The 143041-nt window shown below is 48.3% G+C and overlaps 6 protein-coding genes and 2 pseudogenes across 7 annotated transcripts in view; 2 read left to right on the top strand and 6 right to left on the bottom strand.

Moving 5' to 3' along the window:
* The window catches only part of LOC136523493 (uncharacterized), a 4893-nt gene extending 2309 nt beyond the window's left edge, over positions 1-2584 (bottom strand). The window contains exons 1-3 of the mRNA XM_066517160.1: positions 2418-2584; positions 274-607; positions 66-134 (exon numbers count right to left, since the gene is read on the bottom strand). Coding sequence (XP_066373257.1) covers positions 66-134; positions 274-607; positions 2418-2584 — 570 coding nt within the window. The remainder of the gene's footprint in view (positions 1-65; positions 135-273; positions 608-2417) is intronic.
* Positions 2585-33246: 30662 nt separating this feature from the next.
* Positions 33247-40214, top strand: LOC136522185 (uncharacterized). 2 transcript variants are annotated; one of them, XM_066515974.1, is made up of 9 exons: positions 33247-33547; positions 33644-33842; positions 34089-34284; positions 35887-36090; positions 36642-36953; positions 37043-38179; positions 39192-39331; positions 39451-39612; positions 39959-40213. In XM_066515974.1, the coding sequence occupies exons 1-6, from the start codon at positions 33323-33325 to the stop codon at positions 38001-38003; spliced, it is 2097 nt and encodes a 698-aa protein (XP_066372071.1). In that variant the 5' UTR covers positions 33247-33322; the 3' UTR covers positions 38004-38179; positions 39192-39331; positions 39451-39612; positions 39959-40213. The 2 variants fall into 2 exon arrangements, with proteins under 2 accessions (XP_066372071.1, XP_066372072.1); XM_066515975.1 differs by lacking the exons at positions 33247-33547; positions 33644-33842 and adding an exon at positions 33932-33997 and having other exon boundaries at positions 39959-40214.
* Positions 40215-40403: 189 nt separating this feature from the next.
* Positions 40404-42231, bottom strand: LOC136522186 (GDSL esterase/lipase APG-like). Its single transcript, XM_066515976.1, has 5 exons — positions 41903-42231; positions 41670-41800; positions 41317-41550; positions 40975-41230; positions 40404-40887 (listed from the first exon to the last, which is right to left on the bottom strand). The coding sequence occupies exons 1-5, from the start codon at positions 42168-42170 to the stop codon at positions 40691-40693; spliced, it is 1086 nt and encodes a 361-aa protein (XP_066372073.1). The 5' UTR covers positions 42171-42231; the 3' UTR covers positions 40404-40690.
* A 5549-nt stretch (positions 42232-47780) lies between these two features.
* LOC136523494 (coniferyl alcohol acyltransferase-like) lies at positions 47781-49293 on the bottom strand (annotated as a pseudogene).
* A 21849-nt stretch (positions 49294-71142) lies between these two features.
* Positions 71143-73313, bottom strand: LOC136522950 (uncharacterized). Its single transcript, XM_066516745.1, has one exon. The coding sequence runs from the start codon at positions 73257-73259 to the stop codon at positions 71337-71339; it is 1923 nt and encodes a 640-aa protein (XP_066372842.1). The 5' UTR covers positions 73260-73313; the 3' UTR covers positions 71143-71336.
* Positions 73314-74090: 777 nt separating this feature from the next.
* On the bottom strand, positions 74091-76383 carry LOC136521804 (uncharacterized). Its single transcript, XM_066515571.1, has 2 exons — positions 76110-76383; positions 74091-75536 (listed from the first exon to the last, which is right to left on the bottom strand). Exon 2 carries the CDS (start codon positions 75522-75524, stop codon positions 74367-74369), a length of 1158 nt encoding a protein of 385 aa, XP_066371668.1. The 5' UTR covers positions 75525-75536; positions 76110-76383; the 3' UTR covers positions 74091-74366.
* Positions 76384-80087: 3704 nt separating this feature from the next.
* On the top strand, positions 80088-82891 carry LOC136522546 (CDT1-like protein a, chloroplastic). The gene is made up of 7 exons (XM_066516353.1): positions 80088-80525; positions 80803-80922; positions 81012-81246; positions 81357-81977; positions 82062-82263; positions 82362-82452; positions 82571-82891. The coding sequence occupies exons 1-7, from the start codon at positions 80134-80136 to the stop codon at positions 82629-82631; spliced, it is 1722 nt and encodes a 573-aa protein (XP_066372450.1). The 5' UTR covers positions 80088-80133; the 3' UTR covers positions 82632-82891.
* Positions 82892-113919: 31028 nt separating this feature from the next.
* LOC136523495 (uncharacterized) lies at positions 113920-117009 on the bottom strand (annotated as a pseudogene).
* Positions 117010-143041: the final 26032 nt, after the last annotated feature.

Raw genomic sequence — 143041 nt, forward strand, 5'->3', positions numbered from 1 at the left:
CAGTGAACAGTGTACATGAACGAACTGAAAGGAGCAATAGTAATATAACTAAAAAAAGGATATACGTGTGGGTAGAGGCAATACAGCAAGCACCTTGCATGCGCTGAGTTTGTCCTCTCCATCAGTTTCTCAATCTGCGAAAAAAAGAATGAATGACTAATAAGCGAGAGAGGAGCTGAGGGGGGCCTGTGCAGCGGTTTTAAGGAGGGCCGCGTGCCCTCTGGGATGCAAAAGGCAGCCAGCCGCGGAGGTGACGCTGCGGCAGCGGCGCACCGCTACCGGAGGGTGTCGGCAGGCTGGCGCAGCTGCGGAGTCCGAGCTCAGCCCCGCGAGTGGAGGGGGCGACGTAGTGGTGAGGCGAGGATGGCCGTGGCCATGGCGGAGGGGGAGCACGGGCGCGCGCTCGACGCGGCGGCTGGCGGCGGAGGTGGTGCGAGGCCACGGCGAGCCGCTACCGGGGGAAGGCCGGCAGATTCGGATGCGGCGGCGGGGATTACGGCACGGGCGCACGCGCGACCCGGCGGCTGGCGGCGTAGGTGCTGCGAGGCCGCGGTCTTTCCTTTTTTCTTCTTCTTTTTCTCGGACGGATGCAGGGGACGTGACGCCGCTAGGTGGTTCGAGAAGCCAGCACGCGTGGACGGTGCCGGAGAGGTCGCATGCGAGAGTCGGAAGGATCGGACGGTTCCGGTAGAATTACTGTTAATGTACAGTAATATGAGAGAGGGGTTGTGTTATACAGCTTTAAGAGTACTAATTATTAGGTAGATAGGTAGGTAGATTCATTCACATGCAAATTGTGTTATGTCCTTGATTATTTTCGGCCTGTTCGCTGGTTGGTTTCTGGGCTGGTTTAGGCTGGTTGGTGCTGGTTTTATGTGAGAGGAAAACACTGTTGGTTGGCTGGTTTGGGCTGGTTGAAACCAACAAGCGAACATGGTGTTTGAAATCTTTATTACTATTACATCCGAAGAAAAAGAGAAAAAAGGCGCGCAAATCCTCCTAAACCTTGCAGTTTTTTTTATCAAAATACTAAAAAAGAGATAAAATTCGTTTAGATAAATTTGTAATTCGCTAAAAACACTTAGAAGAGCTATCTGTAGTATGGTTGTGTATCTCATAAAATTGGTACTCAATCAATCCAAAATAAGTGTTTTAATTTTGTTTTAAGTTAAACTTTATAGTTTTAATTAATTTTTAAAATTGCAACATCTATAGCGTCAAAATAGTTGTGAATCAAAATGAAATAGGTTTTCAAGTGCGTTTATTTGATGCTATAGACGCCGGTGTATTTTTATAAACTTGGTCAAAGTATACAAAAACCAAAGGTGGTGCATACGGTAACACCCCGGTGTTATGAGCTTGTTTAGCGCCGAGATTTAGGCCTAAAAAAATTTCTAAAATGATTTTTCTCGGATTTTAAAATTTGACTTATGTATGTCTGATAGCAAATAAAAGGGCGAATGGCTTGTTTATGTGATTAAGCGTGAAAACAATTTTTATAAATAATTCGCTGTTCACATCCGCGTCGCGTTGTCGGACCACGTCGGAGCTGTATCGCAGTCTGCCTCCGTTGTCTCGTTGCGTTATTGTCTTTGTCGTAGCGTCGTTGTCTGCCTTCACGTCCCACCAAGTTGAGTCCTCTCGGTCTACGCTGTGTTCCTATCTCTCCCTCTCTAGCCTCGTTTGCTGATCTAGGTACCTTTGCTTAGCTTCGGACGTACGTGCATATATGCTTAGCTCTCTAATAGATCGTCTCATGATCAGTTCATTTATTTGTTCATATATATATATATATATATATATATAGGAAACCAACTTCATCGTGTAATATATCCTTCCCGCCAACTTCCTCCTCTACTGGCTGCTGTGCCGACAGTCCCTACAGGTGTCATCTTTTCAGTTGTCTTTTCATTTACAGTGGTGCAATTTCTAGTATGTGTCCTGTAGCACTGGCTTTTACTTAGTAGTCAGTGTCCTGGCGTGAGTGTACGATGTGTCCCTCCTTGCTGCTTTCGGCTCCTTTTTTCTACTGTCGTGGAGGAGGCGCCTCAACTCCGTTCTCAACTCAGGTCTGCCGTTCGGTCTTGTCGCCTGCCTCTGCGGTGGGTCCTCGCTGGTCTGGACTGCGTCTGTGCCGAGCCAGCACCCAATTTGACTGCGCCCACGTCGCCTTCTACTTCCCACGCCCCTCCTTTTCCTCTCCGCCACGCACGCCACGCGCAGGCCACAGCGCTGCTCTTCCACGCAATCAACCGCCCCTCCTTTTTTTTCCTCCCCGCAGCGCCGCCGTTGCCTTTTCCCCTCGCGAGAGTGCGCGAGTTCCTTGGATGCGCGCGGCTCTTCGTTTCCTTTCCCGCGCCGCCGGTGCCTGTTTTTTCCCGCGCGAGCGCACGTGGACGTCCACGGCTCCGTTTCACTGTGGCTCCTTCCGTGCCCCGCGCGCCGGCGTCCGCAACCAGCTGAGCCACGAAGCACCTCCCCGCGCCTTGGCCGCCCGCCGTTGCCCGGACACTGCGTGTGAGCGTGCACGCCCGCGGTCCGTGCCGTGGCCGCTTCCACCGCCCCTACCGCACAGCTCCGCCATGGCCAGTCGCCGTTCCCACCGGCTGGTGCCCACCCGATTCGTGCTCTGTTTAGAGAATGAAGAAAAGGATGAAGAACGGTAAGAGTCCAAGAAATATTTTATACAGGGTCTTATTTGCGAAATACGACTTGAATGAATAGTACCTGTTGGACTGCACTTTGGTTTTGAGAAAGTTCAGGGGCTGTTTAGCAAATTGCCGCGCCACCCACCGCGTTGGGCCGGCCTGCCGTTGTGCTGGGCCGCTACCCCGCTGGCCGCGCGCCCCGCCTTGGGCCGCATGGCCGGCCTGCTTCTGCGCTGCTGGCCTAGGCCACGCGTCCACTGGGCCGTGTGCCGCTCCCGCGCCTAGGCTGTCCACGCTGCGTGACCGCTCGCCGCCTGGGTCGTGATGCTCCCACGCTGCTGGGCCAGTAGTGGCCGCCGGCCCCTTTTCAAGTTTAAGGGTTTTCTAATTAAAGCTGAAGTAAACTTATAAACTTCATAGTAAATTGTCGAAAAATCATAAAAATGCCAAATCAGTTTTATCGAGTTTCTAAAATCATGGTCTACCGAATAGTGTATTTTGTTCACATAGGTGTGGTATGCTTTTTAGGTTGTTATAATTATTTAAACATGCTTAATATTGCTAAAAGAAGAACTTGTAGGAATTTCCATGATAATTTGGTAATATTGTTGAATCTGAAATTTATACAGTAGGCTCCTAGCAATATTAGATACTCACTGTAATTTTTGTAACTCTAGAATAATTAGTTTGCTAAATAGATAATGAGATCATATTGCGAATAACGATTAAATCGATAGAATAAAATAAAGAAACGCCTCGGGTTATATAACTAAAATTTATTATTGGGAAATAATGCCTTATCCGACAACGTGTATATGTAGCCTAAGTACGGTCGTCGTTAGAACTAGCCCATTAACTCGAGTGACATAAATCGTATTTTACGAGTCACGATTACAATCGATTAATTATGTCTTTGCATTTGCACCGCATTGCATATCATATAGGTACGATGATGGATCAACTGATCAATTGAAGGATGATTAGGAATCCGAAGATGGTGTAAGGGTATTCTCTCTAGGGGATGATGCAATGGGCTTCTATCCAGTTGATGGTGGATGATTTGAAGATGCAGACACTAACTTTTTAATATATCTTACCCAGGCAAGCCCCGGTGCATAACCCCTACTTTTTGTAGTTTAAATTATATTTGTGCATTAACTTTTAAGAAGTTGAATGAAACCCACTTGCATATATATTTTTATCCTATGAGTCTTACTAGTATGACAGGATCGTATAGAATGCTATGTTATAGGACTCCGGTAGAAGTCGAGTGATTGCCTATCACTCGCGAGAGATAGGAAATATATTACTGTATTATTATCACTTGGAAAACATAAATGGTGGAAAGGAAAGTGGTGACTGGGCAGGGATGTGGTTTGGATATTGGTGGGTGTAAGAAGTTGTGTCGCCGCAGATGCGGGTCATAGCTTGGTTACACCATTGTTCTCTGTCTGGTCGGTTAAGGACCGTTCGTTGCATAAGATTCTAGGCAAGTCACAGAATTATTATCTTGAGCATATACTTGTGGATAGGCGCTTGAAAGACTTGTTGCTCTCTTATCGTGGATCCGGCTCTTTCCAGACCGACTGTCAGGGTTTTATTTTGGTGGAGGAGGTCCTTGCACCGCACTGAGTCTGGGACTCAGGGACGGAGGCTTGGAGTCCTAGTTTGGACGGGGACCTAGACACCTAGTGTAACACCTCGGTGTTAAGCATGCACTAACATTCCATCCCATGAGCATAATCATCATCACCTCATGCATAAGCATCATTCACGCATTTCATTTCAAAAGAAATGAAGTATCATTTCATGTGGTGCTTAAGTTGATTGAAATTCATTCATGTTTCAAACAATGTGAAATGACATGCTCATGTTTGGATGCCATGATTCTTGTTTTGATCACTAAGATAGCTTATAAATATTTAGGATGCAATTTGGAGCAAAGTTTATATTTGAATTTTTGCCAAATCTTGCTTTTAAAAATAATTATTCAATATTAGGGTTTTGAATTAATATTGAGTTTAATTGGGTAATTCAAAATCTATTTGGAATTTGACTTTGGTCATAAAAGCAAAGTTGTAAATCTTGAAAAATGGAACAACTTTCATTTTTACACCAACTTTTGAAACTGCTTTGAAATAGTTCAAAATTTTGTTTGAATGAAAAAGGAATTGAAAATAAATTGAAAATCTCATTTTTCACCTTACTGGGCCGCCGCCTCCTTTTCGGCCCAGTCACCCAGGCCGGCCCAGCCTGCCTCCATGCCGTCGTTCGCTCGCCCACACCAGTGCCCCAATCGACGTCAGGTTGCGCACGCCGCGTGGTCGCCATGCACCGGCGACGCACGCCACGCGGTAGTGAAAGGTCCTTGTTTGGTTTTGGTAATTGAGTGACAACTTAGGTGGACTAATTGTGTTTATGTGAGATACATAGGTGATTAGTCCACAGGTACATATGTGTGAGCAACATATGCCATGAAGGTGAAAATGGTTTGGAGATGTTGCAAAGCTCACACATGTGGTGATGAAGGAGCTCATTGCACATGAGACATGACATTGAGTCATGTGATCAAGGTGGAGAAGATTAAGACAAGACTTGGCTTGATGGACCAGTTGCAAGCGTGAAGGGCAAGTCGAAGGCTTTGGAGTGATGGACCGCGTGGCGGTGAAGCTTGAGCAAGACTTAGCGCCGATGGACGAAGGCAACGGTGAAAAGTAAGTAAAGTCAAGATCGATGAACCAATATGATCACGTGATGATATGAAGTGGATCATATCATTGTTGATCGTGTTGGTACATATGTTGCATCAACGTTGAAGGAGATGGAATGGAAATGCGCAAGGCAAAGGTATAACCTAGGGCATTTTATTTCACCGGTCATAGGTGTGTAGAAAAGTTTATGACCAGGTTTAGGATAGATGGCCATACTATCAAGAGGAGCAAACTTGTTTGCATATCGGTCATCTAGTGCCACTCGAGTGATCTAACTTTGCATCGTCGCTAGGATCGAGTGGCGTGGCAAGTTGAGTGGCTAAGATCCTTTGGGAAATGACTGTGAAAATGCTAACATACACATGGTGGTGTACACTTTGTGATGTTGGCACATTTACAAAGGTGATGAAATTGGAGTTGATGTGGATCAACTTGGTGAAGGAACTCCATCGGCGGAGTATCCGCCTGTAGAGTGCGGACAGTCCGACGGTGCCACAGGTGCCCTAGACAGAAAAGACAGGTCTCACAGAGTGGACCGGACGCTGGTCACGTAGTGACCGGACGCTGGGGTCCTACGTCCGGTCAGAGTGATGTATGGTGACGCAGGCAGAGCGGAGAAGCTAGAGAGTGACCAGACGCTGGTGCAGCATCCGATCACATCCGACCGGACGCGTCTGGTCATGACCGGTATCTTACTAGAAATGACCAGATGCTGGGGTTTCTACGTCCAGTCAGTTGAAGCTGTTGCGTCCGATCAGGTCAAGTGACCATTGGAATCGGGACACGTGGCCATCTGCGGGTGACTGGACGCTGAGGTCCAGCGTCCGGTCAATACGATCGGAGCGTCCGGTCAGCCCGACTTTTACCTAGTGAAGGGGTAACGGCTAGTTTAGCCCTTGGGGCTATAAAGAGAAGTGGCTCTCGGCCATGGAAGTGGTGATCCGAGGAACATTTGAAATGCTTAGTTGAAGCAATCAAAAGGATTGACCAAGAAAAGCAAGCAACACCCAAAAGAGAGCTAGTCATGATATTTTAAGTGGTATTCCAAATACTTCACTCATGCAAGCTAAGATCAAAAGATGAAGTAAGTCAACCACAACAAGAAAGTGCACTTGATCATAAGTGGTATTCATATCATATGGGTGAAGAATGAAATTTAAATTGGTATCTATTGGTCTTCACCAAGCTTATAATTAGATTTCACATTGCTATTAGAGTAATGAATTGGAATCTATATGACCATTCTCTACTCCAACATAGCAAAGGTATCATTGTAATGTGTATGATCATTTTATCCCTCACTAGTATGCGGTTAGTGCATATAGTACATGCTTCATAGGATCATGCATTACAAATGAAATGTTTAAAATTCATAGCCTACCACTATTGCTTGAATGATTATTTGATCTAGTGGTTAGTATGTGAATTTGTTTATGAGGTAGTAAACCTAAGTACTTGACTTAATTTGGATTGCTAACAAGTGATAAGTACAACATTGGCAAGATAACCCTTATATGAGGTGTGAAGAAGCTTGTCATTGGTTCAAACCAGACTTGAAAGCTTAAGCAAATCAATTTAGTTCAAGTCACATAAGAAGCTCATGATAATGATAAGAGTACAAGCACAAGACAACAATGCAAATGGATATCTAATTTGTATGTTTCAAGTGGTATCTAGATGTAAGTATTTCATCAAGAATTCATAAGTGATGTCTAGATTAACTCACAATTGATATCCTATAAGTAGTACTCATAAAGATAACAAATGCTCAAGAAATGGTTTTATGGAAAAATCCAACAAATGGTTCCATACTAGAAAATTATCTCAAATGGTATCCCATCTACATATAGTATAAATCATACAAGTGATATCAATCATGCAAAAGATGGTTCCACAAGTGATCCTCAATTTTAAGTGATCATCAAATAAAGAATGCATCCCTCACCTACAAGAGCTTAAGTGCAATAAAATGGATGACCCATACATAGAATGATAAGATACATGTATTACAAGTTACAAGTTCTAAATAGTATCTACAAGTGGTGTCATTCCAACAGTCAAGTAATGTCCATAAAAAATGCAAGATTCAAGCCTCAACCATCTACCCCAAAATGCATACCTTTGCATCAATGAGAAGCACACCTTTTATGAAAATTGATGACAAAGGGGGAGAGATTGTACAAAGATATGAAAGCCTTTATACGGGGGAAAGATAAATTGTGTAAGGGGAGAGATAAGATATGAAAGCTTAAGAGGCTTAAGAGGTTGGACATGGACATGGACAAAGAGGGAGCAACATTAGAGAAAAGAGATGGATCAAAATTCTTGGACAAGAGAAGCACACAAGTAGGGGGAGCAAGCTCATGAACTTTGATTGATTGCATTTGGTATGTACATATTCATGTGTGCTTGCTTGCATTGCATAAACTTTCAAATTCAATATGCATGCTTGTGTGGTGTATGCTAGTTATAGAACTTGAATGATGATTTGATAACTAGCATGCTTAGGATGATAGCTAGACACTTGGTATGCTTTCAAATAATGCTAGTACCTTACTTTTAATGTTGATCTCATGAGGTATCTAGTGTTTCTATTTCCAAGTGTCATCTAGCTAACCATGGTGCTAAGGATGAACTTAAAGGTGCAACTCCGATTGGTATCACACTTCAAAGGTTTACTCTATGCACCTTAGCATCATTCGGTAGTAATTACTCTCCCACAATTTTAATCTATACATATGTGCAAGCTTAAAATTAAATACTCTAGCATATATGTAGGGGGAGCTAATACTACCAATTTGGGTTTGTGGTACTTGTCAAAAATCATTTACATATGGTAAAATTGCTTGGGCAAGCAACATGAATCCAAAAGAGCTTAATTTATATATCTTTGTAGAGTTGTCATCAATTACCAAAAAGGGGGAGATTGAAAGGTCCTTGTTTGGTTTTGGTAATTGAGTGACAACTTAGGTGGACTAATTGTGTTTATGTGAGATACACAGGTGATTAGTCCACAGGTACATATGTGTGAGCAACATATGCCATGAAGGTGAAAATGGCTTGGAGATGTTGCAAAGCTCACACATGTGATGATGAAGGAGCTCATTGCACATGAGACATGACATTGAGTCATGTGATCAAGGTGGAGAAGATCAAGACAAGACTTGGCTTAATGGACCAGTTGCAAGCGTGAAGGGCAAGTCAAAGGCTTTGAAGTGATGGACCGCATGGTGGTGAAGCTTGAGCAAGACTTGGCGCCGATGGATGAAGGCAACGGTGAAAAGCATGTAAAGTTAAGATCGATGAACCAATATGATCATGTGATGATATGAAGTGGATCATATCATTGTTGATCGTGTTGGTGCATATGTTGCATCGACGTTGAAGGAGATGGAATGGAAATGCGCAAGGCAAAGGTATAACCTAGGGCATTTCATTTCACCAATCATAGGTGTGTAGAGAAGTTTATGACCGGGTTTAGGATAGATGGTCGTACTATCAAGAGGAGCAAACTTGTTTGCATATCGGTCATCTAGTGCTACTCGAGTGATCTAACTTTGCATTGTCGCTAGGATCGAGTGGCGTGGCAAGTTGAGTGGCTAACATCCTTTGGGAAATAATTGTGAAAATGCTAACACACAAACACATGGTGGTGTACACTTGGTGATGTTGGCACATTTACAAAGGTGATGAAATTGGAGTTGATGTGGATCAACTTGGTGAAGGAACTCCACCGGCGGAGTGTCCGCCCATAGAGTGCGGATAGTCCGACGGTGCCACCGGCGCCCTAAATAGAAAAGACAGGTCTCACATAGTGGACCGGATGCTGGTCATGTAGTGATCGGACGCTGGGGTCCTGCGTCCGGTCAGAGTGACATATGGTGACACAGGTAGAGCGGAGAAGCTGGAGAGTGACCAGACGCTGGTGCAGCATCCGATCATGTCTGACCGGACGCGTCCGGTCATGACCGGTATCTTACTGGAAATGACCGGACGCTGGGGTTTCTGTGTCCAGTTAGTTGAAGCTGTTGTGTCCGGTTAGGTCAAGTGACCGTTGAAATCAGGACACATGGCCATCTGCGGGCGATCGGACGCTGAGGTCCAGCGTCCGATCAACACGACCGGAGCGTCCGGTCAGCCCGACTTTTGCCCAGTGAAGGGGTAACGGCTAGTTTAGCCCTTAGGGCTATAAATAGAAGTGGCTCTTGGCTATGGCAGGTGCTGAGCATCTTGGGGGACTTAGTGTCCATGCTTGTGAGTGCTTGGGAGCCCTCCATCTCACACATACTTGATAGTGATCATTCGATTGTGTGAGAGAGCGATTCTAGTGTGATTGCATCGTGAGGTTGCATCGAGTGGCACTAGGTGATCGAGTTGTAAGCCGGTGGTGCTTGTTACTCTTGGAGGTTGCCACCTCCTAGACGGCTTGGTGGTGGTCTCCGTTGAAGCCCGCAAGAAGTTTGTGCGGCGCTTCGGAGAAGTGCTTGTGAGGGGCATTGTGCTCGCCCCGCGGGAGCCGTAAAGAGCAACTCTAGTAAAGCGTGTCATTGAGCTACCCTCACTCAAGGGGTAGGTTCTTGCGGCGCCCAATGTGCAGGCTTAGCGGGTGATGCTAATTAGCCACCGAACCACTAAGTGAGCGGTCGACACAACGAGAACTAGCGTGTTGGCAAACACGTGAACCTCGGGAGAAAAATCATCGTGTCAACCTTGTTCGTCCTGTTGGTTTGCATCCCCATTACACAAGCTTGCAATTACTTTATGCATATTAAGCTTGTATAGTTGCTCTTGTAATTAAATAGCTTGTGTAGCTTACTAATTACCTTCTTGCTTGTGTAGCATAGAAAGTAGCTCCCGTGCGTGGCTAATTTGGTTTTAGTAACCTTGTTAGTCACATTACTTAGTTTGTGTAGCTAAGTAATTGCGCTCTCTAATTAGGCATTGATTGCCTTGTTATTGAGCATTGCTAGTAAGCTTAGTTAGCTTTATGCTTTTGCTTACTAGCATGTGTAGGAGCTCCCTTGTTGCTTAAAGTACTAGTGGTATAGGTTTGTGTAACCTTGCTCCTAGAATTATTTAGGAGAGCTCTAGCTAGCCCGGCACCTTTGTTGCATAATTAAGTATCTTTGCAAGATGCTAGTGAACATATATAGTGAGGTGTAGTCTTGGCTAGACCGATTGTTTTAATTCCGCATTTATATCGGTTAGCCGACATGATTAATTTTAGAAAATACTATTCACCCCCCCTCTAGTCCGTCATCTCGACCCTTTAGGCAGCCCTAGCCTACCCCATGCCCCTTCACGCACTGCCTTCAAGGCTCGGCTGACCTCACCCTGGCGCCACACTCGCCCCTCCATTTTGCTCTCTCCTCCACCAACGCACGCAGCAGCCGTAGCAGCGCTCGCTCCGCCGCGCGCCATCACCGGCATAGCCGTTCCGGCCACGCCTGGCCATCGGAGCTTGCTCCATCTTCGCCTCCACCTCGTGCAACCAGTGCTCGTGCCAGTTCGCTGTGGTAAGTCTTCTTCGGCCAGGAATTCCTCGCCAGAGTGAGCTCCTCCTCGCTGGAGCTTAGCTTTGTGTGGATAGCCCCGCTCCATTTCCTCTCCCGCCTTCCTTCCTCGCGCACGAGCACCGCACTGCGCCGCCGAGTCTCCCGAGCACCTCCTCTCGCCATACCATGGCTGGAGATGCTCCACTAGCGATGACCCACGCTGCCGCTCCACCATGCATGGCCATGGCCGGCTTCCCGAGCTCCTTGGCCCACGTCGCGAGCACCCTTGGGTTCACGTGAGGGTAGGGAGCACGCCGGTCACCTTCACCGGACCGAAGACCTCACCGTCGGCGAGCTCTCGCCGTCGGTGATCTCCTCTGTCTTGGTTCGGCTGATGGGTGGGGTCTCGCTGAACCCTGGGCCCGTTTGTCAGTCCCTATGTGTGTACACGCGTGTTCAGATCCGGGTGCACCCAGCGTTTTCATCGGCTGGTTTTCAAAAGGATTTCAAAAATGATTTCACAAATGTATTAAATAGCTTGAAAAATGTATATCTCGAGTTATCTTGCTCCAAAATTTATGAATCAAATTTTGTTGTGTTCCTTGTCACTAGATCTACATGATAAAAATATTGCATGTCATTTTTGAGATACTTTAATGTAGAGCTTTATTTAATTCTTGATATTGCTGATATCTTGTAAATTGTTTAGTAAATCCTATATGTATCAGAAAAATATGATTCTAAGTTTGTTACTCTTCTTGTGTAATGTACTTTCTGTGAAAAATATATGCCATGCATGTCCTATAGAAAAAAATTATGAGGTGTAGTTCAAGTGCCTTTAATGGCTGTTTTTTGTTATTTTTGCTAGAGAGCAAAATTTGTATAAAACATGTATGTGATAATTTTTGTACAGTGATTATTAACTGTTTAGAACCTAGGAAAAATATTAAATCTGTTGTTTGACACTTTTCACAGTACAAAGTATTTTCATGAGCATAATTATGACATAGCTTGTCATTTTTGTGTAGGCTAATCCACTTATCCAAATGCCATAAAAATGTAATGGTAGACTACTTAGGGTAGTATTGTGCTATGGTAATTTTCTAAGATTTTTCTAAGCTATAAAAATAGATGTTGCTATTCAAACCTATTATTAATTAGGGTTAATCAAATGTTGCTTTGTGTATGCTTAAGAAATTAGTGAAGCTTTAGTGTATCTTTGAAGCACTTAATGAGATGTGTTGACTTAGCATATTAGTAGTAGAAGAGAATGCAGTAGATGACATGTGCTTGTAGTACATGTTCTTGGATGATGTTGACTACCTTGCATTCAAGCATATTCATTGTGTTCATTTCATCCGATGCACCTTTTGCATAAGCACTTACGCACCTACATCATACAGGATCGCAAACCGAGAGCCCAGTCGTCATACCCGAGGAGCCTGAGGAGCAGCTCGAGGTGCAGCCGCAGGAAGTGACCGAAGTAGACAAGGAGGACGTTGAGGAACTTTCGGAGTGCCCCGATCACCACCCAAGCTCCTTCGAGAGAGGCAAGCCCTAGAGCATTTTTCTCCCCGGTTTGCGATTATTAATTAAATGCTTTACTTTAATTGATGCATTACGTTCAGGAGTTGTTTGCAACCGTTGCTGCATTATACCTTGTTTACCTTTGTTATACTATATCCTTGTTACCCTGGTATCCGCAGTCGAGTCAATGCTTAGCTGGCTTAGACCGGTAGAAGTTGGGTGATTTCCTGTCACCTATGAGCTATATGTGGTTACCTAGATCTGCTTGGAGAACTATGTAGTCATCATATAACTAAGTGTTAAATGAAGTTGAAACCGGACGGAGACTTACAGAGTTTTGGACTGTAGTGCTTTCTGTCTGTGTTGATTAAGGACCGACCGTTGTTGGGCCTCAGGTCATGTTGAACGCATGCCTTACATTTAGCTGGCCGAATAAAGTACCTTTCGACCGTGAAGCTAGGAGATTATTCGAGCCGAGTAGATTGCCCACAGCGCACTGTGCCGGAGCAAGTGTGGTAGGACACGGGGGCGCAATGATAAGACCAAAGGGTAGTCGATCGGCCTCCGGGTACATGTGGTTCCTGACAAACTCGAGATTTCCTAGATAGTTGACTTGGTAACCGATACCTCACTTTAGCGGGTGAGTGAGGTTTGTGTAAGGAATAAATCACCAGCTGGTTAGGAATCGATTCGAATCGCCATCACTCCTGGATAGTGAGCACTTGACTTGAGTGACTTCATCGTAGTAATGTTGATGGAACACTTGGACAGTTATAATGAATATGACATTATGGAAGTTGTTAATGATCATTGGTTATCATTATTTGCTTAATCACATGCTTGCTCTAGTATAGGTGCAAATGTAGTCGATAGGCTAATAATAATTAACTTGATAATAATGCTTTTGGAAAGGTTCTTCAAATACTAAAAATGCCTCTTTTTTGCAAATGAGTCAGCTACCCTACTATAAAGCTCTTCATAATCCTTGGTGTCACTTTATTTTCGATTATATCGGGTAAGTCTAGCTGAGTACCTTCTCATACTCAGGGTTTTATTCCCACTTGTTGCAGATGGGCAGATGTATTATGGCTACTATATCAACTGCCTTTATCCTGCGATGGGTGATGCTTAGGACCATGGGCATGGTCATTCCTTACGTCTCGTCTGATGCTTTTGTTGGAGATGATCATTAGCTGGCACTATATTTGAACTCCGTGTGAGTGTGTGTGGTTTTGAACAAATGGCTTCCGCTACTTTTATTCCAACTCATTTTGTAATAACTATGTTTAAACTCTGATGTACCTGTGATGCGAACTTTTATGTAATATGTAATGGTGATCGCTAAACTTATTATGATCTTGGCTGGTATGTGAGTTGGTTTGAAATCCTTCATGATTTCATAGACTACCGGGTTATACGGGCTTAAGTTTGCTAAATCGTTTGCTCTGGCGGATGATTTTCTTACTTAATTTTGTATAATTGGTCGATTCTGTTACAGCTGGCATCAGAGCATAGTTTAGCATGTTACTGTTCACAAGTGTATTTAAAACAAAAAGGCATTTGAAAAACGTGATTTCCAAACTAAAAAGTGTGCCAGTGGTCATATCCTTTATGCCTAGTTAAGGACTCTAGGTGGCTTAATTAAGTACTAACTTGGGGTTCTTGCATCATATTTCTCTTTCATTGCTCATACGGCATGCTATTGTATGAGTGCCACTTGTTTGTGTGATAGTGTATGGATCAATTGCCTCTACGCCTCGGTAAGTGTGAGTTGTGAGAGCATGATCGGATACACCGTCGATCTAGGGTGAATGCTTATATGATGCTGGAGTAATTACATGTTCTATGCATGTTTTACAAAAGTATCTCATGTGTGGGTATTCCGTCTGTTGAGGCGATGCCGTCAATAGGACGATAGTTCGGGTAGTTACTACCGTTGTACACGTATCTGGGGATTCATGTAGAGCATATAGATAAAATTTACTGCTTTTGTGCATTCATCGGGAATTGGGCTAAAATGAATCTTCTATAGGTACATAACAATGTTATCATGTAGAACGTATTAGATATGTATTTGAGAGATCGTTTGTATGCCATCGAATTCGTCGCTAGAAATTATTTATTTCATAAGTTTGTGAGAACGTACGACACGTACATACATCATATTACTTGTGCATTTCATTCATGTCATGCATTCCTCCCCTTATAAATTGATTATCTCATTTTGATAAAAGTTGTATCACCTAAAATATGTTCCCACGAAGTGATAAAAGAAATTTTGCTACAGATGGCCTGCACGAAGCAGACTGCCCGTAGGTCCACCAAAGGAAGAGTACCTTGACGTTCGTTGGCCCTGAGGGAGCACCGCACCACGGACACCTTCTTGAGCGAGTTTGGCATGCCGACCTTGCTTTGGAGAGTGCTCCATGATGTGAGGTACCCAGAGGGTCAAGAGCCAGTGTACTCTTGGAATGAGAGCCAGTTAGCAGAGGATGGACTTGCAGTGGTAGAGATCATGGTTCCTACTCTTGGTGATGCTCTAGAGTAGGATGGTTGGCACTTGGAGTTTGAGGGTCGCACTCCTATTGAGGGTGTAGAGGGAGCAGCTTTCCGTGTCATCAGGGATATCATGAGCAGATTTCCTAATGAGTTTGTAGCAGCTCTAGCTGGCACCTTTCTGAGAGATGATCCTCGTGATGCTATTTGGGTTCAGCCTCAGGGAAGTGCCTTGGTCAGAGGTCCAGCTGAGGGACAGGCTAGCGACGACCATGCTATGAGTGCTATGTTCGCCGCCATCAGAGCGTATGAGGGTCTTGAGAGTACCTACTGGACTTTGACTGGCTTATGTAGTCATGATAAGCTCAAGGTGAGAAAGCAGAAGAAGAAGCAGACACGTGCTATAGCTAGTTTGTAGGAGCAATTAGCTGATATGAGCTTACAGTGGAACCAGGTGGTAGAGAGGTGATAGAGCTATGCAGCAGGTGCATACGTTGACTCAAGCCAACAACAATGCAGACCGCATGATTGGACAGTTGGTTCAGGAAAGGAATGAAGCCTAGGACGAGAGGGACCTTCTACTACAAAGGGTCGATGAGCTAGAGGAGTACAACGTCAACCTGCACGAGGAGTTTCACGTGCTCTACAATGGGGTTGGCCCATATGCTCCTCCAGATGCCGCTGGCATGGACATCGATGACGACGACGAGGACATGCCTGTAGTTTCACCTAGGGGCGATGGTGATGTCTCTGACCCCGATGATGGCCCCAAGGAGTAGGCTAGTTGCCTTGCGCTAGTGTTTAGGTCCTGTCGCGATGACCTTTCTTTTGTTGGCATGTAACCTAATGTATCTTGCTTCGAACTTATGAGACTTGGTATGTGATTAGAACTTGGCTAGTAATGCAATATCTGAATGCATAAAAGTCTAGTGTATGTATGCTGGCAACTCAGTTGTATGGACGCGATGTTTGCTTTTGAAGTAATTTAATTAGTGATGTTGTTTTAATTGGGATGCGATTATTGTGCCTCTGTTTTATTGTATGAATTTATTCTCTCTAGTAAATTCAGTACGACATAATTTTTCCTTCACTCACAATTATAACAGCTTCACTCAATCATTACTTGTTGCTGAAATATGCAGATGACAAATACTCACCGTACCACTTATGAGGCCGCTGAGACTGGTGCTAATGGTGCTGGGACTGGTGGTGGTGGAAACCATGTCAACAACAATGAGCCCCCCCATGAACCGCATTTGCCACCTCCTCCCTCGCTCACCCCAGAGGTGTTCCTCGCATAGTTGCTCGGGAGTTAGCGCAACACGGAATAGTCCTAGAAGAACATGGAGGATTTTCTGTGTACTATTGCCAACAATGTTCAGCGTGGTAACAATCAGGGTGGTGGCATTGGGGTGAATCAGCACAGCAGCTTCAAAGATTTTATGGACACCAGGCCACCAATATTCAAGGAAGCAACAGAACCACTCGATGCTGAAGAATGGATCAACACTATGAAAGATAAATTCCATGTGTTGAGGATGACTGAGGTATTGAAAACTGAGTATGCTACACATCAGTTATAAGAACCGGCGGGAATGTGGTGGAAGCACCATCACACCACCTTCCCTCCAAATGCTCAGATTACATGGAGAGAGTTCGTTGAGGCCTTCCGTGGAGTTTATATTCCACCCGGGCTGATCGAGATGAAGTTGGGAGAGTTCTTGGCATTGAATCAGGGCACCAAGACTGTGACGCAATATTTGCATGCTTTCAATAACTTGTGTCGTTATGCTCCCAACATGGTTGACATTGATGCTAAGAGAATTGCCAGTTTCAAGAGGGGACTCAATCCAAAGATGATGAAGCATGTGGGTACCAACACCTGCGCTAGATTCAATGACTTTATCAGTGATTGTCTGAAGTAGGAAAAGAATAACAATGCCAGCACCGCAGCCAAGACTCGCAAGAGAGCCCTAGAAGGTGGTCTGTCCTAAGCAAGAGCACCTACGGGAGGTCGTCCTCCCTATCGTCCATCTACACCTGGCGCTAGGTTCAGGCCACCACAGCAGAGAGGTCAGAATTTCAGGGGACCACAAAAGTCTTACAAGATGGCAGTACAGTCTAACAAGGCAGCCGCAACTACGGTACAAGGCAGTTCCAAGGGAGCTGTGAGATCTACTGGTACAGTAAGCAGACCCTGCTACAATTATGATCAACCCGGCCACTTCTCAAGGTTATGTCCCTATCCGCTCAAGAAGAAGCAGCAGACCTATCCTGCTCGGGTGCATAGTATGACTGTGGATGAGATTCCTGAGGGAGAGCCCGTAACCACTGGTAAGTTTCCTATCAACCAAAACCCTGTAGTTGTTCTATTTGATTATGGATCATTGCATTCTTTTATGAGTCAAGCATTTGTACAGAAACATGAACAACTATGCATAGAATTGGGTTATGGTTACCGTATAAGTTCAGTAGGGGCTGATGTTTTGACCAATCGGATGGTTTGAGGGGCAACCCTTGAATTAGGTAGCAGAAAGTTTCGAGTGAACTTGATAGTTATGTCTGGACTAGTTCTAGATGTCATTATAGGGATGAATTGGATGAAGGATTAGGGAGCAGTTATAGATACAGGAAGTTGGGTACTTACCCTTAAGGATCCCCTAGGTGAGGGTACTTTCCAAGTACCATTGCCTCGAAGAACAGATCTTATAAGTGTGACATGTGCTACTAAAGTTATTCCTATTCATCAGATTCTAGTAGTGTGTGAGTTTCCGGATGTATTTCCAGATGACTTACCCGGTCTTCCGCCAGATAGGGATATTGAGTTTGGAATTGAGTCAATCCCCGTGATAGCTCTAATTTCAAGGAGACCCTATCGGATGCCTCCGGATGAATTAGTTGAGCTAAACCTCTGGATGAATTAGTTAAGCTGAAGAAGCAACTAGAAGAGTTATCAAAAAAGGGGTTTATCCGGCCAAGCAAGTCTGAATGGGGATGTCCCACCTTGTTTGTGAAGAAGAAGAAAGAGGGCACATTAACAATGTGCATGGATTATAGGCCACTTAACGCTGTAACCATCAAGAATAAGTATCCCTTGCCTCATATTGATATTCTATTTGACTAGTTAGCCAAGGCTAAGGTGTTCTCAAAGATAGATTTGAGATTCGATTATCATCAGATCAAGATTAGGCCACAAGATATACCAAAAACCGCATTTTCCACCAGATACGGGTTGTATGAATATCTTGTCATGTCCTTTGGCTTGACAAATGCTCCTGCATACTTTATGTTTTTGATGAATACAGTTTTCATGCCAGAATTGGATAAGTTCGTGGTTGTGTTCATTGATGACATTCTGGTGTACTCTGAGAACGAGAAGGATCATGAAGAGCATCTGAGAATTGTCTTGACTAGACTTAGAGATCATAAGCTATATGCTAAGTTTAGCAAATGTGAATTCTGGTTGAAGAAAGTTCCTTTCCTTGGTCACATTCTATCAAAAAATGGAGTTTCAGTCGATCCAAGTAAGGTGCAAGAGGTTATGGATTGGAAGGCACCGACCACAGTTCCTGAGGTTAGAAGTTTCTTAGGATTAGCTGGTTACTATCACCGCTTCATACCAGACTTCTCAAAGATTGCCAAGCCAATGACAAGTTTGCTATAGAAAGATCACAAGTTCGTATGGACAGAGGAGTGTGAAGCAGCTTTTCACACCTTGCAGAACTATTGACCACTGCTCCTGTTCTAGCACAACCGGACATTGAGAAACCATTTGATGTGTTTTGCGACGCATCAAAAACTGGTTTGGGTTGTGTTCTTATGCAAGAAGGAAGACTCATTGCTTATGCCTCACGTCAATTGAGAAAGCACGAGGGCAACTATCCGACACATGATCTTGAACTTGCTGCAGTTGTGCATGCCCTAAAAATTTAGAGACATTATCTACTTGGTAATATGTGCAATATTTTCACAGATCACAAGAGTCTCAAGTACATCTTTACCCAACCAAAGCTGAATATGAGACATCGAAGATGGTTGGAATTGATCAAAGATTACAACTTGAATGTGCAATATTATCCTAGAAAGGCCAATGTAGTGGTAGATGCTTTGAGTAGAAAGTCACATTGCTTGAATGTGTAGCCATTACTTGAAGATGGGTTCGATCTAATGCATCCTGTTGTGTTACATAGTATTCAGATTAGTTGCTCTTTGGAGAGTAAGATAATAGAAAGCTAGAAAATAGACAAGGGAATATTCCACATCAAAGAGAAAAATAAAAGAAAAGCCGTCTAAGCACTTTAAAGTAGATGAACAGGGTGTGTTGTGGTTTGATGACCGTCTTGTGGTTCCCAAGGATCGAGAGCTTAGGAATAAACTCATGGATGAAGCTCACCTTTCTAAGCTATCTATCCATCTAGGAAGTAGTAAGATGTATCAAGAACTAAGACCTCATTATTGGTGGACCAAGATGAAGAAAGAAGTTATAGCCTATGTTGCTAGATGTGACACGTGTTGTAGAGTGAAAGCTATTCATATGAAACCTACCGGTTTGTTGCAACCTTTGTCCATACCTAGTTGGAAGTGGGATGATATAAGTATGGATTTTATCTCAGGTTTGCCCACTATTCAAAAGGGACATGATTCGATTTGGGTGATTATGGATCGTCTTACCAAGATCGCTCATTTCTTACCTGTCAAGACAACTTATCGACCACCCCAATATGCCAAGAAGTATATTGTAGAAATTGTGAGGTTGCATGGTATACCAAAGACTATAGTATCTGATAGAGGGCCATAGTTCATAGATCACTTTTGGGAACATTTACACAAAGGCTTGGGAACTAGTTTGATTCGTAGTACCGCTTATCATCCTCAGATAGATGGTCAGACTAAACAAGTTAATACTGTTCTAGAGGATATGTTAAGAGCCTATGTATTGTGTTCTAGGGGTTCATGGGAGTCAAGGTTACCATTAGCTGAGTTTGCTTACAATAACAGTTATTAAGAAAGCATCAAGATGGCTCCATTCGAAGCTTTGTATGGCAGAAAATGTAGAACAAATGGCTTCCGCTACTTTTATTCGAACTCGTTTTGTAATAACTATGTTTAAACTCTGATGTACCTGTGGTGCGAACTTTTATGTAATATGTGATGGTGACCGCTAAACTTATTATGATCTTGGCTGGTATGTGAGTTGGTTTGAAATCCTTCGTGATTTCACGGACTACCGGGTTATACGGGCTTAAGTTTGCTAAATCGTCTGCTCTAGCGGATGATTTTCTTACTTAATTTCGTATAATTGGTCGGTTCTGTTACACCCAAGATAGGAGAGTGATGGGTTGGTCCTGCTTGTGCCTAGGGTACAAGCGGGGCATGTGTTTTCAGGGTACCCAGCTGGGGGCATTGATTCGCGAATCACCGGGCGATCTGGTACGGCTTGTCTATGATTTAGCATCATAGTAAGAACTAAAAGATGCAAGATGGAAGATGGAAAAAGGAAATCTGATTGCTTATCACCTGCTTGAAAGTAGCATAGGTGCTTACATAGAATGGTTAGTTAATGAACCAATGCGGCTATTAATAAAAATCAAATCTAAGAATGCACGCTTAGTAATGCTTCCTGCAAATGCAACCCACAAGCTAGATAGCCTTGCATATCCTTAGAGTCTTTTCTTTCCTCCTGTCGGGTAAGTCTTGCTGAGTATAATTGAATACTCAGGGTTTTATTCTTCCTGTTGCAGGTGACAGGTGGATGCCAAAGCTGACCTTTGTGTGTGGATTCCTCCTAGTGGGCTCAGAGAGGGTTTCCTTTACGCTGCGATCGTAGTTGCTAGTTATAACTCTCACCAAATACTTTTATAAATGAAAGTTTCATAATCTGTTGTCGTAGTGTATATATCAATACTTCATCTTGTCATTAATAGATGTTTATTTCCACTGTAACTCTGTTCACATGTTTAAATTCTGTTGTTTAATTAAATTATTCATAACTCTGATAATATGATTTCATTCCGCTATTATATTAATAAATATTATACTCTGATGTTGTATTAAAAGTGATGTAAGAAATGATTCAGAATGATGTAAGCTTTATTCTCTCATTTGTGATCCTGATGGCAAAAATATGGACTTTCGGGTTCTCCCCTGGGGTGTGTCCGATGAAACCGAGTAATTTGGTGTTCTCCCTCGAGTGCTTAGTGTCTAATGGAAGGCAAGCACTCCTATGAGGCATTAGATTAGGCGGTTCTACCACAGGTGGTATCAGAGAGCAAATGAGGAAATAAGGCTTCGAAAACATTTTCTAAGCTAAAATTTGACAACCCATTTTTATAAAAAGTTAGGACGTTTGCATGCGAAGTTATATAAGTAACCCTATTACTATGGTTATGTATCTAAGATAGATGACACTCTGCTGACTTAGGTAGGCTTAATCAATTTTTCTGTAGGTACACTGACTCGAGCATAGTCTGATAGTATCGACTAGTTACAGGGAGAGAACGATGTGCCAAAAATCTAAGAACGATTGCCCTATATGCTGGCAACAGTGGAAGAACGTATAGGACGTGCATTCATGCATATCCTATTTGTGCATTGTAGTGCCGTATTGCTTGCAGATACACCATCCATAGGTGTCACGCGTGTTGTATTGTTCACGAATGACTCATTCCTATTCTAGAGTTAGGTCTGCACTTTGGCTTCATGCTCCGTGATCACCCATGGTTCACGCCCGTCATGACCCATGTCTCCCCGTCCTCCTTTTCTACGCTCTTATCAAACCCTTGCCCTACAGTCATACTAGTTAGTAATGGCCTCGAACGTCGCTCGCCTCGAACGTGCGGATTTTGGTCGATTCGTCATAGTGATTCCGCGCGGGAACCCTGGTGAACCGCGCTAGGACCACTGAGCGCTCCACCTTTATAAGCAGCGCCTGACTTAGCCATTGATATCACCACTCGGTGCACTTTAGCTCGCTTAGCTTTTCCTTGAGCCAGCTTTTCGCTCAGCCTTCCTTGTAACCACTGCCAGTGATGGTAGGAGCCTAGGTTAGTACCTACTGCATGAATGTTGAGGGTTTTCCCAAAATCCTGCATGCCACCATGCAAAAGCTCAGAGTCAGAGATTGTCCCAAGTATGAGGAGCATGGCACCGAGTGGTGTAAGGTTACCGTCTACATCGGGAAGAGTGAGGAGTTCCCCAACCTCACTGAAGCCTAGAGTGTGACCGCAACTGGGTTTTGTTTTGTCAACACCTACCAGGTTGTGGCCTGCAAAGCCTTGCGGTACCTCTGCTAGATCTATGAGGAGCCCATTGCCCGTACCCCCATGTGGTTCTTTCCTCCTTTGGACAAGAATCGGCGGGCATAGAAGGCCCGCATGGAGGCTTTGCAAGGGTGGGATGCGCAAGAAGATAGTCCAACCATGGTGTATTTGACCACATACCTACTTGCTCTGAATGAGCAGTATGACCGGCAAGCCTTGGAACTGAGGAGCTGCCTCCATCGAGCCAAAGAAGCTGAGGTCTTCAACCGGATGCTCTAGGTGCGGCTCGCCGAAGCGCATGCCAGTGCTGCAGCTGCTGAGAGCCGGGAGACTACCATGTTGGAAGCCCTGAAGGAGGCTGAAGATCAGCATGTCCATCAGCTTCAGGTGGCCTATCTTGTCACTAGGGCCGAACGAAGGATGTTGGCCGCTAAAAGGCAGGATGCCCCGATCTTGGAAGGGATATCTATCCACCCACCGGAAAGAAGAAGAACTGGTGTTGCAGCACCGCCAACACCTCCACCCTCGGAAGTGTTAGAAGTCAAGCCCTTGGTTCCTCTCACTCAGCCATTGCCACGAGAAGATGTAGATTAGTTGCCTTGGGATGCTGTACCCGTAGTAGTAGTGCTTTTCGTCACTGTCCTCCGGTATTGTATTCTTGACATTATCGTTCGTCCATAGTTGTTGAGCTCGTTCGACCATAGGTGAATGTTGTGTCATGAATGGGAGCCTGAATGCCTATACGTTGTACCCGTATAAGACCATTTGGAATATGCATTTTTTTTATTTCGCTGTGTTTATTGTGTTCATCTACTTTAGTTACGCTAGCCATGCTTAAAGCTGTCAAGGGAGTTATTTAGCAGGTTACAAGAGAAGTTGCCATTCAGATATCAGCAAACTAGTCATGATTGGAGAACTTTGGACACTGTATCGACTAATAGTGGATGTCCCAACAGAACACTTGAATCTCTTTAAAACAAATCCGCTGTTGGATTTGAAATCCCTTGTCCCTTGATGTGAAGGGAACCCTTGATGTTTGAATTTTTCCCTTGCAATACTCCCCTTATTCTGTGGTCTATGACCCCACCACCTTTATGGCGTGTAAGTTGGTAATAGTTGCCTGGTTAAAAGCTTACGGTGCTGCGACGAAACCGAGGGCTCCCTGTGGAACAGCTGCCACATGGTGATGCTGCTCGGCACGCATTGGTATCGAGATTGTTGACCAAGTATCTTTACCAAGTTACACCGCCGTACCATTTTGTTTTAAAAAATTCTCCTTGGAAATGTTCAGGTGTTCAAACAAGAAATCTACAACGGGTTGATGCAGAAGTGTTCTCTCAAGATAAACAAGAGGTGGTTTTGGAGGAAGAAAGTATGACATGGTCTTAGTCTACATGAAAGCCGGATGTGGTCGAGTAAAGGAAAGAAAAAGAGAGAGTAGTAAGGAAAGTTAGCCGTGGGTAGTCTGGTGTGATTGTGAAAGCCTGAGTGGACGTCATGTCCCAAGCCAGAGTTTAGTTGACCGCGCTACGCATGCTAGGTCATTTCGCTGCGTGCCCTACGAACGCTGTTTGTATCGGGTCCTTAGCTCTCCATTTTTGTGTGGCTGCAGCATTGTGCCGCACTCGCCGTCCTTGTGCACTGTGTGTTTTTCCTTTTCCTGGCATCTGGTTGGCTCCCTACCCCGCACCGTCGTTCCCCATACCGAACCCCCCAATTTCCCCTTCCTTTTCTTTCTTCTTTTGGTGACACGACCGCCTGCACGCCTGCCTCGTCGAGCGGACCCCCTCTCCTCTCCTTTATTTTCTCTCTGCCTCTTATGCAGGAAGCGCACCATGTCTCCAACCTTATCTCCACAGCATGCACCACCTATGTATCCCATCCCCGCCGCATCCGCCTCCGGGGTGTTGCTTCTCATCTCTGTTCACCACTATAAGATACCCTTGGTCCTTTCTCTTCTTCTTCATCCCCATTCCTCTCGCATTCGCAATAGAGCTACGGAATCCAGTCGATGTTGTGAAGCTAGGTTCATCTGTCTGAGGTGATGGTGTGATCTGAAAAGAAGGAAGGATTCAGTTCGTCGAGGAAGTTCAAGTTCTCTTGGTTAGTTTGGTCTTAGGGTTCAGGATGTTTTACTTCTCAGTCGACTGTTTCTAGATCTGTTGGACCTACACCATGTTTTGGATACTCATTATCTTGTTGTTTCTCCATTACCCTCACCAATCTCAACTTCTAGAGTAGGTCTTAGTTGTACCGGTTTGCTCTTAACCATGTATCTCTAGATCCCTGTGTGGTTTAGTATTTGAAGTCGTGTAATCCCCGATCTACGAATTTAATCGTGTTTCCCCTCTTCTGGTTCTTGCTTCGAATCTCGAGACAAGATTCTTTTAAGGGGGTTGGTTGTAACACCCTAGTGTTATGAGCTCATTTAGCGCCGAGATTTAGGCCTAAGAAAATTTCTAAAATGTTTTTTCTCGGATTTTAAAATTTAACTTATGTATGCCTGATAGCAAATAAAGGGTGAATGGCTTGTTTATGTGATTAAGCGTGAGAACAATTTTTATAAATAATTTGCTATTCATATCCGTGTCGCGTTGTCGGACCACGTCGCCGTGTACGCGGGCTTGCTATATATCGCCCATGGAGCTGTATCGCAGTCTGCCTCCATTGTCTCGTCGTGTTATTGTCTTTGTCGTAGCGTCGTTGTCTGCCTTCACATCCCGCCAAGTTGAGTGTTCTCGGTCTGCGCTGTGTTCCTACTGTCTCTCCCTCTCTAGCCTCGTTTGTTGATCTAGCTACCTTTGCTTAGCTTCGGACGTACGTGCATACATGCTTAGCTCTCTAATCGATCGTCTCATGATCAGTTCATTTATTTGTTCCTATATATATATATATAGGGAGAGTATAGTCAGTAGCCAACTAAAAAAAAGGTAATCTGTAGCCACCTCCATTTACGATAATTTTATATACTAATTTACGATAATGTCAATACATAATTACGATAGTTGGGTTACTATAACACATGGGGATATTTACTATAACGTTATAGTAAACCACTTAGTAAAGAGTTACTATAATCTCGTAAATTAACATAGTAATTATCGTAACTCAAAATGGCTACAGAATAAGTTATTTTGTAGCTAGCTACATGTAGCTACAGAACCAAGCCCTTGTTTAGTTCGCGAAATTTGGATTTTTGGGGCTACTGTAGCACATTCGTTTTTATTTGGCAAATAGTGTCCAAACATTGACTAATTAGGCTTAAAACGTTCGTCTCGCAATTTCCCACCAAACTGTGCAATTAGTTTTTCTTTTCGTCTACATTTAATGCTCCATGCACGGGCCGCAAACATTCGATGTGACAGGTACTGTAGCAACTTTTTGGATTTTGGGGTGGAACTAAACAAGGGCCAACTTCACCGTGTAATATATCCTTCCCGCCAACTTCCTCCTCTGTTGGCTGCTGCGCCGACAGTCCCTGCAGGTGTCATCTTTTTAGTTGTCTTTTCATTTGTAGTGCTGCAATTTCTAATATGTGTCCTGTAGCGCTGGCTTTTACTTAGTAGTCAGTGTTCTGGCATGTGTGTACGATGTGTCCCTCCTTACTGCTTCTGGCTCCTTTTTTTCTACTGCCGTGGAGGAGGCGCCTCAACTCCGGTCTCAACTCAGGTCTGTCGTTCGGTCTTGTCGCCTGCCTCTGCGATGACTCCTCGCTGGTCTGGACTACGTCTGTGCCGAGCCAGCACCCAATTTGACTGCGCCCGCGTCACCTTCTACTTCCCACGCCCCTCCTTTTCCTCTCCGCCGCGCACGCCATGCGCAGGCCACAGCGCTACTCTTCCACGCAGTCAGTCACCCCTCCTTTTTTTCCTCCCCACAGCGCCGCTGTTGCCTTTTCCCCTCGCGAGAGTGCGTGAGCTCCTTGGACGCGTGTGGCTCTTCGTTTCCTTTCCCACGCCGCCGATGCCTGTTTTTCCACGCGCGAGCGCACACGGACGTCCACGGCTCTGTTTCACTGTGGCTCCTTCCATGCCCCGTGCGCCGGTGTCCGCAACCAGCCGAGCCACGAAGCACCTCCCCGCGCCTTGGCCGCCCGCTACTCCGCCCGTCGTTGCCCAGACACTGCGCGTGAGCGCGCACGGCCACGGTCCGTGCCGTGTCTCCGCCGTGGCCGCTTCCACTGCCCCTACCGCGCAGCTCCGCCATGGCCAGTCGCCATTCCCGCTGGCTGGTGCCCTCCCGGTTCGTGCTCTGTTTAGAGAATGAAGAAAAGGATGAAGAAGGGTAAAAGTCCAAGAAATATTTTATACAGGGTCTTATTTGCGAAATACGCGACTCGAATGAATAGTACCTACTGGACTGCGCTTTGGTTTCGAGAAAGTTCAGGGGCTGTTTAGCAAATTGCCGCGCCACCCACCACGCTGGGCCGGCATGCCGTCGTGCTGGGCCGCTGCCCCGCTGGCCGCGCCCCCCGCCTTGGGCCACCTATGCGGCCTGCTTCCGCGCTGCTGGCCTGGGTCGCGCATCCGCTGGCCCGTGTGCAGCTCCCGTGCCTGGGCTGGCCACGCTGCGTGACCGCTCGTCGCCTGGGCCATCATGCTCCCACGCTGCTGGGCCAGTAGTGGCCGCCGACCCCTTTTCAAGTTTAAGGGTTTTCTAATTAAAGCTGAAGTAAACTTATAAACTTCATAGTAAATCGTCAAAAAATCATAAAAATACCAAATCAGTTTTATCGAGTTTCTAAAATCATGGTCTACCGAATAGTGTATTTTGTTCACATAGGTGTGGTATGCTTTTTAGGTTGCTATATTTATTTAAACATGCTTAATATTGTCAAAAGAAGAACTTGTAGGAATTTCCATGATAATTTGGTAATATTGTTGAATCTAAAATTTGTACAGTAGGCTTCTAGCAATATTAGGTACTCACTGTAATTTTTGTAGCTCTAGAATAATTAGTTTGCTAAATAGATAATGAGGTCCTATTGCGAATAACAATTAAATCGATGGAATAAAATAAAGAAACACCTCGGGTTATATAACTAAAATTTAATGTTGGGAAATAACGCCTTATCCGACAACGTGTATATGTAGCCTAAGTACGGTCGTCGTTAGAACTAGCTCGTTAACTCGAGTGGCGTAAATCGTATTTTACGAGCCACGATTGTAGTCGATTAATTATGTCTTTGCATTTGCATCGCATTGCATATCATATAGGTACGATGATGGATCAACGGACCAATTAAAGGATGATTGGGAATTCGAAGATGGTGTAAGGGTATTCTCTCCAGGAGATGATGCAATGGGCTTCTATCCAGCTGATGGTGGATGATCTGAAGATGCAGACACTAACTTTTAATATATCTTATTCAGGCAAGCCCTGGTGTATAACCCCTACTTTTTTGCGTTTTAAATTATATTTGTGCATTAAGTTTTAAGAAGTTGAATGAAACCCACTTGCATATATATCTTTATCCTATGAGTCTTACTAGTATGATAGGATCGTGTAGAATGCTATGCCACATGACTCCAGTAGAAGTCAAGTGATTGCCTGTCACTCGCGAGAGATAGAAAATATATTACTGTATTATTATCACTTGAAAAACATAAATGGTGGAAAGGAAAGTGGTGACTGGACAGGGATGTGGTTTGGATATTGGTGGGTGTAAGAAGTTGTGTCGCCGCGGATATGGGTCATAGCTTGGTTACACTGTTGTTCCCTGTCTGGTCGGTTAAGGACTGTTCGTTGCATAAGATTCTAGGTAAATCACAGACTTATTATCCCGAGCACATACTTGTGTATGGGTGCTTGGAAGACTTGTTGCTCTTTTATCGCAGATCTGGCTCTTTCCGGACCGACTGTCAGGGTTTTATTTTGGTGGAGGTCCTTGCACCGCACTGAGTCCGGGACTCAGGGGCGGGGGCTTGGAGTCCCAGTTTGGATGGGGACCTAGACACCCGGGACAGGACAGTGATGGGTTGGTCCTACTTGTGCCTAGGGTATAAGCGGGACGTGTGTTTTCGGGGTACCCAGCTGGGGGCATTGATTCACGAATCACCGGACGATCCGGTACGGCTTGTCTATGGTTTAGCATCGTAGTAAGAACTGAAAGATACAAGATGAAAGATGGAAAAAGGAAATCTGATTGCTTACCACCTGCTTGAAAGTAGCACAGGTGCTTACATAGAATGGTTAGTTAATGAACCAATGCAGCTATTAATAAAAATCGAATCTAAGGATGCACGCTTAGTAATGCTTCCTGCAAATACAACCCGCAAACCAGATAGCTTTGCATATCCTTAGAGTCTTTTCTTTCCTCCTGTCGGATAAGTCTTGCTGAGTATAATTGAGTACTCAGGATTTTATTCCCCCTGTTGTAGGTGACAGGCGGATGCCAAAGCTGACCTTTGTGTGTGGATTCCTTCCAGTGGGCTCAGAGAGGGTTTCCTTTACGCTGTGATCATAGTTGCTAGTTATAACTCTCACCAAATGCTTTTATAAATGAAAGTTTCATAATCTGATGTCGTAGTGTATATATCAATACTTCATCATGTCATTAATAGATGTTTATTTCCGCTGTAACTCTGTTCACATGTTTAAATTCCGCGGTTCAATTAAATTATTCATAACTCTGATAATATGATTTCATTCCGCTGTTATATTAATAAATATTATACTCTGATGTTGTATTAAAAGTGATGTAAGAAATGATTCAGAATGATATAAGCTTTATTCTCTTATTTGTGATCCTGATGGTAAAAATATGGATTTTTAGGTTCTCTCCTAGGGTGTGCCCGACGGAACCGAGTAATTTAGTGTTCTCCCTCGAGTGCTTGGTGTCTAATAGAAGACAAGCACTCCTGTGAGACATTAGATTAGGCGATTCTGCCACACATACAATTTAGAACAAGATAGCATATGACAAGTTAACTTTAAAAAAAACACAATCACAGAAGTAAAAAAAATAATGAGCCAAAAAATGTAACATGGAACTTGTCTTAGTTTTGCATTAAGTTTCGATTGGATTAATTTCAATTATGCAGTAGTTAAAAAAATAGTATTGTCTTTAATAGAAAAAGATAGACCTCGAATATGCAATTACAAGTAACACCCCAAGAGCTATACTAATGCCTTCTTTCTTTGACGGCAAAATCATTAAAGAAATTAGTTAATTTTTCATCACAATCCACTCTAATACATGTGGATTAAAAGTAAATAGAGTGCATCTAAACAAGGCCTTAAGAAGAGGAATCTAGGTCACCACTAAAGTACATGGACCAAAGAAAACTCAAGACATAAGAAGTCATCGTCTCCAAACAAAATTATGATTGCATTGTATTTTCCTACAATAAAAGATATAAACTAATAAAATAATACCCATTTAAATATAATATGTAGACTCTACTTTTTCGAAGAACATTTCTAATGAAGCTAAAAAATGTTGTTTTTCACTAAAGAGAAACAACCTCTCGTATTCATAATCAATTGGTCATATGACAAAAAAAATGTTCTAGGTTCATAAGAAATTTGTTCTGGATTCACAAGGAAAAGGTTTCTAGCTAAAAAAATTGTTGCAAGAAAAAATGTTGAGCAGAAGCATGTTTCAAGCTTTATCCAAGAAAAAAAGTTCCACCCTAGCAAAATAAAAATAGGTTTCTTTTTCTTATTTGTTAAACCAATGCTCATTAACCATCGGCAGTGTTCTGTGAATGAAAAAAAATATGAAAATACGCATCAAGAAGAATTAAAGAAATGATAATAAAAAAGAAGAAAAAACTGCAAAAGAACTGTTTGGAAAAGGAACGGTCCATATGCCTCAGCACGAGGCCGAACAGCCCCCCTAGTCCCCGACTGTTCTCCCCGCTTGCTCTCTCTCGGCGACGACTGGACTACCGCCGCCGCCGCCGCCCTACGCCAGGTATCCAGGTCTTCGTCGGACCCTTCCCCGGCACCGAGCACCCACCAGGTATGCCCCCTTCTCCTCCCTTACCGCTGTGCGAATCCGAGAACCTAAAGCCTAACCTAAGCTATTTGGCTATTTGCAATCGGATCTGATATAGTAGCAAATGTATACATGTATTAATTATGCCTAGTAGCTTCCATTTTTTTTAACAAAAAATTATCGAGTGTACGCGTGTGCATCCATGCTCTTTACTGGGTCCGCCCCTGGCTGGAGGCAGATCAGCTTGCAGTTCTCTACCCCTACAAGGATTTTTTTCGTACTGTTTTGATCTCAGTTTGTGAGATGTTGTTGGGGTACCTTGCCCTGGTACTCTAGGAAAAGAAGAATTTAGGGGAACAGGTAAGGTTGTAGTTTGGTTAGTAACCCTGACTCCTGAGCAAAAACTGACTAAGCCTTCTACTCTAGTTTAGTTACCTATGTACTTCATTTATTAATGGCACGGATGGACAGCTAGTATCTTCTTTCGTGTTAGGTTCCCCAGTGTATTTCACATTATTCAGGTCTATAACAATGCAAGATAAGGTAGGACTTAGATCATCTATGCACAAATGGGGAATCAATTTTATTCTATTCAAGCAGTACCTTGGTTAGCCTGTATCTAGCCATCTGTTCAATTCAGCTCCACAATCACGACAAGGCTCTTGAGAGATTAGGTAGTTCTCTATGAAATAACAGAATGGTGTTTCTGAATGTTTGGATAAATGGCACGATAGCTAAAAGATAACACAATGGCAGTGACAATAATGTAGGTCCTGTGATCTTTACTGCTCTTTCATCTGTAAGGTATCACTGAAATGCTGGGGAAAATATTAACATTTCGCTTCCTTGAATGTATTTGACAAGGGTGAAGCTTGTGTTAAACTGTGCTGAAATTGCTCATGTATGTTCTAACTACTTCAGGAATATACCATGGAGGTCAGACCGATGGTAGCTCTGCGTGCTGCCCTAGTTGGTGGGGTAGCAGCATTTGCGAAGATCGGTGGGGCGATGAAAGCTGCAGGAGGTGTCAAGATTGGTGCAGCAGCTGCAGCTGTGACAGCTGCAGCATCAGCTGCTATATCCGGAAAAGACGGAAAAGAAGACTCTTCAAAGGCAGAAACAAAATGATATGACCCATGGATTGGTCGAGCAGTATGAAATTCCCTCTCCAGAGGTTCAAAAGAGAAGGATGCCATAGTCAATAAGTTACGGGAGCAATTTTTCATGCTCCATGTGTTTTTATCTTGGGAATAAGAATGACAATCGAGTTTTCCCCTAAGTATGATTTTGTGCCGTGCAACAGTTTCGGTTGCTGAATGCTAGTCACATTCTATGAATAACCTGATTTCTGCTGTGCCACATTCTGGGGCGCAATGCGCCTGCCATATTCTGTTTGCATAGGAAGATCCTGAAGGTCTTGTGCAGTTTCATGCCTAAAATCCTAGTGATTTACATCAGCATCTGTATAATTGAAGTATCTCAAACTGTAGAACATTGTAAGTTTTACTGTGCCACTGGTTGTATCTCTTTGTTTTTTTTTTGGGCATGCTCCTTATGTAATGATGACTTGATGAGCCAGTGCTGTTCAAACATCAGATGCATGGAGCACAAAGCTTGGGCAATCCTTTTCCTTTTTAATTTTTGAACTGGAAAAAAGGCTTCCATTGGGCATTGGCCTCTATGTTGCCCAAATCGCTAGCAACGTGATTACACCGAAAATTCAGATCTCTGTCAAACAAAAGATCAGAGCCTGGAGGAGCTCTTGTTTTTTTTAAGAGAGAACAAAAGGAGAAGTAATTTTTTTAAGAGAGAAGGGCCAGTTTGGCATGACTACGGCTCTACCAGAGCCGAACTAAACATCTCAGAAAGAGGCATACTAGCAGCTTTGTTTTTTTGAAACTTCTAACCTGGCACTACGGCCTTGTTATTGAAACCGAAGACTCACAGAATCGCGAGTCACCAAACCTTTTACAAATTCTAGGAGGGGGCTTGTCTAGATGCAAGACTCGCCCCGGTCCCAACTCATCCCCAACCTTGCTAGCTCATGCGCTACTGAGTTACAAGTTCTACGAATAAGAATGATATCATTATTACGAACAAAATGCTCATGAAGAAGATCCCGAATATCCCTAATCAACATCCCGCTAGCCGTCAGGTCCAACGATGGCATGAGAAGAGCCTGCTTTATACTGTCTCTAGTAAGGAGACCTAAACTCAAAATGGGTAGTGAGAGATTCAAAATTAGCCTCCAACAGAGTACCTATACGGGAGACCTATTTTGGGCTACCTGAGAGACACAACCCAAATATGGGTATCCTCTCTCCTGAAAACCCATTTGTAGAAATAATTCTCTTTTGGGTCTCGTTGTTGTTGAAGAAGATGCCGAATATGTATTGAACCTTTTGCCTGTAGCGCTACCCAAAGTACGAATGAGTCTTGTATTTTAGACGGTGTTGTTGGAGATAACCTTAGGATCGAAGAATCCATTTCCAATTGAATCCGAGAAATACCAAAGTCTGTTGCCGCCTGAAGGGCTTTGGCGCAAGCGGATGCTTCAGCAGTCAGCACGTCGGGTACAGTTGCAATGCGGCCTGCTCCTGCTATGACCGCTTCACCTTGATGGTCCCTGGCCACAAATCCCCAACCACCCTTCATTATCGTTTCTTGTACAAAAGCACCGTTGCTGTTCATTTTTAGAATATCTGATGGTGGCACCGCCAGCGCTGCTCTCTCCTTGCTGTTAGTTTTGGCGCCGCTTTCTCCTTCTTATTCAGGTCATTCACAAAATTCACAACTTGGCCAACAATCTCGCCCCTTGTTAGGCCTCTCTCCCCATGATCCAGCCGGCTGCGATTGCTCCACCATTTCCAAAGTAGGATCACAGCCGAGTTTTTTTTGGTGCATACAAAAGGAACGAGCCGTTTTCTATGTAGAAACCGAGGCTGCAACTTCTGGCTCCTCGCCCAATGCTTTCCTGGAGGAGCACCTCGGCGAGGAGCCATGTAAAACAGGCTTGACATGCCCTGCTCGGAATGGCTCCAGTCTCCGATGGGCCTCTCCTTGAACCTTTTCTTGGAGAATTGTAATGGGCCGACTCGGGGGAGATGATCCGATTTATTTCAGCCCATTCTCCAATTTCCGTCGCACACTATCAGATCACGACCACGCTGGAGTTCCCTTTCCGTTCCCACGGCGGCCACCGGTCCATTCCCTCCCTGCTCCGCTCCACCAGTGCTCCACGAAAATGGCGCCTCCCCTCGAAGACCTCACCCGAGTATTCGCCGAGCTCGCCGGGCGCCTCTCCCAGCCTCCCGCCGGCGGCAGTGCCGCCGCCTCCGGGGAATCCCTCTCGGCCTCCATCTCCTCCCTCGCCGCCGCCCTCAACCCCAGCGGCGACGCGGCCGGCGCCTCATCCGGAACCAGGGTTCTGGACGCCGCGCTCTCCCTCATGTGCTTCGACCCGCTAGAGGTAAGATGACTCCCTCGTCGTATGCCCTATTGGATCGTTAGCACTGTTGGCATTTTAGCTGAACTATCGTGCTGATTGAACTTCGTGCGTATGCAGGTGAATAGTGCTCGCGTCGACTGCCTTGTCGGCACCCTCGTCTCCGTGCTCTCGGCATCAGTCTCGTGCCGTGTGGTCCGGCCCGATGGGGACGCTGGTGAGGAGATGCTCTGTGTCGGGAGTTCCGTGTCGCCCGTGGATTGCCACGAGCTGCTCCAATCGTGTGCAACCCTTGTGGAGGAATTGGGGGACTGTGATGGTGAGATTTTTTTATTTATTTTTTATTTTTTTACAGGGCTCTCTTCCGACACATTGCAATCAGGTATGTCTAATGTCACAGGAAGTGCCCATCAATGCTGTGGCCAGATGATGTGACATTCATAATGTTTAGGAGTACTTGTGAGCAGTTTCACAGTTGAGAGATCAGCTTATAAATGATTTTTTCTCCCTGTAGGTTGATTATCTGTTTTTTGTTAATGTTGACACTTTTATTTCTTCAATGTAGATGGAAGGCATTCTTATAATCTGTTGTATGCTGTTGCGAAAACGGTCGTGCTATCCCCTCACTACCAGTGTCTTTTCCCTTTACCATATTACAAGGAAGAGGGAGAAAGAGTATCTCATATGGGAACCATTGCTGCGGAGTTAATAAACCATACTTCCAATCATGTCCTTCCTAGTGACCACTCAATCCCACTGAGGTATGCAGTATACTTGCAGCAATTACTTGTGGATCATCGTGTGCTATTAATAAAAGTAAGATTTAAGGAAGTAAAAGATGTGGTGGTATTGTAGTTTCTGTGCTATTATTAAGTGTACACCATTTCTTTGCTGTAAACGTGTAGTAGGAATCAGAAACAGTCCCTCTGATTCCACAGTAAGTCATTTAGGACATTGCCATGGTCTCTAATCTGACACTTTGACTACTGATTTATGTGAAAATATGTTATTTCAGAAAAAAGTAATTACAAATTGTGAAAGGATTTATAATGAGGATTGAGAAGTGTAGTGATATCAAGTTTGTGTTCTCAGTCTTAATAGCTGTTTATACATTGATGGTGGGAATTTTAAGAAGTTTGAGTGTTTGACCAACACAGATTCTAAAACAACTTACATTTGGAATTTGAGGAGTGCTTGTAAAGTGCGAAGGGGGATCTTGAAAGCTCGGAGTGCAATTTTGTGCTTACTGGATAATAATCTCTGTAGCGAGGCGGAACCAGAACTTAACCAAGAGGGGTGCTAAGTACACTGCAGGTCTTATATATACAACAACAACAAAGCCTTTAAGTCCCAAACAAGTTGGGGTAGGCTAGAGTTGAAACCCAGCAGAAGCAATCAAGGTTCAGGCACGAATAGCTGTTTTCCAAGCACTCCTATCTAAGACTAAGTCTTTGGGTATATTCCATCCTTTCAAGTCTCCTTTTATTGCCTCTACCCAAGTCAACTTCGGTCTTCCTCTGCCTCTCTTTACGTTACTATCCTGACTTAGGATTCCACTACGCACCGGTGCCTCTGGAGGTCTCCGTTGGACATGTCCAAACCATCTCAACCGGTGTTGGACAAGCTTTTCTTCAATTGGTGCTACCCTAATCTATCACGTATATCATCGTTCCGAACTCAATCCCTTCTTGTATGACCGTAAATCCAACGCAACATACGCATTTCCGCGACACTTATCTGTTGAACATGTCGTCTTTTTCGTAGGCAACATTCTGCACCATACAACATAGTAGGTCTAATCGCCGTCCTATAAAACTTACCTTTTAGCTTCTGTGGTACCCTTTTGTCACATAGGACACCAGATGCTTGGCGCCACTTCATCCACCCTGCTTTGATTCTATGGCTAACATCTTCATCAATATCCCCGTTTCTCTGTAGCATTGATCCTAAATATCGAAAGATATCCTTCCTAGGCACTGCAGGTCTTATATATGATTAACGCATATTCAATTCTATGTATAATATAGTTGCACTGAGCTACCAAAATAATATTATCATTGAACATCAGCACCAGCCCTGTCTCCGCCCCTGCTCTGTAGTGTTGTTGCTCACCAGCAAACCACTCTACTTTATTTTTATCTGTAGTACACTGACAGGCAGTACCATCTTAATTATGCTTAAGTGTATCTTTGTTGTCACTGCATGGACTTTTAAGCATCTGCTTTCTATAATTATGCTTAAGTGTATCTTTGTTGTCACGGCATGGACTTTTAAGCATCTGCTTTCTATAATTATGCTTAAGTGTATCTTTGTTGTCACTGCATGGAGTATACTGATTTAGTTATATCTTCTGTCTGTGGTAGGTTGCTTTTATGGCATCTTGACCCATCAATTATTAGGCATGATCTCTCAGCGATGCTCCAGGAGGTAATTAGAAGGCCCTTGCTTTGCCTGAGAAAGGAATTGTATAATAGGATGGAATGGCGTATCATCATAATTTGCCTGGTTTGCTCCCCAACAATATTTATGGAGATGAGATCACTATTACACTTCTGGTTTCTAGCAACGTAAGTTCACACCTCAAACACTCATATGAAATGCCCTATACTGTTGTTTGCACTGAGTTTGATGTGTCCCGGTCGCAGTCAGTGGGTTTCTACACATACTTTTAATCTTACAAATAGAACTGCAGAGCAGCAAAGGTTAAGAGTGGCTTGCCACATCATGGCAGTCCACCAAATAGTTATTTCAGAAACTCCGACATGACTAAATTAGGAATGCACCAAACAGGCAGTGGATTAAAGTTATCTAAGGAAAGTGGTTTGAAACAGATTTCATTCAATGAACAGTACCAAACTTATTCCACATTTGTCACTTAATTTTTAATTCCAATTTTGATCTTACATTTTTCAAAGAAATAAGTTTGACTGAATTTTTAGGTTTTTTTTTTTTGTATCCTTGCTTTCTGTAGCCCCTAAATGATATTTTACCAACAACACTATTATGGATGTTACATTTACACATCTCTATATATTGTCTGAACTAGTTATACATTGTGGGCTCGCTGTTTAAGGGCTGCTTCTTGTAAAATCTCTTTATTCATCCTTTATTTGTGCAGGGGTTTGGGTTCTGTGCTAGAACTTCACAATGCATTGGTATCGTCGGCATTAGACATTCTTCTCAAGCCTATGTCATGGGGAATATCCATAGAATTGGGGCAGAGATTCCCCTTTTCACATGCTTACTTCCCAAGCCAACAAAGTGACTTGCTTGCGATACTAACTGGACCCTTATCTTGTAAAGTTTTTTTGGACCTAGTTTCTTATATCAGTGCCTTGGTTCATTTCGACAGCACAAGAACTAGATGCTCTTCGCAGAAAAACTTACAACTACAACCATCAAAGGGATTGGTAAAATATAATTCTGCTTGGTATGTGTTTTCAAATATGCAATTCAGCTAGATGTTTAGCATTTGTATGACAGAAGTTAACTGCACCTGCTATAACTTTGGTTCTGCAGGTACATGATTATTAATTTCCCCGTTTGGTTCAGTTTTGCAACTGCTTTACTTTTCCACAGAGAAGGCTCACAAGATTATTTATCAGAAACATTATCCAAAGAGATAACTGCTGAATCAATAAGTGATGTCAGTCTTGTTCAGAGGGCAGCCTTTTACCTTTCTTGGGTGCTATGCCCTTCTAATGATGATCAATGCGAGGTGCTATCAAACAATATTTTGGAAATATCACATTCTTGGGCTAGGAACAACAAAAAGTGCCTAAGCTACCAAAGTACTGTGAATCATAGGAGGAAACTGCGAATACCCACAGCTGCGAATTCAGAGGAATTCCATGTGCCAATAAACACTGTAAGCTCCCTGGTTAAAGAATTTGATGATCGCTGTGTAAAATGTTGTAGGACAACTGCCTTTCCTCAAGTGCAAGTTGGAAAAGTATCGGACCTCCATCCCTCGTACTTTAACCTGTTGCATCAGTGGATTCCTTTAGGAGTATTGCTTGTATCATCTAGTTGTGTTAACGAGCAGAACTGTGACATCCTTCTGCGGTACACAAGCACTGGGCAGGTTCTGGGGTCAAATGAAGCACAAATAAAAACAAAAGATCATGCCAGTAATGATGGTTTCTTAGGCAGCTGCATTGGTACTGCTGAGAGATGGGCTTTGATTGGAGCATATCACATCTTTGGCTGGCTTGACGTAGCTGAGGATATGTCCTCATTGATATTTGATTGTGAAGATAGATGTTGTTGTTTTGTCAGCCAACTCAGAAACAAGACAGGCCCATACCTGCTCAAGTGTGTAAAGTCATTATTTAAGGTGTTGGAACAGGGAAATCAAGATAAAGATTTTGTGATTGATCTTCATAATAGGTTGTTAAACTGGAATAAGAATGGGCAAGGCTGTGAGATATTTGGGGACGTTATCCTTGAAATGAACAAGAGGTTTAATCTTCCTGTGTAGCAGTGACCAGGGATTTTATGCAGCTCTTGAATATTTGAATGTCTAAATTGATTGTCAGCCTCCATTCTGATGGTAATGATAATGTGGTTGAAGGAAGCACAGCACAATAGTCTGAACTTTGAACTTTTGAGTTGGACCAGATCCATTGCAGATAACGATCATTTCCCTCCAGAGAGGTAAGTCTGTCCATTTAAAGAGTGCAATAAATCCTGATCAGTTCAAAGATAATTTAATATAATATATGTCAGTTATAGATAACTTAAAAGTTATAGCTAACTTAAAGTAATATCTGGAATATGTACAAATATGAGAGATAGCATGGACAAGTGAAGTAGTAAAAGTTGACTTGCAAATGTAGCTACTGGCTCCAACCTGGAACTTTCCAGTTTCCACAGTAATTTACTGTCGAGCTTTTACAGTGCAACCTGTCGACTATGTTTCTAATTGCAAAGTCTAAGGTTACTTGGCCAACTTATTTTTTTTTTAATGGACTTACTACAAATGGTGCTTGTTGTTGCAATATGAAAGCTTTTGAGCTGTTCATGTGAACATTAAAATATCAAATTGCTTTTGAGGAACAAGTTATTTTACACCTTTTTCTCTTTGCAAGTGTTACTATAACTTATTTCCTTACATTCATACTTGCTCCAAGCTAGTGACATCTAACATCACATGGAGAGGACAGGAGCCAAAACATATTGAAGGAATCTTAATGTATTGGATTCAAACATAACAACCGAGACAAGTTGAGTTGATTTACTAGTTTTAATTTTGCCTTGCCAGACTGGAGAATTTGTTCTGGGAACGTAGGATTTTCCTGGCTACATCTTCAACTTTGCTAACATGAAATTGCATATGGTAGTTTAGAACTCGTAAAAGAAATTAAACTTTGTGAAGTTGCGGATTAGTGTCAAATTTCTGCCGACCCAATTCCTTGCTACATTTCTCTTTCTTTGCCCTGATCCAGTAACTGTTCATGTCTCCACATGCTGCACTGCGTCACTGCCGTCTGAGGAGCCATTAATAGTGGACCAGCCATCAGCTTGAACCGACAAGAAATTTAATAATCGCACCTCTTGCTCAAAGTCATGAATGCTAGCTATTGTTCGTAGTCGTTAAGGACTAAGGTTTATCACGTGCTAATGTTATTCATGTCCCCACTTTTGAATAGTTGGTTTCTATTTTCAGGGTTCAAGGTTTACATGGCTAACTCCTAGTTCAGACACCCAAACCAGAAAATCGTAATGCTGGTGATGGTGCTTTGGTTGCACTTCTTTTATTCACTTCAAGGTCGACCTGATTCCCATGAAGAGGAAAGGAAACATCAAGTACGTGCATGATTGAACTGGTTTGTCTGACCTGTATTTCAGTGTTCCAGGTTTTCATTTCTTCTTGCTCTCACTCGGCTATACATGTTTCTGTTAATGAATCCTTAACCCCTTTCCAGGAACACTGGAACCTGCTTCTCATGCGAAAGCAGCATGTACGACATAATGTGTTCAGGCGCAATGTTCATGGTTCCGGTATGGGTTCTGGGAAAGAATAGTCTACTCTGAACACTGCCCTTTCCCACTGCTAGTTGAGACACCGGAGCACAAAGGATCTGCAGGTAACGTGTTATTTTCCTTTTGAGTTAGGCCCCGTTTAGTTGCCAAAAAATTTTGCATAGTAACTGTCACATCGAATCTTGCGGCATATGCATGGAGTACTAAATGTAGACGAAAAAAAAAACTAATTACACAGTTGGTCGAGAAATCGCGAGATGAAACTTTTGAACATAATTAGTCCATAATTAGACACTAATTACCAAATACAAACGAAATGCTACAGTGAGCCAAAATCCAAAATTTTTTGGATCTAAACGCACCCTTAATGCAAGCGAATAAATTGTGTTTCCTTAGGACATCAGCATTAATTTCAGCTGCTGGATTTGATATATACCTGTACTCCTGTAGGCTGTTTTGGGTGTTGCAGGCTTGCAGCTAGTCAGTTTACGGCTTTGCTGTATGTAGTTCATCGTTGGTTGTTGCGTTTCAGACTGTATGAATCCATCGTCAAAATACGAAGTTGAAAATGCTGACTACACTTTGTTAGTAAATATAGTCAGTTATTGGATTGACAATTCCAGTGTATCTGTTATTAGTTTGTTGCGCACTTCAAATCTTGTGATAATTTAATATATTTTATTATAGTGTTAATGCCCCATAACATTGCTAGGAGGATAGAACTCCCGCATCTGACAGGTACTATCAATAAATTACACACACACACACACACACACTATAAGACTTGCATATGAAAAATCAAGAGAAAATCACGATCATTAGGACACCATCCACTAGTACTTGTTTACAAATGTATTATGTATATATAGGAAAACGCAGTATATGATTAACAGTATTACAAAAAATGGTAGGCCACGGTGCAATTTCACAGGCTATTCAAGACACTGTTGTTTTCTTGGATGGAACAGGAAACTGATAAGCGGCTACAGATGTCATGCATATATCAACATTACGAAAACGGCAGGGCCGACCGGCCGACGGTGCAATTTCACAGGCTATCCCAGACACTGTAGTTTTGTTCGATGGAACAGGAAACAGATGAGGAGAGACACATGTCTACGGTCTGCCGTCTGTCAGCTGCGGCATCTGCAGCTGTCGTCTACTTTATTGACGCCATTATTCCTAGGTAACCAGCTCGATGCCCGCCTCGATCATGGACTCCGCCATGAAGACGTTGGCAGCCTCCGACGGGTGGACGGCGTCGAAGAACACGTAGCTGCTGGCGTTCCGGCACGTTCCGACCGTCGTCGGGTTGCAGAGGTACACCCTCGTCTTGGCCGTCCCCGTCCGGCAGCACGTATCCCTCGCGTTCGCGAAGCCTAAATAAACGGCGACGACGCACATCGATGGTCATATATGTTAGTAGCTATCACCATGGCGTGATCACGACATTATCGAACACGTACCATAAGCGGCCGGGTCTTGGGCGAGTTCGCGGAGGGGCGTGTAGATGTCGAAGATGGCCATCTTGAGGTGAGCGTGCCGTCTCTTGAGCGCCTTGACGGTGGCGTTCAGCTTCTCGTTGAAGGTCTCGGCGTCACGGTTGAGCCTTGGCACGCACGCGTCCTTGCCCTCGCCGTACAGCCTGATGGACGCCGGCAGGCAGCCCAGCGGCGGCATGGACGTGACGCCGATCCGCCGCGCGCCCAGTCTGTACAGCTCCTGCAACACATATTCGATCGCGCGCGTTCAACACGAAGCAAGCTAGGATGGCGGCTGGCCGGCCGTCTCTGATCCGGATGACGTACGTTGGCGAAGTCGGAGAAGATGCCGACGAGGAGGTCGCAGTACTGGTCGACATTGTAGCGGCGGGACAGGGAGGCGTTGTGGTAGTAGTTCTGGAGGAAGTCGCCGGTGCCCGTGCTGACGACGTAGAGAGCGTCGGTGAGGATGGCGCGTGCCTTGGCGCGCCCGGCCACCGCGGCCAGCTTCGACTGGTACTCCTTGTAGTACTTGAGCTGCTGGGTCAGCGTGATCGCGTCCTGCACGTGTGCACACCCAGCAATACACCTACCCGTCACTGGCGAGTCTCAACAAGCAACAGCATCTAGCGTCTCCTGCTAAAAATGGGTTGTTGTTGCACCGATCCCATGGTACTTACATACATGGCCGCCGTGTCGTCGTAGTAGCTGGACGCCGCGGAGGCGAAGTTGGCGCCGATGAGCAGGTTCTTCCCCGACGCCTGCGGGCTGAGGTACGGCGGCGCGTAGCTCTCGAAGCCGAGCGTTTCAGCTGCAGCAACAACCCACAGAACGAACTCGTTCGTCACACAGCCGCCGTCATAACCACTACAGTCTACAGAGTAGGCATCAAGCGTGGTGGTAGCATAGCAACCGGTGATGTCGGTGACGATCTTGCCGTCGGAGAAGCGGCCGGTGGCCTCGTGGCGCACGAAGTCCTGCCCGTACGGCGCGTAGTCGGCCTTGAACACCGCGCCGGGGAGGTAGTTGTTGTTGCCGACGTCGATGGTGGAGTCGCCGAACGAGATGACCGCCGGCACAATTGGCTGCGCCTGCGCGCCGCCGCTCATTATCGACGCCGACGCAACAAGCAGGGACACGACCGTCAGCGGCGACGCTACCATGGACAACGAGGACGCCATGTGCTCGTTTACAGTTTACGCTCGCCTCTTGCACGTTGCACCGTGTGCCGTGGCCGACGCACTGGCGACATACTTATACGCGATCGTTGCAGTGCGTACATGGTGTAACGACGCGTCAGCGTCGATGGAGCTCGCGGTTGGGTGTGTGTGCGCGCGTGCGATTATTTAAGGCGGCAGGGGGGCCGGGGCACTGCCACGTCGTCCAAGCTGTACGCCTGTACCAACGTGACTGCTCCATTTATGCACGTCGTTAATGCATGGTTGTTAGCTGCTAGTCGCTAGATATGGAAACTAAATTCTGCATTATTTCGTTGAGTGTGACACGCAGGCTGTTAGCTGCCAGATGATGACACGAGTTTAAAAACTTCAAAATGACAGGGTTCGATCGATTACCTGTGGCTACACTACACTACATAGTTTTGAAAGATTTTTTTTGGGGTGTATCTAAGGAGGAACGGCAACAGGCTAACAGCCATGCATGTTTGAAACTGCATTCATTCCGTGCGTAGTCTTTGTTTTTATGAGGATGCATTAGTTGACACAGGGGCGTGAGGTCCACTTGTAGCGTAGCTCCACAATATTCGGAGTGGAATCGTGAGATCTTTTGAGGATCATAGTGCGAACGTATATGTGAGGAATTTGAGAAGAAATAAACTTGGAATTTAGGAAGTTTTGAATTCGAGTTTTAAGGATTGCATTGGACCATGTAAAAGTTAAATATTTTTTAACTTAGATCCTTATACCGTTAACTCCTAAAAGAGTTGCAAACTGGCAACTCAGTTTTAGTACTAATAGATTGAATATGAAAAATACTTTCATACCAAATGATTTTTGTCTACAAACAACATATTGATTTATCCACGACTCAAAAAAAAACTTGCATTGATGCAACCATTGATGTTCTTTTATTGGTTCACGTGAGTAGAATGTCAAATCTTCAAGCATATCGAATGTTTTGGGTTTGGTGAGTAGTTTTGGCATGGGGATTGCACTCTATGCACCTTCGGTGTTTAGCGAAGCTCTGTTTATCCAAACAGTACTGCTATCTATCAACCGGTTAATTTAGGAGCTTGTATCAACTGATTTTTGGACCGTTCGTTGCCGTCGTCCGATGGCCCAGGGCGTTCGATGCGTCCGCCATTGTTAGGTGTATGCATCCATCATCCGTGCACGCGTAGTACATGGCAAAAGTGGAGCAGTGGCCGCTATGCCTGCTGGCTGGGCGCGTGCACGCAGGAGATCCGATCCAGGACACGTCGCATGCAGTTCGTCATGCACGCTTCTCGCTATAGAAAAATTTGTAAATTTGTAAGTTTGTGAAAAATTTGATGATATTTGTGAATAATTTGATATATATTTGTCTGATATCTGGAATTCATAGAAAAATTTTGTATTTTTTTTGAAAAAATTGGTATATATTTGTGTTATTTCCAAATTATATCACTCTGTTCAATAAATTACACTGAATAAATCATTGTAAATATAGCAATAAGATAGTGTAAATATAGCTAGAAGACGGTATAAGCGCATGTGAAAAATTCAGATGACAGGAGAGGCCAAAACAACTAAATGTCACCTAGACATATCCTATCCAAAGCATCATCTACACTAACGAAGAGGACTATGGAAGAACCTAGATAAAATATTTTATTATCTTAATTTATTTAGTTTTTTTGTTTATATATAATTAATAATTTAGAGATGTACCGTGCCAACTTATTAATATCCCTTTCCCTCTGAGAAAAGTTATTATAGTGATACATTTGTGCAGATATTGGTAATTGACTCATATAGGGACAGAGGAACTAGTCAAGTATACGGCGGAGGTATTAAAATTAAAGGGGACAGAGATCTGATGGAGATGCTAATTGGGGGTACGGTGGACTGACCGATAGAAGGCGACGTACTGTTTCAAACGTTTCCCACAGGCGACCACAGGAGCCAGAAATAATAAGATCTTAGAGTAGCAAACCACCGGAGCTGCACGGATCGAAACAGCACGTGAACGAAGTCTAATGATCTACCGTGCTCGTCATTTGATCCAACTTTCAAATTTCAATGGTAAGTTTCCCATCTTGTACTCGTTCATAAGTGTTATGCAACCAACAATTTCCCACTAAAATGATTTATTAATACGTATTTCGTTGTGACACGCAGCTATCAACTGCTAACTGATGACAGGAATTCAGATTTAATTTCAGAGTGTCAAGTGTGATGAGGCTCGTTTACCGTACCGGCCGGTGCGCGGTTGCCGATGCATGCCCTCAGATGGTACCTACGACAGGGCGAGTGACCTCTGTCTCTTAAGGGCATGTATAGTTTCAAAAAAATTTCACCTAAAAGTGTCACATCGAATCTTACGGTATATGCATGGAGTACTAAATGTAAACGAAAAAAAACTAATTGCACAGTTAGGTGAGAAATCGCGAGACGAAACTTTCGAATCTAATTAGTCCATAATTAGATACTAAGTACCAAATACAAACGAAAGTGCTATAGTAGCCAAACAGTAGCCAAACCAAAAAAAATTGGGAACTAAACGCGCCCTAAATCAAAGTTAGGTAGGGGTATAGTAGGTATGTATTACGATGGGTTTAAGGAGGAATGGCCACAGCAGTCCTCAGCTGCTTGCAACACGCACCATTCACTGTACATGACTACTCAACATGGCTGCTTAAACATTCAGTTAAATAAATTCAGAAAAGAGCACCCAAAAAAAATTCAGCTCCCAATCCTCGGTTTCCAGCATTCCTAGCTCCTAAAATTCTTAATACAGGCCCCGTTCGTTGGTCTGAAACTGGCTGAAAAACATTGTTCCGGCTGAATTGTTGTGCGAGAAAAATACTGTTCCGGCTGAAAAAAGAAACACTGTTCCGGATGAATTGTTGTGAGAGAAAAACACTGTTCCGGCTGAAAAAAGAAGCCAAACAAACCATTTTTAAGACAAGCGAACGGGGCCATATTCTCTATTTTTCTTCAAAAAAAAACTTGCAATTGAACCCCTCTAAAGACTGCACTCCTCCAAATCTTGCCAGTTGCCCGAAATGGATCTCGCACCCGTGCCGTGCGTGTCGTCGGACGTTTGCAAAAGATGACAACAGTCATAGAATCATACCTAAGGGTCACCAGCCGCCGCTCAATCACTGGACTTGTACGACTGAATAAAACATGGGAACGAAGTCGAAGGGATCCAACCATCGTCTTGTCTAAGTCTGGCTGGTTCCGGCTCCTCCTTAAGGCCTTGGAGCTGAAACCATGTTGGAGAGCATTTGACAAAAGCAGCTATAGTGACAGTTTTGTTATAATTAAGTTAAATTTATAAGAAGAAATAAAGAAATCATGTTCGCTCGCCATCCCAGCTCCGTGCTGTGTTCCCACACGTGCGCTCCTTCCCTCTTCCACGCGCGCTCCTCCCATCTTGCACATGCGCCTCCCCTTCCCCCCCTGTTCTCTTCTGGCCAGCCGCTGCAATTGCGCCGCCACACACCACGACGTGAGAGCGCATGAGGTGTGGAATCCCCAATCCTGGGAGCTTCCAAGGCAGGGTGCAGGGGAGGGAGCTTCCAAGGCCGGTTGCCGGAAGGGACAGAGACCAAAATAGGTTGCGGAATGCGGAGCATGACATCTAAAAAGTGGTGGAAGGTGCCGGTGGCCTCCATGGCTACTGCGGAGGTGGAGCCTGGAAGATTGTGCGTAGGAAGCAACAAACAAGCAGTGCCATTGAAGAAGGCAAGGAGAACTGGGACGCTCTGACTAATTAGGATCAAAAGGTTGCAGGAAGGGAGAAGCAAGAGTTTATGTTCTGACAGACATTTGTTTGTGAGAAATCGTGAGGTCTCATCACCAATACAGGATCAGGATGATAGGCACGAGAAGAGCCCCGGAACTGACGAAGACCAACAATGATAGCAATGAGAAGTCGTAGAACCAGCAGTGTAGCGGGGGAGGCAACCTGGGCAAAGCGAGCGATCGGAGCCAAAAGTTGATGACGTGGCACTTTTAAATATGAAGAGCCGCTAATTTTACAAGACCTGTTGCGACACCTTAGTTTTTTTTTATGCTATTTATTTTAGAGAATAGCTAAAATCTAGTTTTTGGAATATATTTTTACAGTCTCTTTGAGTTGCTCTAACAAAGAACCAGTTCTCTTAGACCCATTTGGCAGAGCTTCAACACCCTGTCAAACTAAGCCTCCCCATCCTGTACTCGTTCACATGGTGTATATCCAACAATCTCTACGAATTACTTCTAATTTGGTTGGGATAATTGCAAATGGGGATTGTAAAATCTCCTGACCAAATCACTAGTTTGTCTACTTGAGCCGTCATGTACACGCACTGGTGGATCCAGGGCCCGATGACCCTGGGCCTCTGCCTAGGCTCTTCGGTGTTCAACTTTATTAGAGCAAGTTCAATAATAGATGAGCCAAGTGTTTGGCTATTAACCGTTACAAAAGCCAAGCTATATAATAGAGGTCTCTTATTTGTCTGTTGGAAAAAGTTTTTTATTGTTATTTTTACTCATGTCTCACCTTCTCTGTCCTATTCTTTCTAACGTTCACTTAATGTATGGGCCCACCAATGCCTATGCTTCCGTATCTTGCTTGTTGTTTGTATAAGAACCAAGCTCTCACCTCTTCTCTACTCCATGTCAGCATTTACTTGGCTATAAGTAAGCCAATTACTGTACTTACTCTTAAATCTTATTATTGTGTAGCCTATATACATAGAGGATTACGTCTACTCTACTGCTTAGCCACTAAACAGCTCAGACTTCTCAAAAGTTTTGGGGCCGCTACTGTCTACACGGTCCATCTTTGTAGCTTTTATTGAAAACAACGATTTTCACTAACCGTGAACGGTGAAATTAATGACAAGACCATAGTTAAAATGCTTATAAAGCTTTGGAGATAAATCTCAGCTACCGGTGGCGACGCCGCATTCTACGGCCCACCCAAAATTCTACAGCCAAATTAATTAGCTACTCCCTTCATCCTACAAGGAGAGTCATTTTAAAAATTGAAAAGATACCAATACAATCGTCAAATGACCAAACATACCTCTACAAAAAGTTAGTCTATAGTACCATTTTTAGTGGGTTGAGCTACAAACTTACTAGGTGAGACCCACATGTTTCCCTATGATGGCACTTTTTATGGGATGAAATTTGAATGATAAAATGATACTTCTATGGGATGGAGGGAGTAGTTACTTATAGATAAATACCAAATAATTTTTGTTAGCCTCCTAGAGTTGTACCCCACCACTCACCATCTTCTCTTCCCTGCCAAGACTCCAAATGCTCCTCGCTGCCGGCAGGGGCGGAATCAGGTTTAGATGGGGGGGGGGGGGGGGGGGGGGGGGGGGGGGGGGGGGGGGAGACTATCAAGTGCTGAATTTTTTTTAGGATACTTTAATATTGGCTTAAAAGTTTATTAAGGTAGATGTTGGCTTAAAAACTATAGATTATCTTTAATCTCTTTCTTTTTTCTTCATCTCGGACAAGTGCTAATTGTCTAAATTGAAAACAAAAAGAGACGTCGTTTATAAAGCCAACAATTCACATCATATTTATTTTATCTAGCCATATAGAATTATACAATCAGGAGATATTTAACTTGAGAAAATACAACGGAGATTTTTTTAGATTAATTAATACAACGGAGAGATGTATTTTATTTTAAATTGCACTTTTGTTACCCGAGCCGAAAGAAGGCCCAAACGAGAAGCCCATAGACATTAGACGACATTGTACCTAGATCCAATTAGAAACGGCTTCGTCCACGCCGAACCCGAGCCGCGCCGCGGTGGCCGGTCCGAACACCGCCTCCGGGTCCGCCTCCACGGCTTGGGCCAGCCGCGGCCACAGCCTGGCGCTCACCACCCACGACCCGTCCTCCGCCGGGTTCCGGGCCACAATCATGTTCGCCGACCCCAGCCGCCCCGGCCGCACCCACGGCATCACCAAGCGCGGCCGCCCGAAGCCGAAGTCTCCCTCTACCCTCAACGGCGTGACAGAGGAGATCACCAGCGCGGGGCTCCCCGTGCCCGCGCCCACCGCCTCCGTCCACTTCACGCCCCCCCGGAACACCCCCTTGTGCGCCTCCATCCAGTCCACGAGCTCCTCGTACCGCTCCGACCGGAGCGCCTTCTTGATGGCCGCGCCGGCCTTCGTCGTCACGTCCGCGATCGGCGCCGACGAGATGGACTCCACGGTGGCCTCGTGCGACACGTTCGTGAGCACGTTGCCGAGGTAGCGGTCCAGCCGGGCCTTGTCGTACTTGGCGGGGTCAAGGTGCATCCGGCCGTTGACGAACCACGCGAGGCGGCAGTGCGTGTCGGAGCCGCCCGCGGCCGCCGCGAGCAGCTTCCAGGCGTGCGCGGACAGGGCCTCGAGCCGCGTGGCTCGGCGGCCGGCTGTGCTGGCCGCGGCACGGAGGCGGTCGAGGTCTGCGGCGGAGACCAGTACATCCGGCGCACGAGACTGTCCGGCGCGTACCGCGTGAACTCGGCGTCCAGGGACGGGGCGTACCGCGGCGGTGAGCGCGGCAGGAAGAGCGAGGCCCGCTCGTGGTGGGGCTCCCACGAGAGGCCACCGGTGCGGAGCATCTCCGCCCAGGCATTGGGCAGCGCCAACAGGCCGTGGCCGTCCACGAGCAGGTGGTCCGTGCCCCACACCAGCGCGAAGCCGCCGCACGCGAAGCGCACCAGCTGCAGCGACAGCGCGAGGCCCTGCTCGAACGGCACCAGGATGATCCTCAGGGAGCGGTCGGCGTCGGCGAAGTCGACCGCGGCGAGCGCCACGCCCACGTCGGCCACCACGAGCTCGGCGCCGGCGTTGTTGCAGGCGATCTCGGGAACGCCGGTGGACGCGTTGGTGACCACGCGCTCGGCCAAGGGGAAGAACCGGGAGAGGAACGCGGGCAGGGCGGCGCGCACGGCCGCGGCCACGGTGCATGGTTCTCGGCCTCTCTTTAAGCAGCACGTGATTAGTACCGTTGTCGCTTCTGATGCTTGGACAGCGTTACAGCGACGTAGCAGTATGAGGTTCTACCGTTGTCGGTCGGCACAGGACCACAGGTGAACAGCAGTGGCAGCGACGTAGCAGCGGCAGCAGACGCCATCATACAGCAAGCGACCCTTGAATTTTAAGGGCAAAAATGATAGGAGCACGTGTCTACTACATTACTACTACCTCTTCTCAGATTTTTTTCTTGAACAGCTGAAGCTAGAGTTAAAGAACCCAAAGGTCTGCAGTAATGCCTGATTTGCAATTGATGCATGACGAAGCAAGTAATGTCTTCACTAGTAAAACACCAGCAGCTTAGCAGACTCAGAATCATGCTTTGATGCTATCGCATCGGAAACCAACCAATTGTGTTTCACTTTGAATGGTTAAAACATCAATAGCAATACCATCAAGAGTAAGCCACCGAACCCTACAAGGTCTTCAAAACTCAAAACCATATGGTATACTTGACAATGCGTCATGGCTACACCTCATACTGAAGAACAATTTCTCCAGAAATGACTAAGGCAGAGTCTACACAGTTAATAACACTGCAATCCTTCTATGAAAAGGGGAAACAAAAAAACTAGCCAGTTTCATAATGAGCCCTGTGAAAAGACTGCAGCTCTGAATTCTAATTACCAATGGAGTGAATGACGCACTTAGGCATCGGTCGTAAAAAAAAAATCGAGTGAATGACTTTTCCAAAAGTCCACTATCCCAGATAAAAAAGGGGATCTTAAGTTCAACTGCATGAGCAAAAGCACAACAGAAAAAGCAGGAAAATGCCCAGAACTCCACAGATTTCAACAGGGCTTACTAATGAGATGATTGGTAGAAGAACTAAAACATATGACACTCTGCATGGTTGACAGTAAGCCACCGCAACCCAGCGTACATTGGGCGTTTCCTGAATAAATGGTTGTGACTTTCCCCTAAAAAAAGAATAAATGGCTGTGACAGTTTAATTATCATTGCACTTTTGATATCAAGTATTCCTTCCCATTTTCACATTTAAATTTTACTGGAATCACAATACATCACCAGGAAATAAAAAAAACTTATATCCTACCAGTGTTCTGGTAAACGATTTCATTTTCACTATTGCGCCAGGGCGCCAGGCAATTGATATGTCATGCACCACAGATTATATTTCTGAGCACAATAAAGACATAGGTAAGAAGAGTGAGAGAAGGCATTTAGGTAATCAGGTTGGGTTGCAAGCCTATAAATTTAGTGTAGCTGGGATTTTATTTGAACAGAAAACATATCAGTGGCAGATAAAGAATGAACTAGATACAAATCCATGCATGCATATCAAAGCATGCCAACGTTCAGCAACTGGCCAACAGAAATATAGGTGAGCAGAGTCCAGGTCCAGGATCCAAGTTATAAAAACATATGAAAATCCTGAAACAGCAAAGCACACTGTGCTGGAAAAAGACATACCCACACCATCACTGCGTCGATGTTGTAAATTCTAATATAGATCTCTACGAAATCCAGAGAAGCCGATGATTCCCAACTTTTGTGTTCAGATATCAGAGCTTGTGTTCTACACTTCCACTGGACACTGGTGATCTAAACGCTGATAGATGGTTGTACCTCTAATATCGTAGATCAGGGGATAAAATTCTTACTTAAATGGGGAAACTGTTCTTCTACCTCGCCCTAGCACAGTTGAGTCCATGGCGCCGCAACAACGTGGATGAAAGCATCTAGGCCCCTAGTTGGATTTCGGTGATTAATGTCAATACAAGATTACTATGACTAACGTGTGTTTTGCAGAGACAATAAAGTTAGGTCATGGTAATAGAGATCGATTGGGCAATCGAGGTTGTCATGCCCCTACGATGGAAATCGTTTCGGTTTTCAAAGGTTGGACGACAAGGTTAAGGATAACTAGTTCTAAGTGTCAATTGGAGTTGGAGAGACACTTAGAGTAGTTTAGGACTTTGTTTTTTCCTTTGGCCGTACTATGAAGGGGGGTATGAACGGGTAGCTTGACCTAGTTAAGTCTAGTGAGTTAGGTGTGGTGCACACTTGTTAAAACTAGCTCTAGGTAGCTCCTATGAATGCCTAAGATCTTTTGGAGCAAACTTCATTCACATATGTTCGGAAGTTGGAAGTGAATGGAGGGTCAAACACTGACCGGACGCTGGCTCCGGTGCGACCGGACGCTGGCCGCAGGGTCCGGTCAGTTCATTTGACCAAGGGGATCAAGTCTGGTGTGACCGGACGCTGGGAGGTCATGTGACCGGACGCTGAGGGCCAGCGTCCGGTCGACTCCAGTAAGGGTCCAGACTTGGAAAAGAGTGACCGGACGCGTCCGGTCAGTGTGACCGGACGCGTCCGGTCAGTGTGACCGGACCCTGTGTATCCAGCGTCCGGTCATTTACAGTAAGCATCCAAGAGCGACCGGACGCGTCCGGTCGGTACTGACCGGACCCTGACAGCGTCCGGTCATCACTTGAAAACTGATTCGCGGGTTAAACTGACCGGAGCGTCCGGTCATCACGACCGGAGCGTCCGGTCATCCCGCAGAAGCTCATAACGGTTCGTTTTTCAGGCTGGCTTATAAATAGAAGCTCCACTCGTGAGTGGAGCATCTTTTGCTCATTCCAACAGCTGAGAAACACGTTCGTGAGTGCCAAGAAGGGCAAGGTCCTAGTGAGGTGTTTGTGATTTGAGAATCCAAGAGAGTAGCCTCACTAGCAAATCAAGAGTAGCAAAGTGTGCATCCATCTTCTCATTAGGCTTCGCGTGGTCAAGTGAGAGTTCGTGCTTGTTACTCTTGGTGATCGCCATCACCTAGACGGTTTGGTGGTGATTGGGAGTTTGGTGTTCACCCGGCGGAGCTTGTGGGTGACCCAACTCAAGTTGTGAGCGGTTTTGGGTGATTCGCCGCGACGGAGTGTCGAAGAATCAACCCATAGAGAGCACTTGATCCTTGCACGGATCAAGGGGGAGCTACACCCTTGCACGGGTGCTCCAACGAGGACTAGTGGGGAGTGGCGACTCTCCAATACCTCGGCAAAACATCGCCGCGTTCCTTTCTCTCTCTATTTACTTTGAGCACTTACTTTGAGCATTTACTTTGAGCAATTCAATACTTGTTTTTACTTCCATAAGAATTGCTTGCTAGAGTAAGTTTGGAACTTAGGTTGAGAGGTTGTTGTGCATTAGTTTGATATAAACACTTTTCTAGGCACAAGGGGTTAATTGGGCTATCCGTAGGATTTGATTATTGCAAGAAAATTTAGAATTAGCCCAATTCACCCCCCCCTCTGGGCATCTTGATCCTTTCAGTGGACGCCGGTGTCGTGGCAGTGTAGGCGTGGTGATGGCGATGCAGAGGCGACGGTGAGGTCGGTGGTGGCTTCCCGTCGCTGGCAGCACCTTCTCTCTAGATTGGTTCACGTTAGGGAATGGTCGGTGGGGTGCTTGGTAGCTCAAGGGAACCTCATGCCGTGTGCCCCGGCCCCCACCTCCCTTTTATGGTGCTGTACGATGGGGGCCCATCAATCATAGAGCGGTTGGGTGTCCCCGATCAGGGCGTGGATCTAAGGGCCCAATTGGCCGAGATCATAACTAACATCCCCCCCTTGATTTCACCTTATTCCTTAAACTTAACTTACTTTATCTTGTTCCCATTACATCACAGATCAGTGCATAGAGCGTGTCTCATCATCATGGTCTGTTGCCATTAGATTAAACAGCTACAGCGCACCTCTCTATTTTGAAACAGATACTCAATTAGGCCCTTAGTATCCAGAAATCATAAGCTTTTTCATAAACCCATGTCGACTGTGTGTTCTCTGAACGCACTGGGTGGTTAGCCTTTGTTAGGCGGATCCGCAAGTTGAAAGCTCTAGTTTGGTTTTGGTTAGTTGATGAAACCCTAAGTGCTAACCTAATTTATCAAAATGATTATGAGATTGGTAGCACTACTCCAAGTGATGAAGCAATGGTGAAAATCATGACAATGGTGATGGCATGGAGATGGTCAAATGCTTAAACTTGGAAAAGAAGAAAGAGAAAAACAAAAGGCTCAAGGCAAAGGTATAAAATGTAGGAGCCATTTTGTTTTAGTGATTAAGACACTTAGTGAGTATGATCATATTTAGGATAGATAGCCGTACTATTAAGAGGAGTGAAACTCGTATCGAAATGCGGTTATTAAAGTGCCACTAGATGCTCTAATTCATTGCATATGCATTTAGGATCTAGTGAAGTACTAACACCCTTGAAAATGTTTGTGAAAATTTGCTAACACATATACACAAGGTGATACACTTGGTGGTTGGCACATTTGAGCAAGGGTGAAAAAGTTAGAGTTGAAATGGAGTTGGTCGAAATGATGCTGGCGTCGGTCTACTGACCGGACACTGGGTCACTCAGCGACCGGACGCTGATAGGCTGCGTCCAGTCAAACTGACGGGTCTGCACAGTACCTAGGGTATTGCACCGGATGCTGGTCTGTGTCCGGTCAAGGTGGACCGGAAGCGTCCGGTCGAAAAAATATGCCTCGGGGAGCTTACTGGAAACGACCGGACGCTGGGGCTTCAGCGTCCGGTCAGTTTTGCCGGAGCGTCCGGTCAGCTTCGTAGCCGTTGAAATCTAACGAACGGCGTTTGAAGCTAGTGACGCATGGTGTCCATCGGACGACCGAACGCTGAGGGCCAGCGTCCGATCAAGTCTGACCGGAGCGTCCGGTCAGCCCGCAGTGTGCCCAGTGAAGGGGTACAACGACTTTATTTCGTGGGGGCTTCTATTTAAGTCCCATGGCCAGCTCAAGCTTACTCTCTTGCATATTTTCATTGACATAGCAACCTTGTGAGCTTAGCCAAAGTCCTCCCACTCATCTCCATCATTGATTCATCATCTTTGTGAGATTGGGAGAGAATCCAAGTGCATTGCTTGAGTGATTGCATCTAGAGGCACTTGGTATTCATGTTGCGCTGTGGATTTTGCTTGTTACTCTTGGTGGTTGCCACCACCTAGACGGCTCGGTGCATCGGTGGAGGATCGGCACGAGTTGGTGATTGTTCGTGGCCATCTCCGGTGATTGTGAGGGGAGTTGTACCTTCCCCGGCGGAGCGCCGAAATGTAACTCTAGTAAATTGCTCGTGTCATTGAGTTACCTCACTTGTGGGTCAGTTCTTGTGGTGTCCTATCGTGTGAATGAGGTTTGTGAAACACCTCTTAGCCACCGAACCACCAAGTGCTAGTCGACACAACAGGGACGTAGCGTGTTGGCAAGCGCGTGAACCTCGGGAGAAAATCGATTGTCTCTTGTCTTTGGCATTCTCTCGGTGATTGGCTATATATATTCATCTTATGATTGGTTCATCCCCTACACGTGAAAGCTCTAGTTTGGTTTTGGTTAATTGATAAAACCCTAAGTGCTAACCTAGTTTATCAAGATGATTAGGAGATATGTAACACTACTCCAAGTGATGAAGCAATGATGAAGATCATGACAATGGTGATGGCATGGTGATGGTCAAATGCTTAAACTTGGAAAAGAAGAAAGAGAAAAATAAAAGGCTCAAGGCAAAGGTATAAAATGTAGGAGCCATTTTGTTTTAGTGATCAAGACACTTAGTGAGTGTGATCACATTTAGAATAGATAGCCGTACTATTAAGAGGAGTGAAACTCGTATCGGAATGCGATTATCAAAGTGCCACTAGACGCTCTAACTCATTGCATATGCATCTAGGATCTAGTGGAGTGCTAACACCCTTGAAAACATTTGTGAAAATATGCTAACACATGTGCACAAAGGTGATACACTTGGTGGTTGGCACATTGGAGCAAGGGTAAAGAAGTTAGAAGTGAAAACGAGTTGGTCGTGAAGATGCTGGCGTCGGTCAACTGACCGGACGCTGGGTCTGAAAGCACCGGACGCTGGCAGCATGATTCCGGTCGAACTGATTGGTCGGCATAGTATCTAGGGTATTGCATCGGACGCTGGTTTGGGTTCGGTCAAGGTGGACCGGACGCGTCCGGTTGAAAAAATACGCCTCGGGGAGCTTACTGGAAACGACCGGACGTTGGGGCTTCAGCGTCCGGTCAGTTTTGCTGGAGCGTTCGGTCAGCTTCATAGCCGTTGAAATCTGACGAACAGTGTTTGAAGCTAGTGACGCATGGCATCCATCGGGCGACCGGACGCTGAGGGCCAGCGTCCGGTCAAGTCTGACCGGAGCATCCGGTCAGCCCGCAGTGTGCCCAGTGAAGGGGTACAACGGCTCTATTTCGTGGGGGCTTCTATTTAAGCCCCATGGCCGGCTCAAGCTCACTCTCTTGCACATTTTCATTGATATAGCAACCTTGTGAGCTTAGCCAAAGTCCTCCCACTCATCTCCATCATTGATTCATCATCTTTATGAGATTGGGAGAGAATCCAAGTGCATTGCTTGAGTGATTGCATCTAGAGGCACTTGGTATTCGTGTTGCGCTACGGAATTCGCTTGTTACTCTTAGTGGTTGCCACCACCTAGACGGCTCGGTGCAGCGGTGGAGGATCAGCACGAGTTGGTGATTGTTCATTGCCGTCTCCGGTGATTGTGAGGGGAGTTGTACCTTCCCTGGCGGAGCGTCAAAAGGTAACTCTAGTAAATTGCTCGTGTCATTGAGTTACCTCACTTGTGGGTCGGTTCTTGCGGTGTCCAATTGTGTGGACGAGGTTTGTGAAACACCTCTTAGTCGCCGAACCACCAAGTGTTGGTCGACACAACGGGGACGTAGCGTGTTGGCAAGCACGTGAACCTCGGGAGAAAATCGATTGTCTCTTGTCTTTGGCATTCTCCTGATGATTGGCTATATATTCATCTTGTGATTAGTTCATCCCCTACACGTCGGTATAATCACCCTACTCACTTATTTACATTCTTGCAAACTAGTTGATATAAGCTCTTTAGTGTAATTAGAATTGAGAGCTTGCTTTATTATTTATATTCATCTAGTTGAGCTCTTTAGAGTAGCAAGATTGAGAGCTCTTAGTGAGTAATTACATAGCTAGTTTGGGTGACTAAGTAATCATTGCAACTAGAATTGTTGGATAGGTGGTTTGCAACCCTTGTAGAGCTAGAGCAAGTTTGCATTACGCTATTTGTCATACTAATCAAATTGCTCTAGTTGATTTATAGATTTTTAATAGGCTATTCACCCCCCCTCTAGCCATATTAGGACCTTTCAACACGTCGGTATAATTATCCTACTCACTTATTTATATTCTTGCAAACTAGTTGATACAAGCTCTTTAGTGTAATTAGAATTGAGAGCTTGGTTTATTATTTACATTCATCTAGTTGAGCTCTTTAGAGTAGCAAGGTTGAGAGCTCTTAGTGAGTAATTACATAGCAAGTTTGTGTGCCTAAGTAATCATTACAACTAGAATTGTTGGATAGGTGGCTTGCAACCCTTGTAGAGCTAGAGCAAGTTTGCATTACGCTATTTGTCATACTAATCAGATTGCTCTAGTTGATTTGTAGATTTTTAAATAGGCTATTCACCCCCCTCTAGCCATATTAGGACCTTTCACAAGTACTTACTCGGTACTTATGTGCTTAATGCTTTCAAAATAATTCTGGATTTTCTCCTTTACAACATATACCTTAGTGTCAATGTGTTTGGTAGCACACTTGACTTGTTGTCTTAGGAGTTAACTTACTTTAAATGGTTATTGTTGTTGTCTACCATTGTTATGTCTGGGTACATATTCCCTTAACCTCTTTTGCCTGTTCCTTAAGCCTCATGACAAGCTATACTATGGTATGCATCACTGATGACACCACAACTATTTCTTTAGAACTTTTCCACAATAATACTCCAACTGCGAGTGTTAGCAACTACTGTGGATTTCACTACACATCTCGCCATGACTTAACATTTGTACCCTCAACTATTTGAGAGTACTTATTCTTTCTTACTAAGCATAAGGCCTATGCTACTTTGCAAAATTGCAAGACATTTTCAACTCTATTCCAGTGATCTATATCTAGACTGGACTTCTACCAAAATATCCTGGATATATAAACTACGTCAGGGTAAGTTCTTACTTGTACTTGTACACTCATCAAGCTTCCAACAGCTGAAGCATATGGAACCATATTCTTTTGATTGATCTCATATCGGTTTTAGGAACACCTAAAGTTCCTATTACCCTTGACTATAGGAGCAGACATAGGTTTGCTCGCATGGATACTTTACTTCTCTAGAATCTTTTCTAAGTATGCCTTTATGATAGTCCTAATACCCCATTTTTTTCTATCTCGGTGAATTTTGATTTCTAGAACCAATGACTCTTCACTAAGATCATTCACATTGAAACTTGAGGACAAAACTTCTTCTCTAATGACAGATCAACATCACTACTAGTGAGTAGAATGTCATCTTCACAGGATGTAGCAAAATGAATTTTTCATTCTTAAGCTTTGCATAAACGCTATTGTTCTTCTCATTTTCTTTAAAAATCCAAACTTTCTCATTGTTTTCATCAACTTCAATACTAATGTCTAGAGACTTACTTTTAACCCATAAATGAATTTCTATAGGTGGCATCCCATATGTTTTTTCCTTCCACGACAAAACCTTTTGGGTTGTGCCATGTAATCGTTTTCATATAAATCCCCATTGAGAAATGTCATTCTTGCATCCATCTGATGTATTTCTAAATCGTAATGTGCCATGAACACCATTATGATTCTAAAAGAGTCCTTGCATGAGACTAGAGAGAAAACTCTCATTGTAATCTTTTTGTTCTTTTTGCTTAAAGCATATTGCCACAAGTCGTGCTTTCTATCTTTCTACATTCCCTTTGGAGTCATATTTTGTCTTGTAGACCCATTAACAGCCTACTGTTTTGGCTTCATTAGGAATTACTTCTAAGTCCCAAACGTTGGTATTCATCGAATTCATTTCAACTTTATATCTTTCTACATTCTCTTTGGAGTCACATTTTGTCTTGTAGACCCATTAACAGCCTACTATATTGGCTCCATTAGGAATTTCTTCTAAGTCCCAAACATCGTTGGTATTCATTTCAACTTTCATATCTTCTTGCCATTTAAATGAGTAAACGCTTCTCATGGCTTCTTCAAATGAGGTGTGATCATCCTTTATTTGAATTTCTTTACTAACATAGACTTCATAGTCATCAGAAAACTGGTTTATTAATTCTTTGAGACCTTCTGGAGCCTCGGCTACTGGCACTTTCATATGGGGCTATTGTTGCCCTTCATTGCCAAGAGGCAATTGATTCTACAGGTTCCTGTATCACAAGATCCTTGTTTATATTATTCATCTTCTTCGAAGAGCCAACAACATGTGTTGTATAAGTCATACAACATCAATAGGTATTGAGAAATTCGTTGTTTTGAATCACTGAAGTGGGCACGCAGTTCCGCTTCTCTTCAAGTCTTAGGTCTCTACATACCTCTACATACCATGCTCCCCCAGATATTCCCATCTTTTCTAAAGATAGTTTATCTTCAAATATCTTATTTTGGGTTTAATTTGTTAAAATCTCATATGGCGCTTTAAGCACCACCTTAACATCTTTGAGACTGACTATGCTATCTTCCTGTCAGAACTTTAAAAGGTCTAAGAATTTAGCTATTTATCTGTTTAGGGGTATCATCGTTGTGATAGTTGTACTCCTCCAACGGTCACATTCATCTTAATTGATCTTTATCTCACTCTTAATAAAGAGTATTTTTCTTAATTGATCTTATATTCTCCCCCCTCGAAATATGACACGAACTTTACTGCCATAATTTTGATAACTATTTAGAAAGCCTGTAAACGAGGAGACACTTTTAACTTACTTCATTCACATGATTATGTCATGTAAACAAAGTTATTTCTTGATCCGTTTAGGAGTACACTTTCCTTAATTCACTTTAAGAACTCAACGAGGTCTTTCATTAGCTGTACTTTTACAAGTCACGCTTGCATCTTTTCTTTTTCTTTAGTTAGTATTGACCATAACGATGCATTTCTTTTATGTCAAGGTCAATACTAGGACAACATAAGAGCTACCCAAGCTTCTCTCGCTATATTGGATACAAAACATGTGAGTCATCAGAAAACTTCTCCTGCCATGCAGGACTGACCAGCATAAGTACTATGCCAAAACTTCTCCCCATACGGGGTATATCTATACGAAAACTTAGTCATGACGACTAAAACATTCACTTATACTTTATTTTCCAATTAAATCTTCCTGTTGGTTCCAATTTAATTAGAAAATTAGTAAACTAACAAAACTGTCCTAAACTGGCTTGACTCAAGCCTTTTCATTCACATACCCTAGCATTGCAACCCGTTGGCATGTAACCAAATGATATTATCGGTTAAAAATTAAAACATATATTATGCTTCTGCATTAATTCTACATCACCGTTGGGTAGAAAATAGAATTAATGCATAAAACTCAGAAATTAACTTGAAATCCATATAACTACTCTTCAAAATTAAATTCTCCAGTTGATTCGAATTTAATTAGAAGATTATCAACTTCATTGCAGCGGAAACATGTTAATAAAATACATTCTATTAGTTCAGGAGCATTTCTTGGTCCTTATCTACTCTGAAAAATTAACCATGTTGGTGTGAAATCTATCAGAGATTTAAACTTCAAACTTAAATTCATTATAATATTGTCATCATCCACGATGGTCAGAAAATAACAATACCATAATCTTACATAAATAAAAATAGACTACTCCTCTAATTAAATTTTCCCGTTGGTTCCAATTTAATTAGAGGATTAACATAATCATATTTTTTCTAAATATAACTGCTCTTCAAATTAAATTCTTTTGTTGGTTCGAATTTAATTAGAAGATAATAAACATTAAACTTTGCAGCGGAAACTTAAACATGATAGGTGAATTTTACCCACAGGAAAACTCCTCTTTGCTATTTTCTTTGAGCCATTAATCTATTTCCAGGAAATAAACAAAATTCTCTAGAAAAAAAAAGAAAAAAGAAAAAACTCAACCTGATCCATTCTTTACTGTGTGCTCGGCCCAGCAGCAAAACCCGGCCTGGCCTGCTCTGCTGACGCATATGCTGTGCCTCCCAGGCCGCAACCTAGGCCTAGGTCAGCAAAGCCACCCGCCCGCGCGCTCCCCCCTGGGCCGGACGTTGGACCGTTTGCTGTCATCCATTCATCCAGATCCGACGGCCAGACGTCATCTTCGGGAGAAGAACCCCCCCCCCGGCCACCCGTGCCCAAACCCTAAGCTCATTTGCATTCTTCCTTTCTCTCTCATTGCCGCGTCCCTCTCTACTCCTTAACACAGCGACGGTCGAGTGACAAAGCGGGAGCGAAGAGAGAAACCATGGCACCGTTGCCGACCCCCTCGTCGGCGCGTGCGCTCCCTAGCGGGTAAGCGCACCGCCATCAAGCGGCTTGGACGCGGCGCCCTAGCACGAAGCTCGCGTAGGCCCGACGAGCATCAACTCAGAGTACTTCTCGTGCATCGACGCGGTGGTAGCACGGTGGAGCGTCAAGGTAGGCCTCTTCTCCTCTTCCTCTTTCCCTCTTTCTGTCTTTGGATCTTGCTGTGTTCTTCTCGGTTCTTTGCCGATTGGGGATTAGGGTTAGGGTTAGGATTTGGGTTAGGGTTAGTTGTTTATCTTCTCCGATGGAATTAAGGTTCGGGTTGATGCTTAAGGTTTGAGTTAGGGTTCAAACCCTCTATCTCTTTGCTTCTTCCCCTTCCCCAGTCGTAGATCCGGCTGGTTAGGGTTTGACCGAACCCACTGTTCATCTTCCCCGCTTACCAATTGCGAGTTAGGGTTAGGGTTCTAAAAGGTCCTAATGGCTAGAGGGGGGTGAATAGCCTAATAAAAATCTCTACAACAACACTTAACCAAATGGTTAGACAATTATGAGGCAAAGCAAGTGTTGCGCTAGCCTACTCAAAATGCAAGCCACCTACCATAATTCTAGTTTAGATAGTGTCAATTCATACAAGAGCAATGACACTACCCTATGTTAGTGTGCTCTCAAAGGCTAACTAAAGAGCCACACCAACCAAGCAAGCAAGCTCTCACAACTAGCTACACTAAAGAGCTTGTCAACTAGTTTGCGGTAAAGTAAAGAGAGTGATCAAGATAGTTATACCGCCGTGTCGAGAAGTGAACCAATCAATCACAAGGATGAATAACAATGAAGACCAATCACCTTGGAATCAAAGGATGAACACAATGATTTTTACCGAGGTTCACTTGCTTGCTGGCAAGCTAGTCCTCGTTGTGGCGATTCACTCACTTGGAGGTTCACGCGCTAATTGGCTTCACACGCTAAACCCTCAATAGGGTGCCACACAACCAACACAAGATGAGGATCACACAAGCCACAAGCAATCCACTAGAGTACCTTTTGGCGTTCCATCGGGGAAAGGTCAAGAACCCCTCACAATCACCACGATCGGAGCCGGAGACAATCACCACCCTCCGCTCAACGATCCTCGCTGCTCCAAGCCGTCTAGGTGGCGGCAACCACCAAGAGTAACAAGAGAAATCCATAACGAAACATGAACACTAAGTGCCTCTAGATGTAATCACTCAAGCAATGAACTTGGATCACTCCCAATCTCACTATGATGATGAATCAATGATGGAGATGAGTGGGAGGACTTTGGCTAGGCTCACAAGGTTGCTATGTCAATGAAAATGGCCAAAGATGTGAGCCATAGCTGGCCATGGGGCTTAAATAGAAGCCCCCATGAAATAGAGCCGTTATACCCCTTCATTGAGCACACTGCGCTCTGACTGGACGCACCGATCCAACTGACCAGACCCTAGACTCAGCATCCGGTCCACTGATGGACGCCACATGTCACTGGCTTCAAATGCTGTTCGTCAGATTTCAACGGCTACGAAGTTGACCGGACGCTCCGGCAAAACTAACTGGACGCTGGAGCCTCAGCGTCCGGTCGAGTACAGTAAGGGTCTAAAACCGGTTTTTCTCGATCCGACGCGTCCGGTCCACCTCGACCGGACATAGCCCAGCATCCGGTGGTAAACCCTAGCCACTTTACCGCCAAGTCAGCGTGACCAGGCGCAGGCAGTCAGCGTCCGGTGCTTTTGGATCCAGCTCCGGTCACTTGACCGAAACACATGTCCTCTGCTGCCACTTGACCGAAACGCATGTCCTCTGTATGCCATGCCAATCAACTTTTACCTTAGATTGCTCGAAGGAGAGGCATGTTATATGAGTGAGGGGTGCATCAACACATATTTGAGAAATCCAATATATTCAACTCATTCCTTAGCTTGCAAAACCTTTCCTCATCCAATGGCTTGGTGAATATGTCGGCAAGTTGATCTTCGGTGCCTACACTCTCAATGCAAATGTCCCCTTTTTGTTGGTAATCTCTTATGAAATGGTGGCGGACATCAATGTGCTTTGTTCTTGCATGTTGCACCGGATTGTTGGTTAACTTGATTGCACTCTCATTGTCATATAGCAATGGCACTTTCTTGAACTTGATTCCAAAATCACTCAAAGTGGCCTTCATCCAAAGTATTTGTGCGCAACAACTACTGGCGGATATGTATTCGGCTTCGGCGGTTGATAATGCAATACTATTTTGCTTCTTTGATGACCATGAAACAAGTGATCTTCCCAACAATTGACATGTGCCCGAGGGGCTCTTCCTTTCAACCTTGCATCCCGCATAATCCGAGTCGGAGTAACCAACTAGCTCAAACTTTGCTCCTTTGGGATACCACAAACCAACATTTGGTGTATGCTTCAAGTACCTCAATATTCTTTTTGTAGCCTTCAAATGACTTTCTCTTGGTGAGGCTTGAAATCATGCACACATGCATACACTAAACATGACATCCGACCTTGATGCGGTCACATAGAGTAGGCTTCCAATCATAGACCGATACAACTTTTAATCCACCATATTTCTACTTGCATCACTATCCAAGTTGATATTGGTTCCCATTGGTGTGCTAATGACTTTGCTATCAATCATGCCAAACTTCTTGATCATGTCCTTGATGTACTTGCCTTGACTCACAAAAGTACCATTCTTCAATTGCTTGATTTGAAGACCAAGGAAGTAACTCAATTCTCCAATCATGGACATCTCAAACTCATTAGCCATCATCTTCCTAAACTCATAACAAAATCCTTGATTTGTTGATCCAAATATGATATCATCAACATAGATTTGCAACACAAGCAAGTCTTTTCCAATCTTCTTGATGAAAAGAGTGGTGTCAACCTTACCCATTGTGAACCCTTTAGAGAGTAGGAAATCCCTCAATCTCTCATACCATGCTCTAGGTGCTTGCTTCAAGCCATACAATGCTTTCTTTAACTTGTACACATGGTTGGGTTTCTTGTCATCTTCAAAACTAGGAGGTTGCTCAACATATACTTCTTTATTGATATAACCATTGAGAAATGCACTCTTGACATCCATTTGATAGAGCTTGATGTTGTGGGCATAAGCATAGGCTAGCAAGATTCTTATTGCTTCCAATCTAGCAACTGGGGCATATGTTTCTCCAAAGTCAAGACCTTCAACTTGTGTATAGCCTTGTGCTACCAATCTTGCTTTGTTCCTTACTACTATCCCATCTTGATCTTGCTTATTTCTAAAGACCCATTTGGTTCCAATCACATTATGTCCCTTTGGTCTTTCTACCAACTCCCATACTTGATTTCTTGTGAAGTTGTTCAATTCTTCATGCACAGCATTCACCCAATCAACATCCCTCAAAGCTTCATCTATCTTCTTCGGTTCAATGGATGACACAAATGAGAAGTGTTCACAAAATGATGCCAATCTTGATCTTGTTTGTACACCTCTTGAAATATCACCAATGATGGTGTCTAATGGATGATCTCTTGCAATACTTGTTGGTTGGAGCAATGGAACTTGATTGCTTGCACTTGCTAGATCATTGGGTTGAGATGATGTACTAGCCACTTGATTTTGATCAATGTCATGAGAGTCACTTGCACTAGCTTGATTTGTATCATCTTGCTCATTTGAGTTAGAGAGTACTTGCACTTGATCATCTTCATCATCAATCACTTGCCTAGACCTCAATTCACCAATATCCATGTTCTTCATGGCATTTGAAAGTTGAATACCTCTAACATCTTCCAAGTTCTTATTCTCTTCTTGTGAACCCTTGGTTTCATCAAATTTAACATCATGAACTTCCTCAAGAGTACCACTATCCAAATTCCAAACTCTATATGCTTTGCTTGTAGTGGAATAACCAAGTAGGAATCCTTCATCACATTTCTTATCAAACTTGCCTAATCTTGTACCTTTCTTTAAGATATAGCATTTGCAACCAAAGACCCAAAAATATGCATTGTTGGGCTTTCTACCATTCAAGAGCTCATATGGTGTCTTCTCTTTCAATCAGTGACAATAGAGGCAGTTGCTATAATAGCAAGCCGTGTTGATAGCTTCGGCCCAAAAAGATTGACTCACATTGTACTCACTAAGCATAGACCTTGCCATATCAATGAGTGTTCTATTCTTTCTCTCAACAAGGCCATTTGATTGAGGTGTGTACTTGGTCAAGAATTGATGTCTAATTCCAAATTCATCACATAACTCATCAATTCTAGTATTCTTGAACTCACTACCATTGTCACTTCTAACTCTCTTGATGGTTGTTTTAAACTCATTGTGAATGCCCTTGACAAATGATTTGAATGTTGCAAACACATCACTTTTGTCCACTAGAAAGAATACCCATGTGTATCTAGTGTAGTCATCCACTATCACAAAGCCATATTTATTTCCACCAATGTTAGTGTATTGAATTGGCCCAAATAAATTCATGTGCAATAACTCAAATGCTTTACTAGTGCTCATCATGCTTTTCTTAGGATGGGTGTTTCCAACTTATTTGCCGGCTTGATAAGAGCTACAAAGCTTATCCTTTTCAAACACAACATCTTTCAAGCCTTTATTAAGTCATGCTTAATCAATCTATTCAATTGTTTCATTCTAACATGACCAAGCCTTCTATGCCATAACCAACCCATGCTAGACTTAGTGAACAAGCATGTGGACAATCTAGCTTCACTAGCATTGAAATTAACCAAGTATAGATTCTCATATCTAAAGCCTTTGAAGATCAAGTTAGAGCCATCTACACTTATGATTTCTACATCATCTACTCCAAATATGTATTTGAATCCAAGATCACATAATTGAGCCACGGATAGCAAGTTGAAATTCAAGCTCTCTACTAGCAACACATTGGATATACTCAAGTCATTGGATATTGCAATTTTACCAAGCCCTTTGACCTTGCCTTTGCCATTGTCACCAAATGTGATACTATCATAACCATCATTGCCATTGGTGTTGATTGAGTTGAACATTCTTGCATCACCGGCCATGTGTTGAGTGCACCCACTATCAAGAACCCAATGCCTTCCTTTGGCTTTGTAATTGACCTATAAAAGAAGATTAATTCTTTTTAGGTACCCAAACTTGCTTGGGTCCTTGAAGGTTAGTAACCAAGCTCTTTGGCACCCAAATGGCTTTCTTCTTTGAGCCCATCCATGGTTTGCCAATGAACTTAGCCTTCACACCATTTGTACCCTTAACAAGCATATAGCATGAATCAAGCTTAATAGAGGATACATTAGCATTTTAGCTCTTGTTTTTGCATTCTTGCTCTTTGTGACCAACTTGCTTGTAACTAGTGCAAATCCGACCATTGTTCTTCACAAAACTAGTCTTATGAGGAGCAAAGGCCGCCTTGCCTTTCTTGGGGTATAGCCCAATTCCTCTTTGTAGAGAGAAGCTCTTTGGCTACCCAAGGCCATAAGCAAGCGGTCCTTACCACCATAAGCCTTAGCCAAGGTGTGAGTGAGCTTAGTTACCTCATTCTTGAGGTTCTCATTCTCAACCACTAGGGAGGTATCACAAGTGAGACCATCACCACTAGATGAGGTGGAAGTAGAAGTGCTACAAGAAGGGTTAGTAGAAGCAACAATGATAGGCATAGATAGTGATTCATCAATTATATCACAAGTTAAACCTATATTGCAAGTTTCAACATCCTTCCTTTTATTTTGCTCATCAAGCAAAGTGGAATGAGCCTTTTCAAGCTTTTTGTAAGCTTTGCCAAGCTTCTCATTGGCTTCCTCTAGCCTCTCATAAGATGCATTGAGCTCATCAAAGGCTTGCTTAAGGGCTTTTAGTTCCTTACGCAAGCTTTTGCATTCCCTTCTCTTAATATCAAAGTGTTCTCTAGCATCTTCTAGCATGTCAATTAATTCATCTTTAGTAGGTTCATCATCATCACTATCACTATCATTTTTATTTTCATGTTTATTATCATCAACATGTTCTTCATCACTTTCATCATCGCAAGATTGTACCTTAGTGGCCTTAGCCATGAAGCATGATGAAGATTCAAAGAGAGAAGGCTTCTCATTGATGGCAATGCTTGCAAGAACCTTCTTCTTGGTGGTCTTGTGATCATCACTATCATCATCATCATCATCACTTGAGGAGTCATCACTATCCCAAGTGACTACATATGAACCACCCTTCTTCTTGAAGGCCATCTTGTCCTTCTTCTCTTTCTTTTTCTTCTTGTCCTTCTTGTTCTTCTTGTTGTCATCATCATTGTCACTATTGTATGGGCATTGAGCAACAAGATGATCTTTGCTTCCACACTTGAAGCACCTTCTTGACTCTTATTTGTTCTTGGATGAAGACTTCTTTCTTCTAGCATGGTATCCCTTCTTCGCCATGAATTTGCCAAATCTCTTGACAAATAGAGCCATCTTCTCATCATCATCATCATCATCCCAAGATTCATCTTCTTCACTTGAAGTTTCTTGCTTTGCTTTGCCCTTGGATGATGTGGCTTTGAATGCCACGCTTTTCTTCTTCTCATCCTTCTTCTTCTTCTTTTCTTCCTTCTCATCATCATCTCTATAAGTATCATCGGTCATTATATCTCCCAACACTTGGTTTGGTGTCATAGTGTCCAAACCACTCCTCACTAGAATAGTGACCAATGTATCAAATCTTGAGGGTAAGCATCTCAAGAACTTATGGGAGAAGTCCTTGTCCTTCACCTCTTCTCCAAGTGCTTTGAGATCATTGATAAGTACTTGAAGCCTATGAAACATCTCCAGCACACTCTCATCCTCCTTCATCTTGAAGCTTGCAAACTTTTCTTTGAGAATATATGCTTTTGCACCCTTCACGGCTTGAGTGCCCTTAAATGATTCTTCCAACTTCTTCCAAGCTTCATATGCCATCTCAATATTCTTGATTTGCTCAAATGTTCTTTCATCAATCGCATCATGAATGGCACTTAGAGCAATGTCATTGTTTTGGAGAAGCACTTCTTCGGTGGCAGTGGGATTCTCTGGATCACCAATCTCAATTTTGGTTTCTACCACCTTCCACACCTTTCTATTGATTGACTTGATGTGTGTGGTCATCTTTGACTTCCAATAAGGATAATTTATACCATTAAATTAGGGTGGCTTCTTGATGTTGTTGATTTGAGCCATTTTAACACCGAAGGTTGTTAAGCCTCAAATAATGGTGACCTTGGCTTTGATACCACTTGAAAGGTCCTAATGGCTAGAGAGGGAGGTGAATAGCCTAATAAAAATTTCAACAACAACACTTAACCAAATGGTTAGACAATTATGAGACGAAGCAAGTGTTGCGCTAGCCTACTCAAAATGCAAGCCACCTACCATAATTCTAGTTTAGATAGTGTCAATTCATACAAGAGCAATGATACTACCCTATGTTAGTGTGCTCTCAAAGGCTAACTAAAGAGCCACACCAACCAAGCAAGCAAGCTCTCACAACTAGCTACACTAAAGAGCTTGTCAACTAGTTTGTGGTAAAGTAAAGAGAGTGACCAAGATAGTTATACCGCCGTGTCGAGGAGTGAACCAATCAATCACAAGGATGAATAACAATGAAGAACAATCACCTTGGAATCAAAGGATGAACACAATGATTTTTACCAAGGTTCACTTGCTTGCCGGCAAGCTAGTCCTCATTGTGGTGATTCACTCACTTGGAGGTTCACGCGCTAATTGGCTTCACACGCCAAACCCTCAATAGGGTGCCGCACAACCAATACAAGATGAGGATCACACAAGCCACAAGCAATCCACTAGAGTACCTTTTGGTGCTCCGCCGGAGAAAGGTCAAGAACCCCTCACAATCACCACGATCGGAGCCGGAGACAATCACCACCCTCCGCTCAATGATCCTCGCTGCTCCAAGCCGTTTAGGTGGCGGCAATCACCAAGAGTAACAAGCGAAATCCGCAGCGAAACACGAACACCAAGTGCCTCTAGATGTAATCACTCAAGCAATGCACTTGGATCACTCCCAATCTCACTATGATGATGAATCAATGATGGAGATGAGTGGGAGGACTTTGGCTAGGCTCACAAGGTTGCTATGTCAATGAAAATAACCAAAGATGTGAGCCATAGCCGGCTATGGGGCTTAAATAAAAGTCCCCACGAAATAGAGCCGTTATACCCTTTCACTAGGCACCCTGCGCTCTGACCGGACGCACCGGTCCAACTGACCGGACCCTGGACTCAGCGTCCGGTCCACTGATGGACGCCACGTGTCACTGGCTTCAAATGCTGTTCGTCAGATTTCAACGGCTATGAAGTTGATCGGATGCTCCGGCAAAACTAACCGGACGCTGGAGCCTCAGCGTCCGGTCGAGTACAGTAAGGGTCTAAAACCGATTTTCCTCGATCGGACGCGTCCGGTCCACCTCGACCAGACACAGCCCAGCGTTCAGTGGTAAACCCTAGCCACTGTACCGCCAAGTCAGCGCGATCGAACACAGGCAGTCAGCGTCCGGTGCTTTTGGATCCAGCGTCCGGTCACTTGACTGAAACGCATGTCCTCTGCTGCCACTGACCGGACGCTCTGGTCCAACCGAGTCCAGCGTCCGGTCACTCACAGTGACCTTCGTCTTTTATGTCTAGGGCGCCGGTGACACCGTCGGACTATCCGCACTCTACGGGCGGACACTCCGCCGATGGAGTTTCTTACCCTTGCACCCAAACTTCACCACCCTTGATCAAATGTGCCAACCACCAAGTGTATCACCTTGTGCATATGTGTTAGCGTATTTTCACAAATATTTTCAAGGGTGTTAGCACTCCACTAGATCCTAAATGCATATGCAATGAGTTAGAGCATCTAGTGGCACTTTGATAACCGCATTCCGATATGAGTTTCACCCCTCTTAATAGTACGGCTATCAAACCTAAATGTGACCACACTCTCTAAGTGTCTTGATCACCAAAACAAAATAGCTCCTATAAAATATACCTTTGCCTTGAGCTTTTTATTTTTCTCTTTCTTCTTTCCAAGTCGAAGCACTTGATCATCACCATGCCATCATCATCATCATGCTATGATCTTCATTTGCTTCACCACTTGGAGTGTGCTACCTATCTCATGATCACTTGATAAACTAGGTTAGCACTTAGGGTTTCATCAATTCACCAAAACCAAACTAGAGCTTTCAGGTTCATGTCTGGGTCGATCCGAATCGGGCCGAATCGAGCCCTCTTTCTTCTGTTGTTCTTCTCCTTCTAGGGTTAGGGTTAGGAACCCTCTCCTTCGATCTAAATTGGATCTTTCTCATCTCCTTCTAAATTGCTACTCTCCCTATCTGGATCTACACATTAGATGAACCTAGCTCTGGTACCATTGATAGATGGTTGTACCTCTAATATCGTAGATCAGGGGATAAAATTCTTACTTAGATGGAGAAATTGTTCTTGTACCTCGCCCTAGCACAGTTGGGTCCATGGCGCCGCAACAACGTGGACGTCGGTGTCGTGGCAGCGTAGGCGCGGTGGTGGCGATGCAGAGATGACGGTGAGGTCGGTGGCGGCTTCCCGTCGCTGGCAGCACCTTCTCTCTAGATCGGTTCGCGTTAGGGAATGGTCGGTGGGGCGCCTGATAGCTCAGGGGAACCTCATGCCGTGTGCCCTGGCCCCCACCTCCCTTTTATGGTGCTGTGCGACGGGGGGCAACCAACCATGGAGCGGTTGGGCGCCCCCGATCAGGGTGCGGATCCAAGGGTCCAATTGGTGGAGATCATAATTAACAAACGCCACTTCAGAGAGCACTCATGTTGGAGCATCAATGGACATGAAACAAATCCAAAGAGGGAAACAGAACACACCACCATTTTGAGAAAGGTAACGACATCGCAATTCAAATTTCAATGGAAGTTTCATTCATTGCACGACGCTCTGTCCATGTTCGGAACCATCTAGCACGACATTCCACAAGAACTCATCTTATGCATCCTGAACCATATATGACTACCTGATCCCAATTCCCAACAGTGGAACTCTAGGCGAACTTTGGTCTTGATCAGAGGACTCTGGATGTACCAAGACCAACCAGACTGCAGACCACAAGTAACTGGGATCTACTCACAATCAGAAATGGCAAAGGGATAAATCATAAGAGCACATTTTTTAACAGCTGAACAGACTTGAGGAGGTGATTGCTTGATCATCTGAACTTGAATATACCAAGAAAACCATGATCAACAGAGATCTATCAAATCACAGTTTCACAGTAGGTAGATCAATAGATTGCTGGAACTAGGCATTAAGAGAGCAAGCAACTACTGTCACAAAGTGGACTTAATGTTCCAAGCAAACCACGGTCAGTTGAGACACATATGAAGTTAATGTACCAACTACTACCACGATAGATTGCTGGAACTTAATCTATCAAACACAAATGGGTAAATCAACGCATTGCTAGCACTGACATTCAGAGACAACATATATGAAATGCAACAGTAACAACTACCCACAGAACAGAGCAAACAGATGCAGAACAGAACTGAACAGAACATGAGTAATTTTCCAAAGCATGCAAAACAGCATCGCCACATAAAGTTCCATCAAGAATTCATTCACCATGCAGCAGTGCGACACATTTCATCACGCGACGACATGAACATCCATCAATCCGAGTATCCGACTACCAAAATCTCATCCCTCATCTAACAACCAAACTGCAAGCTCAAAATCCTACTAGTTGCTAAGAAACAAAGAAGAAGAGAACGGACGGGCTCACGCATCACTGCCCTTAGCCGTAGCCCTGATCAGCTGGGATCGTCGCAGAGGTCATCGGTGTGGAGGCGCAGTCGCCGAAGGGTCCCCCGACGCCGCAGCTATCGTTCGTCAGGAGGTCGGAGGCGACGGCCACCGAGGCGGCGAGGTTGGCGAGGTGGATGCGGGGGAACGGGAGGTAGATGCCGTGGACGGCGACGCGCGAGTTGATCACCACGTCAGGTTCCTTCACGGGTATGTAGTTGATCCGGACCTCGTCGGTGGCGGAGCCGGCGCCGAGGGTGATGACGAGCTTCTGGTCCTCGCCGGCCAGGGTGGGAAGTACGGTGCCTGGGCGGAGGAGCAGGAGGTCGGCGCGGGTGAGGCGGTGCCCGGGGACGATGTGGAAGCGCACCGCCGAGACGTAGCCGTGGCCTCCACCGGTGAACATGACCTGGTCGTCGAGCGCGAACACCGTGAGGTTGGACAGCTTCTCCAGCTCTGCGAACTTGACGCGCATGGCCCGCGCCACGAAGCCGAAGCCGCTGTCGCGCAGGCGGGATATGGCTTCGCGGATCATGATGCGCACGACGGAGGCGGCGGTCGCAGCGGAGGTGGCTGCCGATCTGGCGCTGAGGTGGTGGCGGCGGCGGTAGTGGTGGAGGTGGACCTGGTGGTGGTGATGCGCATGCGCGTCGTCCTCGACGCAGGAGGCGCGGGAGAGCGGCGGGATGAAGCCGTGGAGGCCGTGCACGACGTAGCGGCCGTCGTCGTAGAGCTCCGGTTCCGAGACCATGACGCCGTTGACGTACAGGCTGGCGTGGTGGTTGGAGAAGGGCCCGCGCTGTGGCTGGGCGGCGACGTCGAGGCAGAAGCCGACGGAGGCCGACGGGAGCTTCATGGCGGGCGCGGCGGCGAGCTCGGCGTAGGGGAAGTAGCCCAGGGCCATGTGGTCGAGGAGGAGGTGGCGTCGCGAGCACTCGGGGCAGGAGTGCTGGAGGAATACGTCGGGGGCCGCGAAGACGGTGATCGCCCCGGGCCATGCCGCGACGGACGCCGTGTCGGCGAGGAGCGTGGCCGACGAAGCCATCTCGTTGTACCCCAGCGACGCGAGCACCTTGGCGATCTGCTGCAGGCCGAGGTCGTTGCCCGTGCCCGAGGACACCACCCGCGCAGCGTCGTCGTGGACGGGAGGCGGAGGGCTCGCCGCGTCGCGGTACGGCTCGTCGACGACGGGAGGAGGAGGCGGAGGGATCGCCGCGTCGCGGTACGGCTCGTAGACGACGGGAGGAGGCGGCGGAGGGCTCGCCGCGTCGCGGTACGGTTCGTCGACGACGGGTGGAGGAGGCGGAGGGCTCGTCGCGTCGCGGTACGGCTCGTCAGCGATGGGAGGAGGAGGCCGAGGGATCGCCGCGTCGCGGTACGGCTCGTCAGCGACGGGAGGAGGAGGCCGAAGGATCGCCGCGTCGCGGTACGGCTCGTGGACGACGGGAGGAGGAGCCGCGGGCTCCGATTCGGACGACCCCGCCTCCTCAGCTTGCGGCTGCAGCGGCGCTTGGGAGGGCGGCATCGGATCCCCCGCGGCGAGGAGGGGAGGGGGAGGCGACGGAAGGTCGAGGCGCGTGGTGTCCGCCGCGTCCGCGGCCGCACCCATCGCCGCCATGGCGTCCTCGCCCGAGGGAGCCTGGGCGGCCACGGTGGTGAAGAAGGGGTAGAGGACGCGCAGCGACTGGCGGGTCTCCTCCGACTCCGACTCCATGCGGTTCTGGTGCATGGACGGCGCGGTGTCGAGGCGGGTGGTGGCCGTCATCATGGACGGGGAGCGGTGGTGGTGGTGGTGGGGACCGTGGCCGTGGTGCTGGAGGTGGAGATGCTGGGAGTGGGTGGCGGCGGCGACGGCGGCGGTGGAGAGGAGCAGAAAGGCGAGGAGGAGGGGCAGGTGGAACGGCGGAGCCGCCATGGCTGCTCTGCTCTGCTGCGGGCGAGGGAAAAGGCTGCTGCGGCTGAAACGGAGTGGGTGGGGTTTATATCGGCAGAGGCCAGAGCGGAGAGCGCCGCTCGCGACGGTGCCGTGCCTGTACGTCCAAACGGGCTCGGGTTTTGCTCTCTTGGCCAGCAAGTAGATCGATGTGAAGGACGGAAATGCCCCTCTGCACCTTGTGATCTACGTTTTGGCGGGAGAATTCTCGGATTCTTTTTTTTGGTTGTTGATGACGCACCGTCCTTGCGCTTATCTCCTGCTCCAGCTGTGTACTTTGCTTTTGCGTCGGTTACAGCCATTCGGTTGTTCGTGGGAAAGGTAGAGTCGTGCTTGTTCTACCGAGCAATTTCATAACTCTAAATTTACTGCGTATAGATAAAATTACATCAAGGTGAAACACACGTGCATTATAAAAAAATGGGAGTTGCCAGAATCTTTAGAAAACATTTCAAGCAACAATCAACTAGTACAATAAAACGACAACTCACAATTCACATTTTCTTTCTATAGCCAAACAATCATAAAATACATGTTCCCTTAACAACATAAAAAAAAATCAAGCACTGAGATATAAGAGAAGTGCAAAAAAAAAAGGAGTACCACACAAATCTGAAGGGAACGTTTGATTCAATAGCTGCAACGAACTCCCCAAAATTTTACAAAAGGGAAAAAAAAAACACTCCACAAGGGATCCGAACAGAAAATCACAGAATCCTATATATGATATCCTTAGGAAAAACAAAACAAATGCCACCCTGTTATAGTGGGCGGCCGATTAAGGGTACCAATATGATGGAACTGTACAACAGATGACAAAGCAAGAAATGCAGTCAGGTCCAAATATGTAGCATACAGACACTGATTACATGTCATAAACCAAAACTACGAACTGGCATACCGAGAGAGAGAAAAATATAAAGTCAACAACCAGCTCAAAACATTCTGGTACATTCTGTGAAAGGAAATTATCCTTGCCATAAAACATCAGCATAAGTAAACAAATTGTCACTAGACAAAATAAAAAACATTGAGCAACATTTAAGAGTGCATACTCAATCCCAAAACAGCAAAGTAAAGTTGGACCGATTACATAGCATCACGAGGGAATATCCACGTTGGGCGCCCCTGACCACCACTATGCTGCGGAGTAATTGCAGTCTCTGATAACAAAGGAGTGATGATCCCATTTCTCATGTTGTACACACCAGAGTCACGAAGAGGGTCAACAGCAAGGCCCGCTGGACAGTAGTCACACATGAAGTGTATGCAGTCCTCTTGAATTCCAGTGCACCCTCCAGCTGGGAAAGACTTGGAGCAATGCTTCCCAACAAAGAGTGCCTGGCCACCCAACTTAGAGACAAATCTCCATTGGCCTGGTTTGGTGCTCCAGTCTGCCTCAAAGACCTCAAATGCCACAGTGCGGTCACCCTGACTGGGACCATGACTTAATGCACAATCCCACTGAACCATCCGTATCACCATCAATAGTCTACCACAACATTCAACTAGATAACTCATCTGCATGTACAATTTCCCATGGGCCAAAGGTTGGGGCAGTGCAAGTCTTTTAGTAGGCCTAGTTATGCATTTGACAGATGATATCATCGGCTCACTATCAAGGCCATAAGTAATCTCAAATATTGAGAGCTCGCAGCGAAGATCAACACCATACAACTTCCCATTAAAGAAAGCAATATCAGAAAGGTGGTTAAAACGACCGAGGTTGCTCTCTATGGCCAAGTAGGTTCCAATTAATTGCTGGAATATACGAATTGTACGGCCACTGCCCAAGATCAACGCAGCAACAAGGGAACCTGGTGATGATTCCATGGGCGAGGGCACTGCCAGCTTAGTAAAATAAGAATTATAGCTGGAGCTTGCATTGAACCACTTGATGTCTAGCTTAGGAAGGTTCCGTGTGGCCTTGGAGAAAGGGTTCATCACTGAGCACCCACCATCATGATGCACAAAGAAGAGCCAGTCATTAGCAGAACCACAGCAACGGGCATCATCTGATCCCAGCATTCTGATAATTTTACCATCTGGGATTGTCAGGAAGGTTCCGTCAAGCAGGGTGAGCCATGGAAGCGGAGGTGGCAGTAGCTGCAACAGAGCATTGGAGCACCATGGGCGGCACACTGCCCTTAGTCGAACACGATCAGCTAAGGAGGGAAGCCGCATTAGGACAAGTCCCAAGAGTTCTGGCTGGAGGTCTGGCCAAGATGAAGATTGTGCCTCCATCATGCAAAGTGCAGCCTGAGAAGAAATGACATAGTATCAGAGTTAACAAACAACAGACTTAACAACGTGTAACTAACATGAGTGAAATAGAACCGTATAATATTCAACAAGTCAGCACATAGTTTTGGATAGCAGAAAGATAAGCTCAGGGTTTAGCAAACTCCAAAGTAAAGAACCCCCATCTTTATTTGGAAGGCTGTAATTTTGCTACATTATTGCAGGATTTCTACACTCCTGTGCTCCAAACAGGTGGTGGTGCCAGGATTCTGCATTTGGGTATTCCCTTTTCCCGAGCACAAAACAAATTCAACAAAAAAATACTAATAAAAGGTACATAATCTTTAACTTTTCGATGCTACTCTATATTCAGCAATGAAATATCTCCGTTCATCCAAATGGCAGTCGTTCACTCCCAAATTAGAGTCACAAGTCTGCTCTGACATGCTAAAACGAGCATTCCAATATTCAAACTACACAAAATTAGCTAAATTACGTCTTCCTCCTATCCAGATTGGGTCCCTGGCGTAGCAATCATCAGATGGTGTCGAAATTTAAGGTCGATCCTTGTGATGCCAGAGCATTACGTACCTCCCCTTGTGGCTTGTGCACGTTCGTGTCGTCCCGCGGGAGCGCGATGGCGAGCAAGATCTCGCGCGCGTTGTCCAGCAGCCCGCCGCCTACCTTGGCGGCTTGGCCCTACCCCTCGCTGCGCCCGCCGGCCACCGCGGCGCCGCCCGCGTGGCCGCGTCGTCGTCTATTGCGAGTTGCGTCCTGCCTAGGGTTTGGCCCAATTTGGGGAGGAACAAGAGACTAGACGAAAGAGAGGAGCGATGGAGAAGGGGGAGCCACACGAGTGGGCCGGCCTCAGGAAAGAGGATAGTGGGCTTTGTGGGTAGTTGGCCGGTTGGGTTGCATAGGGCTGATTTTTTCTAACTCATAAAACAGAGAATTTGTTTTCGAACGGCGTCAGTTTCTATGCAAGAGATTTTATAATTTCGAAAAACTATTGTGCGGGTAAAGTTGTAGTCTTTTTTTAGTTTTATATAAAAACTTCTCTCTAGATTACTTTTTTTTCTAAGCCATATAATTTTTTTAATATCACAGTTTCTTAATACTACAACATGAAAACAAAGGGACTTACTGGTTTTGGAAAAAAGGTTTGTTATTTCAGGGGAATGATTTGTTGACAACAGGGTAATTTCAATTTTCTTCATAGTTTTTTTTCTGCAATAAGTGTTTAGCACGTCATCAAGGGCACATAAAACGGTCAAAATCGGACATGGCTGAATATAGAGCAAAAGTAACTTGGCCCCGTTTAAATCCCATGGGATTCTTGATTAAAAAAAAGTCCCATGGGATTCTGGGAATCCGGTTAAAAAGATCTTAGAATCCCACTATGTCATCCAACGGTCTAGATTCTAGAGGGATTTTAACTCGTAGATTCTCGTCTCAAAATCCAATAAAACTATTAGGGCTTGTTTGATTCTTGAAATTGAATTCATTCTAATAATTACAATTTAGACATAGATTAATTAAGCTAATATAGTTATATATGAAATATATTTGTATATTTATTGTTAGGCATACTAGGGATCTACTTATATGTTGCATTTCTATTGTATGGAAGTGACTTGAAGAGTGTGCTATAAGTTGGAGAATAGAATTACAGCATAGTGATCTATAGAATCTATTTTCATCTCTCGCCCTATGAATTTGAGATAGGCTTATTTGTGAGCTTAGAAATGTTATAGAATGTCAAATTCCAAGCCAAATAGCTTAATCCATTAGGTAGATTTCAATCTCTCCAAAATGAAGAGATCCAAACGGCCACTTATGTTTTTTTAGCCGGATTCTTAAGATCTATAGGATTCAAACTGCTTTTAATGTTCTCCATGGATTCTCTATAGGGCACGAGAAGCAGTAGAATGATTTGATTCAGCGGATGTTTAGTAACAATACAACCAGTCGGTGTGATCTAGCTCATTGGGCGAAATGATAATGGGATACACGAGATGATTTTTTTTTTTGTTCTTTGCGGTAAAGCGAGTTGAATAAACAATACAGTACAATTTAGACGTTTGCCCAACTACAAGCTGCACAAGGGGGAGAAACACTGCCGGTGATTGTTCTATATGCTATAAGTTGCCTACACAAGGAATAGAACACCTGCATGGATGTGCAGCAAAAGTAAAAGGAAAAATTAATTTACCAGGACACAAGTACAGAAATAGAACTTTTCTTTCAAAAAAAAAAGTACAGAACTAGAACTGTTTCGCACTTCTCCACCTCTTCATACATCTCAGCTCATTCTGAGTTTCTCTACAGATGCAATCATAAACACTGATCTCTTCAGAATAGGACTGGAATGAATGAGTGGAGAGAGTTCCCGAAAATGACCTGCTGAGAACAGGACTGGAATGGTTTCTCATTTTGCTAGAGAAGACAGAAATCGAGGAAAGAGCCCATCTACTATTCTGCTTCTGGAGAGCATGCATTTGTGGAATGATGCAATACATGGCAGTGGTAAAGCATCAGTGTCTGGATCAGTTAGGTTCGCTGTCAGTTATTATTGGCGATCAGTGCTGAGCATCCGACATGGGGTCTGAAGAGTGAAGACGCAAGGCAAATCTCTACTCCCTCGGTCCCGCAAACACTGTGATTGTAGTTGTAGGACTTGATACGGATACCAAGGATAGCTGTAAAACTACGATAGTACCCCTGTAAAGTTCAGTCCCATTCTTGAATGGACTTGGAAGGTTCCCGAGCTCGCTCAACTTCACAAGATTTCCGGCCGTCCATGGCATCCACGCACCTACGCGCTCCCTCCTAGCCGCGCCGAGCCCCATGCGCCGCCGGGCAGGAAGAGGACAGAGCCGTGCGGGTGGGACGGCTATGGCGGAGGCGGTTAGAGAGATACGGAGTACCATGCAGCCATGGAGAGAAACGAGTGGACGACATTTTTTCTTTTTTTTTTTATTACGGTGCTGCAGCTAGAAACGAGTGGACGAGAAATTACAATTTTTTTTTATTATAGTGCTGCCGCGCTGCCCAACGACGGTCTTTGTGGGAAAATTTTTGAACTCCCCAGCGACGGTCTTTGTGGGACGGAGGGAGTAATGGCTAGTGTCTGGAAACTGAAAAGGAATGTGACACTGATGATAGATGGTAAGGAGGAGAGGAAGTGGACTTCACTGTACCGCCAGAGGATGGGTAAAACTGAATGTTGATGCACTTTTCCAACATTCTCCAGGTGCATCGAGTAGTGGTGCTGTCATCAGAGATCACTCTGGGCAAGTGCTGCTGTCAGCATGGAAGGTGAACCAACGTTGCACAACTGCAGAAGATGCTGTAGCATGCTTTAAAGGTATCCAGCATTCCAGCTTGCGGTGGAATGGATCAAGAAACCTGCTATAATTGAGTCTGATTTCAGAAATACTGTAGAGGTTTTACAGGCATCCATGAAGAGCAGATCCCGATACTCAAATATATGTTTGGACAGAAATCTACACCGGCTTACACCAATGCGCAGGTCAATGAATGTATGTGTATTGTAATAAGGCTTTCTGACCCTTAACAGGTTACATCCACCAATCACCCATCTGAAATGACAATTCCTGAGACACATGTAGCTAGCATCAAACTTTATGTAGGCATAGGGAAAACTCAGCACAATCCGAATGGCATATATTTGGTTAGTGAAGTAGGAGGAATTTGCTTAGGGAGGCTGAGAGCGTAGGAGGAATGGAATCCCACTGCTGACCATCGAGGAGATGAGAAGCGTAGGGAAAACTCGGACCACCAAATTATCCGAATGGCATAGATTTGTCTAGTAAAATAGTACTACAAGGAATTTGCTTGGGCGGCTGGGAGGGATGGGAATCTCACTGCTGCTGACCAACGAGGCGATGAAATGGGGAGATGAGAGGGCCGGCAACCAACTTTCCGCGGAGACCAGCAGCGAGCGCTCGAGCGGGGCTGCGGTGGCCCACCGCCGCCGCCGCCAGTGCCCCAGCTGCCCAGCAGAGCGCGCTCCGCAGAGAATGCAGCGGTAGTGTCATCCTCCAAAGGGGCGGCGCTTAGGCAGTCGGCGTAGAGGAAGCCAGGGCGCCGGAATCGGTGCATCGTGGCTTTTCTCCGGTGAGGCTTACGTTGCCGTCTTGCCGAGGCGGCGGCGAGCCGGCGAGGGCTCGTGCCGTGTGACCACCTGACCGGAGGCACCGAGGGTGAGGTGAGGTAGAGCCCGCGCGCCGTAATGTGGGCTTGTGGGCCCTACCATCGGGCTGGGCCCAGTGTATAAAATAATAAAATATGGGACAGCTCATGGGCTGTCGTCTAGTTTTTTTTTTAACAACTGTAGTCAGTCTAGTTCGAAGTGGCGCGAACGCCTCCCCATCTCGCTTGCCCACGTGGCCTGGCCCGCGTCCCTTGGCGCCATCTCCGTTCCCGCCAGGTCTTCGCGCCATCCCCCGTTCCCGCCAGATCTTCGCGCCATCTCCCACCCGGTAACCCGCCGTATATATGCACCATCCTGATCCGGGTCCCTCAGTCGTTAATCCCCGACCCAAATCACCAGCCACCGAGACGCCGCAACCCTCCCCCTCTCAGGATTGAGATGGACGCCACCCGGCCGTCCAAGAAGGCCAAGACGACGACGGCCGCGGCGCCGCCGCCGCACAAGCTGAGGGAGTCCGCCTCTCTGGCGGACGAGGTCCGGACGCCGGAGAAGCCCGCGAATAAGCTGGCGCCGGCGCTGGCGATGGCGACGGCCGCCGAGCAGATCCCGACGCCGGAGAAGCCGGAGGAGATGCCGAGGGCGTGCGGCCGCAGCGTGGCGTTCTCCGTCAAGGAGATCCGCCGGGCCGCGCTAGGGCTGCGGCGGCCGGCGGCGCATGCTGAGGCGGCGGTGGAGGATGAACTCGAGTCCGTCGAGCGGGAGCTCGGCGTTGGCGCCGGGTCTAGCCGGAGCCCCGTCAAGCGCAAGGCGGAGGTCAAGCTGCCGGAGAGGTAAAGATCCCTGTCCCCAATGTGATTTCGGATCTGGTTTACGCTTGGAAATCGAACTGGTTGCAAATTTCGTTTTATTTAGTTTCCAGCAACGCTGATTTTACTTTTCCCCAATCTGAAATTTACCTCTCGATAAAAGGGGTCATTTTAGGATGTTAGCAGCGAATTTATGTAATATATAGAACCTCTAGCTGTGGGTTTATGTAATAAGTAGAACATAAATAATTCCTAGGCGATTCGTTTCTCTGGTGATGATATATCTTGACTGGTATTGCAGCTACGAGATGCTCTGCGAGTTCTTCAATTGCCTGGAGAGCTCCACCCGGCTGCTCCGTATGAAGGGATCCAAGGCCACATTCCCCAACATCTGTTCTAGCATTCAGCATTTGACCGAGCGGTATAAATCTTGTTCACAAATAGTCATACAATAACTGCTGTGCTGGATTATTGTATTAATAAGTTACCTAATTTTTTGACTGTCCACAGGAGATTTACCCACAGCCATCTTGCACAGCTCAAGTACATAATGCCGGAGGCAATTGTCATTAATAAGATCCTTTTGCGTGATGACACGACATGCTGCATGTACCCTGATCTTCAGGTGAACCTCCTAGTCAATGCTGTTGAGAACGCCGTGAAGCAAAAGGGGGAAACAGCGTACTTAGCATTAAGAAGGATCTTTAGGCAGAGGCTTGTGGAATTCTACAGGGAGCACCCTGAGGTAAGGAAATCGTTTTATGCTTCACAGTTGGTTACTGTTTCATCAGAAGTTCCAAGCTTGTTCTTCTAATCAGATGAAGATTATAATAATGTTGCCTCTGTTAATTTCAGGGTGATGACATTCCTGAGCATGAGTTGCCACATCCATTTAACCAAACAAGATCGAGCACGCCCCAGGATGAACAAAGGACTGTTCCTGAATCTTCGGCCCCACTCAAGCCATCTGATGTCAATGGACAGCAGACCGTTGTGATGTCATACATGTCACAGTCATTCAAGAGAAGGTTTTCACAGAGATCTCCAATTAGCTCTACAACAGCTAGCGCATCCAGTCCACTGGTGAAGGTTGCTTCCACTGTTTCGTCACCACTGAGCAGAAATTCCCTCTTCAGTCGGGGTGTTTCTGGTAGCATGTGTGTTGATGATAAATCAAGTGCTAAAGAAGTCCTCTGCAAGTCTGGTGTTTTAGAAAACACCCCTGCAAAATTTGCCTCTACACCAGTGAGGTTAATGGCGCCTACGCCAGACCTTAAGACACCAAAGAGACCGATCTCTGCCACAGGTTATGACACTCCGCCTCTGAAAATGGCAAAGAGATCAGCTCGTGCCAAGTTGTTTACCACTCCAACAAAGGATAGTAGTATGGATGGAGAGAAGCAAAGTGCAAGCATATCTGGTGCTGATGCTGATGATGAGTTACTCAGTTTTCTTCCACAATCCCTCCTTCAATCGGTAAGTCCTTTCCAATACCTGCAATGATTTCTGTTGACTGTTTGCTCTATTATGAACCAAGAATAACATATGTATTGCTTACAGGTGAAAGAGAAGGAAGAGAGGGCTTTGGAAGAGAAGGAAACTGGGTTCGCTGATCAGGTTAAAAGGCAGAAGTTGATTGCTTCCCTGCCAAGCACCTTTGACACCATATTCCTTATCTATCAGTCAAGACAGCGGTCTGTAATGACAAAGCAGGAGCTAATCCACAAGATTATTGCAAGCAGTCCTAAGATAGCAGACAAAAGTATGTGAACTTTTATCTCTATCTGTGTTTTTCTGTGTTAGACATTTGTTTCCACAATCTTTTGTAACTATTCTGACATTGAATGACTATTTCTGTAGGTGAAGTTGAGGATCATCTTACACTGTTGAAAGAGCTCGTTCCAGATTGGGTCTCTGAGAAAACTGCTCGAAGCGGAGATGCCCTGTGCTGGTAAGCATTTTTTTAAGACTCATGTTTGATGTTCAAGTATCAGTACTCTCTCATCCTTAGCTACTCCCTTAGCATTTTAAATATGAAAAGTCTAATTCATTGCACTGTTAATTTTCAGCATTGATGCCACTTTGAGCCAATCAGAAATTCGGCAAAGACTGTATGCTGCTGCTGAGTAGGGAGAATGCTAAAAGGACGAGCACCTGAAAACAGCACGCAAGTTCCACTCAGCCAAGGGTAGCCCTCGCCTGAGATGTGGTGCATGTGCATTTCAGTTTCTATTTTTGTGTTGTGATAGAAACGTTAACTAGATGAAATGAATGACATGTATAGTGAAGCCATTCTTACAACTGATGCTTCCTCGTTCTTACTTTGTCTCTTTGTAAACCCCCCTGAAATACCACTGAAATAAAAAAAATGTCAAGTCTGCTGATGAGTCCATTTGTGTACTGAAGTGCCGCTGAAATCACAAAAATGTGAAGTCTGCTGACGAGCCCGTTTGTCTACTGAATGACTGGTTCGTCTCTTTGTAAATCCCCTTTTCTGAAGCACCACTGAAATCACAAAAATGTTAGTTTGCTGATGAGTCCACTTGTCTACTGAATGACTGGCTTTCAAACATCTGATGCATTTTCTGAAATCAGTGTTATGCATTTTCTGAAAGCAGTGTGGAAGAGCTCTGTCAAGGACAGCGTAGCGGGAGACTGACGAGGAGTGTTGCATGGTTTGGTTGACGTTCTGGTCCGCTGGCGCCGTGGCAATGAACCGGAGCCTGACAGGATGAGGATGATCCACCGTGCCAGTTGGATCCAAACGTTGTCGAGCAAGTTGGCAAAATGATCCAGCGTTTCACTTTGCCAGACGCACTGGCATAGCACAACAAAGGGCCGTCAACACAACACGATGAACCTAGAAAAGCTGAAACAGCTCATAACACAACACAAAGACTAGCTACCAGTTCAGCACAGAAATGGCCTGGCAGAGTAACTCCAACGATACTAACGCTGCACTCCTGATATGAATATTCCTTCCTAGTTTGAACACATAACATTGCCACCACACAAACATACATGACTGCCAGCTCTGCTTATCAATCTCATTATAGTAGCGGGGAAGCAGCATGCATCACATACGGCCACAAGCCATAAATAAAATGGTTCTATGCACGACAAATCAGATGGAAACATATTAATAACGTTCAGCTGAAAACGTCTATTATTTCAGTGTTGCTAAGCTTACATCTTAGAAGTGAATGAAAAACACGGCATAGCCAGATAATAATAATAATAAAGATGAAACATGATGCAAAGCAAGACTTGTCTTGGGGGCATATCTCATCAAGATCATCCTTGCCTTGTGGACAGAGACCCATCACCAACATACTGATAGGCAGAGTCCAGTCTCCAATTCAGGATATATATGAAAAAACCAAAATACAAGCACGCTCTGTGGAAAGCGGATTACATAGCTTCAGAAGGAAAAAAACATGTTCGACGACCTCTTCTGCCACCTTGTGTCTGCACCACCACCGTCTCAGGCAACAATGGTGTGATCTTCCCATTTCTCATGTTGAAAACACCAGAATCACAGAGAGGATCCACATGAGGTTCTGTCTTGAGATAGTCGGAAATGAAGTAAATGCAGTCCTCCACATGAGGTTCTGCAGCAGGTAAGGACTTGGAGCATCTGCCGACAAAGGGTGCTTGGCCTCCCAATGTATTGACTATCTTCCACTTACGGCAAGAATCTGCAGTCAAGTCTGCCTCAAAGACATCAAACCAAACAGTACGTGCACGCACCAAATGCTCATCTGTTAGGGGGAACAATATTGCAACATCCCTCCTCACATGCAATAGCTTACCATCAGATTCAACCAGATAATTGAAGTTTACATACATGCACCTCTCGTCGTAGGTTCGGTTACATCACCTTGAAGCCTCAATGGAGTCAACTATACATCTGGTAGCTGGTATTTTTGGCATGCCTTTGTGGCCCTCACCAATCTCCAAGACAAATAGATTTGCATACACATTGAGAGCATACAGCTTTCCATCAAAGAACACAATATCAACGATGCTCTTAATATCTTTGTTGCTGACTGTGTCGGTAGCAATTGGGGGCTGGAAAATAGAAATTGTACCATGAAAAAAGCTGTCCGTGGTAAACGCAGCAAAAAACGAATCTGGTGTCAAGGACACGGACGAGGGCACTGCCAACTTATAGAGAAATGAATTTCTCGAGTAGGCATACCTATACTTCACGGTCCTCATCTCATGACGCCAAATAGTGGTCAGGTCAGGAAGCTGTAACTTAGCCTTGGAGAAAGGGTTCATCAATGAGCACCAACCGTTATTGTGCACGAGGAAGAGCCAGTTGTCCACAGAACCATGGCAAGAAGCACCACTCGGTACAGGCATACGGTGAATTTCACCACTTGGAATGCTGAGGAAGGTCCCATCAAATAAGGCCACCCAGGGGAGCGGCGGGGGCAGGGGCTCAAGTTGAGCATTGCCGCGCCATGTGCGGCAGACTGCTCGTTGTCGAACGCGATCAGCAAGGGAGGGGTACCTCTTAAAGACTAGACCCAGAAGCTCCGGCTGAAGGTCTGGCCAAGGCGAAGATCGTGTGCCCATTGTCATGCAAGAAGACTGCACAAATAACAAGAAGTGACCGAGGATTCAGAGTTTTAGCCAAGTTAACAGTAAACAATAAGCATAACTATGAAAACGAGCGTCATTATTAGAATCATTGTATTGACTCTTTTATAGTATAATATATAGATAGGAAGCTACAAGTCTGTACTTTGGGACGGGGGTTTCAAAATCTTTGTACATGTTATCTCTATTTTAATATACTTTAATATACGGGTTATTATAAAAAATAAAGTTAAAGTTCACAGTGAATAACAAACATAACCATTCGTAAACTCCTGGTGACAAGCAGCAGCATAAAGTAACACATGGAATTTGAGAAGGCAACTGCAACCAACCTGAATATATAGAATTATGGTACAAGACTAAATAGAAAAAGGCCTAATAGTACATAGTTCTTAAAGAAAAATGGACCTAGCAGTATATAGTTCTTACGAATTCTCATTTTACTTTCCAGAAATGTTGATTATATATACTAACTAGTACCAGAAGGCCAAAAATCCTTCCAGGATTTCTACTTCTTCCTGAAGATCCTGTACAATTCCATCGAAATTCCTATGTTTCAGAGAGGGATTTAACGAGTAAAGACCTGGCCACCTATCAAGGATAAACTATGGACAATATCAGCAAATAATATCCACCGATTTGAATTCTCATTAAAAAAAAAATCCAGGTCGAACGAATAGTGTCGTCATGCAGATGAGATGGTCTGTAGTTCTATCATCTATGTCAATCAAACCCGCGCACCAAATTAATCAGGCCACCTCAAAAGGGGATGAATATCAGGGGATAGGGGCGCGAGACTTTACTGGGACCAATGGCGTCCGGTCACAGAGAAGCGAGGAGGCAGGGAACCCACTCGCGCATACTTGCTGCGGCCTTGCCTTGCCTGGCTGGCGGCTGCACAACCGTCGAGAGGGATTTTTCAAAAGAGGCACGGCGCAGGTAGATGGGGGTCGTCTTTGGAGGTAGAGACGGGTGGCCGATCGGAGATTCGGATGGCTTCTTCCAGTTTCCCGGCGAGGTTTACATCGCCGACTCGCCGAGGATGAGCATGCGCGGCGGGCAAGCGACGGCGAGGGCTTTCAGATCGCCGGTGGGAGACAGACAGAGAGGGGAGTGAAGGGAAACGTTGGGCCGGGACGGTGGAACTTGAAATGTTACGGCCCATTGGCCCATGCTTCTTCAGTCTGCGTTTCACTCATAGCATCAGAAACCATTCAGATTTCTCGAAAAAAAAAATTAAAAACCATTCGGTTTCCATCTCAAAAGAAATATTGTCGGGTTCATGAACAAGGGTCCCTCGGGGACCAGCTTCCACGCCAAGACTCGACCCAAGCAGACAGCACGCAACTCATGGGCCGGCCCAAGAATCTAAAACAACAAACCGAAAGGACGGTCCAGTCACCGACCGGAAGGACTGGCCGAAGAGGAACAGCGCCCGCTCGTCGACTACTTCGGTCCACCTCTCCGACCGGAGCGCTCACTTCGGACTCCAACCGCCTCCGGACGGCCTCTCCGATCGGAAGGCCTAGCCCAAACACTACTTCCGACTCCGACCTCGCACTCTCCGACCGGGGATACGCCCAGCCCCTACTCACCGCTCTTCTCCGACTGGCACGATCAGAGCCGATTGGGATCAATCGACCGGGGACGCCCGCTCGGTAGGGACCAGGAGACGTGCGGAGAAAAGCAAGGCAAGGCTCACAAGTCAAACCGCAGTACCAGGGACCATACCCTGCACGGAACAGTACTCCGTAACCGCCCTGACACAAACAGTATTGTAGGCGCCGACTTTTTCCCTCTACAGTGTTGCGGGCGCCATTAACTCCCATACGGTAAGGCCCCCCACATGCCTCTGGGCATCGACAGTGTTGTGGGCGCTGGGATTTACCATACCGAGTGCACATGGTGAAATCCCTCACATGCCTCTGGGCATCAACAGTGTATGCAGGTGCCGACATCCGCCATACCCAGAGAAGGACGACGGAACCTCCCATATGCATCCAACAGTGACATCAACAGTGTTGTGGGCGTCTATAGTCGTCCTGTACCCACCATCGTAGGCAACAAGACTTAGGAATATACGAACTCTCTACCTCTCACTTGTAAGGCCATCCCCTTCATCTATAAAAGGGGATGCGCTCTCTTCCAGTAAAAAAAGATAAGTGAACCCAGGTCGATAGATTCAAGCTCACTAGCTCACAACCACAAAACCATCAGGTTCGGACCTCAAGCACACGCTTGAACACTTAGCTCATAGCGGAGCTCCTGTCGCTCTCGGCCCTTCCGACCGGAGCCGACCGGACCTCTTGTACACCCCATCTTTCTTCTTCTCGTTTGTAACCCCACTGCAAACTTCGAGCACCTAGGCTCAGGAATAAAGTCACCGACCGACTCAAACTGGACGTAGGGCACGTTACCTGAACCAGTATAAACCCTGTGTCATTGAGTGCTAGGCCACATCCGATCACAACGTACGACAAAACTACAAATATTTACGTGTTGGTCACTTTCTGCACCGACAGTTGGCGCCGTCCGTGGGGAAGACACTGTACATTCAACACTTTTTGGTCATCGGATGGCCCACCTTTCCGCCACCCTCGCTGTGGCAGACTCAGGCGATATGATTCGCTTCGGCTCACTAGAGTTTCCCACACTCTTGTCTGTTGGGATGTGGGCTCCACCCATCTTTGAGCCATCCCAGGCCTTCCTCTTCGAAAGCCTGGACTTCGTCGCCGATAGGCTCGACGTACTGCACCTCCGCGAGGAGGCTCTCGTTCTGGCGCCCATCGGAGGGGAACCCTCCATCGGCTCTGGGACACACGATGACTTCAAGGGCGCGGCATATACGCTTCATTCCGAGCAAACTCTCTGCTCAAACCCCGCTATAAGTAATGCCCATACTTTTATTTGCTCGCTATTTACTATCTTTCATCAATTATCTGGAGGGACCATGTTGTCCGCATCGCAACCACTACATGACTGGTTCCCCTACGGCCTCGCGTCCTCCACGGGCGCATATGCCCGGAGGCTTTGAAAGATGCTGATGCCACCTCCTTTCACATCCAAATTCATAGGGATGGCGAGCTATGCTCCCACCTGCTTCTACGAACTCCTGGACAACGAGGTTGAGAGCGATGGCTTCAGCATCTGTGACGTGGCGCCTGGCCACCAACCGTCCTGGGAGTGCATTATGGCGGACGCTCTGGGGCAGCCACCAGTAGTTGCGGAGTCTGTGCAGACCCACACCCCTCTGAACCTGCGTGCGGGGGCCTTCGTGCTTGCGCAAGGACACGCTGAGGAACTACGACAACGGCGGCAGGACCATCCACCGCCTGCGCCGGCGCACTCGGTACAGCACGCTGCGCCCTGTGCGCATGACCCGGTCGGCGATGCTCGGGGTCGCTCCCACCAGGTCCAAAATAGAATCATGAACGAGGGGAACGACCTCCCACAGTTCGCTTGGGCTAGCCAGAACATCGCTGCTGCAGCAATGCTTCTGTGCGGTGCCCCTGAGCTCGTCGACCCCTAGGAGCGAGAGGTCTATCAGAACCTCCAGGTTCTAGTAGAAGCCGCCGCCGTACAACAATAAAAAAGCTCCACATCGTGACTCCAACACGCGCCCTCTCTCCCCACCGGGGGAGCAGGGACGTGCTAGACAGATCGCTCCATCCACTCGCCGCTATAGCCGCTAGGTGCGGCTCGGGAGGCAGCAACTGTGCCTCGGTCCGACCTAGCGCCTGCTCCGCACCGACCGTCGATACACGAGCAGCCTGATCCACATCCAGACACTCGCAGCGTCGTCAGCAACCGACATCATGCCTGGCATGATGATGACGTCCACTCGGCGGCAGGAAGAACAGGCAATCGGGAAGTGGAGAATGTGCGTTGATTATACTAGCCTCAACAAGATATGCCCAAAGGATCACTTCCCTTTGCCGCGCATAGACCAGATAGTCAACTCCACCTCGGGTTGCGAGATCCTCTCCTTTTTGGATGCCTACTCGGGCTACCACCAGATCACGATGAAAGAGTCCGATCAGCTCGCAACCTCGTTCATTACCCCGTATGGTTCGTACTGCTATGTGACCATGCCTTTTGGCTTGAAGAACGCTGGCGCCACCTACCAAAGGTGCATGTAGCAATGTGTCGGGTACCATAAAACGGGGTACCCCTAGCATATATCGAAAGAACCACTTCAACCCCATAAAAAACAAAGCCAGAAGGTAAGCCATTGGTTAACCACCGGCCCCGGCCGAGCCCGCCGGCTCTCCGCCTCGCCTTTGGCCTCGCACGGGAGGTCTCGACAGCCTGATGAATCTCCGCCTCGCGCGAGGCCTCACGCGGGAGGCCTCGACAAGGAACCCCTTCTCCGTCTCGCCCGAGGCCCCGCGCGGATAGCCTCGCACGAGACAGCGATTCTCCATATCGCTCAAGGCCAGCTCGGTAATAACCTGTTGCTCCCGCCTCGACCAGCCTTCCCAACAACGCATCGCGTCCCATTAATGCGTCAACCACTCCCACAATCTCAGCCGGACGACGGCTCGACACAGCGGAGGGGCCGACGGGACGGGAGGTCACATCGACGCCATACCGTCCAGAGCAGGACGGGGTAGGGGTTATCGACCACTGTGCACTGGTGCTGTGCCCACGATCAGCGTCTGAACTACACTATGCCACCTAATCCCTTCCCCAGAAACAACGCGGCATGGGGAGTCAAATCCGGGTCACCATAGCCTCGGAATCAGCATACAAGCCCAACTGCTCCCTCCAAGCCTCGGCAATCTACTGTGGGGTCTCAGCAACCGCGGGGTTCATGTCTACCGAGCCTCCCATGATGGCTCAGCCTCGGCACCAATTAAGCCTCGGCCTCTCGCGTTGCCAACACGCAGTGACCAGCGCACCGACTATCACACCCGCTTTGAGATAACACTAGAGCTCCCACGACACATAGGATCGGATGTGACCGGCGCGTCGCCCTAGTACTTCAAGGATGGACCACTTTGTCGACCACACCGCCATAGGAACGGGCTACAGGGCTCGGACATGCCGCCTCCATCGGCACGACGTCGTGTAGCTAGCGAATATATTACCCTCGTCCCCCCTTCAACTATAAAAGGGAGGGACCTAGGCCGTTTCTAGGAGGAGGATCGAACACAGGCGATTAGACCTAGGCTCACGCAATGAACTCATGCATAAACGCACGGACAAACACTCGAGCTCGCCCACGGCTTGAGATCAACATCTTAAGCAATCCACGCCGCACCACGAAGAGACCTGGGACTAAGCCCCCTCTCTCGCCCTGCTTGTAACCCCCTACTACGAGTATTTTGGTGCAAGGAATACAAGATCGATCTCTCAAACTAGACGTAGGGTACCCATTACCCGAACCAGTATAAACTTTGTGTCTCTTTGCATCACCATCCGGAATTGGGAACATGCAGTACAAATTTACTAGTTGGTTAAGGACCCGCCGGTCTAAAACACCAACAGTTGGCGTGCCAAGTAGGGGCCTCTGCATGTCAGTTTTGTCATCCCAACAAGTTCCGGATGGCAGACCCCGTACGACCGCTATGTCTCGGCACGATGATCTGGTTTGGGAGCCTAGAGTTCATCTCTCTAGGGCATGAGTACGACATGGTACTCCTCACGCCCCAAGCTCCACCAACCGACCACGACGTCACGCACCCACAGCCCAGGCACAGGCGGCGCCCGGGCGGCCGCTCCCACCGCGCTCGCCAGGCATGACTCGAGCAGGGTCACCCCGACACCATGCGAACTCAGGGCAACACGTCGCTCTCTGCCGGTATCCCATGACCAGCTATTGGCACAAGGTCCCTAGTTAGGGACCTGTCTAGCCTGAGCCTGGACAAGGGAAAAACACCAGTGGCGTGCGGCGACGCCCCATCATCAAGCTCCGCTCCACCACTCCCTAAGGAGCCAGCTCTAGTGGAGCAGAGCCCAGTGATGGCACCATCCCCATACCCCTTCGGGTTGAGAAATGCCGCCTCCTCCTACGCTTATGCCTACGCTTCCGCTCACATGGATCCCTCAGGACGTCGCCAGCGCTTCGCCCTCGACTTCGACACCACCGCGTCGACCCACACCCATGCTGACTCCTCGGAGGAGGATGAGGCATGGGCCAGAGTGGATTTCTCTGGACTCCACGACTCTGAAGCCATGCGCCACTTCTTGGCCGCAAGCGACTACTGCTTTGGCAACTCTGATTCCGACGATGAGGGCACCCATGACCCCACTCGCGAGTGTTTCCACGTCGGGCTCAGAATGCCGAGGGTAGGCGAGGAGGACGAGGGTGTGGGTAGCCGTTCCCCGCTTTGCCCGGGTGCAGGCAACCGGTCCTTGCTTCGCCAGGGAGCGAACACCGCCACACCTCCACGTGTTGTCCCACCAGCAGCGCGTAGCAGGAACCTTGCCCCCGCACAACCTCAACGCCTAGACCTAGAACAACTCCGTGAGCTTCGGGCCAAGGTCGAACAAGATCGACTCCTCCTATAATAGCTTCGAGACACTCTCGAATAGGAGCAGCGAGGTCGCGGCGAGGGTGGAGGAGCCCGATAGAGGGTCTGCGACGTGCACCACCGCATCCACGACGACAAGGGGAGTGAGCAACCCCCAATCTTCAATCGCGCTAGCCAGAACGTCGCTGCTGCGGCGATGCTAGTCCGTGCGATGCCCGAGCCCTCTACCACGGAGGGGCAACGGGTCCACGGCGAGCTCCAGGATCTCCTCGAGACCGCCGCGGTGCAGCAAGCCGAGAGTTCTGCCTCTCGACAGTGTGGGGGTGCCTCGGACCTTCCCGCGGCACCGCCTCGGTAGGATAGGGAAGCCTCGGTTCGTCCCGAGCCCGCTCAGGCACCGATAGCCTACAGGGTCCCCTTGCTGCTTGATCGCCTCGGCAACCAGCGCGAGGTGCAGGGAGACCATGATGTGGTCAGCAGGCGATGATGCCACGACAATAAGGGGCCCGCCTAGGGCTACCATCCGCACCGAGGTGGCCGTTATGACAGTGAGGAGGACTGCAGTCCTTCTCCTGAACCGCCTGGCCCTCAAGTCTTCAGTAGAGCCATCCGCGTTGCTCATTTCTCGGCCCGGTTTCGGCAACCAGCCAACCTCACAAAGTATAGCGGCGAGACCAATCCCGAACTCTGGCTTGCCAACTACTGCCTAGCTTGTCAGCTAGGTGGCGCGGACGATGACCTGCTCATCATCCGCAACCTCCCCTTGCTCTTGTCAGACTTAGCGCGAGCCTAGCTCGAGCACCTTCCTCCCTCATAGATCCACAGCTGGCGCGACTTGGTTAGGATCTTTGTTAGGAATTTCTAGGGCACATACGTACGCCCTAGGAACTCCTGGGACCTTAAGAGCTATTGCCAGAAACTGGATGAGTCTCTTTGGGACTTCATCTGACGCTTCTCCAAACAGTGCACCGAGTTGCCCAGCGTCGGTGACTCAGAAATCGTCTAGGCTTTCCTCTCCGGCACCACCTGCCAAGACTTGGTCTAAGAGTTAGGCCGGAACGTACCACGCTCAGCCACCGCGCTCCTCGACATCGCCACCAACTTCACCTCGGGCAAAGAGGTTGTTGGGGCCATCTTCCCCGATAGCGATGCCAAAGGGAAGCAGAGGGATGAGGCCCCTAAGGCCTCGGCTCCCCACCTCCCCAAGAGAAAGAAAAAGGGTCGCCAGGGGAAGTAGGACGTCCTCGAGGCCAATCTGGTCGTGGCCGCAGAGCGCAAGAATCCCCAAGGCCCTAGGGGCCCCAGGCCCTTCGATGACATGCTTAAGAAACCCTGCCCTTACCACCAGGGCCTGGTAAAGCATGCCCTCGAGGATTGCTCCATGCTCTGGTGTTACTATGCCAAGCTCAGGCTCCCCAACGACGATGCCAAGTAGAAAGGCACCGGCGACCGAGACGATGACAAGGACGACGGGTTCCCCGAGGTGCACAACGCCTTCATGATCTTTGGCGGACCCTCGGCGTGTCTTACGGCACGCCAGCAAAAGAGGGAACGCTGAGAGGTCTTCTCAGTCAGGGTTGCCACTCCCCAATACCTTGACTGGTCTCAGGAGGCGATCACCTTTGATCGAGATGAACACCCTGACCATGTCCCAAATCCTGGGCAGTACCCACTCGTTGTTGACCTGATCGTCGGCAACACCTGACTCACCAAGGTGTTGATGGACGGAGGCAGTGGCCTCAACATCCTCTACGCCAGCACCCTAGAGCTCCTGGAGATTGACCAGTCGTGGCTCCGGGGTGACGCCACGCCTTTCCATGGCATCATGCCAGGGAAACGCACGTGACCCCTCGGGCGCATCGACCTTCCCGTTTGCTTCGACACCCCCTCCAACTACCGCAAGGAGGTCCTTACCTTTGAGGTAGTCGGATTCAGGGGAACCTACCATGCCATCCTGGGGTGGCCGTGTTACGCCAAGTTCATGGCAGTCCCCAACTACACCTACCTCAAGCTCAAGATGCCAGGTCCCAACAGCGTCATCATGATTGAGTCCACGTACGAACATGCATACGACTGCGACATCGAGTGCTTTGAGTACGTCGAGGCTCTCGTGGAGGTCGAGACCCTCATCGCCAACCTCGACCGACTCGGGGGCGAGGCGCCTGACTCTAAGCGTCGCGTAGGGACGTTTGAGCCCACGGAGGCCGTTAAACTCGTCCCAGTCAACCCCGCCTGCCTCGATGACCGGGCGCTGAGGATCAGTGCCACCCTCGACATCAAATAGGAAGTCGTGCTCGTCGACTTTCTCCATGTGAATGCCGATATGTTCGCATGGAGTCCCTCAGACATGCCGGGCATACCGAGGGAGGTTGCCGAGCACGCCTTGGACATCCAGGCTGGCTCCAGACCAGTGAAGCAATGCCTATGCCGATTCAACAAGGAAAAGCGTAGGACCATCGGCGAGGAGGTGCAGAAACTCTTAGCAGCCGGGTTCATCAAGGAGTATCCCATCTAGAGTGGTTGGCTAACCCTGTGTTAGTTAAGAAGAAAAATGGGAAATGGAGGATGTGTGTAGACTACACCGGTTTGAATAAAGCCTATCCAAAAGTCCCCTTCCCATTACCTCGAATCGATCAGATCGTTGACTCCACTGCGGGGTGCGAGACCCTGTCTTTTCTTGATGCATATTCTGGTTACCATCAAATCAAGATGAAAGAGTCCGACCAGCTCGCGACTTCTTTCATCACCCCATTTGGCATGTACTGCTATGTGACTATGCCTTTCGGCCTCAGAAACACAGGAGCCACATACCAGCGGTGCATGACCTAGGTCTTTGGCGACCATATGGGGTGAACCATCGAGGCCTATGTGGACAACATCGTGGTCAAGTCCAGAAAGGCCAGGGATCTCGTCGACGACCTAAAGATAGCCTTCAAATGCCTTAGAGAGAAGGGCATCAAACTCAACCCCGAGAAGTGTGTGTTCGGGGTCTCCCGAGGATGCTCTTGGGATTCATAGTCTCAGAACGCGGCATTGAGGCCAACCCAGAGAAGGTCTCGGCCGTGACCAGCATGGGACCAATCCAAGACCTCAAGGGAGTGCAGATGGTCATGGGATGCCTTGCGGCCCTGAGCCGCTTCATCTCGCGCCTTGGCGAAAAGAGCTTACCTCTGTATTGCCTCTTAAGAAAATCCGAACGCTTTTCTTGGATCCCCAAGGCTGAAGAGGCCCTCGCCAAGCTCAAAGCGCTGCTCACCAATCCTCTCGTCCTGGTACCGCCTGCTAGGGACAAAGCCCTCTTACTCTATGTCGCCGCAACGACCCAAGTAGCCAGCGTGGCCGTGGTAGTGAAGAGGCAGGAAGAAGGTCACGCTCTGCCCATCCAAGGACCTATTTACTTCATCAACGAAGTGCTCTCCGAGACCAAAACACGCTACCCCCACATCCAAAAGCTGATCTACGCCGTAGTCTTGGCTCGACGCAAGCTGCGCCACTACTTTGAGTCCCACCCGATGACTGTGGTATCGTCTTTCCCCCTAGGAGAGATAATCCATAATCGGGAGGCCTCGGGTAGGATTGCTAAGTGGGCCATCAAACTCATGGGGGAAGCCCTGACCTTTGCGCCTCAAAAAGCAATAAAATCCTAGGTCTTGGCCAATTTTGTGGCTGAGTGGACCGACACCCAACTGCCACATGCTCAAATTTAGATGGAGTACTAGACCATGTACTTCGATGGGTCCCTGATGAAGACCGGGGCAGGCGTGGGTCTGCTCTTCATCTTGCCCCTCGGAGTACATATGCGCTACATGGTTTGGCTCCACTTCGCTGACTCCAACAACGCAGCCGAGTACGAAGCCCTCGTCAATGGCTTGTAGATCACCATCGAACTTGGAGTATGGCGTCTCAACATCTAGGGCGACTCGCAGCTCGTCGTTGATCAAGTCATGAAGGAGTCAAACTGCCTCGACCCCAAAATGGTGGCGTACTGCAAGATGGTACGTTGCCTAGAAGACAAGTTCGACGGTCTCGAACTCAACCACATCACACGGAAATACAACGAGGCCACGGATGAACTGGCAAAGATGGCCTCGGCATGGGCTCCGGTCCCCTCGAACGTCTTTGCCAGGGACCTCCACAAGCCTTCCATTGACTATGCCTCGGCAGCGGAAGAAGGCCCACCGGCCGAACCCACTGCGGGGCTCGACGCCCCCTCTACTGCCGAGACTCCTTCGGCCGAGCCTGAGGTCATGTAAGTCGACACCGGGCCTCCCCAGACCGACCAGGGCGAGGACTGGCGAGTCCCGTTCCTTGATTGGCTCGCTTAGGGAGAGCTTCCTATTGATAGGACCAAAGCCCGACGGCTTGTGCGACAAGCCAAAACTTACATCCTCTGCAATGGTGAATTGTACAGGCGAAGTCCCTCTGGTGTCCTCCAACGATGCATCACCACCGAGGTAGGCCAAGCCCTACTTTGGGACTTGCACGCAGGGGCTTGCGGGCACCATGCGGCGCCTCGGACGCTCGTCGGAAATGCCTTCCGCCAAGGGTTCTACTGGCCGACGGTGGTTGTCGATGCCACCAAGTTAGTACGCTCCTGCGAAGGATGCCAATACTATGCTCAGCGGACACACCTCCCGGCCCTAGCCCTCCAAACCATCCCCATTACGTGGCCGTTTGCTGTGTGGGGGCTCGATATGGTTAGGCCTTTGTAGAAGGCCCTCGGGGCTACACCCATTTATTGGTAGCAATTGATAAGTTCTCCAAATGGATCAAGGCTCGTTCGATCAATCAAATCAAATCCGAGCAAGCAGTGCTATTCTTCACCGACATCATCCACAGGTTCAGGGTCCCAAACACCATCATCACTGACAACGGGACACAGTTCACCGGTAATAAATTCTTGACATTCTGCGATGACCACCACATTCGTGTGGCCTGGTCGGCCATAGGACACCCAAGGACAAATGGCCAAGTAGAACGTGCTAACGGCATGATCCTACAAGGCCTCTAGCCAAGAATTTACAACCGGTTGAAGAAGTTTGGCAAGAAATGGCTCGCCAAACTCCCGTCGGTCATCTGGAGCCTAAGGAACACACCAAGCCAAGCCATGGGGTTTACACCTTTCTTCCTAGTCTATGGTGCCGAGGCTATCCTCCCCACTGACTTGGAATATGGTTCCCCGAGGCTACAGGCCTACAACAAGCAAAGCAACCGCACCATCCGCGAGGACGCCCTCGACCAACTGGAGGAAGCCCGAGACATTGCGCTGTTGCATTCAACCAAGTACCAGCAAGCCCTACGGCGCTATCAGGCCCAGCGCATTCAAAGCTAAGACTTAAAGGTAGGCGACCTGGTGTTGAGGCTGACACAGAGCAACAAAGGCCGCCACAAGCTGACCCCACCATGGGAAGGACCATACATCGTTGCTCAAGTGCTGAAGCCCGGGACTTACAAGCTAGCCAACGAGAAGGGCAAAATCCTCACCAACGCTTGGAACATAGAACAGCTACGTCGCTTTTACCCTTAAATTTCCAAGCATTGTATAAATTGTTTCTCGAAATATAATTAAGAAGCGTTCTTTAGTTGTTCTAATTATTCGAGAAACCCCCCGAACCCATCGCGGGTCTCGGCAATACGATAGCACTGTAAGGGAGACTCGGCTCTGCCTCTACAGAACCAGGCCTCCCTCGAGGGCTAGATGGGGGACTCCCCCCTAAGTCCCATGCACCATTTTTAAGTTGTTTTTTGAAAAAATTCCTACGCCAAACTCTCTAGCACGCTCTGACGAATCGGTTGTAAAAACCCCCAAGGACCGAAAGGTCTGTTCTAGGGACAGAAGGCCGGTAGAGTTGCGAGATGGCCTATGCCCCTGGGCTGTGGCACTCCCTCACCGCCTTTCACCTAAGGGACGGCTTAGGATCCAAGGAGGTTTTTTTGCAAAAGAAATCTGATCAGAGACAACAGAGGGCAGAGGCTCGGAAACACAAGAAAAATGACTAAGAAACACGAGTACTTTAAAAAGAGGCCTTGATGGCCACAAGCATCATGATACAAAGTTAATCCCTATTCTATTTACATGGCCTTTTAGGCCTAGGTCAAGGCTTAGGGCCTCCAGCATCAGCAGACGGTAGGGGAGGGACCACCTCCTCTTCGAACAACGTTGCCAGGGCCGTGTCGGGGCCTCCCGCCGCCTCCATTAGCTTTGTGACCACCGCGTCGGCCTCCTCATCATCGTTGGGCAGGACATAGCCATCACTGATGGCTAGGAGGTCAACGCCGATGTAGTGCGAGGCGATGACGGCCAGCGCGCGCTTGACACCCGTGTGCTGCGCTCCTTGGAGCCGCTTACGCACTTGACCGCTCAATGCAACCAAACGGCTCCCAAGGGAGCTACCTGACTAAACCCCCTCGACCTCTAGGGCCTCGTAGGCAGTATGGGCGGCACCCTTTAGCGCATCGTGCTCCCCGATCTTGGTCTCGAGCACCGTCTTCACCGCGCCGGAAGCCTCGGCTGCCCGGGTGACCTCTGACTCCGACTCTACGCCACAGGAAACAGAATGGGGGTAAGTGCAAAGGAAAACAAGCCAAATAGGGATGGAAGCCTATGGGACTCACCCTTGGCCTTCTACTCCCAGCATCGAGCCTTGACCCGAGAGGCCTCAGCTTTCTCCTTCCAGCGCTGGGCCTCGGCCCGGGAAGCCTCAGCCTTCTCCTTCAGGCGTCGGGCCTCGACCCGAGTAGCCTCGGCCACCCTAGAAGCCTCTCTCCCTAGCTCTGCATCACACTAGAGAGTTAAGGGGCAAACACAAGAAAAGCGAATAAAACAAGGGGAATAGGACTCACCCTCGGCCTTTCCCCTCCAGACCACAGCCTCGGTCCAAGAGGCCTCAACCACCGTAAGGGCCTCATCCAAGGCGCCTTTCGTTAGCTTGTGCGCACTCTGCTCTGCCCCCAGCTGCCCAGCAAGGACCTTACCCAAGGCCGTCGCTTCTTCAGCCCAGGACCTGAAGGCATCTCGATCACCGGCGACGTGGGTCAGCTCCTCCTCCAACTCCTTGACCCATGCCGCCAAACGGGCGACCTACTCCTAGGCCGTGGCCACCTCAACCTTCACATCAGCACAACGAAGATGAAGGTCCTCCACCTCCGCGCTCCGCGTCGCCAGAATCTTGTTGGTGCCCACAACCAGGCCCTTTTGCTGCTGGAGTTGGTCCTAGACATCCCTCTCCCGCCAGAGAAAGACCGACTTCCTAAGGGACTGGGTCTCGAGCTCCTGGGGAAGCAGAACAGGAGTTATTCACTACAAGAAAACTCAAAAAAAGACAACACCGCATGAGAAAAGAAAGCGCGAACCTAGGCGACTCTGGGTAGTTCATCGGCCACCACGGACAGCGCTGTCCGTAGTGACCGCTCCTCCAACTGGCGGTATTGCTCAAAGGTGTCCCAGCGCCCGCCCTCGGCCGTGTCCTCAAGGGCGAACAGAGGCTCCCCCTTAGGATCGTCCCAGCTCTACCATAGGACACACGGGTGATCCCACCCGCGGGGCTCGGGTCGTACCTGCACGAGCGTCGAGCTTCCCTCGCCCAGGGTCGGAACCGACTATTCCACGGCGCTGGCCACCTCGGCGTCGACCACCTCCTGCACCCAGGAAGTATCATTGAAGGAGATCAGATGGACCTCCACCGCCCGAGCGCTGTCCCGCAACGACGGCGGGCCTTGCACCAAGGGTGCCACCGAGGGCTCCGCCACCTTCATCTCCACTTCCTAGGCCGACGGCCTCGCCACCGTCACATCAGCCTCGATGGCCTCGGGGGCTCTAGCCTTCGCCATCGTGGCCTCGGTGGTCGCGGAGACTCCGACCCCCGCCGCTGCGGCCTCGGCGGTCTTAGGCTCCCCGGCCTCCGTCGCCTTAGCCTCAGTGACCCTAGGGGCCTCGACCTTGGAGGCCTCGGCAACTGAGGGCACCTCGGCCCCATCTGACTCATGAGCCTCGCCCTCACCGGGTGGAGGCGCTCCCTCCCCCGTCTGTGTCGGGGTCGCCTTGGTAGCCCCTCCTTGGGTGGCCGGCTCCTTTGGGTCAGCCCTCGCCGACACCACGCCACGCTGTATGGCGGCCTGCACCTCCGCCACCTAGTGGGCAGTGGAGCCGGGGTTCACCTTGAGCGCCTTGAGGGGCGCCAAGGTAAGCACCTCTGCAGGTCGCTTCTGACTAAGGACAAAACACTTGCAGGGTCAGCACGAGACCAAAGAACGAACGGAGAAACGCTGTGGCCCTGCCAAAAATATGCTTACCCCGAGCGAGGCTACAACTGCTTTGGCACAGCAACCCTCGTCTGCAAAGGCGGTGGCGGTGGCAGAGGCATGGCCTCTGTATCCATCGGCGCCGGTCAGTCCTCGATGGACCCTGGCACCCCCTCGATCCTCTATGGGGGCAGTTGCGTCGCACCCGCCGCCACCTGCTCCGCTGCTGCCGTCGAGCCCACCGAGCTAACGGCACGCTTGCCCAGCGCCCGTGCCTCGGGCAGCCTCAGCCCCGGGGCGGGCGATTGCCAACCTTGGGTCAGCTCCTCCTCCTCCTGGGAGCGCCGGGCTACTTGCCGACGCCCCGGGCACCATCTCCCTGATGTTAGGGAGATGGTCTAGTGGACCCCGCCCCATCTCGCCCCCATCATCTCTGTCCGAGGCATCCATCGATAGTGACGGCGACAGGGACTCCTCCAATGGGAGGCCATCCTTCCTTTGCTGCCGGTGGCGCTCATCTAGTTTCTCCCGCGCGAGGATCCACTTCGTGCGCTTTGCCACCTTGGCGTCCTTCCGCTTTTTCTATGCCCAGTTGATCGCCCGCCGCCTCGCGTCCTCGGGAACTGGTGGCGGGGAGGCTCGCACGTCCCTCATCCCCTGCGGGAATGGTGAACGCGGATAAGGAAACGAGAAATAATGAGGGAGATGGAGAAGGCTCAGGGGCTACAGCGGCGCGTGACTTACCAGTGAGAGGAACCCCCGTGATGGACGCATCATGAGGGTGGTCAGACCACCACTCCTTAGTTTTGCGTCCACCGTCTCCCTCACCCGGCGAAGAATTTCCTCGTTAGAGAGGGCGGAGGCAGACATCTGGATGCCCGCGATCGGCTCATCCGGCCTCATCTCGAACAGGCGCTGCCGCCGAGCCATCAGTGGTAGGACCCTCCAGCGGTGGAAGGCGGCCACGACCACAGCCATGGTAAGGTAGCGGTCCCGTAGCCTCTGCAGCCCCTCCAGCAGCGGCTACAGCTTGGGCTGATCCTCTCTTGGGACACCATACTTCCACCTCTCTAGGCAGCTCCCCACAATCCACCCAGTGTAGGGGGGAAGTCCGTCGTTATCGTTGCAGAGATAGAACCAGCTCATGTACCATTGACGATTGGTCGACACGAGCTGGGCCAGGATGTAGAGGTGCTAGCGGTCCTGGCGCACTTGGAGAGTGCAGCCACCGGCCCTCACCACCTTCCTCGTGCCCGACGTGCCCGTCGGCTTGGTGGTATGCCCCACCCAGAAGAGATGGAGCCACAAATCCCAATGGGGAGCAATCCCCAAATACCCCTCGCAGACAGTGACGAAGATGGCCACCTGCACAATGGAATTGGGGTTGAAGTTGTGGAGCTCCACGCCATAGTAATGCGGGAGCGCCCACATGAACCGGTCCGCCGGGACACCAAGGCCGCGCTCGTGAAAGGACACGAAGCTTACGACGTAACCATCGTGAGGCCTCGGCTCTGGCTTGCCCGACAGAGCGATCCACTCTGGCCTATTGGGGTCGGTAACCGGACGAAGAAGCCCACCGTCAATGAGTGACTGAAGCGTCTCCATGATGACGTCGGATGGATCCCAAGGGTCCACCTCGATGACAACAATGTCACCGGCCATGAGTGCGGTGGAGGGTTCGAATATGGAGGTGAGTCTCTCTCTCTGTCTCTCTCTCTCTACCTCGCCCTTCTCCCTTCTTCTTCCCGGTGCTCGCTCCTCTAGCGATGGCTCAATGGGGGCAGAGCTAACATAGGCAAGGTAACGAGGGGAGGGGTGAGGCTCATTGCGTATTTATGCAGGGTGAAGGCAAAATGGACGGGCGATGAAATCGGGGAAGTTTCCCCCAGATCCGGCGCGGTTAATCCCGATCTGATTTTACCACCCACGTGCCCACCTTTTCCTCGTTAATCGAGGGAACAGTTACGTCCCATCCACTGACACCACGTCGTGTCCAACCGCTGTAGCAACTGGCGTCGTTCTGCCTCCCCGAGAACATCGCCTCAAAAAGTGCACCAGCCATTGTTGAGCCGATGGGGGAGATATCCCCCACCCTATTCCTTTTAGATGAAGGAACGAGGCGCCGAGCCCATTACGGTCTAGGGGTTCGAAGGCTGGGCCCCGAGGGGTTTCGACAGCCGCCCCAAGGCAACAGAGTCAAGGACGACCATGGGCGAGCCCATACGGGGCCGAGACCCAAGCAAGCGAAATGCTTGGGACGCCCAAAGTCGTGTCCGAGACCAGCAGGGAGGTCTCCGAATGGGATCCCACCGTAGGGAGGCACCGAGCCACCGGGGCCCAGCGAACGACCCCGGCACCCACTAGAGAAACCCTCTGGTACTCTTGGAGTGCGTCTCTAGATCACTAGCCAACCCCTAGCAAACAGGGTATGGGCCTCCACTTGGACTACCTGATAACAGCTCACCGAAAGTGCCACCGCTCATGCCCACCGAGGGTAGCCTGGCACATTCCACCCCTCCTTCTGAGCAAAAAGGAAGTGTGAGAGTCATACAAAAAGCTAGGGGAACCCCTGACGGCCCTCTTGCTCCATGTAGAGGCTAAGGGGCTCCTCCTGCAACCTTGCCGAGACCCAGCGACCCCGGCTAGCACTCGAGGGGGCTTGGCAAAATAACCCCTCCTTCCGAGCGAAAAGGAACCGCGAGGGTCGTACAAAAAGTCAGGGGAGCTCCTGATGGCCCTCTCGCTTCGTGCAGAGGCTGGGGGGCTCTACCTGCAGATATGCCGAGACCCCGTGACCCAGGCTCGCACCCAAGGGGGCCTCAGCAAATAAACACTCACGCGCGAGGGGCGTACAAAAAGCCAGGGGAACTCCTGATGGCCCTCTCGCTCCATGCAGAGGCTAGGGGGTTCTTCCTGCAACCTTACCGAGACCCAGCGACCCAGGCTCGCACCCAAATAGGCTCGGCAAACAACCCCTCTGTCTGAACGAAAAGGATGTGTGAGGGTCGAACAAAAAAGTCAGGGGGACCCCTGACCGCCCTCTCGCTCCGTGCGGAGGCTCGGGGGCTCCTTCTGCACCCAAGACAAAGATGAGCGACCTAAGCCCGCGCTGGAAGTTTCGTTAAAAACGCGATAAAGGGCATCGAGCCCATTACGGTCCAGGGGTTCGAAGGCTAGGCCCCGAGGGGTTTCGACAGCCGCCCTAGGGCAACAGAGTCAGGGACGACCACAGGCGAGCCCATATGGGGCCGAGACCCAAGCAAGCGAAACGCTTGGGACGCCCAAAGTCATGTCCAAGACCAGCAGGGAGGTCTCCGAATGGGATCCCACCGTAGGGAGGCACCGAGCCACCGGGGCCCAGCGAACGGCCCCGACACCCACTAGAGAAACCCTTTGGTACTCTTAGAGTGCATCTCTGGACCACTAGCTGACCCCTAGCGAACGGGGCATGGGCCTCCACTCGGACTACCCGATAATAGCTCACCAGAAGTGTCACCGCTCGCACCCACCGAGGGTAGCCTGGCATATTCCACCCCTCCTTCTGAGCGAAAAGGAAGCGCGAGGGTCATACAAAAAGTCAGGGGAGCTCCTGATTGCCCTCTCGCTCCGTGTAGAGGCTCAGGAGCCCTTCCTGCGACCTTGCTGAAGCCCCGCGACCTGAACTCACACTTGTGGGCTCGGCAAATGCAATAAAATCTCTCGCTCAACGTAAAAAAAAGACCCTAGGGGAATGACTCCACTCCCCTAGGGCCTCAGGGGCTACACCCGGCGGGTGTGCTCATGCGCACCCACCGAGGCCTCAAAGTACAAAACACTATCCCGCCAGGAGCTACCGTAAGTCGAGCCTTGTCAAAACCTCAAGGAGAGCGCTCACGCTCTCCCTAAGGCTCGGGGGCTACTGTCGGGTACCATAAAACGGGGTACCCCTAGCATATATCGAAAGAACCACTTCAACCCCATAAAAAACAAAGCCAGAAGGTAAGCCATTGGTTAACCACCGGCCCCGGCCGAGCCCGCTGGCTCTCTACCTCGCCTTTGGCCTCGCACAGGAGGTCTCGATAGCCTGACGAATCTCCGCCTCGCGTGAGGCCTCGCGCGGGAGGCCTCGACAAGGAACCCCTTCTCCGTCTCGCCCGAGGCCCCGCGCGAACAGCCTCGCACGAGACTGTGATTCTCCGTATCGCTCAAGGCCGGCTTGGCAATAACCTGTCGCTCCTGCCTTGACCAGCCTTCCCGACAACACGTCGCGTCCCATTAATGCGTCAACCACTCCCACAATCTCAGCCGGACGATGGCTCAACACCTCGGAGTGGCCGACGGGACGGGAGGTCACATCGATGCCATACCATCTAGAGCAGGATGGGGTAGGGGTTATCGGCCACTATGCGCTGGTGCTGTGCCCACGATCAGCGTCTGAACTATACTATGCCACCTAATCCCTGCCCTAGAAACAACACGGCATGGGGAGTCAAATCTGGGTCACCATAGCCTCGGAATCAGCATACAAGCCCAACCGCTCCCTCCAAGCCTCGGCAATCTACTACGGGGTCTCAGCAACCGCGGGGTTCACGTCTACCGAGCCTCCCACGATGGCTCAGCCTCGGCACCAATTAAGCCTTGGCCTCTCGTGTCGCCAACACACAGTGACCAGCGCACCGACTACCGCGCCCACTTCAAGATAACACTAGAGCTCCCATGACACACATGATCAGATGTGACCGGCACGTCACCCCAGTACTTCAAGGACAGACCACTCCATCGACCACGCCACCATAGGAATGGGCTACAAGGCTCGGACATGCCGCCTTTGTTCACACAACGTCGTGTAGCTAGCGAATATATTACCCTCGTCCCCCCTTCAACTATAAAAGGGAGGGACCTAGGCCATTTCTAGGAGGAGGATCGAACACAGGCGATAGACCTAGGCTCACGCAACAAACTCACGCGTAAACGCATGGACGAACACTTGAGCTCGCCCATGGCTTGAGATCAACATCTCAAGCAATCCACGCCGCACCACGAAGAGACCTAGGACTAAGCCCCCTCTCTCGCCCTGCTTGTAACCCCCTACTATGAGCATTTTGGTGCAAGGAATACAAGATCGATCTCTCGAACTGGACGTAGGGTACCCATTACCCAAACCAGTATAAACTTTGTGTCTCTTTGCATCACCATTCGGAATTGAGAACATGCAGTACAAATTTACTAGTTGGTTAAGGACCCGCCGGTCCGAAACACCGACACAATGCTTCACCGACCAAATCGACCCGCTCGATTAGCCTGAGTAGACCGAGCGGCCAAAACCAACAATCACCATCTATGTTGATGACATAGTGGTCAAAACGGCTCAAGCTTGCGACCTGATCGCGAATTTAGCTGCAACATTCGTGAACCTCCGCAGGTTCAACATTAAGTTGAATCCCAAAAAATGTGTTTTTGGGGTTCCGAAGGGGAAGCTGCTAGGATACATCGTATCTGAGCATGGCATCGAGGCCAACCCCAAAAAGATCATGGCAATCTCTAACATGGGTCCCATACGCAACGTCAAGGGTGTGCAAAGGCTCACCGGCTACCTGGCCGCCCTGAGCCAGTTCATCTCTCGGCTCGATGAACGAGGGATGCCGCTCTACAAGCTCCTCAAAAAGACGAACGCCTTCATCTAGACCGAGGAAGCTCAGCGGGCTCTAGAGAGTCTCAAAGTGTCCCTAACATCGACCCCAATCCTCATCGCACCTGAATGAGGAGAATCCCTCCTCCTCTATGTTGCAGCCAACAGCCATGTGGTGAGTGCCGCCTTGGTCGTCGAAAGAGAGGAACCGGGACACCACCTCAAAGTTTAGTGGCTCGTATACTTCATTGGGGAAGTACTCACCGACCCCAAGGTCCGATACCCCTAGGTGCAGAAACTCCTATACTCTGTTCTGATGGCAACCCGGAAGCTCCTACACTACCTCACCGACCATGAAGTCGTGGTCGTCACTTCATACCCGCTCGGAGACATCATCCGCAACCGCGACGCCGCAGGATAGATCTCCAAGTGGGCACTCAAACTCATGGGCCACGACATCAGGTATGTCCCCCGTATCGCCATTAAGTCTCAAGCTCTCGTAGATTTTGTTGCCGAATGGACGGAGGTCCAGCTACTGACCCTAGACGTCACCCATGAGTACTAGACGATGTACTTCGACAGGTCCATCATGGCACCCGGCTCGGGGGCTGGAGTGGTTCTGATCTCTCCAGACGGGAGTAGGCTCCACTACGCCATCCGCCTCCACTTTTCAGCCTCAAACAATGCCGTAGAGTATGAGGCCCTCATCAACGGACTCCACATCGCCATCGAACTTGGTGCAACACGACTCTACGTTCGTGGTGACTCGGAGCTGGTCGTCAATCAGGTCATGAAGGAGTCCTCCTGCAAAAGCCCCCTCATGGTAGTATACTGCCAAGAGGTGTGCAAACTTGAGGACAAATTCCAGGGAATTGAGCTACATCATGTCCCCTGGAAGGACAACGATGCCGCTGATTTCCTCGCAAAATTGGCTGCCAGACGAGATCCATCTCTGAGTGGAGTTTTCATCAACGACCTCCATGAGCCGTCCGCTCGCATCCTGGAAGGTCCGATCCAAACACACCTCGACGCCGAACCAGCGCACTGGGGCTTCGACCCCAACACCATGCTGGCGCTCGGGGGCTCCGACCCCAGTGCCTCTATGATGATATCACCCGCTGATGTCACCGTATTGACACTCGATCAAACTGACTGGCGAGCACCGCTACTCGCCTATCTCCTCAAGGAGGTTCTTCCGCATGAGAGGACTAAAGCACGACGGACCTCTCGACGTGCCAAAACCTTTGTCGCACTCAGTGATGAACTCTATAAACAAAGTCCATCAGGGGTACTCATGAAGTGCATCCCCACCAACTAGGGGAAACAGCTCCTCCTCGAGGTCCATGTTGGAATTTGCAGACACCACGCGGCTCCAAGGTCGCTGGTTAGAAAATCCTTTCGCCAAGGTTTTTATTGGCCCACCGTGCTATGAGATGTAGAGGAGGTCGTCCGCAGGTGTGAAGGATGCCAGTTCTACGCTCGGCAAACCCATTTGCCGGCACAGAGAGCTCCAAACCATCCCCATCACCTGGCCGCTCATAGTCTGGGGCCTTGACATGGTGGGACCCCTCAAAAAAGGACCCAGGTGGTTTCACTCACCTACTCGTAGTAGTCGACAAGTTCACCAAATGGATAGAGGCGAAGCCCATCACCAACATCCACTCAGAAGAGGCGGTCAAATTCTTCCTCGACATCATCTACCAGTTTGGTGTCCCTAACTACATCATCACTGACCACAGGACTAACTTCACCGGGAAGAAGTTCCTAGACTTCAACGATGGATACGGCATCAGGATTGACTGGGCCTCGGTCGGACATCCACGAACTAACGGTCAGGTCAAGCATGCCAATGGCATGGTCCTCCAAGGACTTAAATCACGCATCTTCGACCAACTCAACAAGTACGCTGGGCGATGGGTTGTAGAGGTCCCAGCAATCCTTTGGAGCTTGAGAATGACCCCAAACTGATCCACGGGGTTCACACCTTTCTTCCTAGCCTATAGAGCTGAGGTAGTGTTGCCCTCCGACCTCGACCACAGCGCCCCAAGAGTGAAGGCTTTCGACCACGACCGAGCCACGGAGGCTCAACAAGACGCAATCGACCTGCTCAAAGAGGCCCATGAGACGACCGTCATCTGCTCCGCTTGCTACCAACAAACCCTCCGTAGGTACCACGAAAGGAAGATCAGGGGGAGGATACTCGAAGTTGGCAATCTCGTACTCCGGAGGACCCAATCAACGAAGGAAAAACACAAACTCTCTCCACCATGGGAAGGACCCTATATGGTGACAGAAGTGATCCGACCGGGCACCTACCGAATGGAGGACAACAACAACAACGTTCTCACCAACACTTGGAACATTGAACAACTACGTCATTTTCCCCCTAAATTTGATCTAACCGCTTTTTTAGTCAACAGTTGCCCCTATAAAGCACCCTAGATCGAACACTTTCAGCCCGGGTCGCTCAGGGGCTCCATAAGGGTACAATACTGAATACTACCTCTCATTTTAACTCTCTTTTTTACTGTCACATGGTAAACAACTTCGTCCCCGAATGGAAGCGCTATCCTTTTCCTTTGATTACCCTACGTAACTTTTGTTCTTACCCCTAATAGAACACACCCCACCATGACCTACGGTTACAAGCAGCTGAGCCCCGTGGGCCATGCCCAGGCTCTTAAAAAGCTGCAGCCTATGGAACTAACAGGCAGGTACGAAAAAGAAGGGGCAAAAAAGCAAAAGATATGCTAGGATAAAAACAAGGAACGGATACCGATTCTATCAAAAATAGTACTGATGCATTCATTGATACAAAAAACTATTCACACGGGGACTCACCCACAAACTCAACTATTACATTTTCTACTACTCCAAATACTACTACGACTGCTTGACGACGTCGCCTGAACGCCGTCGAACATAAACACTGCCGCTAGGACCCTGCCCGATTCTGCTCCCTCGACTTCGGCGAGCGCAACGGGTACCTTAAGGGACCTGACCAGTTCCTCTCCCTCGACTTCGGCGAGCGCAATGGGTACCTCAAGGGACCTGCCCGGTTTCGCACCCTCAACTTCGGCGAGCGCAACGGGTACCTCAAGGGCGTCGCACCCATAGATGCTCAGCAGAAGAACATGGAGCTCCTGACCTTCTCATGCAGTCGAGGCAGCTCCTAAGTGGGGACGCGACCACCAGGGTATGGCCACCGTAGCTGGAAGAGATCTCATCAAATTTTATGAACCGGCCAACCTGAGCAGCTGCAGGCACGAAACCCGCCACCAGCATGATCCCAATCAACTTCCCCTCCAACAAAGCTCGCCCAGTGAAGATCCACCAGAGAAAGTCCACACACAGCTCCATCCCAAAGAAGGCCTCGCAGATAAAACCAGCACACCACCCCCTTCGGCAGAAGCCACCCCTTCTCAAACAAAGATGGACAACACCATCTCGAGCAGCCTCTAGCTCGACATCACGCTCCGAATTCACAAAAGGATCTGTAAGTCCTCCCCCTCGCTCACCCTCTCTCTCATTCAGGAATCGCCGCGGCATACAGGCACTCTCGATGAGAAGGAAGGAGAAGAGACAAAAGTTGGAGAATAGGCAAAGGACTGCGATAGAGAGCCCTCTCCCTCCCCCTATTTAAGGAAGAAACGCGACAGCCGAAGAGGGGCAAAGAATCAGAGCGAAAAAACTCCCTTCCCCCATTCAATACAGATGGAAAATGATGGGACACACCCTGACCGATGGGACGCACGCTGAACGACGGAACGGCGCCTAGTCAGATGGAACGTCGCCTGGTGAGGTGAGACATGATCTGGGTATGGCCCACCACTATCCCATGACTGGGTGCAAAAATCGAAGCGTCACCACACGTAGGCAGCTCTCCGCATCCCCAGGCAAGACTTGGAAAAACCCAAAACAAAATCTCCGCCGGGAGAGACCATCGGGCTTCCTAAGTCGATCGAACGGCTCAGGAAACACACCGAGAGACAGGTATGGAGCGAAGAGACACCCCATGTAGGCCATGCCAACTCCATCACGAACGACGAGCATGGGTCCTGGTCGGACATTTCCGATTGGAGCTCTTCAAACCCCGTCACTCAGGTCATCAAGGTAACTCTACCAAACCCCTCTATTTCTTTATAAATCATTTCATACATCCATAGGCGCATTCATTCCATATGCCCATGCCTACCGGACGATTCGGGCCCTGAACCGCCTTGGGGCTTGGGAACTAAGCATCGCACGTGCAGCGAAATGCATCACAACGCTCCACGTTGCATCACCAAGCGGCGGTTGCCTCATTCGACATAAGCAACCAACCGAGCCAGGGGAGAAAAACATAGATGAGCCCCGTGCGGCCCTCGCCTAGTCTGGCAGACAGGGTCATCTCAACCTTCTCGTTCAATCCTGAACCTCTTGCCATGCCCATAGAATCTCCATCGAGGGGAGGCCGTTAGGCCACCCGGGTCGGTCTCCGAAATGACCTAGGCATCTACCGGGTTGCAGGTAAAGGAGTAGTGGAATGTCACAAGAGGGCTATGCCAACCCCATCATGAACGACGGACCTAGATTCCACTTGATCATACCCATTAGCGAACTCACCGAGCGCGTCACTTGAGCTCGAGCGATCGGGACAAGCGACAAAACTCAGCCCCTCCGGTTGTGAGGATATGAGGATGGGGTAACGCACACAACTCACACCAACCCCTACTAAGGCCCAACGGGGCTCGGGGGCTCAAGACGCAAAAAGCCTGGCTCTGCAACCCCGAACTTGCCCCCTCCAACTGCGCTCCAAACACCTATGTTTGCGACCCCGATCTCGCCCCATCCGGCTACGCTCCGACTGCGCTCCAAAAATTACCTGGGTCTACGACCCCGATCTCGCCCCATCAGGATCCGCGAGCATCGCCTTATCGCCTCGCCTAATCCCTAAACTAACAAACTAACTGCCTCGGCTGCGCAGGCTGCACCGAGGCTAGGATCCGCAAGCACGGCCTTGTCGCCTCGCCTGATCCCTAAACTAACAAACTAACTGCCTCGGCTACGCGGGCTGCACCGAGGCTAGGATCCATGAGCACCACCTTGTCGCCTCGCCTGATCCCTAAACTAATGAACTAACTGCCTCGCCCGATCCCACGGCGCGCACCGACGCCAGGATCCACGAGCTCCGTCTCATCCGATCCCCACGCCTAAACCACCTCGGCTACACAACGATGCCTTGGTTGACAAACTCCATCCCAAACTAAAAAACACACACACACGCCCGCTACAGAACACCCCCAGATGGTTTTGCCCGAACCGCCCGGGGGCTCTAGGGCTACACCCGCGGGTGCGCTCGCGCGCACCCGCCATCAAGATAAAAATCCCCCGGACGATTCTGCCTGAATCGCCCGGGGGCTCGGGGGCTCCTATCGGGTTCATAAACCCGGGGTCCCTTGGGGACTGGCTTCCACGCCAAGGCTCGGCCCAAGCAGACAGCACGCAACTCATGGGCTGGCCCAAGAATCTAAAACAACAAGCCGAAAGGGCAGTCCAGTCACCGACCGAAAGGACTGGCCGAAGAGGAACAATACCCGCTCGTCGACTACTTCGGCCCACCTCTTCGACTGGAGCGTTCACTTCGGACTCCAGCCCCTCCAGACGGCCTCTCCGATCGGAAGGCCTGGCCCAAACACTACTTCTGACTCCGACCTCGCACTCTCCGACTGAGGATACGCCCAGTCCCTGCTCACTGCTCTTCTTCGACTGGCACGATCAGAGCCGACTGGGATCAACCGACCAGGGACGCCCACTCGGTAGGGACCAGGAGACGTGCGGAGAAAAGCAAGGCAAGGCTCACAAGTCAAACCGCAGTACCAGGGACCATGCCCTGCACGGAACAGTACTCCGTAACCGCCCTGACACAAACAATATTGTAGGCGCCGACTTTTTCCCTCTACAGTATTGCGGGCGCCATTAACTCCCATACGGTAAGGCCCCCACATGCCTCTGGGCATCGACAGTGTTGTGGGCGCTGGGATTTACCATACCGAGTGCACATGGTGAAATCCCTCACATGCCTCTGGACATCAACAGTGTATGCAGGTGCCGACATCCGCCATACCCAGAGAAGGACGATGGAACCTCCCATATGCATCCGACAGTGACATCAACAGTGTTGTGGGCGTCTATAGTCGTCCTGTACCCGCCATCGTAGGCAGCAAGACTTAGAAACATACAAACTCTCTCTCTCTCACTTATAAGGCCATCCCCTTCATCTATAAAAGGGGATGCGCTTTCTTCCAGTAAAAAAGGTAAGTGAACCCAAGTCAATAGATTCAAGCTTACTAGCTCACAACCACAGAACCGTCAGGTTCGGACCTCAAGCATACGCTTGAACAGTTAGCTCATAGCGGAGCTTCTGTCGCTCTCGGCCCTTCCGACCGGAGCCGATCGGACCTATTGTACACCCCATCTTTCTCCTTCTCGCTTGTAACCCCAGTGCAAACTTCGAGCACCTGGGCTTAGAAATAAAGTCACCGACCGACTCAAACTGGACGTACGGCACGTTGCCTGAACCAGTATAAACCCTGTGTCATTGAGTGCTAGGCCACCTCCAATCACAACGTACGACAAAACTATAAATATTTACGTGTTGGTCACTTTCTGCACCGATAAATATTAAAAAAATTCGACCGAAATTTGAGATCAAAATAAAACTCGTATTTAATGCTGTAGCTACAATAAAACAGATCAAAATTTATAACAAACGACATGAAAGACTCCAAAGAATACGGAGCAAAAATTTGTGAGGATGCGTTCGTCTGAAAGCAGGGGCAAGTAGCCAAAGTACGAGACGGCTACGGTTAGTGATGAGCTGATGAGGTTACTGCAACTTCATTTACCAGTTGTACTGTTTGTTTCATCAGGAAAGCAGAGGCATTCAGGCTACGGGACACTACATTGAACCCGAACTAGGGCCTTGCAAACTCAAACATAGGGTTATATACTACTACTGATACCTTCTCTGTCAAACGAAATGCTCCTTGTTGCTACAGCATATCGACATATGTTTCAACGGATTGATGATCAACTTGGGACAGACAGAAGCCCAACATTGAAACATAACCCTATGTTTGAGTTTGCAACATCAGAAACCCCCAGAAGTTTGCATTTCACAAGCAGCGTCAGAAACCCATTCAGTTTTCATCTCATCAGAGGAAAAAGTACGCAAATAACTCTAGCCAAATTTGAGACCGAAAAAAATCTCATGCTTTGTTGTCACGGCTATGCCGTGGCACATATTTTATTTTATTGAGAGAACATAAACTTTGCAGTGCACCGGTAATGCGACAGGAAGGGAGCTAATGGCGTGTTTTGAGCTGATCAGACTAGCCTCAAGAATCAAGATGTTTGTAACCGGCGAGGACCGATTTCACTGCCTCATCAGCCATACGTCTTCTACTAGAAAATTCGGTCTTGATGCAGGAGGCTGGAAAATTCGGTCATTCCTTTCTATCCATATCATCCACGAGACCCCAAAAAAATGCTTGATGCTGCAGCTGCTGACAATAGAACGGACTGAATTTGGCAAACGACAGCAATGCCTACCGAGCAGGAATTCTTCATACTCGTAGGAAAGTAGAAAAATATTCTAATCAGCTATATGTGGTTAGTGGTCCAGGGATAGCAAACATTACCATTCCTCAGTTGAGATATTGATTTCAGAAGGAAATATATGTATTTGATTGATGATAGAACAGTAATCTGATTCATTTGTAAAATCTGCAGCAGGATGCTGAACAGGACCATCACATTAAAAGGGCATACCCAGTGCAGAGAGCTCCTGCTTTGTGCAGGGCCTGGGGAAGAGTGTCAGTGGTAAGCCTTACCCTCGTCTGTGCAATGCGAGGAGACCGCGACTCGAACCCAGGACCTTCCGGTCACAGGCGGTAAGACTCTACCGCTTGCACCAGACCCGCCCTTCAACAGGACAATCACATTGTCACCACAAATTACACAGGCCATGAACCAAAACAAGTTGCTTCTAAAAACAAAGACAGGACATACAGAGATCCACTCAACATCCAGGCAAAACATACTCCTTGCTTCAGCATGGGCATAAATAAACATTAATGAAACAGGTGATCATCAGGTGACACCAAACCGTCAGTCTCATCAGTTTTGCTGCTGGCGCCAATTTCAGCAGTAGCAACAACTTGTTGAGTCTCATCTTATTAAAACGGACCAGAAATCTCAGGGCACATGAAAGAACAGCAGAAGCTCAGGCTACTCAGTTACCAAAACTAAACTAAAAAAACAAATACGAGCACAAAGCATATCTCATGCACATAATACAAGAGTCCTGAAGAGTAGATAATAATAGTACTATGGTTCAACAACAGATCACTAACGTTCTAACTAGACACCAGATAATATTTGAGAGTACATAATACAAAGTGTTGCATAACCCCAATACACTAACAAAGCTAAGATGGTTTGATTATATAGGATCAGCAGGAAATATCCATGTTGGACGCCACTGGCCACCGTTATGGTGCGGCACTGGTGCGTTCTGTGACAACAACGGAGTGATCATCCCATTTCTGATGTTGTACAAGCCAGAGTCACGAAGAGGATCTCTAGGATCTGGCCGAGCATAGTCACACATGAAATATAAGCAATCCTCTTGAATACCATTGCACTCTTCATCAGCAAAAGACTTAGAGCAATGCCGGCCAATGAAAAGCGCTTGGCCACCCAACTTATTGACCCATCTCCATCGACCAGGATTGATGCTCAAATCTGCCTCAAAGACAGCAAATCCAACAGTGCGACAATGTTCAAAGAAAGGTCCTGTGGAAATGGGACGAACATTGTGAATAAATCGCTCAACCCTCAACAGCCTATCACAACATCAACTACATATTCCCTTATCGTATACGCCTTTTCTCTGGATAAGGAGTGGGGCAGATCCCGTAAATAAGCATCCATTGAGTTGATTATGCATTCAGTGGATGAGATCTTCGGCTTATTGCCAAGGTCAGAACCAATCTCAAACATAAGAAGCCTGTCACAAAAAGCAACTCCATACAGCTTCCCATTGAAGAACGCAACATCGTCCAGGTACATAGACAGTTCCATGTTCCCACCTCTGGAGGCTCTGGACATGTCAGTAGCAACAGCAGCCTCACCCAGCCCCCGTGTTGCTCTTGCCTGGGGCGACACGGGCGGCAGCCCCCACCCACCGGCGCAGGCTTCCTCACTCTTTCCCCTCCCCTCGCCACCGCCGGAGCTGGCTGCTGGAGTCTCGGCGGCCGCAAGGATGGTGGTGGCGAGGCCTTTCCTCAGCGATATCGGGCTCAAGCGATGGGTGGCGACCTGGCCGGAGGCAGAGACGGTCCGCGACGGCCGGATCCGGCCTCTCCAGGGCGAGGGCCCTCAGATCCAGTCTGGACGATGCCGCGGACGCCTCCTAGCGACGGGATCCGCACGGTCCCCATCTCCGGTGGAGGCAGCTGTCCGGGCGCTGCCCGGACGACGCCAGCGGCGGCCGGGGAGGCTACCTTCCCCGGCGGCCGGATCCGGCTGTCCTGGGGGCGGTGGTCCTAGCTGCCGCAGCTGCGCGGAGGCAGGCGGTGTCGGCGGCCAGATCCGCGTGGTGCTCCAACGTCGGGCGGCGGCTGCGGTCCTGGCGCCGAAGACGGGCGCTGGGGCACGGCGGGATGTGCTCCGGCGACTGCGGTCTGGTGTGCGAGGCTGGATCTGCGCAGGTGAGGTAGGGCAGCGGCGGTGGCTATGTGCGGTTGCGGCGACTGCAACGGGCCATGGTGGCGGGGACCGAGCTTGACGGCCACGGCACGATGTGGCTGCCGTCGGAGGCGTCGGGCTGCCGGCGTGCAGGCACGGAGGGCGTGGAGGCGACAGTGCGGGGGGAGCGGAGGTGACGGCCAAATGGTGGTGCGGCCAGCTGCGTGCGCCGTCAGACATCGTGGTGGTGTGGGCGGCTGCTCTGGCTGTGCAACGTCGTCGCCGTGGTGGCGTGGACGGCGACGTCCTGCTCGTTTTTCGCGGTCTGCAGCGTCATGGTGGCGAGGCGGATGTCGGTCGAGCGGGGCACACCAGCCTCTCACAGTTCGGCGGCCGGCCGAGGCGTTGGTCGTGCGGCGGTGTTTCGTGAACAGCGGAGTCAGGTCCGGCTCCGCGTTGCCCGGCCGGAGGGGGTGACGGCCGACGCAGCTGTGCGGCTGCTGCGTGCAGCCGGCGCGTCGAGGCCCCTCTGAAAGGGTTACTGTGGAGCAGCAGGACAACGGCGGTGGCAGTGATGGATAGCAAGAGGCCTTGCTTCTTGACCCGACGTTCGTGCATGAGGACTCCTGAGGCGAAAGCCTAGCGACGGCGACACCTATGGGTGCCGTTTTCCTTGTTGGGGGCGTCGTGTATCCCCTCTAGCACTATCATCCGAGGGTGAAAGCCCGATCCACTTTGGACGTGCGACGGTGGCGCCATCGGCGTTGCTACCTTCCTGAAGGCGTCGCGTTTGGATTTCGTCGTGGTCTCGATGTCTCCTCGGTGATTGTTCTTCGATTCTTGGCGCCTCGACGACGGGTGGAGGCGGGTCTTGCTGCGAGAAGTCGAAGCTGCTGCGTCAGGGACGTGGCTCGGCAACGATGACACGCGGCGAGCCCCCACCTTCATCGTTGGCTGGGGTCTGCTAGGGGTCGGCAAGTGCTAGAGGCGAGGCGTGTGGCCGTGATTGGAAGTCGGAGCTGCTCTTTGCGGGGTGCTTGAGCTTGGCAACGATGACCGGTGGCGGCCGCTTGCTTCGGGCTCGTTGGTGGGTAGCTTGTGTGTGGGCTGCCATGAGAAGTCGGAGCTGCGGGCGTCTTCGGCCTTGCTCGGCAACGATGACCCATGGTAGTGTGCCGTGTTAGTGCTCAGCTGCGTCGTGTGGGTTGGTTAGCCTATCGGGTGCGCTTTTTGGCATCCAGTTGGTTAGCCCTCTTGTACATAAATTCTTTCTGTCTTAATTGAGCGGCAGAGCTCCTGCCTTTGTTTCAAAAAAAATGTCAGTAGCAACTGGTGGCTGGCAAATACAAACTCTACTGTAGTTACCATCGTCCAAGATCAACACAGCAACAAGGGATTCTGGTGAGGTGTCCAGGGGTGAGGGAACCACCACCTTATAAAACAGAGGATTAAATTGGGAGAGAGCATTGAACCAGTCTCCACGCCAAACAGTGGCTAGCTTAGGAAGGTCTAGTGTTGCTTTTGAGAAAGGATTCATCAATGAGCACCCTCCATCTCTTTGCATTAGGAAGAGCCAGTTGTCAATGGAACCATAGCACTGTGCATCATCTGGTATAGCCATTCGGATGATCTCACCATCTGGGATGCTCAGAAAGGTCCCATCAAGGAGTGTGAGCCACGGGAGTGGAGGGGGTAGGGACTGCAGTCTAGCATTGGAGCGCCATGGGTGACAGACTGCTCTCAGCTGAACACGGTCAGCTAGGGAGGGGAGGCGCCTAAGGACAAGGCCCAGGAGCTCTGGAGGGAGGTCTGACCAAGATAAAGACTCTGCAGCTGCCATCATCAAGTTCTGCAAGAGAAGTCATAGGGTTCAGAGTTTAACATAGCAAATGGTTGTAGGTAATAGTAAATAACTAAATATGTTAGCAGTACAATAAAAATTTGAAGATGGCCAGCAAACCATTATACCAGAAACAAAGTCAACTTGCTCTACTTTATGCTTGATTATTGCAGTCTCTAACGGGAGCACCAGTAGTCCAGTTGGCGGGAAACAACCATATCCATTTGTATGATAATAAAGCAACCACAACTATGCCTAGGCTTGTTTTAGAACTCAGGGTCTTCTCCTCCAACGACAATCTGAATCAACTACAAACAGGAGTACAATGAATTGCAAGGAAAATACAATCACATTTACAACGACCTCATGTTCATGCGATAACAATGTTGCATGGTATTCTGCTTTTAGATGCAAAGGCCAGATGGCATTTTGTATTTTTATAGCAGGGGCATACCGCATTACCCTCAAGATACAAGAGTATCAGTAAAAACAATTGTGGAGTCAAATGCTACTATTCAGGACAAGACGTGCAGGCCTTTCAACCTTCTCAGCACGACAGCTGCCTTCGCCAAGTTCACCATGCCTGGTCCTTCACTGGAAGTGTCGCTTTTGGACGACTCCTCATTGCTGCTCATGCTGCAAGATTGAAATGGGCACAAACCAATAAGTTGTGACAGCCTATATTGGCAAACAAACATGTGCTCTTAAGTGATGTCCTGGAGTAAAACAATACAAAACCATTGCTTATTTTTTGGCCAGCACTGATGCAAGATCTGAGAGCAAAGGATCCCAAGACATTTTAACTTGCAGAATTATTTCTATGTACGAAAGTCATGTAGCCATGGTATCATGCCAGTAATAATAAAAAAGAATCACATTCAATTACCTCAATACACGTGCTGACACAACCAGTCAATTAACGAAATTTCTGGGACCCACCATCTCCTGCTGCCAAAGTTTACTAAACATGCTCAAATCAGAAATTGACATCAAATAGAATGCAGATGGCGCTTCAACTAGAATGCTCACAGTACGCCACGCATCCAAGTGAACATAGTTCTCGACAATGGTCTTTATTACAACGAATACAAAGAACATAACGCTGACAAGGTACGTAAACAACTCAACATGATCATGCTGGAAAACTAAACCAACTAAAGAAGCCGCGGGAGGAAGTATGCTGCTGATCACTTAGACTTGGATAAAACGAAGTCCCACGAGACATTCACCCACTTCAGCCAGCCCTCTTTTGTTTCCAAATCAAGAAAAGGCCGACGACGGAACCTGTTGTTGCACAGATTAAGGGCTTGGGCAAATACTACATCACCCTCGCTGTAACCATCTTGCTTCAAAATCTGATAGACTTGGGCAATCTCCTCGGCATCCGTGGCTTGACGGGCCTTATGTGCCCTAGCATCCCTGAGAATGTCTCTCAGGTCATCAAGGCAGTCATCAAGGGTTGGAGTTCTGCTACTCTTCTTACTACGAGGACCGTTAACAGAATGGTCCCTAGTGACTCTCTTGGAGGGCTGACCAACACTACGTGGTTGTACGGGCTTGTCGGACAAGACTTGAGGAGTCTGAGGGCTTGCACTACTAGGTGTACGATCAGGTTGATGTCCCCCTGCAGATACCAACTCGCCTCTGTCACATGGGGTGCGTCCTAAAATCAAGATCAGTTGCTCACAACATGGTGGACGTCTGAACCTCTCACGAGCGATTTGGCTACTTTCCTGCACGTGATCCAGGGATGGCCATGTTAGTGGTCAGTTAGTCCGAACCTAAATGCTAAAAAATAGTCAACGAAAAGGGTGTAGTTAGTACCTCGGTGCCTGTGGCATACCAGCCGGGGTCAGCTATCACCTCTCCAGTATGCGGGTCACGGCCAAGCCCAGTATGGATCTGACCGTCGTGCCAATTGAAATACACCCTTTTTAGCTTGTTGTACTTGTTCTGGAGATGTTTCTTGTTGTACCCGAGCCTTGTCGCCTCGTTAAAGGCGCGATGGACATTTGTCCACCCAAGAGGGGTTGGGGTATTGTTGCCCCAGTGACATAGGTTTTTCTGCTGAGTGATTAGCTCAAGAAACAATGAGCAAGTTCTTTCATCCCAGCTAGCACGATCACGGTTCATCTGATGCAATGTTTGACATTCCGTTGTATTATGGACATGGATGCTACGGAAATGGAAAAAAGATGTTCCTAGCATTACGCAAAGAACAGATTGGGTGAAGGAAAAGGGAACTTGCCTTTCCAAAACGCTTGCGGCGTTTTGAACTGAGGTTGTACTGCCTGGCTGCAGGTGGAGAGCACGACGAAGTCGATGACGCTGCCAGTGTGGGCAGCGTTGAGCACCAACGGATGAAACGTTCCTGATTTCTCTACAGCGTAAACATAGAGCATAATGTTTAGGTTCAACAAAACATAATGCATGAACAGCAGGCGATAGTACTCTTAAAACCGTGTACCAAGTTGTGCATGTGAACATTATAAACCATACAAGATTATTATTTGTAAAGTAGGCAACAAGGACATATGAAATAGGATGTTATCAAAATACAAATGGGGTACATACTCAAGAAAGCAATTACAACAGCTAAGTTAAAACAAATATAACAATTAGAGAGGACAGTAAGCCAAACTCACCACTAATGGTAGCATATTTCAAAGATAGCTGAAATCAAAGGAAACAACGCCCTTTCTTAAGCCAAGGGAGGACAAGAGGCCAGACTATTTGTTGGTACAGAAAGTGACCAACTAGTGAATATTTGTAGTTTTGCCGTACGTTGTGATCGGATATGTCCTAGCACTCAATGACACAGGGTTTATACTGGTTCAGGCGACGTGCCCTACGTCCAGTTTGGGTCGGTCGGTGACTTTATTCCTGAGCCCAGGTGCTCAAAGTCTGCAGTGGGGTTACAAACGAGAAGGAGAAAGATGGGGTATACGAGAGGTCCGGTCGGGTCTGGTCGGAAGGGTTGAGAGCGACAGGAGCTCCGCTATGAGCTAAGTGTTCAAGCGTGTAACACCCTGGTGTTACATTGTAATGTTTTGCTGAAACATTTCGTAAGCATCTGATTTATGTGCATTTGTGTATGCTAGGCTCTTTAATCAATGTCTGGCATTGAAACATTTTTATGAAACGGGAAAGCAAAAGGTTATGTTTCATGTCACATAACATTTCTTATCTTAATCGAATTCTTGTTAAAACAAAGTGTTATAAAACGTTTTGCGAACGGCGATAAAAAGGTGCGGTCAAAGACATGGAGGGCTAGCGAGTACGTCCTGGGGGTCGGGTTTGGGATTCGTCGCAAAACCATTCGAATCGACGTCCTCCGCGTAAGTCGTTGAAGATGTTGATGAAGCCATCCTTGGCATTAGTTGTAGAACAAATGGCTTAAGGAGTAGCGCAATGTCGCGACTGTGGGTGATGGCTCGGTGTATCCCTTTTCTCATCGAGCAATTAGATTAGCATTTGGAACATGGCGTATGCATTTTCTAGCTGCTTTAAAAATCGTGCACGCCACCTGGCTGAGCTCTGGGCGTGGTCACCACCCCGGATGGCTTGCCAGCGGGCTCTGCCGCGCCGGCCAGAGCCACTGCCGCGCCCGGCTGCGCTCACGACGCCATTCACGTGCACGACCCACGCGTCCTGGCCACCTACCTCGCTGCTACCCGCCTGCGCGCTCTGCCTCGCTGCGGCTCGCCTCGCCAACTGACGCATGGTGCCCTGACCGCCGGCCGTGCTCTGCCAGCACCTTGCCCTACCCCGCTGTGGCTGTGGTCGAGCGGGGTCCTGCGTCCGCATCGCCAGCGGCTGCGCTCGGCACCGCTCCATTGACTCCTTTGGCCGTTTGCGCGTTAGAAGACTGCCTGCTTCACGGTCACCTCAGCGTCGCGTCCGCCGTGTCGTTGCCTAGCGCTGTCCGTAGACGTGCCATGCCTAGTCTCGTCGTTTGCTATAGCAGCCATGCGGACGGCTGTCAGGAGCACGCCCTGGGGTTCCCCATGGCCAGGCATGGCGGTACCTTGCGTTGACGCCCACAGACAAGCCATGCCACGCCGTGACCTCCTCTGTCTCCGCTGTCCCCTTGCCGCCGTCACGTTTCCTTCCAATTCACCGTAGTGGTTGCACCCCGTTCCAATTGGTCTTGCCCGCAGCTCCGTTGGGCAGCCGGTAGCCCTTCCTGCCCCTCATAGCCGCCTGTAGCTTAGTCCTGTGCGCCAATTTTGAAGGGCTGAGCTCTCGGGCCATTAAGACCCGGAATGCCTGCGCCGTCGGCTTTCTTCGCCACCAAGGCAGCTCGGTCAAATTCCTCATGCCACTAGACTCCCCTTCCGTCGGTTGTCACCATGCTCGCCACATCCTAGACCCTACCGCCGTAGTGCATCCCATGGCGCGGTTGTGCCATTGCCGTGCTCCGCTGCACTCATCGTGCGCACATGGCCGGCTCGGCCTGAGCCATCGCCGGTCATTTCTTCGTGTCTTCCAGTTCTGTGGTGAGTCGCTAGTACTCGTCCGCTCCTCGCTTTGTCCCGGCAATGCTGATGTTCACCGGAACGACATCGCCGTTCTTGCAGGGAGCCCACCATCGTGGTCCGAGCTCACTGCGACGTCTCAGCGCATGTGTCTCTGCCCTGTGGTTTGCGTTCGCATGTAGGTGAGTATCGGCTCTTTATTTTAGTAAGGAGAGGGCTAGGGTGGCCGACGTAGACATCTAGTGCCGCGCCGTCGCGCCGGTGCGTGCTCTAGATGGTCAGGGACTTCACCGCGGTGAAGACGTAGAATTCGGAGGGTGCGGTTGTAAAAGCGCTGACTGATTCAATAGTGACTTAGGGTTCGCTGCGTTTTCATTGTAGTTCGGGGGTGCCCGTGCATATTCGACTCCGTGCGCAGGCCGTCACCGTCGTGGGCCGCTGGCCGGTGGGCCGCGCCTCTGCGTGGGCCGCGCGCTAGCTTTCTGTCGCGCGCGGGCAGGGTGACGCGTTGGATCGGGCCGCGCGTTGTGGGTCGGCCAAGGAGGTTTCAGTTTTCATTAATTCCTAGAATTTGAAATGCTTATTTATTTCCTGTTATGAATCCAACTTCGATCAATCATAGTAAATTGCATGGTTGTCCAAAAATAGCGAAACTAAGTTTGTTAGGTTCGCAAAAATGTCGTCTACCTGTTAGTACAGTTAGTTCACCATTAGCTATTAGGATGGTAGGCTCATAAGCTTGAAGTAGAGAGCTTAGCGGTATATCAATCTTTAATTGCAGGATTTGTTGTGGTAAACCGACGATAACTTTAGCTTTGAAATCGTTATGGTAGATTCCTTAGGCGTTTATATACTTGCTGTAAAAATGGTAACCATAGAACGAGTCATTTAATGGCGTAGTTATTATCCTTACTTTATCGTAAACTGGCATTAAGAGTATGAATATCCATAGTCATCATAAGAATGTAGGACACGTTCATACTTGTTAGTAGTACTGGTATGTAGCTTAGACTTTAGTGGGTAGACCTCACTTAGTAATGTAATAGAGGTACTTTTGCATTGAGAATTGCTGTTGCCATAGTGTAATCATTGCATCGTCATTTCATGTAGATCACGAACAGGTAGACTTCGTACTCATCGGTGATCCAGAGTACGAGGAGGAGCTTTTCACACAGGAGGGAGCCTAGGAGCCTATTGGTACTGACTTTGCTGACCCGGCACCTACCCAAGGCAAGCCCCAGTGCATAACCCCTATTTTTAAATGATCACTGACTATATTTATATGATATGCATTTACGTTACAGGCATTTTATGGAAACTACATGCATAGATATATCCACCATGAGTCCTACTAGTACCGGTCAAGTAGCTGCTATGCTCAGGATGTCGGTAGCGTGAGTAACCTGCCGTTACTCGCAAATAGGTGATTAAACTATGATATCATGATGAAATAATGGAAAGGAAAATGGTGACCGGACAGGGATGTGGATTTGGTACTGGTGGGTGTGAGGGGTTGTGTCCTGCGGCCAATAGGGCATAGCTCGATTACACTTTTTCCCTGTCTGTGTCGATTAAGGACCGATCGTTGCATATGACTCTAGGTAAGTCACAGACTATTGTCCCGAGCACATACTTGGGTATGGGCGCAGGAAAGACTTGCTGCTCTCTTGTCGCGGATCCGGCTCTTTCTGGACCGACTGATGGGAAGAGGAGGTGGTGGAGGTCCTTGCGCCGCACTAAGTCCGAGATTCAGAGGCGGGGGCTTGGAGTCCAAGTTTGGATGGGGACCTAGACACCCAGGACAGGAGAGTGGTGGGTTAGTCCTGCTTGTGCCTAGGGTACAAGCAGAGCGTGTGTCTTCGGGGCACCCAGCTGAGTACATTGATTCGTGAATCGTCGGGTTATCCGATACGGCTTGTCTGCGGTTTAGCACCGTAGTAAGAACTAGAAGTGGAAAAGAGAAGGAACAGTATCAATTGCTCACTCTTGCTTGAAAGTAGAACATGTGCTTATATAGATTGACTAGATGAAAACTTAATACGGCTGATGATAATAATGTATCAATAAGGACTCACTATTAGTATTGCTTTTTGCTAGAAGAGAACCAGCAAACCATAAAGCCTAGCATATTCCTTGGAGTCGGGAAAGTATTCCCACGATCGGATAGTCTTGCGAGTACATTGTGTACTTAGGGTTTATTTACCCCTGTTGTAGGTGACGCTTGAGGAGTTCCTTATGTGGAGGATCCATCTAGTGGGCTCAGACGGAATCCTCATTATCTTATCGCTAGATGTTATCTTTTAATATTCCGTTGTTTATCATTCCGCACTCTGTATTTGGTATTATAATAATGTACTTTTCAAGAAACTCTAATGTATGAGATAGACTTGTGTTGTAACTCGTTTTCATTATTGGATCCTTAGGAAAAATGTGGATCTTTTGGGTTCTCCTTTGGGGTATGCCCGACGGATACCGCCCGCTATAGCCTGCTTTCGGGGTGCTTAGTGTCTGGTGGAAGACGAGCGCCTCCGTAAGTATGCTATTCCGCGTGGTTCTGCCACAAAGCGTGTGCTTGAGGTCCGAACCTGGTGGTTCTGTGGTTGTGAGCTAGTGAACCTGATCGATCTAAGGAACTGAACTTGAAGAAGAATCCACCTTCAGTTGGAGGGAGCGCATCCCCTTTTATAGATGAAGGGGATGGCTTTACAGGTGAGAGGGAGAGGGTATGAATGCTACTAAGCCTTGCTACCCACACTGATAGGGACAGGATAAATGGTGGGCACCCACAACACTGTTGATGTTACTATAGAATGTCTGATGCACATGGGAGGTTGCGTTGCCTTCCTCCGAAAGGGTAGATGTTGGTACCTGCAAAATACTATTTGATGCCTAGAGGCACATGAGGAGCCTCACCACGTTCACCTGGTATGGTGAATCCCGGCGCCCACAACACTATTGATGCCCAAAGGCACGTGGGGGGCTTTCATCGTACGAGAGTTAAACGGTGCCCACAATAGTGTTGTCGGCGCCTACAATACTGTTTGTGTCAGGTCGATTGCAGAGTACTGTTCCTACAGGTGTATAGGGTATGGTCCTTGGTATCGCGGTTTGACTTGTGCACCCTATCTTGCTTTCTGCATTCGTCCCCTGGTCCCTTCCGAGCGGGCGTCCCCGGTCGGATGGCCCTAGTCGGCTCTTGGTTGCATCAGTCGGAGAAGAGCGGTGAGTAGGGTCGCTACGAACCCCCGGTCGAAGACGCGGGGTCGAAGTTAGAAGTAGTGCTTGGGCTAGGCCATCCGATCGGAGAGACCGTCTGGAGGTGGCTGTGGCCCAAAGTGAGTGCTCTGGTCAGAGAGATGGGCCAAAATAGTTGATGAGCAGGGTCTGTTCTTTGGATAGACCTTCCGGTCGGTGACCAGACTGCTCTTCTGGCCCATTGCGTTTTAGACTCTTGGGTCGAGCCCTGGCATGGAAACCAGTCCTCGAGGGACCCTGGGTTTATGAACCCGACAGGAGCCCCCCGAGCCCCCGGGCGATTCAGGCAGAATTGTCTAGGGGATTTTTATCTTACCGATGGGTGCGTGCAAGCGCACCTACGGGTGTAGCCCCCGAGCCCCTAGGCGGTTTGAGCAGAACCGTCTAGGGGTTTATCTGTGTTGTCAGCGGGAGATGTTTTTTGTTTTGTCGGTGGGTGCGCGCGAGCGCACCTGTGGATTTAGCCCCCGAGCCCCCGGGCGGTTCGGGCAGAACTGTCTAGGGGATTTTTGTCTAGCGGGCGTGTGTGCGTGTTTTCAGTTTTGAGACGGAATTTTATCAACCAAGACATCATTACACAACTGAGGTGATGAGGCATGGGGATTGGATTGAGACAGAACTCACTGATCCTGGCGTCGATGCGTGCCGTGGGATTGGGTGAGGAAGTTAGTTCGGATGTGACAGAGCTCACTGATCTTGGCGTCGATGCACGCCGTGGGATCAGGTGAGGTGGATATGTGAATGGACCCTAGCGTCGGTGCATGTCGTGGATCGAGACAGTTAGTTTAGTTAGTTTAGGAATCGGATGAGCCGAAGCTCGTGGATTCTATCGAGGCGAGTTTGGGGTCACGGTCCTAGGAGCTTGGAGCATAGTCAGTGGCGTAGTGGATGGGGTGAGATCGGGGTCGTAGACCCAAGTTTTTGGAGCACAGTCGGAAGCATAGTGGATGGGGCGAGATCGGGGTTGCAGACCCAAGTTTTTGGAGCGCAGTCGAAAGCGTAGTGGATGGGGTGAGATCGGGGTCGCAGACCCAAGTTTTTGGAGCGTAGTTAGTTAGTTAGTTTAAAAGATCGGACAAGACGGTCCTTTGCTACCCAGGAGCTGCCTTGACTACATGAGAAAGTCAGGAGCTCCATGTTCTTTTGCTGAGCATCTACGGGTGCGATGCCCTTGAGGTACCTGTTGCGCTTGCCAAAGTTGAGGGAGCGGAATCGAGTGGGGCCCTAGTGGAAGTGGTTATGTCTGGCGGCATTCCGGCAATGTTGTTGAGCGTTGCTCAATGTTCCAAGTGTTGGTGAGAACATTGCCATTGTTGTCCTCCAGTCGGTAGGTGCCGGTCGGATTACTTCTGTCATCGTGTAGGGTCCTTCCCATGGTGGGGAGAGCTTGTGTTTGTCCTTCGTTGATTGGGTCCTCCAGAGTATGAGGTCACTGACTTCGAGTATCCTTCCTCTGATCTTCCTTTCGTGGTACCTGCGGAGAGTTTGCTGGTAGTGAGCGGAGTGGATGACTGTTGTCTCGTGGGCCTCCTCGAGTAGGTCGACTATGTCTTGCTGAGCTTCCTCAGCTTGGTCTCAGTCAAAGGCCTTTACTCTTGGGGTGCCATGGTCGAGGTCAGAGGGCAACACTGCCTCAGCTCCGTAGGCCAGGAAGAAAGGTGTAAACCCTGTGGATCGGTTTAGGGTCATTCTCAGGCTCAAGAGGATCACTGGGACCTCTACAACCCATCGCCCGGTGTACTTATTGAGTTAGTTGAAGATGCATGACTTGAGTCCTTGGAGGACCATGCCATTGGTGCGCTCGAACTGACCATTGGTACATGGGTGTCCGACCGAGGCCCAGTCGATTCTGATGCCGTACCCATCACTGAAGTCTAGGAACTTCTTCTTAGTGAAGTTAGTCCTGTGGTCAGTGATGATGCAGTTGGGAACACCGAGCTGGTAGATGATGTCGAGGAAGAATTTGACCGCCTCTTCCAAGTGGATGTTGGTGATGGGCTTGGCCTCTATCCATTTGGTAAACTTGTCAACTGCTACAAGTAGGTGGGTGAAACTACCTGGCCCCTTCTTGAGGGGTCCTACCATGTCGAGGCCCCAGACCATGAATGGCCAGGTGATGGGGATGGTTTGGAGATCTTGTGTCGGCAAATGAGTTTGCCGAGCATAGAACTAGCATCCTTCACACCTACGGACGACCTCCTCTGCATCTCATAGCGTGGTGGGCTAGTAAAAATCTTGGCAGAAGGCTTTTCTAACTAGCGACCTTGGGGCCACGTGATGCCCACAAATCCCAGCATGGACCTCAAGGAGGAGCTGCTTCCCCTAACTAGCGGGGATGCATTTCATGAGTACTCCTGATGGACTATGTTTGTAGAGTTTGTTACCGAGCACGACGAAGGTCTTGGCACATCGAGCGATCTATCGGGCTTCAGTCCTTTTGGGCGGGAGAACCTCCTCGAGGAGGTAGGCGAGTACCGGGCGTCAGGGTCGGTCTGGATTGGACTGTCTAGGATGCGGGCGGATGGCTCATGGACATCATTGATGAAGACCCCGCTTGGGGATGGATCCCGCCTAGCGGCCAGGTTTGTAAGGAAATCGATGGCATAGTTGTCCCTTTGAGGGACGTGATGTAGTTCGATCCCCTAGAATTTATCTTCGAGCTTGCGCACCTCTTGGTAGTATGCTGTCATGAGGGGGCTTTTGTAGGAGGACTCCTTCATGACCTGATCAATGACTAATTCTGAGTCGCTGTGAACGTAGAGTCATGTAGCATTGAGCTCGATGGCGATGCGTAGTCCGTTGATGAGGGCCTCGTACTCCACGGTGTTATTTGAAGCGAAAAAGTGGAGGCGGACGGCATAGCGGAGCCTACTTCTGTCCGAGGAGATCAGAACCACTCCAGCCCCCAAGCCTGGTGCCATCATGCACCCATCGAATTACATTGTCTAGTACTCATGGGTGACATCTGGGGTCGGTAGCTAGACCTCCATCCATTCGGCGACAAAATCCACAAGCGCCTGAGACTTAATAGTGGTGCGGGGGGTATATTTGATGTCATGGCCCATGAGTTTGAGTGCCCACTTGGAGATTCATCCCGTGGCGTTGCGGTTGCAAACGATGTCTCCGAGTGGGTACAAAGTGACGACCGCAACTTCGTGGTCGGTGAAGTAGTGTAGGAGCTTCCTGGTCGCCATTAGCACGGCGTATAGGAGTTTTTGCACCTAGGGGTACCCGACCTTGGGGTCGGTAAGTACTTCTCCGATGAAGTATATGGGTCGCTGTACCTTGAGCTGGTGTCCTAGCTCCTCCCTTTCGACGACAAGGGCGGCACTCACCACATGGTTGCTTGCCACGACATAAAGGAGGAGGGGTTCTCCCCGCTCGGGAGCGACAAGGATTGGGGCTGATGTTAGGGACATTTTGAGGCTTTCGAGGGCCTACTAGGCTTCCTCAGTCCAGATGAAGGTGTCTATCTTTTTGAGGAGTTTGTAGAGCGGCATCCCTCGCTCGCTGAGCCAGGAGATGAAGCGACTCAGGGCAGCTAGACAGCCGGTGAGCCTTTGTACGCCCTTGACGTTGCGTATGGGGTCCATGTTGGAGATGGCCATGATCTTTTTGGGGTTGGCCTTGATGCCGTGTTCGGACACGATGTATCCAAGCAGCTTCCCCTTTGGGACCCCGAAAACACATTTTTTGGGGTTCAGCTTGATGTTGAATCTTTGGATGTTTGCGAATGTCGCGGCCAAGTTTGCAATCAGATCACAAGCTTGGGCTGTTTTGACCACGATGTCATCAACATAGACTGTGATTGTTGGTTTTGGCCGTTCGGTTTGATCAGGCTGATCGAGCGGGTCGATTTGGTCGGTGAAGCATTGCTGCATGCACCTTTGGTAGGTGGTGCCAGCGTTCTTCAGGCTGAAAGGCATGGTCACATAGTAGTACGAACCATACAGGGTGATGAACGAGGTTGCGAGCTGATCAGACTCTTTCATCGCGATCTGGTGATAGCCCGAGTAGGCATCCAGAAAGGAGAGGATCTCACATCCCGAGGTGGAGTCGACTATCTAGTCTATGCGTGGTAAAGGAAAGTGATCCTTTAGACACGCTTTGTTGAGTCTAGTATAATCGACGCACATTCTCCACTTCCCGGTCTTCTTTCTGACAAGGAAAGGATTGGCAAGCCAATCAGAGTGGAATACCTCCCTGATGAATCTGGCTGCTAGGAGTTTGGTGATCTCTTCGCCTATGGCTATGCGCCTCTCATCATCGAAGCGATGCAGGCACTGCTTGGTGGGTTTTGAGCCTGAGATAAGGCATAGTGCATGCTTGGTGACCTCCCACGGTATCCCCAGCATGTCAGAAGGCTGCCATGCGAAGATATCGTGATTGTCGCGCAGGAAGTCGATGAGCTCGCATTCCTATTTGTCCTGGAGCTAGGTCCCGATCCAAACCACCTTGGTTGGGCTGGTGGGGTCGATTCCCACTGCCTTGGTTTCCTCGAGCGGGTGGAAGGCCATCAAGGAAGTTGGTTTGTTGTAGTCTGGGACTGTCGGAGTCAATGATTCTCTGAGCTGCGGGAGCTCAAATGAGTTGATGACCGTGGTAGCGAGCTTGTAGTGCTCGCAGTCGCATGCAAAGGCGTGCGAAAAGGCGCTACTCACAGTGATGACACCGTTCGGTCCTGGCATCTTTAGCTTAAGGTAGGTGTAGTTGGGGATCGCCATGAATCTTGCATAACATGGCCGCCCCAAGATGGCGTGGTAGGACCCTAGAAAGTCTACCACCTCAAAGGTGAGGATCTCCGAGCGAAAGTTGGCCCGGCTACCGAACGTGATGGGTAGATCAATCTGTCTGAGCGGGTATGCCTGCGCTCCTGGGATTACCCCATGGAAGGGGAAGCCCACCATGCAGAGCTCAGATCAGGGGATGTGCATGGTATCGAGGGTGTCGATGTATAAGATGTTGAGGCTGTTGCCTCCATCCATCAGCACCTTAGTAAGGTGCTTCTTGCGGACGATGGGATCGATGACGAGCGAGTAGTGTCTAGGTCTCGCGACATGGGAGGGATGGTACCTCTGATCAAAGGTGATCAGGGACTCTGACCAGCTAAGGAAGGAGGGGATGGATGTCTCGGCGGTGCATGCCTCCCTATAGCGAACCTTATGTTGTCGCTTGGACTAGATGGCGTCGGATCCACCGAAGATGATGATGCATTCATCAGCATTAGGGAAACCATCCCCATTCTTGCCTGTCGCGCCTCCCTTCTTGGTCGTCGCCTCTTTGCCGTCTCCCTCCTTTGGCCCGCCGGCCTGTCGGAGGAAATGTTTGAGGAGCTCGCATTCCTTGTAGAGGTGTTTGACGAGGTAGGCGTGGTTGGTGCATGGACTATCCATGAGTTTGTTGAAGTGGTTAGGTAGTCCCTATTGGGGCTGCTTGGCCGTGCGATCAGCCGCGGTGACTAGCGTGGCGCTGTCCGACCGGCGTTGATTTTTTTTGTTTTTCTTGCCCCTCTGTGTGGAGGGGCCCTCATCTAGGTCCGTGCGTTTGGCTTTGACCTTGTCCTGGCCTCCGCTGAAGACTGCTTCGATCGCCTCCTCGCTAGAGGCATGGTTGGTAGCGATGTCGAGCAGGTCGCAGGTGCTATGGGGTTTCAAGCAGCCAAGCTTATGGATCAGGGACTCATAGTTCGTGCCAGAGAGGAATGCGCTGATGATGTCTATGTCAACGACATCAGGGAGGGAGTTGCATCATTGGGAGAACCTATGGATGTAATCCTGTAGGGACTCGTTGGGCTCCTGCTGACAGCTCTTGAGGTCCTAGGAGTTTCCCGGGTGGACGTACGTCCCTTAGAAATTCCCGATGAAGACCCTCTTGAGGTCCGCCTAGTCACGGATCCTGTCGTGAGGAAGGAATTCAAGCCATGCCCGAACATGCTCCCGACGCAAATGGGAAGATATTGAATGATGAAATAGTCATCATCCACTCCTCCGGCCCGATAGGCGAGCCAGAAGTCTTCGAGCAAAATGCCTGGGTTTGTCTCCCTAGTGTATTTGGTGATGTTGGTGGGTGGTCAGAAACGCTGGGGGAACAGTGCTTTCTAGATACACCGGCTAAAGGCCCGTGGCCCCGGGCCCTTGGGGCTGGGGCTCCGGTCGTCTGGCTGGCGACCACGCCTAGGATGTGTTTCACCGCTTCCCTCGATGGTTTGGCTAGGATCTGTGTCACCTGCTGCCGTATGGTGGACATCGTTATCGTGTCGGGCCCGATGCCGGTTGCCGATGGTGCTACGAGCGTCCTGGTGCGGATTGGGCCGCTTGTGTACCGGTGGTTGGTGCGGAGCAGGCGCTCGATCGGACCGTGGCACGACTGCCACACCACGAGCCAGGCCTGATGGCTGTAGTGGCAAGCGAATGGAGCGATCTGTCTCGCGTGTCCTCGTCCCCCCAATGGGGAGAGAGGGCACATGTCGGAGTCACGATGTGGAGCTTTCCACCTGTTGGACGATGGTGGCTTCTACTAGAACCCGGAGGTTTCAGTAGAATGCCCGCTCCTGGGGGTTGACAGGCTCGGGAACACCATGTAGAAGCATTGCCGCAGCAGCGATATTCTGGCCAGCCCAGGCAAATTGTGGGAGATCGTTCTCCTCGTTCATGATGTCGCGTTGGACCTGACGGGCGTGACCCCGAGCGCCACCCGCCGGGCCATGCGCATGGGGCACAACATGCTATGCCGACCGTGCTAGCATAGGCAGCGGTTGGTTCTGCCACCATTGTTGTAATTCCTCGGCATGCGCTTGTGTAGACGCGAGGGTCTCCGTATGTGGGTTCGGAGGGGTGTGAGTCTGCGCAGACTCCACAACCACCGGTGGCTATCCCAGAGCATCTGCCATGGCACATTCCTAGGATGGATGGTGGTAGGGTGCCACGTCGCTGATGCTAGAACCATCGCTCTCGCCCTCATCATCTGGGGATTTATGGGAAACGGTAGGAGCGAAGCCTGCCATTCCCACGAATTTGGATGCAAGGGGGGATGGCGCTAGCATTCTTTGGATCCCCCAAGCGTACGCATCTGTGGAGGACACGAGGCCATAGGGGAACTGATCGTACGGTGTCTGTGGCATGGGTGATGAAGCTCCTCCGGGTGATCGGTGTGAGATAGTAAATAAAGGGTAAATAACGGTACGCATATTACTTACAGCGGGGTTTGAGCAGAGAGTTTGCTCGGAAAGAAGCATAGATGCCATGTCATCAAAGTCACATGTTCTAGAGTCGATGGAGGTCACCCCTCTAATGGGTGCCAGAACATGTGCCTCCTCGCGGAGGTGTAGTACGCCAAGCCAGTCGGCAACGAAGTCCAGGCTTCCGAAGAGGAAGGCCTAGGATGGCTCGAAGAGGGGTGGAACCCACATCCCAATAGGTGAGAGTGCGGGAAACTCCATCGAGCCAAAGCAAATCGTATCGCCCGAGCCCGCCATGATGGGGGTGGCAGAAAAGTGGGCCATCCAATGACCAAAAAGTGTTGAACGTACAATGTCTTTCCCACGAACGGCGCCAATTGTCGGTACAGAAAGTGACCAACTAGTGAATATTTGTAGTTTTGCCATACATTGTGATCAGATGTGGCCTAGCACTCAATGACACATGGTTTATACTGGTTCAGGCAACGTGCCCTATGTCTAGTTTGGGTCGGTCGGTGACTTTATTCCTGAGCCTAGGTGCTCGAAGTCTGCAGTGGGGTTACAAATGAGAAGGAGAAAGATGGGGTGTACGAGAGGTCCGGTCGGGTCCGGTCAGAAGGGCCGAGAGCGATAGGAGCTCCGCTATGAGCCAAGTGTTCAAGCGTGTGCTTGAGGTCTGAACCTAGCGGTTCTATGGTTGTGAGCTAGTGAACCTGATCGATCTAAGGAATTGAACTTGAAGAAGAATCCACCTTTAGTTGGAGGGACCGCATCCCCTTTTATAGATGAAGGGGATGGCTTTATAGGTGAGAGGGAGAGGGTATGAATGCTACTAAGCCTTGCTACCCATGCTAATGGGGACAGGATAAATGGTGGGCACCCACAACACTATTGACGTTACTGTAGAATGTCTGATGCACGTGGGAGGTTGCGTTGCCTTCCTCCGGAAGGGTAGATGTCGGTACCTACAAAATACTATTTGATGCCTAGAGGCACATGAGGAGCCTCACCATGTTCACCCGGTATGGTGAATCCCGGTGCCCACAACACTATTGATGCCTAGAGGCACATAGGGGGCTTTCATCATACGGGAGTTCAACAGTGCCCACAATACTGTAGGGATAAATGTTGGTGCCTACAATACTATTTGTGTTAGGGCGGTTGCAGAGTACTATTCCTATAGGTGTACAGGGTATGGTCCCTGGTATCATGGTTTGACTTGTGCGCCCTGTCTTGCTTTCTCTGTTCGTCCTCTGGTCCCTTTTGAGCGGACGTCCTCGGTCGGATGGCCTCGATCAGCTCTTGGTCATGTCAGTTGGAGAAGAGCGGTGAGCAGGGTCGCTATGAACCCCTAGTTGGAGACATGGGGTTAGAGTCAGAAGTAGTGCTTGGGCCAGGCCTTCCGATCAAAGAGACCGTCTGGAGGCGGCTATGGCCCAAAGCGAGTGCTCTAGTCAGAGAGGTGGGCCGAAGTAGTTGACGAGCGGGGTCTGTTCTTTGGATATACCTACCGGTCGGTGACTGGACTGCTCTTCTGGCCTGTTGCATTTTAGACTCTTGGGCTGGCCCATGAACTACATGCTATCCTCTTGGGTCGAGCCTTGACATGGAAACCGGTCCTCGAGGGACCCCGAGTTTATGAACCCAACACTATTACAATAAGAAAGATGATTACAAAACCAACTAGCATCATACAATGCAGGATATTTAGTATGGAGATCTTGTGATGCATGTATACAAGACAACTAGTGTTCTCAGGATCCAAGCACACAAACTGGCAATAAGTAGTTTACCAAAGGACACATGCATTACTAACCTTCTGTAGGTCAAGCTAAACCTAGAACACCAAGTAATAGAGTCTTGTCTTGTTTGGAATTGTACAAGAACGTACTACAACACTGAGCACCAATTTAGGACTACACCAGCTTCGTCATCCTATACAATTCGGAGGCAACAGAGGATGAAACACGTCAACAATAAGTTATGTATGATCAACAAACTTATGTTCAACATAGATCTGAAATACGAACCTTCTTAGTGGGCGGATCGGAAACATCTAGAAGGAGCTGCCAGTGACCGGGTCATAGCGGTGATGGGGGGTGGGTGTCGATGTTTTACCACCGATAGCCTGCCACGGGGGTACCCGGGGCAGTATGTTCGGGCTTCGGCGTATGCCGAACTCGATGGTTAACGCAAGACACAGTCGATTTATCCTAGTTCAAGCCCTCGATCGTAGATCGAGTAATAACCTTACGTCCAGTCGGCGTTAGCCTTTGCGTTGGATTGATTGTCAAGTGTTGTGTTGTACAATGGTCCTGTCATCTCAGGGGTCCTGCCCTCCTTTATATAGTCAGGAGGCCAGAGTCCTAGTCCGTTTACAATGAGATTTCCTAGTAGGATTACTTAATAGCTATACTACTAAGATTACATGGGGAGAATCCTAGTTGGACTAGATATTCTCTCTCCCTTGCGGGGTATCCTATGGGTCCCGCATCGACAAGCCCCCGAGCACTTCATGGTTGAGCTCTGAAAGTCTCGCTTTGCTTCTTCAAGTCTTGTTGAGTAGGAACAAAATGTCATCCGAGTACTTTCTGGAGTGAAACCTTGTAGCGCTTCTTGGGATCTTCGAGTGGTGAGTGCTTTTTGAAGAAAAAGTACATCCACCTGGTTGTAGCCCCCGAGCCTCTCGCTATTTGGAACAAGGAGCTGGAGGATCTTGTCTTGAAGTTGCTCTGATTGTTCGTTGAAGTTTTATGAAAAAGAACTCGAATATGGCTCGTTCCGGGTTCTTTTTGTCGTAGTGTCTTGAGGTGATCTGCGTTGAGGAAGTCTTTTGGTGACGTGCGCTTTTTCAAAGAAAAAGTGCACTCACTAAGTGTAGCCCCCGAGCCTCTTGCTATTTGGAACAAAAAGTTGGAGGGTCTTGATTCTTGTCTTCAAAAAATTCTGTGGCTATGTATCCTGCTTTCTCCGAGTTCTTCTCTTTTAGAAAAGAAGTCGGATGAAGAGTCTTGATGTGTTGTCGTCGTTGTAGTCTTGAGCTTCTTGTATTCTTGGTCCTTTGTCTTTGGTTCTGAGCCTCCGGGGGGTAGTTGAAATGAAAGGCCGAGCTCCCTAGCTTAGTGTTGATTAAGCTATGATGTTGGCCGAGGCCCCGAGCGTATATCCGTGTTGTTTTGTTCGGGAAGAACTCGGATGCGAGGTCTTGGCGTATTCTTTGATAGTCTGCTGTTGTCAGATGTAGTTGTATGGTGGTGGTTGAGTGTAAATGCCTTTTGTTCACGGGTTGTACTGTGCCGGTATATTCTTCCGAATATGCCCATCTTCGAGTACTACCTCTTCTCGCCTGAGTCGTCCATTATTGTGTCCTGTCTTTTCACTGTGTCCTTTGTTAGGCTTATTTCGTTGGTACTCCTAGTCCATGTGCGTCGATCCTTTGGTCTATAAATACTGTCTCGGAGTGCTTATTTTCATTCATTGGATACTCTGTTGAAGCCTTGGTGGTCATGAACATGGTAGTTTGTGAAGTAGAGCAGCTCCCGGGCATGTTTTGTAGTTTCTGTGTGTCTTGTCATAGCTGGAGGAAGTCTTGTGATAGGGATTAGAGGTAGGCTAATCCCGCGACAGCATTGTGCCAGGATGTACGTGGTGGTAGTTGGAGGAAGTCTTGTGATGTGGGCTTCGTTCCTTCATCCGGCAGTTCTGGGTTGATCCTCGTTGCCTGTCTTGAGACCGTCCGGTGCAGATCAACACCATATCCAGCATCACATCGGTCTTGGGTAGACAGATGCCCGCCGGCCTTCTCTGCTCCATGTTGCCCTGCCGTGCTGCCGATTTCCGCCTTGGATGCACTGCGTTCGTCCTTTGAAGAAAACAGTGTAGCTGATGGCGGTCTGTCCTTCCAAGTGGCAATTTGGGACACATAGTCGTTCTAGAGCCTAGTCGTGTCCGTGTTCCTCTTTGCTACTTTGCTTTTCATGGTGCCAAGTTCGTTGGGTCTTGTAAGATTTGTAATCTTCTATTTTTGAAGTCACTTGTAATGTAACGAATCTTGTCTTCTGAGTTGTCTTTAACTTTTCTGTTGTGATCCCTGTCGTTCATGAGACTATCGAGTTCTTTCTTACATAACCAGGTTCTTTTGTTCCTCGTGAGGTAGCCCTTTTTTTTCTTCTTGGTTCAACGAGTTGTTCTTGTGGCTATCTGGTAACCCTGTTGTGGTGCTGCGTGGATAAGTCTGAAATCTGCCCGTTGGTTTGTACCGTTGTGTGGATTCGTGCCCTCCGTCGTTTTAGCTGCGTCGGTAAATGGACCGTTGCGTTCCCACGCTGTGCTTTAACGGGCCTTATGGGCCGTTTGTATCACTGAGAAATCTATTTAAAGACCTTTTATCTTCCTTTCCCTTGTCGCCCAGCTCCTGCCTTTAAACCCTAGTTCTCAGAAACCCGCCGTCGTCATTATCGTCATCGCCCGAGCACCATCATTCTAGCTTCATCCTCCTTAGCGCCTTTGTTGCTTCCGCCAGTTCATGGGAAAGAAGAAGACCGCAAGCAAGTCTCAGGCGACCTTCATGGACGAGGAGTCATCCCTGTCTTTGATTGAAAACCAGGAGTTCGTGGCCATGAGGGCAGCTCAGACGGTTTGGCCGGCTCCAACAACCAGCGAAGACCAGCTGCGCGAGCTCATTAGTGATGGCTTGATCCAAAGCAAAGTCATCACTGAATGGAGAGTTCTGGGCGAGCATCGGGTTCCGGCCCCGGGTCCTGGTGAGATTGTCCTTTTTGTTTCTTTTGTCCATGCTGGACTTTGTCTTTCTGCTTCCGTCTTCCTTCATCAGTTTCTTGGGTATTTCGGGGTTAGTCTGAACCATCTAACCCCCAATGCCGTTCTCCATCTTTCTGTTTTTGTTCACCTTTGCGAAGCCTTCCTTGGGATCCCTCCTTCTCTATCTCTTTTTCGCTTTTTCTTTCGCCTAAAACCTTAACCCCGCCGCGAGGAAACCAGTGCCCTCGGTGGTTGCGGGATTTAGTTTCGCCAGGGTCTCAAAATCAAGTTTTTTGATTATGACCTGGTCGATTCTGTCAAAGATTGGCGTGCCGAGTGGTTTTACGCTGCCAATTTGATCCCTTCTCTTGTTGTTCACTCCGGATCCAGTCCTGTGGCGAATGACCGGTGGGACAAGAAGCTTGAGTCTCCTGCTGAGATTCAAGCGATCCAGCCACTCCTTGATAGGATTAGCACGTTGAAACAGCAGGGATTGACCGGCTTTGGTATTGTCTCAAGTTTTCTTCGTCGCCGGGTTCAGCCCTTGAAAGAGCAGGAACATCTTGGCTTTGAGTATTCTAGGGCCGAGGATCCTTCACGCATGGTCCCAGCTCTTGAGCTGATCGGTGAGGAGGTACTCGAGCGTCTCCAGAAGATGCTAAAAGGAGTGAGCGTCATTCCTCCTGCCGTCTCAGAGTACTCGGCCAACAACCCGCCCCCAGCTGTGCGTTGTCTATCCCTTTTTTTTATTTGAGTTCTTTATGTACTCTTACTGCGTCCGTTCTTGCTTAGCTTTTCCTTGTCTTGGTGTTTTGTCTTTTTTCACAGGAGCTTGGGCGGAACTTTGTTGATCCGATCCCCCTTGATGTTCTCCCTGCTGTGGCGGAGACTGGGGATCGTCTAGCTGGTACTTCTGCAATTAGTAAGTCTCAAACTTTTATAGCCCTTCCTGGGGTTTCTTTCAGATTTGTTGATGTATATGAAGAGTATGTTCCTCGTCTAGTCCCTCGCGGTCCTCGTAGTGTCCCGAAGAGGGGGCGAATGGACGGGTCTTCATCTGGCTTGCCTGTCTCCAAGAAGCCTCGCAAACCAAGTACTCCCTCAGGTACTCCAGTTGTTGCTAGCATGCTCTTAGGTGAGCACATTTAGTACTCTTTGTTCTTTTATTTTCATGTTTCTCTCTTGAACCGAGTACTTTTCATCTCTTTTTCAGCAGGTGCTCTGGTTTCGTTGGCTGAGGAAGAAGAGGATGATGAAGTCCCCCTCATCATGCGGCGGTGAGTTGTTTTTCATATTCTTGTCGCATTGAATTTTTCCTCTTTGTTTTTAATTTTAGTCTTGAACTTTTTTGAAGTAATCGGAGGTCGGGTGTGAGTTCTTCCGAGGCTCTCGCGCTGACTTCTTTCGAAGCTCCGGGGTCGAGTTCTTTGGTTGCCTCTACCCCGAGCTGTACTGCTCCTCCGGTGCGGAGTTCTTCCACGGCTCTAGCTCCGGCTTCTTCCGCGGCTCCGTTGTCGGCTGTCCCGCTCCCGTCACCGGGTGGCGGGGACGTCTTCGCCGTCGTGGTTCCCCCTGCGAGGCCTTCTCTTGGCTTCGCAAAGAAAAAAGTAGTCGGGTGAGTAGATTCTTGCTTTATCTTTTTGGCTTTTATCTTCCTTCCTCTGGTTCTTATTGGTGCTTCCTTTTATCACTTTTCAGTGTTTCATCTTCTCTAATTTCTTCATCGACTTCTTCTCTGCCTCCCGCCGTGCCAACGAGTTCTGAGCCTCGAGACTCACAACATTCTGTTGTTGAAGTCGTGGCGGGGGCTTCAGAGCTACCTGGCGGAGTCGCGGACTTGGTCGCTCCGGAGGTAACTGTGGCCGTCGCACCGAGTCCTTCTGGGGGTTTGGCTCCAGCTTCCCTGGAGGTTGCTCTGGTCGCTCCTCCTTCGCCCCAGCCGGCTTCTCTTTCCCCTTCTTTTGCCTCCAGCGGCCCCTCCCTGTCCGATGACGTGGTGCAACAGTTCGATGCCACTCATCGGTTATCGGAGCTGACCGCAGCCTGGGGGAGCTTGTCGACCCTCGCGACTTCTTTTGGTGAAAAGCTCTAGGTAAGTTTTACTGCCACTTCTCTTTTGCATGCTTGTTTTTCTTCTATCCTTACGCCTTGTTTCTCTTTGCCTCTTTCTGCTCAGTCTTTTTCTCGTGATCATTTTGGCTTCTTTTTCTCATCTGAAAATGAGAGGAAGTTGTCTTCAGAGGTGGACGCTCTGAAAGCCGATCTTGACCTTCTTCGGGTTGAGTTGGAGACGGAGCATCAATTGCACCAAAAGGAGGAGAAAGCCCTTCGCGCCCGGGTAGTGGAGACGGAGAAACAGAGAGATGCTGCGGTGGAGTCTGCGAAGAATGAATGCAAAGGTGCCGCGGGTTCTGCCTGTTTCTTCTTGTATTTTGACTTCTTTTTCCGCTGACTTGTTCTTTGGTGTTCTGTCTAGCTCTCCGAGTTGAGAAGCAAAAGCTCTCGGAGAGTATTGATGAAATGAAGGCCCTTGTCCATTCTAGTCATAATAGAGCTGAGGAGGTAAATACTCATGCTGAGGAAGAACTCGCCCTTGCTAGGCTGATTAGGCGTGGAGCTGACAGAGATCTTGTGTAGGCCCAAAAAACCATTGAAGGCTTGTCCGGGAAGCTGGCGATGGCTACCGAGAATTGGAATGCCTTGTGGAAATCTTTTCGTTCGGTGGCCGATGTCCTTCGGACTCCAGCGGATGACGGGCAATCTTGGGCGCAGTTCATTCCCTGGATTCCAACTCGTTTCCAAGAGTTCGCGAAGAGGTGTGCCCAAGTATGTACCAAGAATGTGCTGGCCCAGGTCCGGGTCCTTGCTCCAGAAGCGCCTCTCTCCAAGATAGCAGAAGAAGCTGAAAGCCAAGAATATCTTGATGCCGTTGAAAGGATGGAGCCCGAGGTTGAAGATCTAGCCAGTAGGGTTGTAGATAGTCTAAATATTGATATTTCCCTTTCTGATGACAACGCCTGACTCTACTGAGCGTCCTCTTGTAATATTACACTTCTTTTTAAATGAAGATTCTTTATCTTTGTCGATGTATTCTTTGCATGGGTGCGGTTGAAGTTACTTGACTTGCTGAGTAGCTTGTCTTGTTCCCGTCTCTGCTCCGTAAGACAACTCTGTGCGTTATTCTGACGAGGCCCCTCAATTTGTCGAGTACTTTTTATTTTCTTCTTTCCTTTGTGATTCGTCGAGTACTTTGTCCGTGCTATGACTTGTTAGATGTAGATCTTTGTGTTAACAACCTTTCGCCTGCGCTATGTAAAACGACTCGGTATAGAATGTTGCCTCGACAAACTTCGGTGTCCGAGTGCTTTCTTGAGTGGCGCTTGTGCTTTTGTGAGGAAAAAGTATTCCTATCTGGATGTAGCCCCTGAGCCTCTTGCTTTTCGGAACGAAGTGCTGGAGGATCTTTTGAAGTTAAATTTCGGTCGACTCAGCCAATTTGCTTTTTGTTAGCTTTTAGCTATCCTCATCAGCAAGTTATAGCGTTTTTTTAGCTATTTTGCTCTTGGCCGGGATGCTTAGGCAAGTTTTTAGCCATTTTGCTTTTTTGTTTCGGGTGTCAGCTTTTAGCTACCCTCATCGGCGGGCTCAAGCGTTTTTTTAGCTATTTTGCTCTTGGTCGGGATGCTCAGGCATGTTTTTAGCCATTTTGCTTTTTTGTTTCGGGTGTTAGCTTTTAGCTACCCTCATCGGCGGGCTCAAGCATCTTTTCAGCTATTTTGCTCTCGGCCAGGATGCTCAGGCATGTTTTCAGCCATTTTGCTTTTTGTTTCGGGTGTTAGCTTTTAGCTACCCTCATCGGCGGGCTCAAGCATCTTTTCAGCTATTTTGCTCTCGGCCGGGATGCTCAGGCATGTTTTCAGCCATTTTGCTTTTTGTTTCGGGTGTTAGCTTTTAGCTACCCTCATCGGCGGGCTCAAGCATCTTTTCAGCTATTTTGCTCTCGGCCGGGATGCTCAGGCATGTTTTCAGCCATTTTGCTTTTTGTTTCGGGTGTTAGCTTTTAGCTACCCTCATCGGCGGGCTCAAGCGTCTTTTCAGCTATTTTGCTCTCGGCCGGAATGCTCAGGCATGTTTTCAGCCATTTTGCTTTTTCGTGAAAACAACTCGTTGGGGTTCATGACAAGACATGCTGTGGATGAATATCATCTTTATTGATCATGAGTATAAACTAATACATATGTTGTTTGAAGAGTATTGTCTTTCGTTGATTGTAGGTCCCTTGTGGCTTGCATATCTGTTTTTTCTTGAGTTGTTTTTACGCGTAGAATCTTCTTAGCTGGCTGATGTGCCATGTATTGCTGACTTCTTTTTCATCTTCAGTCATCAACTTGTATGTGCCTGGTCCGGTGACTTTTGTGACAATGAACGGGCCTTCCCATGGACTGAGTAGCTTATGTCGTCCATCAGTCTTTTGTATCCTTCTTAGTACTAAGTCTCCAACTTGTAGTGATCGCGGTTGGGTACTCTTGTTGTAGTGCCGTCTTAAGCCTTGTAGGTATCTGGCTGATTGGAGGGTAGCGTTTATTCTGACTTCTTCTGAGCTGTCGAGTTCTAATCTTCTTGTGTGTTCTGCTTCTCCTTCATCATATTGTTCTATTTTTGGGGAAGTCCAGATCAAGTCGGCGGGTAGTACGGCCTCTGACCCGTAAACTAGGAAGAAGGGTGAGTGGCCTGTTGCTCTGCTTATTTGAGTTCGTAGCCCCCATACTACTTTCGGTAATTCTTCAATCCATTTGGACCCATAGTCCACTAGTTCTTCGTATAACCTTGGTTTTAATCCGGCTAGTATGAGTCCGTTAGCCCTTTCTACTTGTCCGTTGGCTTCTGGATGTGCAACGGACGCATAGTCTATACTGAAACCATAGTCTTGTGCCCAGCTCTTGAATTCCGTAGCTATGAAGGGGGAGCCTAGATCTGTGATGATTCGATTGGGCATGCCGAAGCGGTGCATAATGTCTTGGATGAACTCGACTGCTTTGGTTGCGCTGTACTTCGCGAGTGGTTTGTATTCAATCCACTTGGTGAATTTGTCGATTGCTACGAAGATGTACTCGAAGCCGCCTTTTGCTTTTTTCAGGGGTCCTACTTGATCTAGCCCCCAGCAGGAAAAAGGCCAAGCGGGTGGGATGCAGATAAGATTGTGAGCTGGTATATGGGCTTGTCTTGCAAACATTTGGCAACCTTTGCATTTTCTGACAAGCTCTTCGGCGTCTTTCAAAGCGGTTGGCCAGTAGAATCCGGTGCGAAATGCTTTGCCAACCAGTGTCCTTGAGGTGGCATGATTTCCATAGCAACCTGAGTGTATTTCATTTAGGATTTCTTTGCCTTCTTCAAATGAGACACATTTTAGTAATACTCCTGATGATGCTGCTCTTCTGTAGAGTTTATTCCCTACTAAAACGTAGTTTTTGCTTCTACGAACAACTTGTGTGGCCTCTGCTTTATCTGCTGGCAGTTTATTTTCTTTGATATAGTCAATGAAATCTTGGGTCCATGAAGTGTTGATTATCAAGATCTGAACGCCTTTAGCCTGAATTTCATGTGTTGTTTCACCGGGTTGTTTGATAGAGGGAACTGATAGCTCTTCTATGAATACGCCGGGTGGAACCTTTGCTCTGTCTGATCCAAGCTTGGCAAGGACATCTGCTGCAATGTTAGAATCGCGTAGGACGTGTAAAATTTCTAATCCTTGGAAGTGTTTTTCAAGTTTCCGTATTTCAGCACAATAAGCACCCATGTTTTCTTTGGTGCAGTCCCAATCTTTGTTGACTTGATTGATGACCACTGCTGAATCGTCGTATACGAGTAATCTTTTTATTCCGAGGGTAATCGCGACTCGTAGCCCGTGGATGAGGGCTTCGTATTCTGCTTTGTTATTTGTAGCTTGCCATAATATCTGAAGGATGTACTTGAGTTGTTTTCCTTCTGGAGAAATGAGGAGAACGCCTGCACCGGCCCCGCCTAGTTTGAGTGATCCGTCAAAGTACATTTTCTAGTGGTCGAGGATTGTATCTGATAAGGGCTGTTGAATCTCTGTCCATTCGGCCACGAAATCGGCGAGGGCTTGAGATTTGATTGCTTTCCGTGGGGTGAAAATGATATCAAGAGCTCCAATTTCAACTGCCCATTTGGATATGCGCCCTGTGGCGTCTTTATTGTGTAGGATGTCTCCGAGTGGAAAATCTGTCACTACGGTAATCTTGTGGCTTTCGAAATAGTGGCGAAGCTTCCGTGAGGTAATGAGTAGAGCGTAGAGTAGTTTTTGTACGTGTGGGTACCGGATTTTGGATTCTGACAGTACTTC

This window comes from Miscanthus floridulus, chromosome 18, assembly GCF_019320115.1.
Source record: "Miscanthus floridulus cultivar M001 chromosome 18, ASM1932011v1, whole genome shotgun sequence".
In the NCBI taxonomy this organism is placed as follows: Eukaryota; Viridiplantae; Streptophyta; class Magnoliopsida; order Poales; family Poaceae; genus Miscanthus; species Miscanthus floridulus.

What these genes read in the sequence shown, in the direction of transcription:
- LOC136522185 (XM_066515974.1), top strand. Translation starts at nt 33,323, where the DNA reads ATGGCGCCTCCCCTCGAAGACCTCACCCGAGTATTCGCCGAGCTCGCC. An exon ending in CACTTCTGGTTTCTAGCAAC is followed by an intron (nt 36,091 to 36,641) that starts GTAAGTTCACAC and finishes TTATTTGTGCAG; the next exon opens with GGGTTTGGGTTCTGTGCTAG. An exon ending in GTAAAATATAATTCTGCTTG is followed by an intron (nt 36,954 to 37,042) that starts GTATGTGTTTTC and finishes TTGGTTCTGCAG; the next exon opens with GTACATGATTATTAATTTCC.
- LOC136522186 (XM_066515976.1), bottom strand. Translation starts at nt 42,170, where the DNA reads ATGGCGTCCTCGTTGTCCATGGTAGCGTCGCCGCTGACGGTCGTGTCC. An exon ending in ACGACACGGCGGCCATGTAT is followed by an intron (nt 41,551 to 41,669) that starts GTAAGTACCATG and finishes GCACACGTGCAG; the next exon opens with GACGCGATCACGCTGACCCA. An exon ending in CCAAGACCCGGCCGCTTATG is followed by an intron (nt 40,888 to 40,974) that starts GTACGTGTTCGA and finishes CCGTTTATTTAG; the next exon opens with GCTTCGCGAACGCGAGGGAT.
- LOC136521804 (XM_066515571.1), bottom strand. Translation starts at nt 75,524, where the DNA reads ATGATGGAGGCACAATCTTCATCTTGGCCAGACCTCCAGCCAGAACTC.
- LOC136522546 (XM_066516353.1), top strand. Translation starts at nt 80,134, where the DNA reads ATGGACGCCACCCGGCCGTCCAAGAAGGCCAAGACGACGACGGCCGCG. An exon ending in CACAATCCCTCCTTCAATCG is followed by an intron (nt 81,978 to 82,061) that starts GTAAGTCCTTTC and finishes TATTGCTTACAG; the next exon opens with GTGAAAGAGAAGGAAGAGAG. An exon ending in AGCGGAGATGCCCTGTGCTG is followed by an intron (nt 82,453 to 82,570) that starts GTAAGCATTTTT and finishes GTTAATTTTCAG; the next exon opens with CATTGATGCCACTTTGAGCC.
- LOC136522950 (XM_066516745.1), bottom strand. Translation starts at nt 73,259, where the DNA reads ATGGCGGCTCCGCCGTTCCACCTGCCCCTCCTCCTCGCCTTTCTGCTC.